Source organism: Rhincodon typus, chromosome 4, assembly GCF_021869965.1.
Source record: "Rhincodon typus isolate 14 chromosome 4, sRhiTyp1.1, whole genome shotgun sequence".
Taxonomy (NCBI): Eukaryota; Metazoa; Chordata; class Chondrichthyes; order Orectolobiformes; family Rhincodontidae; genus Rhincodon; species Rhincodon typus.
The window spans coordinates 20,734,937-20,865,251 of NC_063335.1; the positions used below are offsets into that span (position 1 = coordinate 20,734,937).

Here is a 130,315-nt window from a genome sequence, read left to right on the forward strand (position 1 = left end):
CCTCTACATAACGAACAGTCTGTGTCACTGGCCTCTTCTTTGATACTACCTGCATCGATGTGGTGCCCTCAACATGAGGGAGGGACCAAAGCTTGGATTTTGAGGTACAAAGGGGCAGAACATGGGTCTCGGTCAGAGTTAAATACCTGTTAAAAGTGAGAGATAACCTCAGCTTGCTACATATTCATCATCCAAAGTAGTGAGTGATAAAAGTGCAGAATTCTGAATTTCATGTTTAAAACTTGATTTCAAAAAACCTTATATAAATCATGTTGCGTTACAGACTCAGGACTGAAATAGACCTTGCAACATTACAAGAGTTAGCTAAAGAGCGCTGAAAACATGCTCCACTTTTGAAAAAGCCGATGGGCACTGTATAGATGAGCCGAAGAGCTAAAATTGTTGATGATATTTGACAGCTGCATGACCTTGAATGAGTCCTGTGAGCATTCCTGTATATGCCAAAGATGGCTTGATTTCTGTATTTGCTTTTCTGTACTTGCTGTTTGTTACACTGTATAAGAGAGAGAGTTTAGTTCCGAGTCGCTGGACTTCACCTCAGACCGGGATTGCGAACGGTGCCAGGAACAACCTAAGCCTCTAGACCAACTGTCAATCCCTGACCAGCAGAAGGGCGAGAGGCTTATTGTTTTTTGCCTTTCTTTTTCATTCACTTAATTAATGTTTTTTTCTTTTTTGTGTTTTATTATTACTCAATAACTGTTCACATTTGAGCAAATTGCTGTTGTCGAGCCTTCTCTTAACTACATTTAATCGAATCCAGAAAGAACCACTTGGATATACCTTGCGATCCAAGACAAGCACCTGCGTGGAATTGCAACAGTGACTTATCATTGTTATCATGTTAGAGTTACCTTTTTAAAAAGCTTTTTGAGATCAATCTTGTATTAAATACTCTGAAGTTAAGATAGACCATATCACAAAAGTGATCTCAAAAGCTTTGGAAAGGCACACCCTTTACTTCTTAAAGAACAGAGGAAATCTTACAAAATTAAAGCCATTTTAAAGTAACAGACTTTTCTGAATTACAACAAAAAGTTTTAAAACTGACCAATGTTTTATATTTACACACTCAGTCAAGTTACAGGTGATTTTAGCAACTTTTAAACATCATAAAACCCCGTTTAAAGCAACTTCACAACCTTGCTGATAAGAGTTGCTGCCTGTTGGACTTGCAATGATAAGATCCATGAACAAACATTGACAGGTCCTTTTCCGGGGGATTCCCCGCATTTAACAGGGATCCCTTTAAATCCGCTGAGATTGTAAAAGCAGGACTCAGTGCACTCAGAGCTACTTGCACCCCACACTAGTTCTCCAGCTTCGCCTCCAGTTCGACTATCATCAGATCAGAAGATCCCAGCTGAAGCAATGAGGCCACTGTCTGAAGATTTCCCTGCCTGTATGTGCTCAGCTGAGTGACGGGGTAAGTTCTTAGAACTGTTTGAAACTTTAAAAGTACATTTAACACTTTTGTTTGGGGACATTTCTAAAAATCGTTAGTGGGATTATCCCTTAAAACACTAAAGCCATCATCTCCTCTTCCCCTTTCCCCTTCCCACCCTCGCTTATTTCCAAATCAGTAATTGACACTGAGGAGGAACTCTGAATGAAGGGGGGTGGGTAGGGGGAGAGGGGGAAATGGGAGGGGAAAGAGGGGAAGGGGGAAGAGGGCTGGGGGGAAAAGAAGGGGAAGAGTGAGGAAGGGAGAAAGAAGGGGGAAGGAGGGAGGAAGGAGGGGAAGGGGGGAGGTAAAGTTTGCACAGGGTGGGTGTTTGGCAAAGTTTGGAGCCTTGGATCTAGTGGGAATGTTGCTGAGGATAATGAGAGGAATCATGACTACAACATTTTTTTAATTGCAAACATCAAAACCTTCCCTCATCGATTATAACCTGATGAATTTCTCTCATACCTGTCCCTACCAGACCTACCAGATTGTGTGTGTAAAAATAAATACTTTGCGCAAGTTGGAAGCAAATAGGTCAAGTTTATAATTGTCCCTGCCACTTTTGACTGAGACTGACAGGAGCACCAGCCTGGGTCCTTCTGGAATTCATTCAGGAACACCACCACTTTCAGGTTGTAGCGAGACTGAGCTTGGCAGATGTTGCGGTGTTATTACAGCCCTTAATATTTAAAAACAAAGTTCTACAATCACCATTATTGGGAAAGCACGAGCCAAGACAATAATCCTACTTCACGTTTTTAAAATCTCATATGATTACATAAGTGAATGCCTTTCATTTGCTTAAAAATGGAACTGATTCTTTTTCTAAAGAGACAATAGACATTTTAAAGCTTGAACAAAACACCAGGTTCCATCATTTTCTGAAGAATGATCACTGGACTCGAAACATTGACTCTGCTGTGACTCCACAGATACCACCAGACCTGCTGTGTTTTTCCAGCAATTTCTGTCTTTGTTGCATATTTTACTAGATTGATGGTCCCACATTGTTTCCTTTCATTACATTGCAGTGAAAGTTAAAACTGGCCTAGATATGGGAACAGGAACAGCTTCCCATTGGTGTAGAAAAACATGCTCAGCAAAGATAAGGAAAAGTAACTTCAAAAATAAACAGTTTGGATAAAAATGGTTGGAATGCCTTTTTAATGGCATTAAACATATGCAACAAATTTTTCTTATTCTGCCTGACTTTGTTATGAGTTTAAATTATTCATATTACGACTGGTTGTTACCAACACAGTGTCTGATTAATAAAATAGATCCAAATCAGCAAACCATTTCAGTGAAATAAAAATTGGAATACATTTAAGAGATGTGGTAATCAAGACAAAGTAACAGAACTCAGCAATGTTCTGAAAGCCTTTACATCTGAAAGCAATTTGTTTGTTCATGAAAAGTGTTTTTCTTTATTTAGTCACAATTCACACAACACCATGTTATAATCCAACAGGTTTATTTAAAATCACAAGCTTTTAGAGCATTGCTCCTTCGTCAGGTGAAGTGGAGGGAAGTGCACAAAGGTGCCACCTGATAGAAGTTTATAAAATAATGAGGTATTGATAGAGTAAATGATAGTTGTTTTTTCCCTGGGATGGGGATTTCAAGACTAAGGGGCACATTTTTAAGGTGAGAGGAGAAAGATTTAAAAAAGACAGGAGAAGCAACTTTTTTACGCAGAGGGTGGTTCACGTGTGAATGAACTTCCTGAGGAAGTGGTGTAGACATGTACAATTATAACGTTGAAAAGACATTTGGATACTTACGTGAGTAGGAAAGGTTTGGAGGGACATGGGTCAGGAGGATGCAGGTGGAACTAGTTTAGTTTGGGATTATGTTTGGCATGGATTGGTTGGACCAAAGGGCCTGTTTCCGGCTGTATGACTCTATAATTCTACAAGGGGTGCACTGGTACTTCCAGCAAGCTACTTTAATGAACTCAAATTGTTTGTTTATTAAAAACAAATGTGTTCCTACAATAAGTGGTAAAACTGGTTCATAACTAGTCATGTAATAAGAAGAAACTTACAATAACAGGTTACCATGTAAAATTAGATTCTATCCACTAAATCCCAAATGCACATTCATGCAAGAGACAGAACACTAAAGCTCTGCAGAGATAATATGTTTATTGAAAAAACAAATTAAAGGGAAAAACACCATCTGGACTAAGAGACCAAACTCTATGGATGAAATAGGAAAATTCTCACAGTCTTGTCAATTTCCTGTCAACTGAAATGCTGACATCTGTAGAATCAATTAAATCTTCAATTTAGACTTGAGTTCTGTTAGAATTTGGGGGTTCGTAACTGAAGCAGTCAACTATTTATAAGCAAATTTTAAGATCATTTATTAATCCTGACAAACAGAGTTTAGATATGATATATTCCTTACTTGGACAAAGGAAAGAAACAAGTGAACTGTCACAGATGATAATGATTTTACTAATCCCAAAGGTTCTGTAGACTGGGGAAGCAGAAGTGGTGGACCACAAGGTATTGGAGCTGTGGATTGTACATCAATGATATTTCTCAGCCTTTTGTGAATCTTTCCTAGAGAACCCTGGATGTCTAGGAATATTCAGGACAGGAAAAGGAAGAAAAGAAAGGCTTTTATCAGATATGAGGGGACCAAATCAATGGGGGCTCTAATGGAGTATAGAAAATGCAGAGGGCGTCTTAAAGCAATTAGGAGAGCAAAGACAGAATGTGAAAAAAACACTGGTTGGTAAGATTAAGGAGAATCCCAAGATATTCTACAAGTATACCAAGGAGACGAGGATAATTGGAGAAGAGTAGAGATCAAGGGGACAATCAAAATGTAGAGCTGAAAGACATTGGCAGAGGGGTTAAACAAATACTTAACATCTTTCTTCACTGGGAAGAAAACGAAGATGTTGGTACAGAATTTGAGAAGAGGGATGCTGAGGATCTTGAGCATGACACAGCAAGTGAGGAGGTTTTGGAAGTTTTGGGAGGCTCAAAATTGAATAAATTTCCAGGTCCAAATGAGTTGTATCCCAGGCTGATGTGGGATGTGAAGAGGAAATTACAGGGGCTTTGATAAAAATGTTTCATACCTGCGTAGACACAACGGATGTGCCGGAGAACTGGAGGACAGCTAATGTGGTTCCACTTTTCAAGAAGGGTAATAGAGATAAGCCAGCGAATTACAGACCAGTAAGTCTCATATCAGTGGTTGGGCAACCATTGAAGAGAATTCTGAAGAAGAGGATTAATCCCCATTTAAAGTGGCAAGGTTTGATCAGGGATAGTCAGCATGGGTTTGTCAGAAGTTCATGCCTAACAAATTGATACAGTTTTTCAAGGAGGTGATCTGGTGTGTAGACAATGGTTGTGCAGTTGATGCCATTTATTTGGATTTCAGCAAAGCCTTTGACAAGGTCCCACCTGGGAGACTGATAAAGAAGGTAAAAGCACATGGGATCCAGAGTAACTTGGCAAGTTGGATCCAAAATTGGCTTTGTAGCATCAGACTGTGATGATACAATGATTTTAAGAAATGTATTTTTGCCCTTTATTTTTGTATGAAGAGAGGTTGAGACAGAAGTACAGATCTCTTCCAAGCCAATAAAGTAAACAGCTTGTGAGGCCTTGGGATTTTCTTACGTTGGACGAATAGAAGCAGCTTGAAGGGGTGGGTCTAGCTCCCACAGAACCAGGATTTTAGTTTAACTTTCAGTAGTTGCTGGAGTCTTTAAACTGAATGTGGAAGCCATTATTCCACTGAATGTGGAAGCTTGGGTTCTCTTCTTGCAGCCAGAATTGCATGTGAGACAATCTGTTTTACTGAATTTGCCTTTGCCAAGGGTGTGTTTATGGGATATTACTGTATTAGAACAGTTACTGTTTAGAAGTTAAAGGATTTGTTATTCTTTTAAGTTTTCCAATAGAGTTACGCTATTCCAATTTTTGGTTCTTTTGTTTGTATTTTCCCTATAGTGTGTGAATAAAGCATGTATTTCTTCAAATCTTGTATTTTAGAGTCAAAGAAATGTACAGCAAATGAAACAGACCCTTCAGTCCAACTCGTCTATGCCAACCAAATATCTGAATTAATCAAGTCCCATTTGCCAGTATTTGGCCCATATACCACTAAACCCTTTGTATTCATAAATCTTTTAAAATAATTAAAATAAATCACATCATAAATCTTTTTCTAAATGCTTTCAAGTTTCACAACATCCTCCCTTTAGCAGGGAGACCAGAATTGCATGCAGTATTCCAAAAGTGGCCTAACAATTTCCTGCACAGCCACAACATGACATATGAAGTCCTATACTCAATGCACTGACCAATAAAGGCAAGTGTACCAAACGCCTTCTTCCCTATCCTATCTATCTGTGACTCCACTTTCAAGGAACTATAAACCTGTACTTGAATGTCTCTTTGTTCAGGACCCAGGACCTTATCATTAAGTGATTTACCCTACCAAAATGTAGCACCTCACATTTATCTAGATTAATCTCCATCTGCCACTACTTAGTCCATTGGCCCATCTGATCAAGGTCCCATTGTACTCCGAGGTAACCTTCTTTGCTGTCCACTACACCTCCAATTTTGGTGTCATCTGCAAACTTACTAACCATGCCTCCTATATTCCAAATAATTTATACCAACCGAATTGCATTCGGAACACAATGCCTTACACTTGCCTATTAACATAAGAAAAGGTTGGAGTACAGGCTATCTTCTTCATATATGTTGAAAGGGTTTGGCCTGGTCCATAGCAAGACATAAGGTAGTAGTAGAAAGCTGTTTGTGTGACTTGAGGCTGGTGTCCAATGGCATACCATAGAGGTCAGTGCTGGATCCTTTATTGTTTGTGGTATATATAAACAATATCAGTGAGAACGTGGGCAGATGAAAAGTATGTTTGCAAATGACATGAAGATTGTCCAGGTTGTTGACAGTGAGGTAGAAAGTCTTCGATTACAGAAGGATATAGACAGATTGGTCAGAGGAGCAGATCAGTAGCAGACGAAATACTGATAAATGTGAGGTGATGCACTTTGAAAGAAGTAACAAGACAAAGGAGTACTCAAGGGACTCTAGGTCACTTGGAAGCTCAAGGAAAGAGACGGATTCTTGAAGTGCTTGTCCAGAGACCGTTGAAACATAGAAACATAGAAAATAGGAGCTGGAGTAGGCCATTCAGCCCTTCGAGCCTGCTCTGCCATTCATTATGGCTATGGCTGACCATCCACCTGTTCCTGCTTTTCCCCATATCGTTTTTTCTGCATTAGCAAATTCCATAGGCTCACCATTTTATCTTAATGTATCTCTCTGTGTCTCTGTGTGTCTCTCTCTCCCTCTCCCCTGTCTCCGTCTCCACCTCCCACTCTCTGTTTCTGTTGTTGGTATCATCAAAATCTGCTGTAGAACACCAATAGCAGACTGGGTGATTTGCTCTGTCCATGGAAATGGCCCTGACCATTTCAGAACACCAATGCATGACCTTGCTCCCAGGCTAACATTTCCCTCCTAAGCCTGCTGCAGTGTTTCAGTAAAACCCAATGCAAACTGGAGGAATGGCTATTCATTTCTCATGTAGACACTTTGTAACTTCCAGGGGTCACCATTGAAGTTACTCAAGTCAGAGGATAAAGAGTCTCCTCCATTTTGACTATTCCCCCCATGCCCCACCCCAGCCCCTGTGTCATGTTTGTGTTTGCTCTCAGCACAACTGTCCTGTTCTTTGCTATTAACACCTAACATTGTTACCATTAACACAGGCTCTTCATCTGTATCTCTCTTTCACTACAACGAGCATACCCCTTGTCTTTTGCTCTGGTCCCGTTATCATTAATCACAGAATAACAGAAATGCTGCTGTGCAGAAGGAGACTATTCAGCCCATTATACCTGAAATGGTTCTATGACCTATTGCCAATCTCCTGCCTTTTCCCCATCTCCCTGTGTGCCATATCTATTCAAATAATCATCCAATGGCCTCTTGAAAGTTTCAGTTGAACCTACCTCCACCACGTATCCAGGCAGTGCATTCCAGACCTTCCTACTTACTGTGTGAGAAAGTTATTTTTTCTCTTACATTACCCTTGCTTCCTTTGCGCATCATTTTTATATCTATGCCCTTTCGTTTTTTTGTTTTCTGCATGAGAATATCTTCTCCCCATCTCCTCTGCCCAACCCGCTCATGATTTTGAAAACTTCTATCAACTCTCACCAAGATGAACAAACTCAACTTCTTTAATTTTTCTCAAAAGAGAAATTTTTCTTTCCTGCAATTATTCACAAAAACCGCTTCTGCACTTTTTCCAACACATTCGCAACTTTGCTATAATGTGGCATCCACAACCATGCATCATGCTCCAATTGAGGTCGAACAATATCTTATACAAGTTCAACATCACCTCCCTGCTTTTGTGCCATTATGCTCATCTATTCCACTTGCTCCTCCTTTTACTCAAGCAATAGTGTAAAACCATCATTTTCCAAATGCCTTCAGTCCGAACAAGAGATTTGGGGTTGACTACGGTCAAGGTAGCCACATATTCAATTTGCATATTTCATTTCATAATATAACATGAAGTAACTATGGGACCTGATCAACTTGACCACATTCCTGTGGTTGTTCATTTACTGCAGGCACAGACTGTTCAGTTTATTCAGCAAGACTCCTAGCCCCCCCCACCCCACTTATCGGTGAACAGGCAGTGGCATTGAGTAGCTGACTGTGAGATGAAGCAAGTCAAGGATGTGGTCAAGGAAATCCTGAGTACGGAGAATTCCTGTGAAGGAAATCCTAAGTCTCGTAGTGAGGGCCCAGGGGCAGTTGATAAGGTTTCTGGTGAATATTATGAGATGATCCAGGACTATCCATGAGCTAATCATGCAGCCACACGATAATGTTTCATTATTAGCTTAATTGAATATGTAGATATGTATGGAATCAATTAATATAATGATTAGTTTGTAACCTGCCAGGATGGGCTGAAGTAAAGGTATAAGAAGTCTATAAATTCCTTTGTTCAGTGGTGAAGTGCATGGTGAGCCCAGTGACTTCCTTGCCACTGATGTAAATGAACTGTTTGATGATTAAAATGGTCTTGGGCCTTGAATAATTTGTCTTGACTCATTCGTTGCTAACAGAGCAATATTGAACTTGAGACATTAGCTGTTTCTCTCTGCACAGATGCTGCCAGACCTGCTGAGTGTCTCCAACATTTTGATGGGTTTAGTTTAGATTTCCAGTGCTCAAAGTGTTTTGCTTTTATCAAATCATTATCTGACTATTGAAAATTTGTATATTGAACCCTATTGCCTCTCTGCTTCTTTTTATCCTTTTAGAATTTTAGTTGGTTTTAACTTTTAATTAAAATCTTTCATGTTTTCTGTTCTCCAAGGAAACACCTCCAGCTTGTTTACTCTAACGTTACAAGTCACGTTACTTTAACACCCAGCACACCCTAGTTGATACATAGATGGATAGACTTACTTCCCACTCATTTTACCTCACATCAACTTTCTCATTATGTTACAAGTCAACATATCAACAACAGACCAGTGGATCTTTTCTGCACTCTCTCCACAGCATAGACTTATTTCCAAGAGTAAAATATTCAACATTGTGTACAGTGTATTAGAAATGTGTCACTCTCAGTAGCCTTAGCTCTGCTTTTGTACTTTATGGCAGGGACTCTTCATCAGTGAAATGTTGTTGTTTTCTCCTACTATGTGGCTGATGTGGCTGGGAAGGTGGTGGTTTGGCTGTAGCAATTCAGAATGAGAAAGTTGATGTGAGGTAAAATGAGTGGGAAGTAAGCCTATCCATCTATGTATCAACAAGGGTGTGCTGGGTGTTAAAGTATATAGAGATGATAGATACTGCCATCCTCAATGTTCTCAGTGACAGTGGGTGTTACAGACCTGAACACAGCCAACCCTGTGATACTGTCAACTGTCTCCTCCACAGGATTCAGAGGTGAAGGTGTTTTTGTTCCCTGTTGTTCTTGATCTGCATCCTTCTTTTGTGTTATTTATTCATTTTAAATGCTTATTTTGTCCACCAAAATAAAGGATAATTTAGACTGATGAACTTAGTGTTTTAATGCTGATGTTCTAAGTGTAATTTCAGGGTCAATAAAAAATTAGTTACCTATACGTTCCAAAAAGAGAAACATATAATTTTGCTGTTTGAGTTACGTAAGTGTGTTTGGAACTAATCTCCCAGTGACTTTCCGATTTGGGTTATTGTCATGTTCTTGATGTTGGCTACTGAGATTAAGCACTATTAACCTAACACCATAATTTAGAACTACATATGCTCAGTTTTACCCAGAAAACTGTGATGTCAAGTTTCCTTCTTGCTCTCTGAAAAATCTCTTTATACATTACAACAATTTTGGAGGATACTTGTGAACGTTTAATTGAGAGCAGAAATGGAGCACCCAAACCTGCTGCACCATTCGGTAAGATCACGCCTGATCCGATTAATTGCACATTCCCAACTACACTGAATATTTTTAAAACAGGAGTAGATATTTTCTTGATAAACAAAGTGGGCGTGGTGGTGTGTGGAAGGTTATCAAAGACTCTGCTTCCAGCACCTTTTCAGGAAGAGAATTCCAAAGATTCATGACCCCCTCTTAATAAAAAGAAACACTCTCCTCATCAGTGTCTCGCTAGATTCTCCCACGAAAAGATACATTCTCTCCACATCCACCTTGGCAGGTCCGTTCAAGCTGTTGTATATTTCAACAGACTCACCTCTTTTCTACACTCCCAACAGATACAAGCACAGTGGTCATTCTGCTATAGGAAGGATATTATTACATTGGAGAGAATTCAGAAAAGATTTACCAGGATGTTGCCAGGACTGGAGCGTTTGAGTTATAAAGACAGGCTGGATGGGCTGGGACTTCTTTCACTGAGGCTTAGGAAGTTGAGCGGTGACCTTATAGAGGTTTATAAAATCATGAGGGGCATAGTTAAGGTAAATAGCAAAGTAGTTTTCCCTGAGGGTGGGGAAGTTCAAAACTAGGGACATATTTGAGAGATATGGGCCAATCACAGGAAAGTCAGATTAGTTTAGACTGGGAACATGGTCGGCATGGGCGAATTGGAGTGAAGGGTCTGTTTTCATGTTGTATGGCTTTATGATTCTATGACCAACCATTTCTTTAAGAAAATCCAGCCCTCTCTGGGTATTGATAAGCAAATGTTCTCTATGTGCTATCAGTTCATACCTGTTATTTCTGTTGCTACGTGCATTCTGGTACAGATCCTTTAGTTTTGCTCTTTTTTTATTATTTTTGTAACCTCTATCCTTACCTATTGATTATTCTCTTAGATTTGTATTCTGTATCCTTTCCTGTCTGTCTGATTATTATTACCCATTTAATTCCTTTTTTCTCTTGTCTTTCCTCTACTCTTTCATTTACTACATTTTCCCCAAACTTGAACCCTCTCTTCCCCCCTTCCAATAATTAAAACCTTCGCTATTTAGCTAGTTATACAGCAGGCTGGAACACTAGCCCTACAGAGTTCGGGTGTAGATTATTCTAATACTGTTTCCACTTTCCCCAGTACTACAACAGATGGCACACAAACTAGGATCCATTTCTCCCACACCAGTCTTCAATCCACGCACTCATTTCTCTCATCTTATTTACTTTAATGCCAGTTTGCATGAAGCTCATGTAATAACCCAGACGTTATTGCCTTGAGCAAAAACAAATTTGTTGGAGAAGCTCAGCAGGTCTGGCAACATCTGTGAAGGAAAAAACAGAGTTAATGTTTCGGGTCCAGTGACCCATCCTCAAAACCCAGTTTGTTTTTGTTTTTGTTCCTGATTTATAGCATCTGCAGTTCTTTCGGTTATTGCCTTGAGGTTCTTTTTAATTTGGTCTGTACCATCGCACACTGATGATGCAGAACCTCTTTCCTTATCCTATCCATTTCGCTGGTGTCCAAATGAACTATAATGACGGGATCCTTTCCCTTTTACTGCAACGGAGCCCTGAGCAGATATCACAGACCTGGAACTGGGCAGACATCGTGGCCTTTTACAATCTCAGTCCCATACAGCCAATATATTCCTCTTTGTTCCCACTACTTGAATGGTTCCTGGACCCTGATGAAGTTAATATATTCTCAGTTCCAAAAAAATCATGTCAAACTCAATGTTACCTCCTATCTCAACAGTCACTGCAAGCCTGCTGACTTTCTCCTGTAGTTTGTTTTTATTGTAGATTTCCAGCATTCTTTTATTTTAGTACTTATCTTGGCTTAAGGTGTAGACCTAACTGACTATCGTCTTGTATTGACTTTCTCAATCCGATGAGATGCTGTCTTATTGAAAGCAAAACTACAATAGTCTATATATACTCCCCAAACTAAATTACTAGTTTCTGTCAGCAAGGACACGGTTAAATCGAACGAAGAAACTTCTAACAACCACAACATCTCCATGATTACCTCTAACTAAATGTAAAACATTATTTCAGGCCCCATACTACTCTATTGATGTGTGACCCATATGAATAATTTATATTGCTAATGGAATTTTGTAATGCTTCCTCCAAACTCCCTGGGCTTATGAAGAAACCGCATGCTTACAATGCTGTTTTTAGCTTCTTTCCAACTGGAAACTATATACATTAAAGTATAACGTTTATTAAAGATAGAGCTTTTGGTTTCAGTACAAGTGCGGAGATGGGTCTTTAATTTTTAAATTTAATGCTTCTGTCTCTGCCCTTGTAAAATAAACTTCTAACTGTAAGCAACTTCAATCTTGTTTGAATTCTGTTCATTTGGGATGCTGACAACATCCTTACCAGATGCTTCCATTTATCTCCAGTTAATATTGTGTTATATTCTAAAACACGTAAACCATGAATCAGCTTTTTTGCAATATTAGTTACTTTGAAAATGGTGTATATATAGTTTTTTCCAGTAAATGTCCATTATATCACCAATCTATGTAGCCGTTGTCATCTGACTTTCATACTGTTTATCACTGAAATAAAATTATATTCTAAAAAAGTTAAGCTGGGAAGACAAGGGTGTAAGTTGAAGCAGGTAATTATTGCACTATCAAAAATAAACTTAATCTCTGTTGAACATGCCCAATTAACATTTGTGGTATTTATGTTAATGTGCATCAGAACATTGTTCAACTATGAGAAGATTCCTTGTGTAGAAACGTAGGAGACAGGAGCAACAGAAAGCTATTCAACCCTTTAGGCTGACTCAGCATTTTGTATGATCATGGCTGATCATTGAGCTCAATTCCTGATCCTACCCTCCCCCATATCCCATGATCCCTTTAGCCACAAGAGCTATATCTACCTTCTTCTTGACAACACATAATGCTTTCTCTTCAACCACTTTCTGTGGGAGTAAATTTCATAAGCTCGCCACTCTCTGGTTGAAGAAATTTCTCCTCATCTCAGTGCTAAAAAGTTTACTACTTATCTTTAAATTATGACCCCAGGGTTCTGGACTCACCCATCATTGGGAACATCCTTTCGAGTCCTTTCAGAATTTTAAAGGTTACTACGAGATCCCCCCCTCATTCCTCTAAACTCCATTGAATACAACCCAACAGACTCAATCTCTCCTCATTCATCAGTACCGCTATCCCAGGAATTGATTTGGTAAACCTTCACTGCACTCCCTCTATAGCAAGAACATCCTTCCTCAGATAAGGAGACCAAAACTGCACACAATATTCCAGTGTGGCCTCACCAACGCCCAGTATAATGGCAGCAAGTTGTCCTCATTTCTATACTTGAATCCTCTTGCTATGAAGGACAATAGAGTTTGTCTTCTTTAGTGCCTGCTGTACTTGCTCACTTACTTTTAATGACTAGTGCACAAAGATACCCAGGTCTCATTGAACATTATCCTCTCTCAACTTACAGCCTTTCAAATAATAATTTGCTTTTCTATGTAGCTACTAAAGCAGATAACCTCACATACACATATAAATCTCTTAGATACAAGAGTGTATTTGACACCTGTATCCCTTCCCTCACTTTGTTGGTGATTTCTATCTTTCTCTTTCACACTTTTTTTCAAACACATTCCAGGCTTTACTATATTGCAGCATCTTCTGCAACTTGATCCGCTTGAGCTGACACATCGTTCATTCCTGGACTAGACACTTAGAAATATATTCTGATACATCGTTTTTCAATGACCTCCCAATTTCCCACATTGAATTCTATCCGCTCATTTCTTGAAACTGCCAATATCCACTTGTATCTATCTGCTTTCAACTGCACAACTTTGTTGTTCCTCCTAATTTAGCAGCATCTGTGAACCTGGATATACAATTCACTATCAGGGACATAGGAACAGGAGGAAGTCACACAGCCTGTTGAGCCTGTTCCACCATTCAGTTAAATCATGGCTGATCGTCTACGTCAACTTTTCTGCACTATCTCTGTATCCCCCGATATTGTTAGTCTCCAGAAATCTCATCGATTTCTGTCATGTACATGGTCAATTATTGAGCTTCTCAATAGGATTGGATTATGAGGAGAGACTGAGTAGACTGGGATTATACTCATTGGAATTCAGAAGAATGAGGGGAGATCTTATAGAAACATATAAGATTATGAAGGGAATAGATAAAGTGGAGGCAGGGAGGTTGTTTCCGTTAGCAGGTGAAACTAGGACTAGAGGGCATCGCCTCAAAATAAAGGGAAGCAGATGTAGGACTGAGGTCAGGAGGAACTTCTTCACCCAAAGGGTTGTGAATCTGTGGAATTCCCTGCCCAGTGAAGTGATTGAAGCTACCTCGCTGAATGTTTTTAAGGCAAGGCTAGATAAATTTTTGAACAGTAAAGAAATTAAGGGATATGGTGAGTGGGCGGGTAAGTGGAGCTGAGTCTCAAAAAGATCAGCCATGATCTTATTTAATGGCTGGGCAGGCTCGAGGGGCCAGATGGCCTACTCCTGCTCCTAGTTCTTATGTTCTTACGTTCTTATGTTCTGTGGTAGAGATTTCCAAGGATTCTGCATGATGAAATTCCTCCTCATCGCAGTGTTAACAGACTATCCCTTATTCTAAGATTAGGACTCCTGGCTGTGGAGTCACTAGACAGGGCAAATATCTCATCCATATCCACCTTTAATACACCCTGGAAACATTTTCTAAATGTCAATGAGATCAGCTCTTAAACTTTGAAACTCTAGAGAATACAGATCCAGTTCCTCCATTCTGCTCTCTAAAACAATCCTGCCATTCCACTGATTAATCTGGTGAGCCTCCATTACACTAATGATTTGGCTGATTATCAATGAACCCCACTTATTAGATTTTGCCAGAGAACAAACTCTTAACCCAACTTTGCTCCAGCTCCTGACCATTTACCAACATATCATCAGATTAGCAAGAATAAAAACACATGGAATTAAAGATAAATAAAAGCTTAAAGTGAAACAGAACAAGCGTATTGAAGGAGAAAAAAATGCTGTTGCTAGGGAAACAGAAGGCAGACATGCGTATTTGTAGCAGATGTTCTTCAGTGTGTGTAAATATGCAATTCCCTGCAAACTGCACGTGATGGAAATAAGGTGAGGGATTTGATGTGACTGTCAGAGTTTTGCATCACAGAAAGAGAGCTACTACCCATTGTATATGTGCCAGTCATCAAACATTTATCTACTCTAGACCCATTTTCAGTCACTTGGCCTGTAGCCTTTTATGCCATAACATTTCAAGTGTTCATCTAAATAGTTAAATATTGTGATGGTTCATGCCTCTACCACACTTTTGGCCAGTGAATTCCAGATACCCACTGACCTTTGGATGAAAATAATTATTCCTTAATAATTATCTACCCTAATTATGGACTACTCTACAAGGGAAAGGTTTCTTCCAATCTATGACACTCATAATTTTGGATACTTCAGCTGGGTTCCCCACTCAGTCTTCTCGGCTGTAAGGAAAACATCCACAGTTTATCCAGTCTCTCTGTATAGCTGAAACACTCCAGATCAGGCAACATCCTGGCGAATCTTCTCTCCAGAGGAATCATATCCTTTCTATAGTGTCTGACCAGAATTGCACATAATGCTTCAGTTGTGGCCTAACTAACGTCTTGTGCAGCTCCATCATAACCCATCTGCTCTTAAGACCATAAGGTGTAAGAATCATGAGAGGTATAGATAGGGTTAATGATAGATATTTTTTCCAAGACGAGGGAGCATATTTTTAAGGTGAGAGGAGAGAGATTTAAAAAAGACGTGAGGAATGAACTTCCTGAAGAAGTGGTGGATGTGGGCACAGTTACAACATTTAAAAGACACTTAGATAACTACATGAATAGGAAGGGTTTGGGCCAGGAGCAGGCAGGTGGGGCTGGTTTAGTTTGGGATTATGTTTGGTATGGACTAGTTGGACCAAACAGTCTGTTTACATGTTGTACGACCCTGACTCTGTGGCTCTATGACTCTATAATGGAAATAGGCCATTTAACCCATCGAGTCTGCTCCTCCATTCAGGGAGATTATAGCTAATCTGATAATCGTCAACTACATTTTCTTGCCTTATCTCCATAATCCTTGATTCACTTACTGATTAAGAATCTGTCTTGAATTTACTGAGCAGCCAGCCTCGAAAGCTGTCTGTGATAAAGAATTCCACAGATCTGCTGCCCTCCTAAGAGAAAAGAAATTGCTACTCATTTCTGTTTTAAAAGGGTGACCTCTTACTCAGACATTATGCCCTCTGGTCTTAGGCTCTCTCAAGGGGGGAAACAACGTCTCTGCTTCTGCCCTGCTGAACCTCCTAAGAATCTTTTCATGTTTCAATGACGTCTCCTCATTCTTCTAAACTCCACTGAGTACAAGCTCAATTTACTTAACTCTTCCGTACATAAAAGTCCCTTCCTGTCAGTAAACAACCTAATTAACTTTGTCTGGACTATCCAATGCGAGTTTATCTTTTCTTAGACATAGGGACCAAACTGCTTCACAGTAAATCAGGTGAAGTCTCACTAGTGCCTTCTATAGTTTTAGCAAGCCGTCCCTATTTTTACACTCTATTTCCTTTGACATAAAGGTCTTCTCCATTACATGTTGAACCTGTGTTGTGGAGGTGCTGGTGCTGGACTGGGGTGGGCAAGGTCAGAAATCACACAACACCAGGTTTTAGTCCAACAGATTTATTTAAAAACACTAGCTTTCTGAGCCTTACTTCTTCCTAACTAAGGAGTAAGGCTCTAAAAGCTTGTGTTTTCAAATGAACCTGTTGGTCTCTAACCTTGTGTCATGTGATTTCTGATGTTGAACCTGTACATTAGTTTTTTTTAATGACTCACTCACTAGGACTTGAATTCCGTCTGTGCTGCAGCCTTCTGCATTGTTTCTTCATATAAATAATATTTAGCTCCTCTGTTCTTCTTGACAACGTGAATAACCTCACATTTTCCCACCTTGTATTCCCTCTTTCTACTGGCTTAACCTATCTGTAGCCCTCTGTAGACTTATTGTGTCACCCTCACTGCTTGCCTTCCCACCTATATTTGGTGTCATCTGCAAACGTGGGATAGCATGTTCAATTCTCTCATCCAAGTCATGAATATATATCATAAATAATTACAGCCCCAGCACTGATCCTTGTGGCACCGCACTAGTTACAGGTTGTCAGCCTGAAAATGCTCCCTTTATCCCAATTCTGTCTTCTATTAGTTAGAAAGTCCACTATCCATACCAAGGTACAACCCCCAACATCATCTTAAGTAGCATTATGTGCTGTATGTTATTGAATACTGCTTGGAAATACAAATAAGTTACAACTATTGGTTCCCCTCTATCTCTCCTACTTGTCAAAGAATTGGCATAAATTTGTCAGTCATAACTTTCCCTCATGAAGCCATGCTGACCTAACTTGATTATATAATGTATGTAGTTATCTGCGTTGTTTTCTGTCTCCCGTTTTGATTAAGGTGTTACGTTGGCGGTTTTCCATTTCTCCAGAACTTCTTCAAAATCTAAGAATTTTTGTAAGATTACTATCTGTGCTTCCACTATCTCTGCAGCTACTTCCTTTAAAATCCTAGGATGCTTCCCATTAGGTCCAGGAACTTGTTTGTCTTTACCCCCATTGGTTTCCCTATATGTTTTCTTCGGAAATAGTTTTTGTCTTTGTTGCTTCACATCACCTCTCCCTCCCCTTTATTTTTGTATTTAATACCTTGACTAATAAAGATAAGCATGCTTGCCTTCATTAGCTGGGGCTTTGAGTTTAAAAACTGGCAGGTATTGTTGCAGCTTTGTAGAACCTTTGTTCGGTCACATTTGGGATATTGTATTCAATTCTGGTCACCACACTACCAGAAGGATGTAGTGGCTTTGGAAAGGGTACAGAAAAGATTTACCAGGATATTGCTTGGTATGGAGGGCATTAACTATGAGGAGAGGTTGGAGAAACTTGGGTTGTTCTCACTGCAACGACAGAGTTTGAGGGGTGACCTGATAGAGGTCTGCAAGATTATGAAGGGCATGGACAAAGTGGACAGTCAGAAGCTTTTTCCCAGGGTGGAAGAGTCAGTTACTAGGGGCCATAGGTTTAAGGTGCGAGGGGCAAGGTTCAAAGGTGATGTATGAAGCAGGTTTTTTTACACAGAGTGTGGTGGGTGCCTGGAACTCGCTGCTGGGGGAGGTAATGGAAGCAGATACAATAGTGACTTTTAAAGGGCATCTTGACAAATACATGAATAGGATGGGAATAGAGGGATACGGTCCTTAGAAGGGGAGGGGGTTTTAGGTGTGACGGGCGGCATGTTGGTGCAGGCTTGGAGGGCCGAAGGGCCTGTTCCTGTGCTGTAATTTTCTTTGCTCTTATTTCATATGCCTTCTTAACCAGGCTGTGATTTAAATGTAGAGATGATTAGACAGCCCCCTAGACAGGGATCCTATTTGTCCAGTTTTCTTCTGTGTTCAACCAGATGAACATTTTACACCTAAGTACAGGAGAAAATGCATCCCATGGTCTCTCACAGGTTGGAATTTTTTCTATATTCTTTATATACTTTTATTCAATATTTCTCCTTCCATAATAGTTTTCCAATGCCAAACCTTGGGGTGGTGCGGTGGTGCGGTGGCTCAGTGGTTAGCACTGCAGCCTCACAATGCCAGGGACCTGGGTTCAATTCCAGCCTCAGGCAGTGCTCTGTGTGGAGTTTGCACATTCTCCCTGTGTCTATGTGGGTTTCCTCTGGGTGCTCTGGTTTCCTCCCACAATGCAAAGATGTGCAGTTTAGGTGGATTGGCCATGCCAAATTGCCTGTAGTGTTCAGGGATGTGTAGGTTAGGTGGGATGCTCCAAGGGTCGGTGTGGACTTGTTGGGCCAAAGGGCCTATTTCCACACTGTAGGGATTCTACAATTCTATGGGCTGTTACAACTTGTTCTGCAACTGACTCTACTTTGGTTTGATGAATCATTGCAAGTTAGATACAGGCAACAGAACTTTGGATGACCTTAGGTATACAAAGGGTAAAACAGGGGAACGGGTCAAGAGAGTTACAATGGGTGACTGTAGAGGCTATGAAGAGCATGGCAGGATGGCTCAGTGGTTAGCACTGCTGACTCCCAGCATCAGGGACCCGGGTTGAATTCTATCCTCGGGTGAGTGTCTGTGTGGAGTTTAGACATTCTCCCTGTGTCTGCGTGGGCTTCCTCCAGGTGCTCCGATTTTCTTCCACAGTCCAAAGAGGTGCAGGTTGTATGGATTGGTTATGCTAAATTATCCAGGGAAGGTGGATTAGCCATGGGAAGTCCAAGGTTACAGGGATGGGATAGAGGGGTTGGTCTGAGTAGAGTGCTCTCTGGAGGGGCAGTGTGGGATTCTAGGGGACAGCATGGTGGTACATTGGTTAGCACTGCTGCCTTACAGCACCAGGAGCTGAATGGCCTGCTTCCACACTGGAGGGACTCTAATTCTATTCTGACAGATAGACAATGTTACAGAGGTGAAAATAAACAGTCTTGGTGTTTGAAAGTTCTACTTGGGGTCAGATAAGACACCAAAGTTGCTTCCTATATTCATTCACAGGATAAGGGCATCACTGGCTAGACAGCATTTATTGCCCAGACAGCAGTTCAGAGTCAACCACATTGCTGTGGGTCTGGAGTCACATGTAGGCCAGACCAGGTAAGGATGACAGTTTCCTTCCTAAAGGGCATTAGTGAACCAGATGGGTTTTTCCTGACATTCAAGCAATGGATTTACAGTCATCATTAGGTTCTGAATTCCATTATTCACTGGATTCAAATGCCATCATCTGCCATGGCAGGATTCGAACCCAGGTCCCCAGAATGTTGTCTGGTCTCTGGATTAACAGTCCAGTGATAATACCACTAGGCCATCACCACCCCTTGCTTACAATCTGGTTCAGTCTAAAAAAAAGGTTGTTGCTGAGAGGGGCAGAATTAGTGGTGAGGATGAGCCCGAAGATAGTTTTTCCAATATTTACCTGGAAGTCTTTTCTATTCACCCAGTATCATCAGTGTGCATTTGGAAAACAATGCTATGGTTTTAGTTACCCTTCAGCAATATCAACATGTAAATGAGAAATAGAAGGGGTCCAACAATAGGTACTTAGGGAAAACTCAAATTAAATACTGCAAGCATTACTGTTTTGTCAAAATGTCAGTTAAATGCAAAATGTTAGAAGTGCATTTGACAGATTTAAGAATAAGTAAATAGTAATTTATGTATAATTGGTTATCAGTTTTGGCAAAAGGCCAGTGCTACTTACATTGATTTAGCAGGCATGCTTCCTTTATAACAAAATAATTGTAGACACAAATAGATGTAATCTTGATTAAGGCATGCACTTTATTCCTGATTGTTGTACATTATCTCATATTTTAATTAACGACAGAAGAATAACATTTACATTGATCAAAACATTACAAGAAATGAATATATATTTTTATGTTTATTTTGAAATACATTTGCTTTGAAATTGGCTTGGTTTGAAATCAGTTATATGGTGGAATGCTTATGGGACTCAGTTGAAGGGTAAGTATAATTTCCATTCACAAAAATTCTTGCAAGAATAAAATTACGTACATAACTTTTAAATAAAACATTAAAATCACTGAAAACATTGTTTATGGAAATAGGTGGAAATACGTTTAACATAGTAACATGTTTTTGTTACACTGTCTTTTTAAAACATAAAGCTCAGTTAAAATATTAACTTATTAGACAGCTTTCATCTGATTCCTGACTTCTGATTTTCACTTTATGTAAGGTTATGGAACTCCCACTTCATCTTAAATCTCGTTACAACAAATTCTAGTCTGTTATAAGGTTCTTTACAATAAGAATCAAATACATCACTTTATTAGAACAGATCTGATCCCACAAAATACAAATACATATATTAACACTTCAGTTACTTCAAATAATGCGCGTATATCACAAACGTTGAAAAGATTAACTCTTTGAGCTGTGCACCATTTCAGAAGAAACGTATATTTTACTGCAAATTAACAAGATTACCCAAATACATGCTGGAATAAATTTATTCCAGTAATTAGCTTTTGTATAAAAGTCGGGGGTGTTAGTGAGACCACTCAACAAATAGAAAAAGTTAATGAGCAATGAACATAATTTGCAATATCTCAAGAATGATGGAATTTCCAAGATGCAAAAACATAGAAATCTGACACTCATCACATCCAAATGCTACATGGGTTTCTCTGTTTTGCATTGTATCGTGTTTGTGGGATATGAAATGAGTAAAATAAAACCAAAGACAGAATACAACTGCCTCAATACCATTCTATATTTCACCTCAACAGAACTGGTTTGGGGCAGCTGTCATTGGAGTCAAGCCCTCATTAAATAGTAATTTTTTTTATATTAAAATTCCTACTGCAGACATTTCAAAATAATTAAAATGTTTATTTTAAATAATTAGCTTTTATACTCTTCAGCACTAGTAGGTGACTAACTAATAAGCATTCCCAAAGACTGCTGTACATTCATAACAGCAATATATGGAATACTATGCCAACATTTCTGCATAGCTGTGCATTTGAACATTGTATATCTTAAATGCATTCATGTTTCTAAGGGTTTTCTGAAGTGCTATGATTGGGCTTGAATTTCTTTTGCCTGACATTTTCAACTATAGACTGGCTTCTCAACACCAAGTGACTGCTGTTACATGGTTGTCAGTATTTGGTCTACTAGATCCTGTTGCCTTCGAAAGACTCGTATTACCCTTAATCTTTATGCTTTATCTAATTCCTTCAACTCAGCATGGTGGCTCAGTGGTTAGCACTGCTACCTCACAGCACCAGGGACCCGAGTTCAATTCTAGCCTTGGGAAACTGTCTATGTGGAGTTTGCACATTCTCCCCGTGTCTGCGTGGGTTTCCTTTGGGTGTTCTGGTGTCCTCCCACAGTCTAAAGATGTGCAGGGTAGGTGGATTGGCCGTGCTAAATTACCTGTAGTTTTCAGGGATGTGTAGATTAGGTGGGTTATAGGGGGATGGGTCTGGGTGGGATGCTCTGAGGGTTGGTGTGGACTTGTTGGGCTGAAGGGCCTGTTTCCACACTGTAGGAATTCTATGATCTAAACTGCCCAAAGTGTGCAGGGTAGGTGGATTAGCCTTCAGGAAATGCAGGGATAGGGTATTGTGGGTGGTCTGGGGGGGGATGCTCTTTGGAGGGTTGGTGTGGACTCAGTGGGCTGAATTGCTGCTTCCACACTGTAGAGATTCTATGGACTCTGGCTCCATTGCCTTTGCACCTACACTGCTCATAATTTTAAAAAAAATACAGTGAGGCTATAGATCTGTTCTCTGCTAACTCCATGTAAATAACCCTTCACTTCAGTTGCATTCATATCTCATACTTTGGCTTTTCAATTTTGAGGGAAATATCAATAAATCAATAGCATTGAACACAAAGAATCCATTATGTTTTGTTATATCTAAATCAGTCATTTTCAACATATATATATATACACTAGGATAAAATGTTGCAAAACCATCTTTAAATTAGGAGCAGCCTCAAAATAGCCCAATATCCAGGCTATAACCTTCTGCTGTTCACTCTAAAGGGTTCTGTGTAAAATAGGCTTAGTTTAATGATTTAGAGCAGAAATCCTATTCAGCACAGGATGGAAAGACTCAGGAATTGAAAATATCAGTAGTTGTGATGGCTTTTATTCAGGCTAAGGCAAGCTTTATCCCATATTTTACTTTTTGCAATATCTGTTCTGGTGACTTAAATTACCATTGAGAAACAAGTGCCTACACGTCCATTAAGTATGTATAACTTACGTATTACTTAAAATATAAAAATGCTTGCTGGCCAAAGAATTCTAGATTATAGAAACAGGGTCTTTCATCTGTTTTATTTACAGCACTGTTTTTCATGAATTACCTAGTCTCCTGTTCTCCCCCCACCTCAAACCCTTTAATATTTCACTTTTCTCAAGTAATCCTGTTTCCATTTTTAAAAAATTAATTGAACTAAATTTCCAGAATCTTACACAATGTCCTCAGAGTGCTGGGCCTCTGGATTATTAGTCTAGGTACACTACCACCGTGCCATCATCTTCCCGTATTGCTTTAATACCTCTAATAAAGCAGAGCCCAAAATTGTTAAATAACTGGTGTGGTGTTGCACAATCTGGGCATTATTTTTGTCCTCTGTACTTCTAAGTATGAAATTAAGGATTCCATTTTCTTGTTACAGTGCACCTTGTTGCACTGTGACTATTAGTGACCTGTATACCAAGATCTCCTTGTCCATTCATTCACTTTAAACTATTACTATAACAAGCTGATTGGGAGTAAATCAGTCTATTAGATTGGCCTTCCTTATATAGTTACAACTTGTGTTGCCCAGCCAATTATTAGAAGGTAGAGATCTGCTCATATAAATAATAACAGAATTACACTGTCATATATAAATGCCCAGTTTTGCAGCTCAGAGAGCTGAGGCTGCTCCTGCAAACTTAAAAGTATACGTTGCACATGATAAACAAAATTGGAGTGTCCTTAACCTACATTTACAGTCAGATGAGAAAGATAAAACCAGGAATCCCAAAACATTTAGCCGGTACTGCTTTGGGAAAAGGGTGCAATAATATGAGAAATCAATTAAGTGACAAGGGTAGGGTAATATTATAGCTATGGGTAATGAAGATGAAGAGCAATTATCTAAAAGCACTCTTTTAAATAAAGGTGAGATGTTTTCAGGAAAACGGCACTGGGGACAAAATTGGTTTAGAAGAGAAAACACATGGGCCTAACTTCTACAAATCGCAATCAAGCTTAAGAGTGAAGTTGCAAGATACTTGCATTTAGGAAACATAAATTGGATTTGGTGTGCAGCTTTTCATGTGAATGATTTTAAAAATGTTCCTAATGACTATGCAAGTTTGAGGCATATACACACAACAAAAGCACAATAAGCACGTCAAACAGTTCCTGGTTTATTCAAAAGCACTTCCATTTTGAGACTGAAAGGGTTCCAGGGTCTTCAAAGGATTAATTAAAACTACTCTTCAAATCCTCTTAACAAAATAAATTTAGGCTCCAACTGCTGAGAAGTTTTTGTTATATTATGGATTTGAAAATTATTACAGTTAATCTGAATTTCAGAGCTAAAACAAATTCAGGCGCAAATAGTGCTCTGAAGAAAATGCTAAGACTAAAGAAACAGTGAGGTCCCAAACAGTTTTGAGAAAAAAGGTTCCTAATTATGTTTTTCCCCCAAGTACCTTAATTCTATGAACAAATATTTCACCTATACGTTACCCAGATGGAAATATGAGTGGTAAACATGTTAATTCTAAAGATGCCTTAGGTGTAACATTGATGACAGATTCCATATTTTTCAACGGAAACCTGATAATTTAATTCCAAGATAACAAATATGCAGCTAATTAAAAAATTAACAAGATGTGCCAAAATACTAAAAAGCAGAACTGAGAACTTTTTCAGAGTTTAATCAGTTTGTAAAATATGTTAAAAATAGTAAATGTATGTAATAATTACTTTGCCTTAGCTTATTTTTATTATAAAACAAACACTTCACCAGATAATGAGTTAAAAGTAATATAGTTTGGATGGAAAGTGGAAAATATAGTTGACAAACTAGCAATTCTATTGGCATACTACTTTGGATCTTTATTATATGCACCCACACATACTCAAGCAAATTAGATAGCAAAGGCACTGATCTGTGTGTGAGACGTTTGTATACAGTAAATGTCTGTTAAAGGTTGACCCAGTTAGTTATTTTGCTTAAAATCATTAATAAAGATGCCAATATATTTGTTTGTTATTGAATTTCAGTTTAAAGTTGTATGGCAGACTTTGAGTGGTCTACCTGCACTCAAAACATTACCCCCATGTTTTCGCTGTTGCACTCAGTTTCTCTGGCCTTCCTCTGTCCTCAGGCTTTCTTGATTTTACCCCTTCCCAACCCCAACATGGCTCCTATTCCTGCCCTCTGCTTTTACCTTTTGTCAGTGTCCACTCTCACCTGTTTGCTATCCTGAACTTGCACTAAAGTCCTAGGCTCCATTTAATGGCAGAGGTTAGTCAAATATCTGCCACCAGATGGAGCCTGGTCAATTAAAACTTCTTCAGGGGGAGTTTAGCTTTAACCTTTATATTCCAATGGGAAACTGTGTTTCACTTAAATTAGATTCATTTAATTTGTGATTTTCAGTAATGCAACCACAACTTTAAATGAAGGCTTACTATTTATCAGTAAACTGGAGTGTGAGGTGTCCAATTCCTGTGGTGGGGAGGAGACACTGACAATCAATATTCCTGCACCTCTTGGCCAACAGAAGCGCAGTAAAGGCACTTCTTCCTGAAGATGTCTTCTTCTCCCTCCCAACTGGTCAGTGATTTAAGCTGCTTTGCACTTTTGATAGCATTTGCCTGCCTCACTGAAATATTAAAATTGCTAATATGCCTCCTGTGATGTTTCAGATTTTAAAATTTTAATATGAGCTAAACTTAACCCACCTATTTTTTTTGAGTGTTACATCTTGTTTTGAGTGTTAATTACATCATTTAATGTAAGAAGTAAGAGATAACACAGTGTGGAGCTGCAGGAACACAGCAGGCCAGGCAGCATCAGAGGAGCAGGAAAGTTGATGTTTTGGGTCGGGACCTTTCTTCAGGAAATGTAAGAAGAACTTTGTTTATGTTATTTCTAGTCAGACGTCTTCCTAGTACATGGGAAAATAATTGACAAAGCAGTATGATAAGAATTTAAAAGCCATTCTCATATTGATTCACATTTTTCAAAACATGCAGTAGTGTACAACTTACAGTGAGAAAGAAAGAGCACAGTGTTAATTAACAGGTAATAACATCAGCAACAGTTTACAACTGCTTTCAAATATAATCAACATTCAGTATTTGCATATTGGAGCCTTTACTTTCTACTTACAATCGAGAAACTGCAGTGATACTTCTGAGCAAATAGCTTTATCATGTTTCAATTTCTGCCCCTGCTTAAGAGACATCAAGATTACTCCATGTGATACCAACATACAAACTTAAAACTCTTTCCTTGGCACTTTTTAAAAGTATGTTAACTTTGTTTTAAATGAAGGAAGGAGTTTTCTTAAAATAAACAGTATTACTTTATTGTGCTATTTCCAATAAGTGTCAGCAATTACTAAATCATATTAGTGACTATTTTTACATTTTCATATTAATGATCAAAAGAACTTTAATTTCGACAACACTTCCCACAAACTTCAAATGAGCTCAAAGATGATTCGGTACTTTTCAGATGCAGTCATCTTATAAGAAAATATAGGAAACAGCCGTATCCCCAAAGCGGCAATGAGAGAAATAACTGGTTATTGTTTCTGAAAATTATTTTGGCTGATGGGTAGCTATTCAGCAGAATGTCAGCAGAACCTCCCTGTGCATTCTCAAATAGTGATGAGATCTTACTAACTTCACCTGAGAAGGCAGATGGGTCTTTGATTCACCAGTTTAGATCTTCCTATGTCAGGATTGCTGGAAACTAGTACATCCCCAAAAATTTATGTTAGAACCCCTTTCATGTCTTATGCAAAAGATAGCACAGCAGCTGGGACAGTGGAACACTTCTTGGATTTGATGGACTTAATGGCCTACTTCTGCTTCTACATCTTATGATTTTAAGGACTGCATTGACTTATCAGTCCAGATTACAAGCTCAAACCTTGGGAGTGACACATGAATCCTCAACTTTCTGATTCAGAGGCGAGTGTCAATCAAAGAATCAAAGCTCGTACTTTAATGAATTAGACCAATCTGAAAATATCAACTAGCCCTGTCTTTTCAGCAATACTTATGATTTTGGTATATTAAATTTGAATGTTTTAACATTAATGTTGGATTCATTTTTCTCATTAGAAACAAATTATTCACATGAAACACCCTTGACACGTGAAAAACACGTGTGTTCACGGGTACAATAGACAATTGAGGAGCTAACTCAGCAGCTTCAAATAAAATTGCAAGGCAAAAGAATTGTAATTCAACAGCATCATGCTGGTATATGCCAGTATATGTGATTTAGGTTTGCCTTTGGAGACGAGGTGAGCTCTTCAATGATAGTCTTGCATTGTCACAATAATCTATCTATAAGTAGTTTCATCAACAGTATAACCACCTAGTGTTTTAATTATTTCAGATTATTAGAAACAGTCAGTAGTTGAAATAAACATTTATCATTTCGTAGTGTATCATCCTAAAAGCTATATACAATCACCAACATAATACATTTTATACCGAAAACATCCACAAACACTTCAAACTCCAGTAATTTTGTATTTGCATAATTTGCTGTTTTTTAAATCATTTTGTACAATAATGTGACTCGTAGTTTTAAATTAACGAATAGATAAATGAGGTAAAGCTTAGATTTGATTTTACATATACTTGCTGAGCAAGCTCACAACTCTTATTAACTCGTGAGCTGTTATGTTCATATTATATGTTCAGTTTTAATTTTTCTTTATTAATTGGTTTGCCAAATTTATAATGTATTCGATGAATGGCTGGTTTGTTGTTGTATTTGGATGAAAACTCAATGCTGAGCCACAAGTAAAACTAGGGGTAAGTTTTCTTCCTTCCCGTCCCAATTAAATTGTTTAATTTCTTCATTTAACTATTATTATGCAAATTACTAGACACAAAAGATGCTGAATGTTCTTTTACCTGACTAGAGAAACTTTCTCTACAATACACACAGTAAACACTCATTGACTACATGCTTTCCTTCTCCCAGCCTAAGATTCATGGTGAAGGCACCAGGCTGACTGCAATTTTAGTGCAGTCAAGTGAACAGAAATCCAAGAATTCTGCTATAATCTGATTGCCAATTGTAAACAACACAGCAAAAAGAGGATTTATCTCCAAATTAGTGAATCTTACTATTTCACATTTTCTACTTTGCACAGCACAGAATTCAGAGATTAAAGTACTGTGCCATTACAAGATGCATTTATGTAAATTTTCATGACAGTTGTTTAAACCTGGTAATGTATCATTGAGCAGTGCAAAGCTTAAGAGTGATGAGCTTTGAAAATTGCATCAACATGTTTTCCTTGAATGTACTTATACTGCATGATCAAAGGGTCATCCTTCTCACTCCACATTCACAACAGAACTTTGCGCACTCGACAGGATACTTGGTTCCACATTCATGACAAAATCTTGGCAATTGCTGTCCAGCTGAACTTCTAACACTGACTTTCGTAATTCCATCATTAAAATGCAGGGAACTGTCCCTGCTGTCTGAACCAGATTTCACATTATTCCTGTAAAAGAAAAGTTTGACTTATCTTAATGAAATGGAAGGGATTTAAGCTTCAACCAACAACAAGGTTTCAAAATGGGCCAAGAAAAACCAAGCGTTAATTAGAAATACAAACAATAAATGCTGTAAAAAGTCAGCAGGTCAGAAGTATCTGCAGAGAGAAACATTTAGCCCAAAATGTCAGATCAGTGTTGGGACTGTTATATCCAGCACTGATTACAGAAATGTCTACTTTATGGGGATACGTCTTTTCTGATCAAACTCCTGATCCACAATGTAGAAGAAATCTGTCGACTCAGGAATCCACAAAGGCAGCAACAAATAGATTTGGTGCAGATGGTACACCCCACTTCGGTTGTTCTGGCTCTGTTAAGTTTATTTGTCCAGTATTAATGGGGTCAACGGGTGTCACGTGGCTGAGTGGGTCAAAGGCATAGTTAGGTATAATGGGGGCAAGGCTGTCAGATTAAGTCATAAGTGGGGGTGGATCGTCAGATGGTAGGGGCGAGTCAAGTTAGGTGGGGAGTCAATGCGAGTGATTGGGAGTGAATTTTGGTGTTACCTAGGCATTAGACTAGGATTTGTCTAACATTTCCTGGGTAACTATCCACAGTTGGATTGTTCCGTATCACCTGTCCTTCATGGAGAAATTTGCAAAGAAAAACACCTTTGACCACAAATGCATCAGGAAGTGGTCAGCACGTAGCATTCTCAAGACACTCTGGGAAAAGGAGAGGGTGGATCCTGCTGAGTTGTTGCCTGAGCAGACTGTCAAAATCATCTGGCAGAATGCCTCATCACAGGAACTTTCCAACAAGCACCATGACATAGCTTGGCTGGTAGGGAGAAGAGGACTACCTGTGAGCTCCTTCATGTAGGCCTGGACTCTCTGCACCATCACACGCTACTCTCAAAGTGGCTACAGGGTGGGGGGTTGGTAGTAGGGGGTAGAGACTGTCACACATCTCCTTCTGGAATGTGCTTTTGCAAAGGAAGTCAAAGGAAGAGAGATGCAGTGGTTTTTTTGTCAAGGTTTGTCCCGAGCAGCTCCATGATGCAGGACTGTGTGCTCGACTGGCTGTTCCCTGGGATGCATACTGAGACAAACATCAATGTGCCTGGAGGACCATCAACTCTGTGAAATACGCTCTTGGTCTGCCCGAAACCTGCTGGTCTTCAGACATCGGACCTCGACCGAGTCATGCAGACTGGCACATTGCAAGGTCCAGGGCTTTGTGCTGATGGCTAAAGCACTAAAGCTTGGGGCAGCTGCAGCCGAGGAGCAGCAGGGAAAGACCACCATCTGCCAAAGTTTAATGGGGATCCGTTCAGCTATTGGATCCTGCTGAGGCCTCAACTGCAAGTAAATATTGTTTTGTAGAAGAAAGAAATGTCCTAAGTTTTTATTTGTTCTCAATATGCAAAGATTGCATAGAATTGAACACCTTTAGTGACTATGTATATGACACTTTTTATGAATAAAGTATAGCTTTGAAATTGTAAAAAAAAATTAGCTGAAGTTCCAACACTTCTCAAATTTAGAGTTCTTTTTTATGAAGGTCTCAGGGACTGCGGAATTGTCCATTGCAAGCTCAAGCCAATTCTTGTGGAGTCAATATGTTAAACTTGTAGGGGGTTCTGATGCAAATCTTGGATCATACATCTGGTGACCCAGAGACTGGAAGATCTAGGCCTTTATTCCAAAACATTAACTGTTTCTCTCCATGTTGTCTAGCCTGTTGATTATTTACAGTATCTTCGGTTTTTATTTAAGATGCGTTTGAATTAATCTATATATATCTCAAAAGATCTGCATCTGTATCCTTTCACAAGTGTAATCACATTCCAATATCGGGCAATCTCAACGGCAATGCATGCAACTTTATTTGTACTTTTTAAAATTCAATCATAGGACATGAACGTCACCAGCTAGGCCAGTATTATTGGCTATCCCTAATTGCCCTTGCGGCCTTAAAGTCGATAGGTGCTTCACAGAAAGATGATGAAAAGAAATTTGACATGTAGCCACATACTATATTAAAGTAGATGCGAAAGGTCTGAACAAAGAGGTAGATTTAAGGAAGCAGCATACAAGGGGAAGGGAACTTCAGAACTTAGGCAGCAGGCAAGTTACAGAATAGCCATGAAGTTGGCGTTTGAGGAACACATATTGTACAGCTGTGGGGGTGGAGACACTCAGCCATGGGGAAAGGGTCAAGCTATGGAGAAATTTAAAACATATGAGCATTTTAAAATTGAAGTGTTGCATAATGCAAGCTAGCACAGGTAATAGGCCACAGACAACAGAGTTTTGTATAATCTGAAGTTTAAAGAGAGAGTAGAACATGACAAGCTAGCCAGGAATGCAATGGTATTGTTAAGTCCAGAGGGTTGTGAAGAGCTTCAGCATCAGGTGAGTTTAGATAAGATATGAATTGGATGATGCTATTTAGTTATCTTATTTGTGGTGTGGTTGTGGTTGGAAGTTCATCCAAAGATTTAATGCAACTTAGTTCCTCTGTCTTCAGTATTTTCTTTTCAGTTTATAAAGCCATTAATATAGTTTCCTTTATCCTTTTGGAAGAATCCTTCCCAAAAAAGTTTTTTTTTTCCAAATCTGAGATGGTTAACTGGCTTTGATTTTGTAAGGTGATCGCTTGAACCATGGCAGTTAACTCGGTGTTAAACATTGCCTGATGTGGCTCAGGATCTCCACTCTGGGATGGCAGTCTCTGGCACATTTGCTGCAGAGAACTACAGTGGGCAAAGAAGATGCATGATTCATTGTTGTCATTGGGCTCTCTAGGCCAACTGAGCTTTTTGTTGCTGTTTGCCTTTTTTTAAAACATAAATTAAAACTTTTATGATTTAAATATATAAAATGTTTTGCATAAACGACTTGGATGAAGGTGTGGTTGCTGAAATGTCAGATGACACAAAGAAAGGTAGAAAAGTAAACTGTGTAGAGAACTTGAGGTTACAAAAGACTATGAAATAGGTCAAGTGAAAAAGTGGGCAAAGATCTAGCCAATGGAGTACAATGTGGTCTCCTAACTTTAAGGAAGGATATAAATGCATTGCAAGTAATTCAGAGAATTATAAGACTGTTACCTGGATTGGTTGGTTGCCTTACAAGAGAAGGGCTAGAATCATAGAAAAGTTACAACACAAAGAGACCATTCAGCCCCATGTCTGTATCAGCTGAATAAACTAGATCTTACTTTCTAGCACCTGACTGCTAGCCTTGCAGGTTTCTGCTCTTCAGATACAGATTGGGGTTCCATTTCAAATAAGTCAAGGTTAGCACAGGTAATGCTTGTATGTGTTGGATTTTCAAAGAGTAAGAGGCAACATAGAGTCAAAGAGCTGGACAGCATGGAAACAGACCCTTCGGTCCAACTCGTCCATGCCGACCAGATATCTTAAATTAATTGAGTCACATTTGCCAGCACTTGGCCCATATCCGTCTAAAACCTTCCGCTTCATTTATCCATCCAGATGCCTTTTACATGTTGTAATTGTACCAGCCTCCACAACTTCCTCTGGCAGCTCATTCCGTATACACACCACCCTCTGCGTGAAAATGTTGCCCCTTATGTCTCTTTTAAATCTTTCCCCTCTCACCTTAAACCTGTCGTTTTGGACTCCCCTACCCTGGGGAAAAGGCTATTTACCTTATCCATGCCCCTCATGACTTTGTAAACCTCTATAAGGTCACCTCTCAGTTTCTGATGCTCCAGCCCTAGCTTATTCAGCCTCTCCCTACAGGTCAAACCTTCCAACCCTGGCAACATCCTTGCTTGATGGAGTTAGGAAGATGAGGGGGATGATCTCATTGAAACTTACAGGATATTAAAGGCCTGGATAGAGTGAATGTGGAGAAGATGTTTCAGCCTCAGTTTGAAGTGACGACCCTTCAGAATTGAGATTTCTTCAGCCAGAGGGTAGTCAACCTGTGGAACTCATTTCCACAGAAGGCTGTGGAGGCCAAGTCATTGAGTGTATTTAAGAGAGATAGACATGATCTTGACTAGTAAGGGGATCAAGGGTTACAGCAAGGAGGCAAAAGAATGGGATTGAGAAACATATTAGCCATGATTGGATGCTGGAGCAGGCTCAATGGGTGAAATGGCCTAATTCTCCTTTATCCCATTGACGTGGTGTCTTTGGATGAAGTTTCCAAGGGCCACCATGTAGAAGGCCCTTGCATCTAGACTTGAAGAGGAAACAGTTTGCACGACTCTCGATTCATCCTTAATGATCAGAATAATCTTTGGTATTGCTTGACAAAGAGCACCCATCTCCACACAACCTTCTCCCTCAGAGGCAAGTATTACTCCAGGGATGTGAAAATGTTTGGATGTGGAAAGGATGTTTTTTCTTTTGGGAGAATCCAGAACGAGTAGTCATGTTTAAAAATAAGGTGTTACGCACTTGGGACAGATGAGGCAAATTCTTTATTTGCTTAAAAGGTCACGGCTCTTTGGGATACATTTTGTCAAGAAGTTGAGGAAACCAGAGTTTGAATATTTATAAGGCAGAGTTGGATACATTTTTGGCAAGCAAGGGAGTAAAAGGTTGTAGGTAGGTAGGAATGTGGAATTCAGGTTACAATGAGATTAAACAAGATCTTATAAAATTTGGTGGAACAATTTGAGGAATTAAACAGCATATGCCTGCTCATGTTCACATGAGACAGTGAAAGTGGAAAATGGCCAGCCTTTTCTCTTGCCTAGCATATGTTGTCCAGGTGTCACCAGTGTAGATGAGTGCATTGAGGACACAGGCTTGGCAGCTCACAGTTAGGTGTTTTCAATTAGGTTGATGTTATTTCACAAAATTCAGCTTGGAGTTTATTTTAGCATCAAGTGGCATTTTGCTGGTGATTGTGGTGTCTACGTATGTGAAGCTAACCAGTGTCCATTCATTGTCTAGGATGTAGCCATTTCATTATCCAAGGTTGATGGCAAATCAAGTTCTTTACAGGCATGAGTCAGTCTCATGCTGAAATTATTCCTCTTAATGACATGCTAGCACAGCACTATCAGCCTACATCTACTCTTGGATGACAACCAAGTGTACTTGTGTCTTGGATCTTAGACAAGCAAGACTGAAAAGCTTTCCATCAGCTCTGGTACATAGGCAGACATACTCTGTAGATGACCTGAAGGCATATGACAGCAGCAGATAGAAGAATACAGCAAAAAGAGTGTTGCTGCCAGAACACAATCCTGTTTGATGCCAATGCTAATCTCAGGCAGTTCTGAAATTGCTCTAACATAGCTGAACTTGGGGAGAATATGGTCCCTCCCACCCTCAGACAATACGTTGCGCCTGCTCCTCACAACAATTGAGTTAGACTTATAGTTCATAACTGATGTCTCCCATAATTGCGTTACTGATTTACAGTGAAATTGGAATGCTCTCTCTGTTGTGCAAGCCTGAGCAGAAGTTATGGAGGCCCTGAGCTTCCCAACCTTAGGGTGCCCCTCTTGACCTTCCTAGGTGAGCACACGATATCAGAAGTATTTTGCACTAGTTTGGTTACAGGAGTTGCTGGAAAGTTGACATATTTAGATGTCAATCTCCCTTTGGGCTCTCCCTGGTTATTTTTTCATCAAGAGTTTACTTCCTTAGGCTTTATTTCTCCAAATACATTCACCAGACATTGGAGTTATTTGCCTATAGCTGGGAGTTTGGTTCATCATCTCCAGGCTCTGCCAGTGAGATTGTTCACTGTACCAAATCTGCAATGCAAGTTTTAAAATAAACATAAACCAATTCTTAAAATGTTATACTTGACAAAACATTACCTCCAAACCAAGCTGACTTGAACATATGGTGCACATATGGTGTTCCTTTTTTTTTAAAACTGATGCTGGGTACAAATTCTGGATTTCCCCACCTAACATCAATGCTTAAAATCATGTGGTAACACAATGGGGCAACAACAATTGAAAAGGATTCAGCACCACCCTCCCAGGATAACTTGTCAAGAAATAAATGCCTACCTTATTAGAGCAGTTCATGCCTCACAATTCAACAAATGGAAAACAAAATCTTACAAATGTTCAGCTGCAACACACTAGAGCATTACTGAGTATATAAACTATAAAGAAAAGATAAACACTTTCTTTTCTTCATCTTGTCAATATATTCAAGAATACATGGAGAAGAATTAAACACTGTAAACTTCAAACTGAATTCCAAATAAAAATCATCAACTAAAAGTAAATCCTTATATATAAAATTGACATTAAAATAGCTTAAACAGAACAGTTTCCTTCTGTTCCAGTTAAAGAATATTAAACACTATATCACCTTATGTAGTTTTCCGCATTGTAGGTCTTTTTGTTCACTGAGCTTGTTCCAGCAACGTTTCTCATTCCACTTGGTGGTGTTTGTGTTCGAGATCTGGTGTTACTGGGTAAACCTCTGAAAATGAAGTGCATGTATCAAAAAGGTGAATTCACAAAAATTTATGGATTAAAGTTAACTGTAATATGATTTTTCTCAAAATTTTATTAAAATTACTATGACAATTTTTGCATCAAATATTTTCAGCATAGTTATACAAAGCACAGTAAATCCAGCATCTTAGCTTATTTATACAAAGGCAACTCAGGAGCAGAGATTGACAAAATAGGTTTGTGTTCACAGATTGCCAACCAGAATCCCAAATGCCAGTTGCACCACAACACGCTAATTATAAAAACTTTGGTTGTAAAAGATCTATTATATTTCTAACTTTTCCTAGTTGGAGGTAAATAGGATAGAATTCTTCACTTTAGTAGGGGAAACGCAAACAAAGTAACAATATAAAAATTGGAAGTAAACCATTCAAAATATAATGGAGAAAAAACATAATGTGGAATGCTACACTTGCAGAACTAACAGAAATATTTTATAGAAAGATGCGTATTTAGTTGGCAAGTATAGATAATAAAAGCAGCACGAAGAGGGGAAGAGAATTAGGAGAATTGATATCAAAGAAAGAGTTGCCACAACCAAAGATTCTCCTCAGAGTGGTGGCATTTGTTCGATAAAGTCTTTGGAAGTAATTTTGGAGTTCATCTTGTTCACGTTGGGCACCTGGAATGGAAGTGTTTTATTTCCCAGTACTAACATTATTTATCTCAAAAGCTTAAAACAGCGAATGAAAATAATGCTTTTGACATTGTTGATTAATTCAAAATTACACCAATGACATATTGATTATGAATATTTAGAAACAACCTTTAAAAGAAAACAAAGTAAACTACTAAATTTTATTTTAATGATTCAGTAGCAAATTTCCCATGTCTAAATTGTTGCTTATCATAATAATAAAAAGATTAGTTAGAAAATTAAGTTTTTATTTCAAGGCATCAACTTTTATAAAATTGAAATACTGTAAGACACAGGTACTCCTCTATTAATGTGGCAGTTACATTCTTGAAAACCACTGCATTAAGCAAAACCACATTATGTGAAACACCCAGTCTCCTAGGAACCAATATAAGTGTTCAGATTATGTTCCCAGAGCATCAAACAAGTTAGAAAATAAGCACATGATTAATATAAAACATTTCTTGTCTCATACATCTGGAAGTGCACGGCTGTGGACAGTTTTTAAGAACTTATCCAGTCTTATCAAGACAGGCAATTTCCACAGATGCTGCCAGACCTGCTGAGCTATTCTAGCAATCTCTGTTTTATAGCATCCACAGTTCTTTCGGTTTTTATTTAGGCAATGGTCAAAAACAGCTGAACAAACAGGAACTTGCCTGGGAATGCTGAGTTTTAGCATTTCTCATTTATTCCTCTGCTGTATTGATAATCGAGTTAAGAACTGCGCTGTCGTGCATTAGGCACGTGTTATTGATATAATGGGTAGTACACTAGAAACCATGTTAATCTAGGACCTCTTGTACTGTATTTTAGTGCTCGAATATTTGCATTATGAAGAGTCAACTATGCTCATAAGGTATCCATTTGTTCAACCTCCAGAACATTAAAATTTAGTTAAATCAACCATTCATTTTTCAATCATAACGTATTGTAAGCTTCTACCAGATTGTGCTAGATTTTCTAGTGTAAATCTTTTTGAACTGTTTTTTAAAAAAAAACTAACCATGATGCCAGATTGAATTTATCAAAATGATGGGTCTCCTTTAAGAGCTTTTGTGGCAGCTCTTAAAATTAAGCTTATTTTAACAGTAGAAATAAAAAAGCTGACCACTGCATATTAATGAAACTAGTAAGTATTTTGGTATAGTTTATTTTAAAGTCAATTTCTGTGATTTAAAATTGATTTACACCAACAGCAGATCAGGCTTTGAATAAAACCACTTTCAATCCATTTGTGGGAGGCAATGACGTAGTGATAATGTCACTGGACTAGTAATCCAGAACCCCAGGAACCGGGGATATGGATTCAATCACAGCCATCTTCATTTGTGCCAAGTATGACTCCAACTGGATCACCAGCCTGCATCCCCTCATCTTGCAGTTCCCACTAACCTCACTTTTGCTGGTGCTGCTCACTGCCGAAGTCTGTCAGTTATACAAAATCCCGGTTAGCCCCCACTTGGAGTACTGAGAGTAGATCTGGGCACCACAGCTTAGGAAGGACATACTGGCCTTATACAGAATACAACATAGGTTTGCAGGAATGATACCTGGATTTCAGGGCTTAAGTTCTGAGGAGAGATTATGCAAATCAGGCCTTTTTTCTCTAGAATTTACAAGGTTAAGTGGTGATCTGATTGAAGATTTTAAATATTAACAGGGACAGACAAAATGCATAAACATGTTATTTCTACTGGTTGGGGATTCTAGAATAAAAGGGCATAATCTGAGAATTAGGGCCAGGGAATTCAGGAGAGAAGTTAAGAAACACTTCTACAGGTGGCAGATTTTTGGAACTCCTCCACAAACAGCAGTGAATGCAGGGTCAGTTGTTAATTTTAAATTGAAGATCGACAATTTTTTGTTAAGCACATGTATTAAGGATATGGGTCAAAGGTGTATAGAGTTAGGCCACATATCAGCACGGATCTCACTGAATGGTGGGACAGGCTTGAGAGGCTGAATGGCCTATTCCTGTTCCTGTTCCTGTAAATACTGTGTTGATGTGAAAGGCAATCACTTCACCTCTCTTCAAGTTCAACTATCTAGTCTGTGTTCAGACCAAGGTTGTAATGAGATCAGAAGCAAGGTGTTCTTGGTGGAACCCAGACTGAATGTCAGTGAGAAGGTCATTGCTGAGGAAGTTGATAGCACTGTCAATGACATGTTTTACCACTTTGATCGAGAGGAGACTGACATGCCCGTAATTGTCCAGTTTGGATCTGGTCCTGCTTTTTGTGGATGCGACATACCTGGAAAATTTTTCACATTGCCAGGTAGATACTATTGTTGTAGCTGCACCAAAGAGCTTGGGCTAGGGAGGGGTTGGCTAGTTCTGGAGTTCACGTTCGTCAGATATATTGCTGGTATTTTGTTATAGTCCATATCATTTGCAGTATCCAGACCATCAGTTTTTCTCTTTATATCGCCTGGGATGAATTGGCTGAAGGTCAGCATGTGACGCCACAGTCCTCATGAGAAAGCCCAGATGGATCACTTGTCACTTCGAGCTGAAGATGGTTGCAAATAGTTCAGGCTTGTCTTTTGCACGGTGTTGGGCTTCCACATTAAGGATGGGCATATTTGTGGAATCTCCTCTTCTTCGTTGTTTCATTGTTCACCATCAATTATGACAGGATGTGCAGGACTGCAAAGCTTAGATTTGATCTGTTTGCTGTGGAATCCCTTAGCTTTATCTATTGCATGCTTTTTACACTGTTTAGTTTTGAGTAGTGCTGTATTGTACCATCAACAGATTGACACCTCATTTCTAGGGATGCCTGGTGCAGCTCCTAGCATGCCGTCTGACACTCACCTTTAACCAGGCTGATTCCTTCGCTTGATGGTACTGATAGTGTGATAGATATGCTGCAGTTTGTGGTTGAGTATGATTCTGCTGCTGCTTATGACTCACAGTGTCTTATGGGTGATCGGCTTTCAAGGGATAGTGAAGGGATGTCTGTGGCGAAGGCATTTGGTGAGCGTTAATATCAGACTGTTGCTCTACTATTTGTGGATACTTTTCTTAATTTTGGCCCGAGCTTGCAGATGTTAGTAAGGAGGACTAGGAGAATCCAATAGATACAGTTTGCCAGTGTCATTTTTGGTTCCCAATTCGATCAATCTTCTTATTTCTTTTGAGTTTTCTCCAGCCGCTTGGTACAACTGAGTGGCTCACTGGGCCGTTTCAGAGCAGAGTTAAGAATCATTCACATTGCTCTGGGCCTGGAGTCACACGTAAGCCAGACCAGGTAAGATTAGCAGATTTCCTTCTCTAAAGGACATTAGTGAACTAGATTAGCTTTGTCATAATCAAAGATTGTTTCATGGTTATCATTACAGAGATTACTTTCAATTCCAGAGTTTTATACAAACAAATTAGTTGAAACTTTGAAACAAAATAAATTTGACAACTGGTGAAAGTTGTGCACAGATTACACTTAAAGTGGAAACTCTATCCCATATGTTTTCATTTTGAACAAAAATGAAGCTAAGCTGAAGAGGTTATGCCTTAACCAAGAGATTGCCAGCTATAATACCAATCGAAAAGTAACTCTGGAGAAGTACATTGTTTTGAAAAATTGTGACAAGAGGCACAGAGGGTTTGTTGAAGTGCACCATGTTGGTTTTAATTGTATCTGGGGACTGCTGATGGAATGGAGCTGCCACTGAGAATACCTCATGGGCCAAATGTAGTGATTAGAAAACATGAAGAACCCGAAGTATGGGAGCAAGAGTTGTAAAAACCTTTGGGATTTCACATGGTATGATTTATTTACTTGGCTCGGAAATAGAATTATCCGTTTTGGTTCTTAAAATAATTTTTCTTAAATTGAAATACTATTTAGTTTTCAATGCATGTTTAATTTATGGCCTTTTCAATTCAATGAGAGAATGGGTCATCTCTACTGAGAGCAAAGTGAATAAGACACAACAAGTCAAGGCTGTAGGGCATGAGCAGAAGGCAAGGCTGTGGGGCATCAGGAGGAGAGCATGCACGAAAAATGGAAAACAGACATTATGCACTCAGAGATAGTAGGAACTGCAGATGCTGGAGAATCCGAGACAACAAGGTACAGGGCTGGATGAACACAGCAGGCCAAGCAGCATCATAGGAGCAGAAAGGCTGACGTTTCGGGCCTAGACCATGCACTCAGGCTCTGATGATGTGAAATTCAATATTGAGTCCTAGAGACTACAAAGAATCTAAGCAGAGAACGATGAACATCTGTAATTCTTTTAGAAAAAAAATTAAATTTCTCTCAAAACACAGGGAGAATTTGAGCAATTCCACAAATATCGAACTAACTAGAACTCATAGACAATTGCTTAGAAATGGTGTAAATTATCCTTTGTACATTAGCAACATGGCTGACCCAGAGCTCTAGGAAAAATATGAAGCAACTTACTAAAGTGCAACATTGGGCAAATTATCAAAAGGATAATCTGGGTCAGAAAATGACATTTTATGCTCCTCAAGGAGTGGAACGTGCACATTTTATTTTACTAAACATCAACCTATCCAAGGTCAGTGCAAAAATTAGACAAGACAACAATAATTTGTTTTTCTATGTTCCAACCATAGTTAATGCACCATTATCGTATTTGTACTGTGTGTTGTGTTGACATGTCCATTGAAAACTGAACTGCACTAGCCCAGATTCACTTAAGAATCTTATATTTAGAAGAGATGGTAGGTTTCATCTCATAAGTCTGCCAAATTCGAACCTACAATCCCAAAGCAAAAGGGTAATGATACAGTCACTGTCTCATCCCATTTGTATTCAATTAAAAAGAATCAACAAATTCAGAGACTATTCTACATTGGTACATATGAATCTTTATTCATCCTCACCCAGTTGGTTGAACTAATGCTCCAGCTATATTACCAACACCAGATGAACTCCGTTTTGCTGGTGATCCATCTCGAAGTTTATTTTCATAGGTTGCTGTTAGGTTACTTTTGGTGGTAGAAAATCCTGTCGACAGAAAATTGAATGTGGGCTTTTATTAAATTATTACAATTTCAATCAAGTCAAGGGCTTATAATCAATGACTTACACTGAAGGACAACAACGCTTTCCTTACAGTAGTACAAGATTCAGACTGAAGATGACATTTTCATAATGTATGTAGAATATCTCATAGGAGACTGGTATAACTGTCAATCTTTGACATGAAACTTACATATAGCTTAGCTGAAAAGCCATCATTTTCAGAATTGCAGCACCATTAAGAGAAAATGACCACAAATAACTTTTTTCAGAGAATGTACTAGAAGAAATGGCTGAATGATTGTAGATTGAAGAACTCACATCTAAATCACAGCAAAATAATTTTACAATTAGTACATTACAACAGCACATCATTATTCCAAGTACGATTAAAATGTCCTATAAATGGTTATGATTCAACCATTACTATTTGCAAACTGAAGTCAAAGAAAACCAGAGCATTCTTTAAAATTTCTGTGCATGTACCTCAACTTTTGGTACATACACTAGAATGTACATTCAGCAAGATTTGTATAAAGGTAACAGTTAATATAGTAAGTACAACTATGAATGATTAATTATTGTAGAGCAGGTATACACAAACAACTGATGATTCCCGATCAATTGGAATTTGATATCACACGGGCTTCAGAAGCAAAGGGGATGTCCCAAGTTTACAATCAAGGCATAAACAGTTTATAAAAATCAATGTGCAGAAAAAATTCAATTCACTTGAAGATAATCATAATTGACAAATTGGTTATTACTTTCACAACTCACTGATATCGTTTCCATTCTAAGGAAGCAAAATCACACTTTCAACCAGAAACTTTCGTGACATTGTTTTAACCTGTACTAAATTACTTGATTTCAATCATGTTATTCACAGAGGAAGAGTTTGTCGCATGTTGAAGCCTCTGTATCCAAATCTAGAGACTTTAGATAAAAATTGGCAACGGCTAAGGTGTACAGACTATTAGCATTCCATGGCCTGAGCTTGCTTCAGTGTCATTAAAGCACTCAATTTCTGTCATGACAATGGATCATAAGCCCAGATTACTTATGGACGTATTAATCTTGTAGTTATAACAACATGATTTTTAAAAGAGAACATACAGCTGGTTCGTGTCTTGAACTGCAGACATGTTTGTGCTTTACCATTCCAGGAATATATAAAGGGGTTAAAACTAACTGCAACGCCTGGTTTGTGTGTTAGTTGGCTGATGTGCTAGTGTAATTTAGTGTGCTGTGAAATTCACAGCTTATGGATAGCCAGTAAGATGCCCTTGTACTGCAGGTAAAGAAAGATACTCTCTCACGGAGTTGTGAAAACTAAGCAAGCCAGTGAAGTAACCATCAAAAAACAATCAGGACAAAAGCCTGTCAGCTACCTTGCAGAGCAAAGAATTTCAAAATTAACAAGTAATGCCAGCAATATCAGCATCATCTAACTTAATGGATGCAATGTTCTATCTACTCATTAAAGGAGCCCAGAGACTGATTCATCTATCCTTTTAACTGTTACCTTTTAACTCAATTCACATTTTTTATCCAGTGTATGTATTTCACATTTTACTCATCTTGTGTCATATTTAGTAGCCAGCAAATTCACTCCTTCTTTTATTCAGAAGGAATCTTTTTAAATTAATCTTGTTGCCACCAACCGAAAGACAATGTGAATTAAGAAGGGGAGTCAGTTCATCTCTCTTCACCCAAAAGCACAACCATTTTTGTGTTTTCCACCTGAAATCACAAAAAATTGGAGACCCTTATCTGGGGACTGATTATAACATTCCTTCCCCGATGCAAAAATAAAGTAAAAGCGCTTGTTGGAAAGAATTACATACACAAAATGAAAAGAAAATCCACATACCACTTTTCCCACCCACAGAAGGCTGGGGAATCCGTGTTGATGCACCAGGTGTTGAGACTGGTGAGTTAGTCTTCTTAAACACTGGAGACCGATGCTATACATTAATAAAGACACACCAAAGAATAAAGTTATTCACAAACCATATAATGGTAAAGCATAGAAGGCAGCCAATTGGATAATCATGTCTGTATCAAATACACATTCCTACAAGTTACTTTTCATGTAATGAGTCAATCCCATTTTGAAGTATAGCAAATTTTTTTATTAACTGGCACCTATGGGACCAGGTGTGTACCAGTTCATCAAACATGTCGGTCAATCAAGAGGTTCACGTAACTGATCGTAGATCATAGAATCCCTACAGTGTGGAAACAGGCCCTTCGGCCCAACAAGTCCACACCAACCCTCAACGCTATTAAATCCCACCCAGACCCATTCCCCCCTATAACCCACCTAATCTACACATCCCTGAACACTATGGGCAATTTAATATGGCCAATTCACCTAGACTGCACATCTTTGGATTATGGGAGGAAACCGGAGTACCCAGAGGAAACCCACGCAGACACGGGGAGAATGTACAAACTCCACACAGACAGTCGCCCAAGGGTGGAATTGAACTTTGGTTCCTGCCGCTCTGAATCAGCAGTGATAACCAATGAGCCACCACACACAAGTAATAGAAACGCAATGCAGGGTGTATGCGCATCACTGTTATGCTTTATTTACAGCATAAACCACTTCAATAATAATGCAACTTTGCCTTAAATAAAACTTACTGGCAGAGACCCTTCTCACTCACACACTCAACTGACTATTATGCCATCATGGAGATTGCAATAATACAGTCTACTTGCGCTATTTCAGGTTTATAATTTTTGCCTGTTTATTGTCGGTTTACGAGGTGGCGGTTAAAACAAAATTTGTTGTATATTACCAAATCTACTTCTTGCACCCTTTCAGGGAACACATTTTAGATAACTTGCTGCATAAAAATTATGATTCTTTCACCAATTGTCTCTGGTTACTGATCTTTCATCCACCGCAGCAACTTTTCTCTCACTCTATCAAAGGCTTCAAGACGCTAAATACCTCTATTAAATCTTCCTTTAACCTCTGCTGTAAAGGAGCACCTCCCAATTTTTTCTGATCTCACCATGTAACTGAAGTATTTTACTCCCTGTAGGATTCTTCAACACTTTCCCCAAGGCTTGACATCCTTCCTAAGATGAGGTGCTCAGAGCTGAATCCAATATACTAGCTTGGGTCCAGCAACCGAGAATAAACGTTCAGCAAAGCGTCCTTGCTGGTGTATTAAATGCCTTTAATTTTTACAATGAAGAATCTTGTATAAATTTTTTTAACATATTCAACTTGCCCTGTCAACTTCTATACTTTTCACATCAATAGTACTGGGAGGAGTGTACAGCAAGTCAGCACCACTGCAAAGCAGACTAGGAGAAGTAAGTAGTAAGAATAGATTGTTTGGGTCTGGGTGTGCATGTGTGTGTCTGTCTGTCTGTCTCTCTCTCTCTGCCATTAAAACACCAGTTATTTTCTCCTACCAGTGGCTATAATCTGTGGCTTTTAACCTGTAGCTAACAGACTTCATTCATAGTGTACCAATCAGCCTTTGCCTCCTGCAAAGATGTGAAAGAATGTGGAAAAAAGAGACGAAGAACAGGAAGTCCTGGCAAGCAAAAGTAATGTTTCAACAGGCCCTGTCGTCTGATACTATTGAACGGTGTTTCCCAGTACATTTTTTTCACAATCCCTCCACCCACAACATCAATTTTTGTTTTGTATGTATGGAGGGTTTAAACGGTGTTAGAATTTTAATTATCAATGCCATAAATTGATATTTCATAGCTGTTTATTTGTGATTGGGAGTTACTTTTATAATAAACAGTAGTTCTGCTAAGCACAGGAACCTAATCAGTGTTTTCTATTAATTTGATTCCAACAGAGGGGTAAATCGGGGACTTTGTGTGCTTTGATTAAATCATTAACTTTTGTGGCAATCCTGGGAGTAATGGGGCTTGAGCATCTGCACTTTCCAAAGGGGGTTGCAACAATATAATAAATTACATTAAAGCGAGTGTGGGACCCTTGGAGAACGTGGCTAGGGAATTGATAGTGGGAAGCAGGGAAATGGTAGATAACATAAACCAACATTTAATATTCGTCTTCACTGGGGAGGACACTGTAAACATCCCAAAGATACCAGATGCTAATGGAATGAAAGGTCTTGTGTAACAGTCTCTACGCAAGGGATAAAGTACTTGACAAACTAATGGAACTGAAGTTGCCAATCTCTGACTGATTGACAGCCAAGAATTTCAAAGGAAGTGCCTGTAGAGGTATTGGAGACATTGGTCAAAATATTACAGGACCAACGCAGACTCCTGCAGTGATGTCCTGAGCCTGAGATAACTACCTCTAACATGCACAACCATCTTCCTTTGTTCTTGGTACAATTACAACTAGTGGAGAGTTTTTGCTGATTCCATTGGCTCTAATTTTGCTAGGGACCTCTAATACTACACTTCCATCATATGTTGCCTTGATGTTAAGTGCAGCCAGTCTCACCTCATCTCTTATGTTCAACTCGTTTGTTTATACTTGGGCCAAGTCTGTAATGAGGTCACAATTGGAGGTCAGTTGCCCTGGCTAAGCGCGAATTGAAAATCAGTGAGCTAGTTACTGCCTCGTGATAGCTCTGTCAATTATACCTTCCATTTTGATGACGATTACAAGTTGACTTATAGAGCAGTAACTGGCCAGGTTAAATTTGTCCTGTTTTTGTTCAGAAGATATTTTGGAGTAGATGCTCGCATTATAGTGGTATACTGGAATATCTTGGCTATGGTGTAGCTACTTCTGCAGGTGACAGAGGACAAGTCTTCGGCATTATTGGAACTTTGTCAGGACACATACCCTTTGGAGTATCCAAGGCCTACAGTCATTTCTTGAAAGCATGCAAAATGAATCGAATTGGCTGGAGACTGGAATCTGTGTTGCTGGGAACTTCAAGGGAAAGCAGAGATAAATAATCTACTTGGCACCTGAAAGTGAAGCTGGTTGCAAATGCTTCTGCACTGATATGCTGAGCTCCCCCACTGTTGAGGATGGGAATATTTGTGGAACATCCTCCTCCAGTTAATTAATTGTTCATCATCATTCATGATTGATGTGGCAGGACTGCATGCTGAAATCTGCCTCGTTGGTCCTGGGATCATTTACTGTTGTTTATGCAGGTCACTTCTGCAGTTTGACATACAGATAGTCCAAATATGCAAGTGCAATGAACAGTGAGTACTGTCTGCAAAATATGGGTACTTGGCATCTATGTATGTGCTGTCCAAATAAGCATTTTCCGTGTTGTTAAGATCTACCATGACACAAAGTAACACCTGTAAATAAGACAACTGTGTGCTTTACCTGTGCTGGAGTGCTTTGTTTCCCTTTGCTACTAGCATGTTTCGGCTTGGTAATGCGAGCAGCTTGTTCTTTGCAGAAAGAAATGTGTCTGTCTGCAGCATTCTCATTAAATCTTCTCTGGCAGTATGGGCACTGGACATAATCTTAAGAAAATAAAATTCAATAAATATATTAAGATAACAAATTCTTATTTTTCAACGTAGGGAATTTCTTAACATCTCTGGAATGAAATCAAATCTAAATGTACATTCTGTTTGAAAAGTACGTATCATGTTAGAAGACTGATATGCTTAGCCAAGTAAAATAAAACAAGGTTTACATATTATTTTTCCAGATAAAAATGAGGATATGACATCGAAATATACTTGCACTGATTTATCCATTTTCAATAGTTAGTGATGTTTTTGCTAAGGATAATTAATAGGTTGAAACATAACTAACAATCAACTGACATGGAATCTTGACAAAACATTGCATCAGAACAATCTCAATGACAAATAAAACTGAGATACTCGGCAAAGCGTTTTACTTTTCTCCAAACTGTGGGAAAAAAGATTACTGAAATATACAAAACAATATAGCATCTAGCAAATCATTAGCATGGGCATGAGGAAGCATTTTTAATGTATCCAAGACAGCAAACACAGAGGAGCAGTAAATATTATGCCTGCCCAATTTGGTAAACAAAGAGAGCTATCAAAGCTGATTTTAGTCCTGAAAAAGCATTAATAGCTCACCATCTAGTTTATATAATGTGCAATGGTCTTGTTCAAGGGCACAGAAACTGCCCTGTTAACCAAAGGGACTTCTCCTTTATCAGCACATGACCGAAACAGCTTTAATTACACATTTCAGAACCCTTGCCTCAGTCTGGTAAGAATCAGTCTGCCAAATATGTAATCCACTGTTAACGCCATAGCCAGACTCCAAGTATCTAAGCTTCCTCAAAATCTAGTTTTGAAAGAGATCTTGTATTTGACTGAAAAGTGGACCAAGTCTCTATATGCCCAAGTTCATATTATTGCACAAAAACAAAGTTGCTGGAAAAGCTCAGCAGGTCTGGCAGCATCTGTGAAGGAGAAAACAGTGTTAACGTTTCGGGTCCGGTGACCCTTCCGCAGAACACAGGTCCTGAGGAGGTTCTGAGGAAGTTCTGAGGAAGGGTCACCGGACGCAAAACGTTAACTCTGTTTTCTCCTTCACAGATGCTGCCAGACCTGCTGAGCTTTTCCAGCAACTTTGTTTTTGTTCCTGATTTACAGCATCCGCAGTTCTTTTGGTTCATATCATTGCACCTTTGCCAACTTCATTTTTGTAAAAATTGTTCTTAATTGTAAAATCTTTCATTTCTATTTTCTTCCATATATGCTGGTGTGCAAATATTGTTGTGACAATCATTCCCTGTGTTTGAATACATTAATCAACAAAACTTCTGACTTAACCCTGAAGACAGTTTGTTGCAGAACTTCATGACAGAGGGCTCAAGTGAACGTCATGCCTGTTTCAAAAAGGAAAAATAACCTTCTTATGGATGAAAGATACCTCAATAGGAAAAAGTTCAACTTACCTCTCTTCCCGTACCATAACGCAGCCATGTGGAACCCCCTCCCTCAATAACTCACCTTTATCAGCTTCTTTCCCGCTTTCAAAAGCCTCAATAAGATCCATTCCACAAAACATGCTTTATTTTGAAGATCCCAATCTGACTCCTTCAAGCCCAATGTCCTTTCACTATCCAATGCTCTGAAAAATGTTGATATCTATGTCTCGAGAACATAGAAGTACAAGTGAACTTAAAATATTGTAGGGTCATACAATGTAGAAACAGGCTCTTCACAATAATCTGTCCACGCCGACCAAGTTTCCCTAATTAAACTAGTCCCATTTGCTTGTGTTTGGCCCACATCCTTCTCAACCGTTCTTATTCATGTACCTGTTCAAATGTCTTTTAAATGTTGCAACTGTACAAGCAACTAACACTTCCTCTGGTAGTTCATTCCATATACGAACCACCCTGTGTGTGTAAAAATTGCCCTTCATGACCTTTTTAAAACTTTCTCCTCTCACCTCAAAAATATGCCCCCTAGTTTTAAACTCTCCAACCCTAGGGAAAAGACCCTTGCTATTTACCTTATCTATGCACTTCACGATTTTATTAACATCTCTCAGGTCATCCCTCAACCTCCTACGCTCCAGTGAAAAAATCCCAGCCTATCCAGCCTATTTTTATAACTCAAACCTTCCATTCCGGGCAACATCCTGGTAAATCTTTTCTGAACCTGCTACAATTTAATAATATCCTTCCCATAGCAGGGTGACCAGAACTGCACACAGTACTCCAGAAGAGGCCCTACCAATGAATAACCTCCCAACTCCTCAACTCAAAAGATCTGAACAATGAAGGCAAGCATGCTAAACGGTTTCTTAACCACCCTGTCTGTCTACCTGTGACGCAAATTATGTTCCTGAACCCGCAGGTCTCTCTATTCTACAACATGACCCAGGGCCCTACCATTAATTGCACAAGTCCTGTCCTTGTTTATTTTACTGAAATGCAATACCTCACATTTATCGAAATTAAACTCCATCGGCCACTCCTTAGCCCACTGACCCAACTGATCAAGATCAACACCGATGGTCACAAGCCTCCAGCCCAAAAACTCTCTACCACCACCTTCTGTCTGCCAATTTTGTATCCAATTGGCAAGCTCACCCTGAATCCCGACTGATCTAACTTTACTAATTAGTCTTACCATGCAGAACCTTGTCAAAGGCTTTACTAAAATCCATGAAAATATCTACTACTCCGCCCTCATCAATCATTTTGGTTACAGGTAGTTCTCCTATAACGCAATAGTTGTGTTCTTGTGAGACCTCGTGCTATAGAAAATTGCGTTACAGGGAATTCACTATAGAAAATCGCTATATTTGTACAGCAGGAAGTTTGCGTTATCCAAACAACATCCACTATTCATGAATCTCGTTACAGCACGTTATAGCAAAACTAAAAATCTCAATCAAATTTGTGTGACATGATTTCCCTTGCACAAAACCATGCTGACTATCCCTGATCAGTCCTTGCCTCTCCAAATATATGTAAATCCTATCTTTCAGAATCACCTCCAATAGCTTACCCACCACCGAGGTCAGGCTCACAGGTCTATAGTTTCAAGTGTTTCTTAAATAAAGGCACAACATTAGCCATCTTCCAGTCCTCCGGCACCTTACCCATGGTTTTAGACTATACAAGTACTTCTGCTAGGGCCCGCAATTTCATCCCTAACCGCCCACAACGTCCTGGGATGCACTTGATCAGGTCCGAAGATTTACCCACCTTTAGGATTTCTAAGGCCTCCAGCACATCCTCTTCATCAATGTGAACTGTTTTCAAAACATCAAAATTTATTTCCCCGAGTTCTCTAGCTTCCATTTCTTTCTCCACAGTGAAAACTGATGTGAAATATTCATTTAGTATTACTCTCATCACCTGAGGTTCAAGACATAGACGACCTCATAGATCTTTAAAAGACCCTTTTCTCTCACGTTGCTCGTTTGCTCTTAATATACTTGTAGAATCTCTTTGGATTATACTTAGCCTTGGCAGATAAGGTTATCTCCTCTTTGCCCTCCTGATTTCCCTCTTAAGAATGCCCCTAAACTCTTTACACTCTTCAAGAGATTCATTTGATTCATTTGCCTATATCTAATATACGATTACTTCTTATTCTTGACCAGGGCCTCAATATCTCTATTCATCCATTATTCCCTACTCCTACCAGCCTTAACTTTACTCTAACAGGAGCATACTGCCTCACACTCTAACAGGAGCATACTGCCTCTGAACTCTTGTTATCTCGCTTTTGAAAGTCTTCCACTTACCAGTCATCCCTTTACCTGTGAACAGTCTACCCCAATCAACTTTTGCAAGTTCCTGTCTCATATTGTGAAAATTGGCCTTACTCCAACCTAGAACTTTAACTTTTATACAAAATGTATCCTTTTCCATAACAATTGTAAAATTAATAAAATTATGATCACTGGTCCCAAAGGCCCCCCCACTAACACTTCAGTCACTCGCCCTGCTTTATTTCCCAACAGGAGATCAAGTTTTGCTCCTTCTCTAGTAGGCACATCTACATATTAAAAAAAAAGTTCTTGAACACATTAGTTTAATAAAAACAGAAAATGCTGAGAATACACAGGAGTTCTGAGAGAAACTGCTTCAAGAGAAACAGGTTTAATATTTTAAGTGAATGACTCTTTATCAGAACTGTTATTGCTGGCATAGTCATGGGCCAAATCTTCGAGGTTCTGGAAAGTCAGAGCCTCAAGGTGACTAGTGGAGCCCAGTGGAAATCCCACTTGCAGGCCTTCTGGGAACTGACCTAGGCAGTCTCAACTTTTAATGGGCAATTTTCTCATTCACTGCGACCTCTGTAAATCTCACCAACTTAGACTTAGATTTGGACATACCTAACAACTCTATAAATGAATCCCTATTTATCTACTCCACTTCCCCGATACCACCTGACCACCCAACTATGACACTCCTCCCAACCTAACTACAGCAGTCGTTAAAGAAGGCGGCTATGATCTTCTCAAGTGCAACGAGGGACAGGCAATAAATATTGGCTCAGCCAGAGATGCCCACGTCCCATGAGTCAATAAATAGAACGACCACACCATTGCCCCCAACCAATCGACCCAACCACGTCTCACAATCATGACCCACACCCACCAATTCACTAAACGTTCAAAGGCTAAACTTTTAACCTACCATACGGCAAGTAATGCCGTAAAAAGGGGGTGTGTCTTTTTTCCCCTGACTCTACTCCTCTCCAACAGAGATCCCCAGTGGACACTATGCTGCAGATTTCTGTGAAAACCAGGATCGGAAGATCCCGGAAGTAATGTATAGCAAAAAGACAATGTAGTCGAGGAGAATACTGAGATACAGTCTATTAGACTAGACGGGATTGAGGTTCATAAGGAGGAGGTGTTAGCAATTCTGGAAGGTGTGAAAATAGATAAGTCCCCTGGGCCGGATGGGATTTATCCTAGGATTCTCTGGGAAGCTAGAGAGGAGATTGCAAGGCCTTTGGCTTTGATCTTTATGTCGTCATTGTCTTCAGGAATAGTGCCAGAAGACTGGAGACTAGCAAATGTTGTCCCCTTGTTCAAGAAGGGGAGTAGAGACAACCCTGGTAATTATAGACCAGTGAGCCTTACTTCGGTTGTGGGTAAAGTGTTGGAAAGGATTATAAGAGATAGGATTTATAATCATCTAGAAAGGAATAATTTGATTAGGGATAGTCAACATGGTTTTGTGAAGGGTAGGTCGTGCCTCACAAACCTTATTGAGTTCTTTGAGAAGGTGACCAAACAGGTGGATGAGGGTAAAGCGGTTGATGTGGTGTATTTGGATTTCAGTAAAGCGTTTGATAAGGTTCCCCATGGTAGGCTATTGCAGAAAATACAGAGGCATGGGATTGAGGGTGATTTAGCGGTTTGGATCAGAAATTGGCTAGCTGTAAGAAGACAGAGGGTGGTGGTTGATGGGAAATGTTCATCCTGGAGTTCAGTTACTAGTGGTGTACCTCAAGGATCTGTTTTGGGGCCACTGCTGTTTGTCATTTTTATAAATGACCTGGATGAGGGCGTAGAAGGATGGGTTAGTAAATTTGCGGATGACACCAAAGTCGGTGGAGTTGTGGGTAGTGCGGAAGGATGTTGCAGGATACACAGGGACATAGATAAGCTGCAGAGCTGGGCTGAGAGGTGGCAAATGGAGTTTAATGCGGAAAAGTGTGAGGTGATTCACGTTGGAAGGAGTAACAGGAATACAGAGTACTGGGCTAATGGTAAGATTCTTGGTAGTGTGGATGAGCAGAAAGATCTCGGTGTCCATGTGCATAGATCACTGAAAGTTGCCACCCAGGTTGATAGCGTTGTTAAGAAGGCGTACAGTATGTTAGGTTTTATTGGTAGAGGGACTGAGTTTCGGAGCCATGAGGTCATGTTGCAGCTGTACAAAATTCTGGTGCGGCCGCACTTGGAGTATTGCGTACAGTTCTGGTCACCGCATTATAGGAAGGATGTGGAAGCATTGGAAAGGGTGCAGAGGAGATTTACCAGGATGTTGCCTGGTATGGAGGGAAGGTCTTATGAGGAAAGGCTGAGGGTTTTGAGGCTGTTTTCGTTAGAGAGAAGAAGGTTAAGAGGTGACTTGATAGAGACATACAAGATGATCAGAGGATTAGATAGGGTGGACAGTGGGAGCCTTTTTCCTCGGATGGTGATGGCTAGCACGAGGGGACATAGCTTTAATTGAGGGGTGATAGATATAAGACAGATGTCAGAGGTAGGTTCTTTACTCAGAGAGTAGTAAGGGCGTGGAATGCCCTGCCTGCAAAAATAGTAGACTCGCCCACTTTAAGGGCATTTAAATGGTCATTGGATAAACATATGGATGATAATGGAATAGTTTAGGTTAGATGGGCTTCAGATTGGTTTCACAGGTCGGCGCAACATCGAGGGCCGAAGGGCCTGTACTGCGCTGTAATGTTCTATGTTCTATGTTCTAATGTCAGGCCAGGGGAACTTTCGATTGCAGCAGCAATCAGATCATCATTGCTGCTGCTCGAATGACCTGGGCCAATGTACCTGCAAGAAAAATCATACAATCAAAAAAAAGTTTCATTATTAAGGATACGATGCAATGAAAGAGAATTTCACAAGATAAAATTCTACTCCAAAACTGAAGATTTGGTTTCTCCATTATTAACTGTTACTTAGATCAGATTTCAACAAATGAATTGTGATACTGTAATTTCATGAGCAAAACATGATGAAATATTATTTGAAAAGTAGGAATGTAAATGTGGAAAAAGTACATTGGGACCTTGGAACACAATACATAAAACACAAGCCATCGATGCAGATTAATAAGGCTTTTAAAAAAGTCAAACAAAGACTAGGACTAATTTCTAGAGAACTGAAAACCAGAGACAGAACGTTAAGCTGTATTGAAACCTGATAAGACTACACTTCGAAATACTGCATATAGTTCTGGTCACCATATTAAAAGGGTATAAAGACAATGGAGAGCATGTAAAAAGACTGACAAGGATGATATATGAAATATACATTTACTTCCCTCTTCCGTTACCCCCATTCTCAGCTGATTAGATCTCAATGACTCACAGAGCTTCCACTAAGCCCTAACTCTCTTCAACATACAACAGGTGACAGCATCTCCTTCCCAGCTCCTCAGGCTTATCCCTGACTGCCCAAAAACTGGTAACATCAGAAGTTCTGCTTCTGGAGCTTTTACGCCCTATTTCTAAATATCTGATTGACCAGCTGCCTTAAAGTGGTAACCCTCTGACCAACAAGGAGCCACCTTATCAGACTCTCTCCCTGACTAAAGTTGCCTCTGACCCTTGAACTGATATGGATAGCCTATCAAAACAGGAGTGGCCTGTCTTGTGACTAGAAATGAACAAATGTTTCAAGCACTGGAATGCTTTGTGCTTAAATATTACAATCTTGACAAGCCACCCAGCTGCCCAACGTAAATAGATACAAAAAAATGGATTTTAGCTCACTTGGCTGGACAGCTGGTTGGAATGCAGAATGAGGCCAACAGTATGTTCAATTCCCACACCAGCTGTTACAAAAAGGTACTCTGCTTCTCAATCTTTCCCCTTTCCTAAAGTGTGGTGACCCTCAGGTTAAACCACCACCAGTCATCTACCTCCAATGAGAGAACAGCCCTTTTCACTCTGTCAAATCCTTTCATAATTTTAAGGACTGCTCACTTAACTCTCAGCATCACCTTTCAAGAGAAAAGAGACCGAACCTGTTCATTCTTTCAATATGGAATGACTATAAAACCATTATTGGTTGATGTAAAATTCTATCTGGTTCTCTACTGTCATTTTAGGAAAGAGAAATGCCATCCTTACCTGGTGTGGCCAATGTACTCTAGACCCACGGTAATGTGGTTCCCAACCCTCTGAAATGGCCCCAGTAGGCATTCATTATATCAGCTGCAGTGCCGATGGGCCCCCACAATGTTCCAGCAATGGTACTGAAGACATGCATTAGAACTAGCTGCACCCCTAACCAAAATGTACTAATACAGGTACAACACTGCCTGACCAATTTGGAAATTGCCCAGGTATGTCCTGACACAAAAAGTAGTATAAAACTAATCCAACTAATTACCACTCCACTGGTCTATTCACGATCATCAGTAAAGCAATGCAAGGTATCAACACCAGTGCTATCAAGCAGCCCTTGCTTAAAAATAACATGCTCACTAATGCTCAGTTGGGTTCCACCAAGGTTACTCCATTCCTGACCTCATTACAGTCTTCGGTTAAACAAAGAACTGAATTCCAGAAGCCACTTGAAAGGGACTGTCCTTGGACATCAATGTATTTGACTGAATGTGACATCAAGGAGCCCTAGAAAAACTTAAGTCAATTGGAATTGAGAGGTAAACTCTCCACTGGTTGGAGTCATACCCAATGCAAAGGAAGATAGTTGTGGTTATTGGACATCAGTCATCTCAGCCTGAGGACCTCTCTACAGGGGTTCTTCAGTATAGTATCCTAGGCCCAAGAATCTGCAGCTACTTCATCAACAGCCTTCCCTCCACCATAAGGTCAGAAGTGGGAATGTTCACTGATGATTGCACAATGGTCAGCACCATTTTGGATTCCTCAGACACTGAAGCAGTCCATGTTCAAAGGCAGCAATACCTGGACAATATCTTTGGGGTGACAAATAGGAAGCAACATTCATGCCACACAAGTGCCAGGTAATGACCATCTTCAGCAAAGAACCTAGCATTCACCCCTTGACATTCAATGGCATTACCACTGTTGAATTCCCCATCATCATAATCCTGCAGATTACTATTGACCAGAAACTGAACTGGCTTAGTCATATGAATACTGTGGTGACAGCAGCAGGCCAGAGGCTAGGAGTAACTCAGTTCCTGACTCTCCAAAGCCTGTCTACCATTTACAAAGCACACATCATGAATGTGATGGAATACTCCTACTTGCTTGGATGATTGCAGCTTCAACAACAGTCAAGAAGCTCAACACCATCCAAGATAAAGCAACCCACTTGACTGACATCCATAAACATACATTCCCTGCACCACCAACACTCAATAGCAGCAATATGTACTATCTACAACGTGCACTAAAGAAATTTGCCAAGGCTCCTTTGACTATTTGTGTAAAGTTAATTGTTACATAGGGTTTGGTAGCAATACACAAAAATACCAATGAAAAACATTTTACATCTAACTGTGAAGTTGGACTTACTACGTGATTCACAGAGGTGCAAGGTACATTTAATTCTTAATTTATGTTTGTTGAATAATATCCATGGAGAATGTTATTTTTTTTAAATGGGCCTGATAATACACTGGAGAATAATGCTAACTAATGGTTAATTTGAATTTGATGAAAATTAGGCAATGGAATGAAATTACAGCTAATTTTTCAACTGAATTCAAATATACTGTCTAATTAAACAAGCTAGTTCTTAAATTGGGCTTGAAAACCAATGTACAGAAGGCCATGATTACAGCTAATCATTATTTTGGTCTTAAAATCTATACGCAGGGGAATACAATTAATTTTTAAGGCAGGTTTGGTTACAAATACTTAGGGTAAAATGTTCATCGGTTGTTAAATTGGGATTGAGTGGGACACAGGAGAGTAATGTTATACTTTGTTGCTAAATTGGCCTTGATAGTAGATTTAGAGGAGTACGAAATTGGTAACTAAAACATGAAACATCATAATAGTTAATCGCTAAATTAGTCTTGGCATTTGAAGGGGTCTGGTAATTTAAGTAGGTATTACAGAACCAACACTTGGCAACCCGCCTGCTGAGCTGTCAAAGCATGTTGGGCTAGAGTGATACCAAGAGCTGCCAGGGTAGATTAGAAACGTTGAACAAAATATAGTCCAAAATCATGAAGGGCCGGCTTGATAGATTCCAAGATGTTGTACAACAGAGGTCAGAATCACCACAGGGCAGGGGCTAGGGGTGAAATATGGTCGTAAGCGTACAAATAAAAATCCCAAAGTCGTGATGTGTGGACGCATGTCATAAGATGATATCTTTAACTGGGAATCCTAGAGGTCAATAAATTCCTGGTAACAAAAAGATACGCAAGATGGGGCAAGATAAAGAAAAAGGGGTAATAAGGTATAAAAACAGAAAGAGCTGGGGAAATTTAGCAGATCTTGCAATACCAATTGAGACAGAAACAGAGTTAACAATCGACTCCAGAAACAATGCCAGACTAATAACAGAATTATTGACAAAATAAACTTGGTTCATATTTTAGGGAAAATTACATTGGAAATACCACAGCAGTCTAAAATGCTGGTGAAAAGACAAACATAGTAAAACTTGTATGTGAGTTGGTGAGTCAATGTTGACGTCTAGTCTGTTTGTGTTCAGAAGTTGGTGAATATGTGTGTTTCTGACCATAGCATACTAAATTGGTGTAAGCTAAAAGAAGCCGTAACCAGAAGAAGCTATGATAAAAATGAGAGTTCAAGTTATAGAGAACACTGTTTTCCAATACACTCATGTTTGGTGGTAGCGGAATCATAGAAACTTTTCAGAGCAGAAAGAGGCCATTCGGCTCGTCAAGTCTGCACAGATCCTCTGAAGAGCATCCAACCCAGACCCACCCAATCCCCGTAAACCCCATATTTACCATGGCTAAACCAGCTAGCCTGCACATCCCTGGACCCTACGAGGCAATTTTCTTTTTTTAGCACCTAACCTGTGCATCTTTGGACTGTGGGAGGAAACCGGAGCATCTGGAGGAAACCCACGCAGACATGGGAAGAAGATACAAACTCCACACAGACAGTCATCCAAGGCTGGAACTAAACTCGGGTCCCTGGTGCTGAGAGACAGCAGTGTTAACTACTGAGCCACTGTGCTGTCCTCTAGGCCAGGAATCTCTAGGGAGAGTCAGGGTTGTAAACCCTGTTGATGAGGCAGAACAGTGGAAAGATGGGTCCACATGTTGGCCAGGAAAATGAAAGCAGCTTGGCTTTTGGCCTATCAGGTGAAGTATGAGCAGCGGGAGGGAAAGAGAAGCCAGTTGGAGTTAGAATTAAAGAAATCAAGCAAAGGGAAGGAAGATAAGTATGCCATAGTTAGAATCATAGAGCTATACACCACGGAAACAGATCCTTCAGTCCAATGCATTCAAGCCAACCAGATATCCTACATCTATCTAGTCCCATTTGCCCACATTTGGCCCATATTCCTCTAAACCCTTCCTATTCACATACCCATCCAGATGCCTTTTAAATGTTGTAACCATACCAGCCTCCACCACTTCCTCTGGCAGCTCATTTCATACACACACCACCCTCTGTGTGAAAATGTTGCCCCTAGGTCCCTTTTATATCTTTCCCCCTCACCTTAAACCTATGCCCTCTAGTTTTGTACTCTCCCACCTTGGGGAAAAGATCTTGTCTGTTTACTCTATCCATGCCCCTTATGACTTTATAAACCTCTATAAGGTCACCCCTCAGCCTCTGATGCTCCAGGGAAAATAGCCCCAGCCTATTCAGCCTCTCCCTACAGCTCAAACCCTCCAGCCCTGGCAACATTCTCAAAAATGTTTTCTGAACTCTTTAAAGTTTTACAACATCCTTCCTATAGCAGGAGACCAGAATTGCATGCAATGCTCCAAAAGTGTCCCAACCAATGTCCTGTACAGCCGCAACATGATTTCCCAACTTCTATACTCAATGCACTGACCAATAAAAGCAAGCATACTAAGTGCCTTCTTCACTATCCTATCTGCCTGTGACTCCACTTTCAATAAACTATGAGCCTGCACTCGAAGGTCTCTTTGTTCAGCAACGCTCCCAAGAACCTTATCATTAAGTGTGCGAGTCCTGTCCTGATTTGCCCAGTTGACTGGACAAAGAGTGCAGAACAGAAGAAAAATAAGTAAGGAGCAGAACAATGCAGACCTACAGAACACACATATTGGTGGGTTGGTAAAGTGCAGTTCCTGATGGTACACTGTGCAAATACGCCAAGGGTACAGGAAAAGAGAGGGGTGGATGGGAATTGGTTGAAACAGAAAAAGTCCAGCAAAGCTGAGCAGCAGAGAGACAATATTAAGGCCACATGATCAGGTTTTGCAGTCAGGAGACCAGTACAGACTTTGCATTCTGTGACAGAATCATCGGTAGCTTCAAAAGGCAACTTACACCAAAACAGGGGAGTCACTTCTGAAGAAGGGTTACTGGATTTGAAACAGTAACTGTGTTTTTCTCTCCACAAATGCTGCCAGACCTGTTGAGTTTCTTCAGCAATTTCTGTTTTTTTCATCAAGGGAATCAATTGGTCTTTGCCAATTTGTCTATCTCAGACACCTCCCTCCCTTTTCTTGACCTCTCTATTTCCATTACTGGCGACAGTTTACGGACTGACATTAACTATAAACCCACAGACTCCCATAGCTACCTAGACTACACCTCCTCCTACCTTGTATCCTGCAAAAACTCCATCCCGTTTTCCCAATTTCTCCATCTCCGTCGCAACTACCCTGTTGAGGAGACGTTTCACTCCGAAGCATCCTGGATATCTGCCTTTTTCAAACAACACTCTTTCCCCCCACCACCCTCTGTCATCCAGACAGCCCTCCACTCCTCGCTCCACAGCCCTTAACCACCACCCCTCCAAACACAATAAAGATAGGGCCCCCCTTGTCCTCACTTTCCACTCCACCAGCCACCGCATCATACGTATCATCCTTAAACACTTCCGCCAACTCCAAGTAGACCCCAGGCCTCTCTGCCTTTCCAAAAGGACCTTTCCCTTCGCCACTCCTTAGGTAGCACCACACTCTTCACCAACAACTCCAACCACCCTCCACCCCCCCCCCCCCCCACACCCCCCCCCCCCCGCCCCTTCCCCTGTAACCGTTAAAGATGCAACACCTGCCCACACACCACTGCCCTCACCTCCAGCTGGGGCCCCTAAACAGTCCTTCCAGGTGAGACAGAGCTTCACCTGCGTCTCCTCGAACCTAGTCTACTGCATCCGGTGCTCCTGATGTGGTCTTCTCTATGTCGGTGAGACCAAATGTAGACCAGGTGACTATTTTGCCGAGCATCTCCACCTGGCCTGTAACAGCCAACCCAATCTCCCGGTCACTGCCCATTTCAACTCCCCACCCCACTCCCCCTCCGACATGTCTGTCCTCGGTCTCCTCCAGTATCGTAGCGACTCGGAACACAAACTGAAGAACAAAAATTTATCTTCTGCCTGGGAGGACTGAACATTGAGTTCTCCAATTTCAAATAACCCTCCCACCCATCTCCTGGCTTCCCTTCCAGCCCCATATCCTCCCTTCCACTCTACCTTCTGACCTTCCCTTCCAGCCACCGACTGGATTCATCCCTTCCATTGACCAATCAGGTCGTACCTACCACCAGTGTCCACCTATCACCACCATGCCGCCTCCACCCCTCCCTCCCCCTTCCCTTTATCTGCAGCTCCCCATAACTCCACATCCAGTCCTGAAAAAGGGTAATACCTGAAATGTTGATTGCTTCTTTCCTCCATATGCTGCCTGCTGATGTGTTCTTCCAGCATCCTGTTTTTCTACGTCAAGATGACTGAATTTTCGTAGTGTTAGAAGGGAATTTATAGTGACATTCAGGAACTGGAGACAGTAGCCTTAGGGATGGGGAAGCTAACACAATGGTAAGGGCCAAATGTTCACTTTGCAGTTTGATCAAAAGGTGGGACTCCACACTTTTTATGAGACAAAAGAATGTAAGTTGTTGTTGGGCATCCTATGCTCAGGGGATGCTCAGCCCTACTGAAGAAATAGAAAATGGCTCAAGGCACCTGGGATAAAATTAAAATCAGAATCCTTGCCAAAGACTGACTGTGAAAGGCTTCTGCTGAATTTATAGCACTGTGTTGAAACAATTTATTTATTCTGTTCTGCAGTGATTGAAGAGCGAAAGAAAGAGACTGACAGGCTGAAGCAAGAGAGAGAGACTGGAAAAAGAGACACACTGGCAAGCAGTTTTTCAGTTGCTTCAGACCAGTGCTTATTTCGCCCCTTATGATTTGTTTTGTCGGTATTTCTGAAACAGTTTATTGTTTAGTGTGTTACAATTGATTTCTTTCTGTTTTCTTTCCTTTAAGAGCATATGGTATTCTTTTCTGTTTGTGTGGAACAAATAGACTTACTTGTGTCTGCATGCCATTTATGATTGAATCTGTAATTTTAAAATTTGGCTTGAAGAAGATCAAGAAATAATTAGGTCCTCCTTACAAAACCAGACTTAGTACTTTGCTGGCAAGGACCTTATGAAGTTGTGGTGACCACTGATACTTTCAAGCGAGTATTTGGAAGGGAAAGGCCTGTGGAAACACTGGATACAGATCAAGGAGTATGAGTACACAAAGAATACTAGGGACTAACAGTCGATGACTGGCGTCATTTTCTTTTTTCACAGGACCATGAAAATTGCAATACTGCTAAAATGTACGGCAACCGCGATTGTGGAAGGGACCAGGTCGTTGACCAGGGAGATCCAACATGGCCTTTTGAAAAGGACACAAATGATGTCACCTTGTGGTCAGGAGCATGGAACATTAAATGCCACATATAACAAACTAGTATGCATAAGGAATAGCTCAGTGCATTTGAGAATGGGGACAGCAGTGTGTGAAGCTGTATAGCAAAGCAAAAAGAATCCCTTTATACTTAAGGAACACAGCAGGCTAAGCAGCATCAGAGGAGCAGGAAAGCTGACGTTTCGGGTTGGGACCCTTCTTCAGAAATGCGGGGAGTGGGAATGGAGCTCAGAAATAAATAGAGAGAGGAGGGCTGGGGCTGAAGAAGGTAGGTGGGATGGTGATAGGTGAGTGCAGGTAGGGAGTGGTGGGGGTTGGTCAGTGATGTGGGCGGGGCAGATAGGTGGGAGAGAAGATGGACAGGTTGTGTCAGGTCAAATTCTGTTCACGACAAACGACAACACCCTCCGGTCGCGAAACATTTTAACTCCCCTTCCCACTCCCTGGGTAACATGTCAATCTTGGGCCTCCTCCAGTGTCACAATGACACCACCCGCAAACTGGAGGAACAGTACCTCATATTCTGCCTTGGGAGCCTGCAGCGTAGTGGCCTAAATGTGGGTTTTACCAGTTTCAAAATCTCCCCAACCCTGGCCTCATCTCATGACCAACTCTCCGTCTCATCCCTGCCTCCTTAACCTGAGACAACCTGTCCACCTTCTCTCTCACTTATCCGCTCTTCCCACCTCATTGATTAATCCCCACCATTGCCTACCTGCACTCACTTATCACCATCCCACCTACCTTTCCCAGCCCCACTCCTCCTCTCTCTATTTATTTCTGAGCTCCCCTCCCCCTCCCCATTTCTGAAGAAGGGTCCCGACCCGAAACATCAACTTTCCTGCTCCTCTGATTCTGCCTGGCCTGCTGTGTTCCTTCAGCTCTACACTGTGTTATCTCTGACTCCAGCATCTGCAGTTCTTACTATCCCTTTATACTTAAAGATGTCATGCATAAATCTAGTGTCTGCATCATGAACTATAGTTTAAACTTGGTAATTCCTATTGTAAATATTTTTAATCAACCTGTTCAGTTGTGTTATAACACATCTCTGGAACAGGTGGGACCTTTAGCATTGCATCATAAAAATCCCCTATAATCCCTATTGAATCTGTATGCAGTTACTTCTATTGAATTAAGTACTGTTCTACATATTTGTTATCAAATCATCTAACCAAAGTGATTGTTGATTGCAGGCTTGCATTTGTAGAAAAGTTGCTTAACCTCATTGAGTGTGCTTGAGCACACTGGCTAGCTACAAAGCTGAACTACGCAGCCAGAGTCACTGATTAAACTGTAATCCTCAACTTAGACAAGAAAATTACACTGCTAGAACAATTGTGTAGAGCTGGTCAATATTTATCAATGAATTGCAGCTGTTAGCAATAACAAGTGTGTTGACTTTAAAATCACATTGAGCATAGCAACGTTCAAATGGAATTTTAAGTTCAATTTGAATTTAACGTAACAGCAGCCCTACATAAATGACTGCTCAAACACTGTACTGTAGAACTACTACCATCATTCATTTCTCCTTGTATCTAATACAGATCATTCATTTTGAACAAGATATCTGACCCTTGAAACGTTTTAAAAATTCATTCATAAGATGCAAGATTCACTAGTTGGACCAGGATTTATCATCCATCCCAAGGTAATGGTGAGATGCTTTCATGAATTGCTGCAGTCTATGTGCTGCAAGTACACCCACAATGCCGTTAGGGAAGGAGTTCCCAGGAGTTTGTTCCAGTGGTACTGAAGCAACAATGATATATTTCCAGGTCAAGATGGTGAGTAACTTGGAGAGAACCTTGCAGGTGATAGTGTTCCCAAACACATGGTGACTTGGCATTTCTAGGTGGTTAGTGGTCGTGGGTTTGGAAGGTGCTGTCTGAGGATCCTCAGTGAATTTCTGCAGTGCTTCCTGTGTATGGTACACAGTGCCGTGACTGAGCATCGGTGATGGAGGGAGTTGTTATTTGTGTATGTAATGCCAATCACGTGGGCTGCTTTGTCTTGGATGGTGTCAAGCTTCTTGGCTGTTATTTGAGCTGCACTCCTCCAGGCAAGTGGCAAGTATTTCACAATACTCCTGACTTGCACCTAGGTGGTGGACTGGCTCTGGGGAGTCAGGAATGAGTTACTCACTGTAGTGTTCCTAGCCTCTGACCTGTTCTTGTAGCCACTGTATTTATACGGCCAGTCCAGTTAAGTTTCTGGTCAATGGTGACCCCCAGAATGTTGATAGTTGTGGATTCAGTGACAATAATGGGACGATGGTTAGCTTCTCTCTTGTTGCATTTGTGTGGCTTGAACATTAATTGACATGTTTCAACTCCAAGCCTCGATATTGTCCAAGTTTTGCTGCACTTCCACTCAGACTGCTTCAAAATCTGAGGGATTGTTAATGGTGTTGAACATTGCACATCATCAGCAACCATTCCCACTTCTGACCATAAAGTGACCATTGATGAAGCAGCTGAAGATGGTTAGGCCAAGGACACTATGCTGAGGAACGCAAGGGCTCTTTTTACATAGTGGTAGTGTGCCTATCTTTGGGCCAGGAGGCCTGGATTGAAATTCCACCTACTCCAGAGGTGTGAACTAACATCTCTGAACAGGAGGGAAATGGGCCAAGCACAGGCAGGTGGAACTAGTTTAGTTTGGGATTAGGGTCAATATGGACTGGTTGGACCAAAGGGTCTGTTTCCACACTTATGTTTTTATGACTAAGACATTGGGAGCAGAAGGAGGCGTTCAGCCCATTGAGTCCATTCTGCCATTCAATAAGGTCATGGCTGATCTGATAATCCTCAACTCCAATTTCCTGCATTATCACCATAACCTTTAACTTGCTTCATGATTTGCAACCTGTCTCAGTCTTGAGTACACTTAAATGCTACAATGGATTATTCGCTTCTCCCTCAAAAGCTTAACTAGCCTTCCTTTGACTGCATGAAACAGTGGAACAATTGCCAAATATTGCACATTTTGAAATCAGAAATAAAAAAATTACAGTACAACACTCAGCACCGCAGGCAGATCAATGAAGAAAAAAATATTAAATTGCACCAACATTATACCAATTGGATTCATCGACTTATTAAAATTTTTAAAAGCATCTATATTAACATTGCAGATCAAACAATTAAACATCATGGATTTTTGTTTTCAAATTATAATGGACCAAATATCCATCAGACTAAGACAGTAAAAATTCTATTCGTGCATGCCATACCTGGATCATATAAAGGCGGAGGTGGTGGCGGAAGGGAACCTCCATCCTTCACTGTTTGACTCATTTTTTTGGCTGCTCTGATGGTGGCAATGAAATTCTCATGTTTCATTCTCCAGTTTGAGGGTTTTTTGGGAGGCTCAGGCTAAAGAATTGAAATAACATTGCAATTAATTTATTACATATGTCATATGCATGCATCCTGCATACATCACCTTCATTTCATGTGGCATCCTTTGGAAAAGAAAACTCTTAACACGTCTCAATGGAAATATCAGCAATTCATAAAGGAAAACTATTAATGAACAAATTCGAAAAAAAAATCAACTCTTTTCTGCCATTTTCCACAATTATACGCATTGTCAATACATCAATGCAAAAGATAAGGCTGAAGCATTCACAATCTTCAGCCAGTGTCAAGTAAATAATCCAACTTGACCTCTTCCAGTGGTCCCCAGATTCTAGATACCAGTCTTCAGCCAATTTGACTCATTACACATGATAGCAAGAAACAGTTGGAGACACTGGATACTGCAAAGACTATAGGCTGTTACAACATCCCAGAAACAGACTTGTGCTTCAGAACCTGCTGTTTCATAGCCAAGCACTTCCAAGTAAAGTTGCAACACTGGCATCTACCCAACAATGGAGAGAATCGCCCAGGTCTTTCCTGCACACAAGAAGCAGGACAAATTCAACCTGGCCAATTACTACTCCCGATCATCAGTAAAATGACGGAAGGTGTCATCAACAGTGCTATCAAACAGCACCTGCTCAGTGACTCCCAGTCTGGGTTCCGCCATGGCCACTCAGCTTTTCACTTCAAGGTTGCAATCAACCAAGTGTCATGTCAAGGATCCAAAACTGGGATAAATGGGTATCGGGGCAAATTCTCCTCTGCTTGGAGACATACCTGGAACATAGGAAAATGGTTATGGTTGCTAGAGATCAGTCATCTCCACTTCAGGACATCTCTGCAGGAGTTCCTCAGTGTAGTGTCCTAGACTCAAGCATCTTCAGCTGCTTCATCAGTCTTTCCATCATAAGGCCAGAAGTGGGATGTTCACCAATGACTGCACAATGTTCAGCACTGTTTGCGAGCCCTCAGATACTGAAGCAGTCCATGTTCAAATGCAACAGGATCTAGACAATATCCAGGTTTGGGCTGACAGGTGATAAGCAACATTCGTGCCACACAAAAGCCAGGCAATTACCATCTCTAATAAGATACAATCTAACCACCACATCTTGACCTTCAGTGGTGTTACCATCACTAAATGCACCTCTATCAACATCTTTGGGGTTACCATTGACCAGAAACTCAATTGGACTTTCCACATAAACACAGTGGCTACAAGAACAAGTCAGAGGCTCGGAATACTGCAGCGAGTAGCTCACCTCCTGATCCTCAAAGCCTGTCCATCATTAACAAGTTAGGAGTGTGATGAATACTTACCACTTACCTGGATGGGTGCAGCTCCAACAACATTCAAGAAGCTTGATACCATCCAGCACAAAGCTTCCCACTTGACTGGTACAATATACATAAACATCCAATTCTGCCACCACCAACACTGAGTAGCTGCAGTGTACACTATTTGCAAGATACATGCAGAAATTTACCAAAGATCCTTTGATAGCACTTTCCAAACCCACGATCACTTTCATCTGGAAGGACAGGGCAACAGATGCAGACGAACATCACCACCTTCAAGTTCCCTTCCAAGTTATTCAGCACCCTGAATCGGAAATATCCTGCCATTCCTTCACTGTCGCTGGGTCAAACTTCTGGAATTCCCTCCCCAATGGCATTGTGGGACAACCCACAACACATAGACTGCAGTGGTTCAAGAAGGCAGCTCATCACCGTTTTCTCAAGGGCAACGAGTGATGTGCAATAAATGTTGGCCAGGCAGCGACATCCATATCCCACGAATGAGTGAAAAAGTACTTGGGAACTCATTTCTAATGTCCTCAAATTTTTCAGGAAAATTTAAAAAATCCAAATCTCACAATTCAATTTTATCCACTAATTTGTCAAATACTTTAATACCTTCATTGAAGTTTTACTTAAAAAGTCTCAATATCTCCCAAAAGCCTATGGTTGGATGTCTTATTTCTGCTTAGCATGGTAACTCTCAAGTGACAGTAAATCCCACAGAAAGTGTTATAGAAAACTTCAAAAATAAATATCAACAGCATTTAGGATATTTAAATAACACTTTGCTAATAGTCTCTTATGATTTCTAAAAACATACTTTTTTTAAAAATCAATCAGTTGCTTTGAGAGAAAGGCAGTAAGACAATTTCAATTGTTGTTGGAAGAGAATGACAGAAACCGTAGAGAACAGGACCGTGGGATGACATGAGTGGACAACAGCAGATGCAAGGCAGAAAAAGGCAAGTCAGTAGTAAACAGACTAATTTTATATGTATGGAAATAGTTGATTATGATTTAATTAGTGAACGCACTTTAAAATACTGCTCATTTAAAATACTTCAACATTCAACTGCCACAAAGAGAGTGAAAGGATATCAGAGGTAATGTGGGAATATGGTCTCGAGATTACAATTAGATCAGCCATGACCATATTGAATGGCAGAGCATGTACAAGAGTAGGTGGCTTTCTTCAACTATTAATTTGTACGCATGTCAAATTCTATAGCTTCAACAGCCACAATGCTGACATATCACACATAAATGTGCCACATATCTGTACAATTTGTCTGAGATCAAGGAAAACAAGACACAAGTTAGCCAAAACAGATAATCTTACTTATAAAGGTGGATTCAACCAAATAGAAGATTGGAGAGGAACAGACAACCCAGGCCCTGAAGTACATGATATTATCATAGAATCATAGAATCCCTACAGTGTGGCAACAGGCCATTCATCCTAAAGTCCACACTGCCCCTCCGAAGAGCATCCTACCTAGATCCATTCCCCTACCCCTGCATTTTCCCATGTCTAACCCACCTAACCTAAGCATCCCTGGGCACAATGGGCAACTCAGCACAGCCAATCCACCTACCCTGCACATCTTGGACTATGGGAGGAAACTGCAGCACCCGAAGGAAACTCACGCAGACACAGGGAGAATGTGCAAACTCCACACAGACAGTCGCCCAAGGGTGGAATTGAATCCGAGTTATGGCGCTGTGAGGCAGCAGTGCTAACCACTGAGCGACCGTGCTACCCCAAATGCAAGCGTCACCATTCGCAAACAAGAAAAGGACTTAATCACATTACTCACAAGAATACTGTATTATCAATCTGGAAATATTTCTAACAATCAGCACATAGCTATTCTAATGGATGAATTAGTGTTTTTTTTTGTCAGCTAAGGAGTTTATTCTTGTATTAAACTCATCAATGTATACTTGATGGATACTACGATTTGATAATCGGAAACCAGGCAATAAATGGGATGTGCAATAAATGCTGGCCTAGCCAGCAACACCCACATCCCACAAGTGAATTAAAAAAAACAATTAGTACAGAATCAAAATGATACACTGAATGGAGGGCTCTTGTGGCTGAGTGGTAGTAGCCCTATTTCTGAACCAGGAGTTAGTTTTGAACAGATTAATTAAAAATATCTATACTAAACTGCCTTTACAACCTGTTACTCATTTTCTTAAGTATTAAATGTTATTCACTTTGCTAAGTTACTCTGTCTATACATGTTAATTGCTTGCACAATCAATATTGAATTATCAATTTAACTATTTGAAAAGGGAAAACTAAAAGGATTAAAAATTTAATCTGAGCATAATTCTTGCAATTGCAAGTCTGGATTTCTCTTTCTGCTCTTCCTACACTCTTTCAATGGGCTTCTTTTGTTCTCTCTATTAAATTGCAAATAACCAACGAAATTGCACCATTTCTCTCACCCTTTATTACTTGTTCAGGTTTCTTTTAAGCCTTCTAACCTCAGAATTAGCTGACTGGTGAAGGTGGAGCCAGACAGACCAAATTATAACCTATAAACTGACTGCAGGACTCAGGAATTGAGCAAGCTTTCAGAGATCTAAGCAGCAAGCCAGTGAGGCAGCAACAGATGACGACCAGATGGAGTGAATGGACACCAATGTCAACTGAAAATGGGCAACAAGTGGAAACCTGTAAGTTTACAAAACAGATGAAGAAGCCAACTGTAATCAGGAGCACATAAAATCTGCTAGTTCCAGTGTTAAAATACAAATGATGGGTTTGAAAAAAAGAATAAGCACCACAGTAAGTAAATTAATAAAAATAAACTAATTGATTATTTGGTCATTAAAGTTTGAGGAACTTAGAAATACCTCCAATGACAATTTAGCTACGTAGATCAACGAACAAGAGATTCGCTAGAAAGCCCTTGTAGACTCAAATTATCTGCAGGCGTCATAACTAAAGGGTTATATTGGATGTTCCGTTGTCTAAGAACAGATTCAATTTTGCTGTTTTGGATATTAGTTAATTGCAGTCATTGATAAGGCTTGCCAGCCTCTCTGTTTTTCACCACTGTATGTGTTCCCCAAGTAAAATTTTATTTACATATTTTAAATTCTATATTTTGCTCTGCATGATCAATGCCTCCCATTTTAAAAATTACATTTTCATTTACAAAAGTGTTCATTCTCACATGGAGGAATTACTTCCTTCAGTCTCCTTCCTCAGCAGATTCTTAATAAAAATCTTTGGCAATTTTGACACTCATACACATGATTATCACTTAAGTGCTCCCAGATTCAATTCAATTCTTCAGGAGTCATTACTTCACCAGACCAGAGCTTGGTCCCAAGTATTTATTGACTGCCAGGCTTTGAAGTTCTCATGTCACATGGGTCAGTGGAAGAGGGACCTGAGCTGGGAAGTGGTACCCTGTTGGCCAGGAAGGGTAGCTCCATTCCAGCAGGTCCTAGGAGCCATGACAGCCTCTCAGGTGGGATGCCTTCAGGTAGCATTGGGTTTGGGTTTGAGCTGCAGCTCCTTCTGGTGGTCAGTGGCTTGGTGAGTGAATATGCCTTCAACATAAATTTTCACCACTCCCATAGAATTTCAACTGCCCGGCAATTTCAACAAAAACCCCACCAAGAATAAATAACTTGTCAAATTAGTAAAGATTTCTTCCCTCTCCTCTTCAATTTCAATAAGTTCCTACAGAACTGTTGCAAGGTCTCAGAAGCTAAATGGAGTATTGTTACAAGTTTATTCATACACACAAAATGCTGAACCTCTTCAGTAAATCTTATCTTGCAGGCTAGGACAGGAAAATATTTAAACAGCTCTTTTTTAGGCTTAGTTCTACCCAAGCCTACCAGTGAAACCTCACAGCTAGAAATGAACAGTAAGATTAACGACAATTTTAGAATGTTCATATTTTGAGATCTAAATAATGCAGACGCAGTCATTAAAACAGAATTCCAGAAGACCTGTACAAATAAGAAAGTAACTGTATGGCTGCAATTTATATAAATGTTAAATTGTTTAATCATAAAACTTAAGTTTAATGCATCAATTCCGGCAGATTCAACCAGACAGTCAAGACTTTAAGTCAACATGATGAAAAGCCTAAAAATTGAGATGTCGGGGTGTGTAATGATTGGTGGTGGGGAGTGTGTGGTTAAGATGGCACATCCAATGTTACCACCTACTCATGCAGGAGAATGGTAATTCTACTATTCACAATTGATGGGTTCCTGCAGTCAAACTGAACCATGGGTTTGACATCAATCAAGATTGTAAATTGAGACTGTGGTGTCAATTAAGCCAAAGGATGTTTGCTCCGAATGCTCAACCACATGACGTCAAAGATTTCACATGGTTACTTTCAATCAGTTTCCTCTTTAATGCAATTGTGACTTCCTCGGTGTTTATGTACACAACAAACAATACATTTTCACTTTGAAATCTAATAACCTTCTTTGTTCTTCAAACTCAAGACATAATGCAGTAACATTTTGACTGCAAAGATGCACTGTTGAAACACAAGAGTTAAACCATTTCCTGTTGCAAATTCTGTCAAGATAAATAGAATAAATACAAAATGAAAAAACAAATTTAGTAGGTCTGGTAGGTTCTGAAGAAGGTCACTAGACCCAAAATGTTAACTCTGATTTCTCTCCACAGATGCTGCCAGACCTGCTGAGTTTTTCCAGCAATTTCTGTTTTTTTTTCGTTTTTGTTTCTGGTTTCCAGCATCCGCAGTTCTTTCAGTTTTTTGTTTAGAATTATAAATTGCTTGAATTGATGTTATAACAGCATATATTTTAATCAGTTTGAAAATTATTTCACAGTATTTGTAAATATAAACAATGCAAAATGGGACTCATATCCTGATTTCACAGTATGAAGATCTTCATTATATGTCAAAGTGAAAATAATTTTACATTTTAAGGTTTATCACAATGTTTTTACTGAAGTAATAAGACAATAAATGATTGAGGGACCATAATCTTTGTAATTATACTTAACAAATTATGATTTTTCTTAAATGAATTCAGAGTCTCAAATTTCTATGGTGGGATTTCAACACTGAATTACTCGTTTCAGTAACATATTATGCCATCATATGCTAAAAAGTCAATTCTGTTAGTAGCAAATAAAAGCATATTCAGTTCTACACCTCGGAGATAGGGGGAACTGCCGATGCTGGAGTCTGAGATAACAAGGTGTTGGGCAGGATGAACACAGCAGGCCAGACAGCATCAGAGGAGCAGGAAAGCTGACGTTTCAGGTCTGGACCCTTCTTTTTTCTGAAGAAGGGTCCAGACCCGAAACGTCAGTTTCCTGCTCCTCTGATACTGCCTGGCATGCTGTGTTCATCCAGCTCTACACCTTGTTATCTTATTTAAGTTCTACACCTCACCCCTTTCTGAAATATAACAAAACCTCTGGTAGATTTATTAAGAACCCATTCAGCCCTTTTGAGCCCACTCTGCCATTCGATTAGATCACGACTAATCTGTATCACAGTTTCAAACGCTTATCTTTGTTCTATATCCCTCAACATCCTTGCTTAGTAAATGCTATTTTTCAGGTTTAAAAATGATTATTTGAACAAGCAGCTACTGCTTTTTGTGATAAAGCTCTATTTCTGTGAGAAACATTTCTCTACAAGAATGAGAGGTCATCTCACTGAGATGCATAGAATTCTTAAGGTATTTGACAGGTTGTGATGACTGGATGTTTCCCCTCACGGGAGAGTCTAGGACCAAAGGGATAGTCTCAGAATAAAAGGGCATTGATTTAAGATAGAAGAGGAGGAACTTCTTTTCTTATAGAATCGAGAGTCTTTGGAACTCCCTGCCACAGAAAGCTGCGGGGCAGATCATACAGCATAGAAACTGGCCCTTCAAACCATCATGGATATGCCAACCAACAAGCACCAGATTACACTAATCCTTTTTACCTGGACTTGGTCCACCGCCTACTATGCCCTGGCATTTTAAGTACTTATCCAGATGCTTCTTAAATGTTGCGAAAGTACTTCACCTGTCTCCACCACCTTCTCAGGCAGAACATTCCATATTCACACCATCCTCTGGGTAAAAAAAAAATTTCCTCAGATCTCCTCTAAACCACTTGCTCTTCACTTTAAATTTATGCCCTCAGGTCTTAGACATGTCTACCATGAGGGAAAGATTCTCACAATCTACTCTGCCTCTGCCTCTCAATTTTGTATAACTCAATGAGAGTCCCCCTCAGCTTCCTCTACTCCAAAGAAAACAAACCTAACCCTCCACTATCTCCTCATAACAGACTTTTAATCCCAGGCAACATCCTGGTGAATCTCCTTTCCATCTCCTCAGCAATCATATCTTTCTGATGGTGTGGCGACCAAAACATCATATGGTATTCTATCAGTGACCCAACCAATGTTTTATAACATTGCTACTGCATTCTATGCCTCAGCTAATGAAGGCAAGCATCCTTGTGTCTTTTTCACCACTCTGTCTACCTGTGCTGACGCTTCCAGGGATTTATGGACTTGTACACCAAGATCTCTTTGTTCCTTAGTACTCCCCAGGGACCTACCATTTGTGGTGTATAACCTTCCTTTATTAGACCTCATAAAATGCATCACCTCATACTTATCGACATTAAATTGCCTCTGCCATTGCTCTGTCCAATTTACCAGCTGATCAATATCAACCTGTAGCCTTAGACTATCCTTCTCACTATCAACAACACCACTAATTTTGGTGCCATGTGCAAATTTACTAATTATACCTTCTACATTGGCATCCAAGTCATTCATGTACACAGAAAACAGCAACGGTCCCAGCACCGCTCCCTCTGGCACACCACTGGTCACAGGCTTCCAACTACAAAAGCACTCCACCATCATAGTTTGCCTCCTATTTGTATGCCATTTTGGATCCAGTTTGCTAACTTGCCTTGAGTATCATGGGCCCTTACCTTGTGGATCAGACTTTCGTGTCGGACTTTGTCAAAAGCCTTAACTGCAGTCCATGTAGACCACATCAATTGCCCTACCCTCATCAATATATTTAATCACCTTTCCAAAAAATTCAACTAAATTAGACAGGATTCCCCTGTAACAAATCAGTGCTGACTATTCCTGATCAATCTCTGCCTTTCCAAGTAGCGATTAATCCTGTCCTTCAGAGATTTTTTACAATAATTTCCTAAATTGTGTTTAATAATGATTAAGATCAATAGAGTCTAGATCAGTAGGGGAATCAAGGGTTAAAAGTGAGCAAGGGAAATAATAGATTAGCCAGCATCTTATTGAATGGCAGAGCAGGCTGAAGGGGCCAAATGGCCTACTCCTGTTCTTATACCTTGTGATCTCTCCTGAACAGCCTCACCTAATCTGTTCCTCTAACCGCATCTACTTCCACCAGTAGAGGTTTAAACTATACCCAAGGTCTACATTCTTTTTTACTTTACCCTAAAATGAAGCCAGTCCAAGAAACTATTATCTGACAAAACTCAATTGTTATACAAATAAAAACTGATAATCATAAAAAGACAATTAACATAAATCATAATATATAGGAGCACAAGAAACAGGACACCATATAACACATAATATTGAATCATGGAATGCATTCAATCATGGTTTATCTTAAGTTTCAATTCCACTTTCCCAACTGCTCCCCATATCCCTCGTTTGAAAGACCAAGATTTATAACATAAATATAAAATAATATGCAGCACAGGAAGCCACCATTCAGCCAACCATGTATATGCTGCATCGTTGACCAGCTATTCAATTGGTCCAATTTTCTTATGGCACTCTAAATGTTTTCCCATCAAATATTCATCCAATTTTCTTTCATGACATAGCACCAGCAATGAGTTTGTGAAAACAAAATAGATCTGAAAATTTGGTGAGGACACAGGATATACTCTGGTTGAGGGATTTTTTTTTTTAAAAGTCATCCATGGGATATAGATGGCCCAGCTTCTTAAGAAGGTGATGGTGAGCTGCTTCTTGAATTGCTACTGTCCACGTGCTGTAGGAAGACCCACAATACCGTTTGGGAGGAAGTTCCAAGATTTTGACCCAGCATCACTGAAGGAATGGCTATATATCTCCAAGTCAGGATGGTGAGTGGCTTGGAGGAAACTTGGCGGTGGTGTTCCCATGTACCTGTTAACAAACTCAATAACTATCACCAAAAGATGGCTCAGAAGCAACACTACTGACCAAATTGGCCAAGTCCTAAAGGACACAGCTGCTAGACTGGGTTTGTGGAAGGTGGTTCAGGTGCAAACAAGAGGAAAAGTTTGTACGGCCTAATCTTCACTAATTGGCCCATCATCATGTCCACCCATGACAGGGTCGATAGGAGCAACTACTGTACATTGCGGAGACAAAGTCACAACTTCATATTGAGCATATCATTCATCGTGTTCTGAGGCATTACCATTGTGCTAAATGGGGCATTCTTGGAACAGATAAAGCAGGGCACCCGTGAGGCGCTGTCAGCTTCCAACAGAACTGCATTAAACCACAATGGTAATCTTATGTACTCATCTAAATGACTTTTAAACATTATAACTGTACCCACATCCACCACTTCTTTTGGAAGTTCATTCCACATATGGACCACGCTCTACGTTAAAAAAAGTGTCCTTTTTAAAATCTTTCTTTTCTCATGTTAAAAATATGTCCTGTAGTCTTGAAATATCCCTCCCTATGGAAACGACACCTGCCATTCACCTTATCTATACCCCTCATGATTTCATAAACCTCAATAAGGTCACCCCTCAACCTCCTACACTCCAGTGAAAAAAGTCCCAGACTATTTAGACTCTCCTTATAACTCAAACTCTCCATTCCTGGCAACATCCTGGCAAATCTCTTCTGAACCCTCTCCAGCTTAATAATATGCTTCCTATAACAGGGAGACCAGAACTAGACACAATCCAGGAGAGGCCTCACCAACATTCTGTAAAACCTCTACGTAACATCTCAATTCCTGTACTCAAAAATCTAAGCAATGAAGACAAGTGTACTAAACACCTTCTTAACTACCCTTTTTGTGATGCAAACTTCAAACAATTGTGTGCCTGAACCTTTGGGTATCTCTGTTCTACAACACTACCCTAAGCCCTACTTTTAATTGTATAAGTCTTGCCTCTGTTTGTTTTAACAAAAATGCAGCATCTCACAGTTACTTAAATTAAACTCCATCTGCCACTCTTCAGGCCAACTGATCAAGATCTCTTTGTAATCTTAGATAACCTTCTTCACATCCACTTTCCCACTAATCTTGGTGTCTTCCACAAACTAACTAACCATGCTTTCATGTGTGGATTATTAGATTTCAAGCGAGTAGAAACATTGGTTTCCCTTTATTTATCTTCTATTACCATCAAGAGTATGGACCAATGCATTTGCATAATATTCTTAAAGTGACCTGAGCATTTGACAATTTGACTGATGGCATTCTTGCATTTTGTACTAATCAGTATAACAAGAAAAACTTGTGCGACATCTCTCATTTCAGCAACATTTGAGTGATCTTGCTACATTACATAAATATAAAGCAAAAGACTATAGCACGAGGGAATCAAAGACTTGATAAAGGTTAGAATTCCATAATTGAAAAGCTGAATCAACAGGAAAAAAAATTAATTTCTGAACCCTGGAGCACCTTTAATAATCAGTAGTTCAAAATACATTATGCAATAAATTTACCTTTTAAACCAGAGTGATAAAAATGTGGGTCAAAATATCAATAATGCATAATTCAAGGCAAACTGGCAAAAACAACAAGTCAGTATGAATAATGTAGACTATGAGTTTGATTATGGCATTCAACGTAAACTTAAAGATATTATTATTCACAATTCTATAAAGGTGTAAACTAAATTAAATGCCACCTGTTCTATGTATTGCAAAACAATATAGTTTGGAGTTAGAAGCAATGTGCAAGAGGCTCTGGGGTAGATAGGAATGCAAAATTGAGCTGAGACAGATGAGCGCATTTCCTAATATCCCAAAGAAAGGTATGAGCAAAATTCAAATTTAAACCACATAGTGACTCATTTCTAGTCCCACGAAGTTATGAAAAATATTATCCCTGTAATTAATAAAAGCAATGAAATCCATAAAAATGGATACCCAAAATTCCAAATGAGGGTGTATTAAAAGCCAAAGGAATGCTGTCAGAGGCACAAACACCACCAGGATATCAGACTCATTTGGTCTACTGTACAATGACAGATGGAAAAGAAAAGACTCCAAAAATGTTTGTAAAATTTTATTTACCTACCCTGGGTTTCAAAGGTTTTAAGGTGGGAATATCAGTTCCTTCAGCTCGCTGCCTACTGGAGTCAAAGGTCTTCCTTTTCTTATTAACACTTTTTTGGCAGATAGGCTCATGCTTTAACTGTAAGAGAAAAAAGTAATCTTAAAAGTTGTATTGATAAGCTGACAATATTGAATATGAAACTGCTCATCTACAACAAAAGTTATATTTCATTGGTTCAAGCAATTAAGGTTCCGCACTTTCCTTACTACTAGAAAATCTGATGGATGGAGCCATTGAGGAACCTGTGGATACTGAAAATACCTACTATCTCTAAAGGTTTCTACCATCAGATTTTTAGCCATCTGTTGCTGGATTTCTATATTTGCTGCATCCATGTATAAAATCTTATCACAAGCAGTTTACATTTGATTGTCTTTAGTGATAAATTTTAAAGCTCATTGTGATAAAATACAAACAAACTACTCCAAAGTAATTCATTTCCTAGGTAAAAATAAATACGGAATCACACAACAGTCAGTATTTGAACAAAATAAAACACTTCTAAGTGGACACCTAAATGTTAACGTTCACACATTTTCCGCTTTTAACAAGTATGTTTGATTTTGCATTTCTGCTTTGTTTGTAGTTTCTGGATACAATAAACGCATTCAACATGCTCCATTTTGAATCCAATTCATGTTGAATGATCAGAATATAGTATCTGTTAAGTTCATTGGCAAAAATTGACAATGCAGAATTGTGGTGTTAATAATGGAGCTGATTTCCTATTTTTTATTACGCAAATTGTGAGCATCAAGAATGAACAAATCCTGAACAAAAATGTTATTCTTTTTCTAATATGCCTTAACCACTGATAGGTATCTGCTACAGCATTAGTGTGAAGTCATCCTACTAACAACAAAAATCCTGAGGTGTTCTCAATGAAAATAACAACCCAACATTAAAGTGAACTAGATAAATGATAACTATGTGATGGGACCAATGTGCGCTGGGAATTGGTACGTTTCTGCCCAAAACTCATTTGCGCAGGATATCGCACAGAATTCATCCCATTCAATGGGCTTGAGTCAATCCCAGCTGCCATAAGTGATAGTTAGTGCTCTCCCAGAAGTTTCCAAGTAACTTATGATGAAAACTGACGGGGCTTTAGAGAGTGAAAACTTTAAGAGATACAATTTTGTGACATCCCAAGATACTTTAATTGTTTTATTCAGTTTCATTGTTTACTGCAGTGGAAAATGCTAGGCTGCTCCCATTGCATTCCAGGCTGAGTATTCAAAAATTACCCAAGTAAATTTGCATCCTATACCTAAACTGATGGAGTCCAAAGAATGTTTATTGCTCCATAAAAATTATACACACAAATCCAGACAGACAGGGGGCTGAATTAGCTAAACAAAAGACATACAATAGAACATGTAGTACAAATAACATTGTTCAGACTGCACTACCTACAAATTATTTGAGCATGATACTAATTCTATTTGCAAATGTGCCTGAAGCCAAGAACAGCTTGGTTTGCAAAACACAAGAGATGCTCCTGCCAAAGTTGAGTTTTGAGTATGTGTTGCAACTTATGTATGCACATTACATTTAACCGCTGTTTCAAGGAAGAAAACTGGGAAGACTACCCAGCATTGACTCGGCACCAGAAATGACAATGGTAAACTCAGTTATGTCAACCTTGCAAATCTCCACTTACTACCATCTGGGTCCTTGTGGCAAAATTGGGAGAGGTGTCTGACAGATGAATCAAGCATTAACCTGAAAGTCAAACTCATGGAATCGTACTTTGCATACAATGTCCCAGATAACACCATCACCAACCCTGGGTGTGTCCTGATCCATCTGCTTCTTCAATGAACTTCATTCCAACATGAGGTTAAAAGTGACTATGAGCACTATATTTGTAAAATGTTCAACACCATTTGTGTCTACTCAGATAATGAAGCAAGTCCATGGCCAAATGCAACAATAACTTGGGCTGACAAGTGCTAAGTGACATTCAGGCCAAACAAGTGCAAGGCAATGGCTTTCTCCAACAAGAGAGAAGTGAACCATTGCCCCTTGATGTTCATTTCCAATAACACTGAAGAAGCTTGACACCATCCAGGACAAAGTAGCCCATTTGATTGGCACCATAACCAGAAACAATCATTTCTTCCATCACTAATGCACAGCAGCAACCAAATACACCATCTACAAGACGTACTCCAGAAATTCACCAAAGATCCTTAAACAGTATCTTCTGAACCCACGGTCACTACCATCCAGAGCGAGAAAGGCAGCAGATACATAGAAACACCACCGCCTGTAAGTAACCCTCCAAGACACTCATCATCCTGACTTGCTGTTCCTATGTCCCTGGGTCATAATCCTGGAACACTCTCCCCAGCATCACTGTGTGTCTACCTGTGGCAAATCGACTGCAACAGTTCAAGTAGGCTGCTTGTTTTATGTGAAATAAACAGAATCAAGTAGAGAAGCCGCCATCCCATGATGACTAAAAAAAGTACTTTTTTTCACTGAATTTCTCAACAGACAGAATATTTATATTGTGTTACCAAAAGCATTTGATACTTGAATATTCCATTCAATATTTAAGGATATGCAGTAACATAACTGAGCAGCATTTGAATTCATAAATGTAGCCACTCAAATGTTTTGTAATTAAGCAATTGAGTTTTGCATGGATATAAAATATTACCTTGTTCAAAACACTTTCCCTCAAATTAGGCTTAAATTTTGCATTACATTGTTCTGATCCACAAAGATTTATTTCATAATGGTCCTTGGGATGTCACTTTACATTAAAAGGAGATAATTGCAAGTTTTTGCTGAATGTCCCTACTATTAATGGTGGCATCCATTTCTTAATCCTGAATAAAACAATAAATTTCAGTCATCTCCAGGTAACTGTGGTGGGTATATGGAAAGAGAAAACGAGAATATACTTGATACTTACCCGCACTGCTGGCAAAAAAGTTCGTCCACAAATTTTGCAAGGTGCCAATTCTGCTGCTCCACCTTCACAAACAGAATATCAATATGAAAATACATTAAATGATTATTCATTTAGAAGTACACTTGTGACTCAGCCATTCCTCTTAATTGGACAGCTGTTGTCCTCCAAAAGGCATTCCAATGTCTATCAGTTCCAAACTATCAATACCACCTTTAAAGATTATGCTTTTATATAACTTAAATCAGAAGGCCTAGAGAGCCATGCCCAGCAAAGGGCGGGGGGTGGTGTTCAAGCTGGCAGGAGGGTCCAGCCTAGCAGGTGCTTAGGTTGGGAGGCCTGGGGGTGGAGAGGAGTCAGATCTGATTGCAAAGGAAGGTGGAAGTCAGGCCTGTAGTTAAAGACAGAAGCCCTCAGGTCATGTGAGTGAAGGTGGGGCAGTAGTCCAGTTTGTTCAGAGTGTATCAAGTTCATTCATGGGGGCAGAGGCATTACTTAGGTTTTGTCAAAAAGCTATAGGTCTAATCAGGGAGGCAGATCTGGTTGTGGGGGGAGTGGAGATGTCGGATGATCGATCAGGTCATGTTGGGGACATGCGAGGTCAGGGAAGAAGGTGGTCAGCATAAGTGATTGGCATATCAGTTACTCAGGAGTTACAGGGAGCTTTTTCTATCCAACATTTCCTAGGTAAATAAATCAAAATTGTCTGATGTCAGAGGATCCCAAGAGCAAGTAAACTGTCTGCTGCAGGGTAAAACTTTTCAGGCAATTCTCATGTAGGTCACTGCGTCAGGACTTTCACAAGGTCTTGACCACATATTTGCTCCCTGACGTTTCAAAGACCAGTCAATGTGGCCCATTATCTTTTCCTTCCTGTATTTGAACCATTACTTTGACTCTACCTTCTGGCTGTAGGATTTTTCATGCAGTTCATGTTGAACTGGCCAAATAATTTCTACTCCTCTTACCAACTTAGTATAGCAATGTTAATATATCTTACTATAATACAGCACAAAGTCCTACTTGCGATTTATGATCACATTTATCACAATTTGATTTGAATCCTAATGTGGCATTTGAAATTGCTATTGATTCTTTGAGCCAATGATGCTGATACATCCAGCATGTTTATTGTTTATTTGTTTGTAAACATATTTAATGTTTATTTTGTTTTCTGTGGATTATAACCCAAGGTTTTAACTTCCCAGTTTGCCGGCTGAGACACTTCAAGATGATTGGCTGATGAGCCTTCTTGATAGCATCACTGTTGTTGTACGCCACAGATTGCTATAAATATCTCAAGATTAATTCCATAATATTCTGATATGACTATCAAAAGATTCAGAGCCCCCTTTGTCACCAACATTTTTAGAAGTCAGCAGTGAGGACCATTGCTTTGACACTAATCATTAAAGCCAAAGTGTAGATTCAAGGCACAAAATGTTTTTACTTGGCTAAGGTTTTAAGGAGTATTCATAATGATAGATTTTGGACCATTCCTACCCAACAGTCAGGAAATCTCACCAACGTGCTCTATTATCTTTTTTTTTGTTGGAAGCTCATGTCAATCTAAACTAAAACATAACCTTCAAGTTAACCCTAGTCTTCCAAATCAACTATCTCCCCAACATATTTTGAAATATATTGATTACAGTTTGTATTTCATATTGTCATAATAGTCATAGTTTTAGAACTCTATGGCCTTCGGCCATTGTGTACACAACAGCAGACAAGCATTTCTCGTCCCATTTTCCAGCATTTAGCCCACAGCCTTGTGCATAATGGCGCTTCATTTCTGAAATTTCCTACCCTCGGTCACCCTTTCAGACTGTGAGTTCCAGATACCCATCAGGCTGAAACATTACTCCCTTAATTCCCCTTTAAAACTCCTGCTCTTTGCCTTAAATCTACATACACAGGTTATCGACCCCTCTACTAAAGGAAAGTATTCTTCCTCTCTACCTTAGCTATGCCACTCAATTAAACCACCCCTCAGCTTTCTCTGCTCTAAGGAAAAGCATTACCAGATTAGTTGTCCAGTTGCCTTCAAGGGTCTGGGGACATGCACACCAAGGTCCCTCTGATTCTCTATACTTTGTAGAGTCCTACCCTTTATCATGCATTTCTTTACCTTGTTAGTTTTCCCAAAATGCATCAGCTCACTTTTCAGGAATAAATTCCACTTGCCGATATTCTGCCCATCTGACATTCCAATAGTCTAAGGATTTCCTCCTCGCTATTTACCTTAACTTAATATATGTGGTTACAAATTATACAATTAGTTGGTCCAAGAAAGTTGACTGTAAAAGGGCAGTTGTGAACATTTAAGACTACTGCAAAGCGGGGTGTAATTAATGAGCAGCATTGCGTAAAGTGTGCACTATGATAACCAGCACCAGTTTGGAATACGGCTTTTAGAAGCTAGAAAATAAACACCAGAGCAAAACCAAAATCTTAGCACTTAAAAAAGAATCCAAGTCGTCTGCTGGAAATCTACCCTTTAGAATAAAAATTTCATAGAAATAGCCTTTTCCTGATATTAGTCTAATTGGTTTTGTGACAAAACAGAACCATGTGTACGAATTTAGGTCTGCAAATATAGATTGAATGAGAGCTGTGTACAGAAGGCAGCATAACAACATGCTAGTTCACATTGTTTGAAGAGAATCAATATGTTAAACAGATGGGAGCAACATATTTATCAGCAACGATCTGGTAAATAACAAAAGGGCAGTATATTACTTTAAAATAACAGGAAATAATCTGTCTGAGATGTAGAGGAGAGAAAAACAGGTCCAAAGACTAATTATCTTAACAACATGAGTACAGATACCATTGATTCAATTTTAACCCTTCTAGTGAATTGTCAGGAAAGGATAAAATGAAGGATTAGACTGGTGGAAATGGTCACTCTCCTTCTAGCAGCCACAATATAATAAAAGTCAGGATTCAATTGTGCAAGTAAGACGAATGCAAGTTTTAACCAGTGCAGTTCAAGGTTTCACAGACAAAGACAAAGCCATTCGAGAATGCATGGCAGAAGCAGACCCACACTGAGCAGTGTGATGAATGTCACAGGGGCTTGATGAATATATGCAACATTCACAGGTGCTCCTTCATTTCATTGTCAGTAATGATTCAATCACTGTTTGGTATATAAACTGGATTTCAAGGGTTCCAGACAGACAAAGGCTCAAATTTCTTGGCCTACGATGCAGTAAATCAGGATTCTCAGACTGTCGAGAAAGCTGGTTGCAGATCTCTGCATTTCCACTTACACACAGATTGCTCACTGGACTGGCCAATCATGCCAGTGAGAGTGTTCACTACGATCAATTTTAATGGCACTGATGGCAACAGACAGACAGAAAAAACAGTAATGCTTGCAACTCTGTATAAACGCATTCATCAGGCAGCATCCAATCTTTTGAAATGCAAAAGCTTCCAATTCATCAACATCCAACTGACATGCAACCACAGAAAGGTTATGGTAGTATGTGCTACGTTTTTATTTTCTCAGAGTCAGGCAATACATTTATATATAAACTTGTACAACTACATTTTTTCTACAATAACAATTCATGAGCGGAATAAGTGAAAAGGGGCTCAAATCAATGTTAAGATAACTCAAATAAGCAAACTTGTTTAGCAGAATTTGACTTGGATGATAACAGCTTTATGAAGTACACATCGTCGAGCCTTACAATTACTTTTACAATAGCGTACAACGTATTTAGTAAAAAATCACAGTAAACCGGACAGATCATGCAATTCCGATCAAACGAATCGATGCAAAGAGAAAGGCAGAGGAGAGTGGGTGGGGTGGGAGAGAACATTATCGCAGTTGAGAGCCGCAAGTTCTCTCGAAAAACGAAATCTGAGTTGGCGGAGACCTTTTTTTTGGTCTTAAAATTTGTGGGGAGAAAAAAAAAACACATGATCTGCAGCAGCAGTCGGGATTAAAAGGGGTTTGGTTGGCGAGGAGCATTGTCAAAGAACAGAGATCTCTCCCTGGGACTGTGCATCATCACCACCAGCACCCACCCTCCTTTTACAGCTGTCAGCCCCACCACCTTCACAGTGAGGGAAGGAACAGGGCAGATCCCCGCCATCGGTCGATCTCTCTTTCTCTGGGAGAATCCCTCTCTCTCTTTCTTTCTTTCTTTCTTTCTTTCTCTGTGAGAATCAATCTCTCTCTCTCTCTCTCTCACCTTGATCCACCGGCACCGCCTCCATCTTCGTCTCATTAGCAACGCGAACTGCGTCCGCACCCCGCAACATCGACCGACCTGATTGGCTGACAGCTCGCCGTCCAAGGGCGGGGTCTCTCCTTTGGCCCGCCCCCTTCTCCCTGACTCTCTCTGATTGAATACCACTTCACTCGGTTACCCACAAACTTTCGAATATGCCCGCTGGCAGGGAAGGCTGAAACCCGATCGGTGATGCCCCGAGGGGGGCGTTAAGCCCGAGGTGGGCTGGAGGGTGTTGGCTTCACTCGACAAAAGTGAGCACAGTGCCCGCTGACCTGGGCCAAAGCGCCCTGACAAGATGAGCATCAATGGACTGGGCGTGTACTCGCTGGGAATTTAGAAGAATGAGGGGGGAAGGGGAATCTCATAGAAACATATAAAATCCAGATGGGACTGGACAGGCAAACGCGGGAAGGTTGTCCCCGTTGTTGGGGAAGTCCAGAAGTGGAGGGTCACAGTCTAAGAATAAGGGGACCCAGATGAGGAAGAATTTCTTCGCTCAAGAGAGTTGTGAACCTGTGGAATTATTTCCCACAGGAAGCTGTTGGGGCCAGTTTGTTAAATGTGTTGGAGCTGGACATGGGCCGTGCGGCCAAAGGGATCAAGGGGTACAGGAAGAAAGCGGGAATGGGATACTGAGATTGCATGATCAGCCGTGACATGTTTCTATGGAATTTAATGTGAGGAACAAAAGCAAAACAGGAGATGTCCAACAGATGAATGTCCTGAGAAACCGCATTAAATGGGGGTCATTACACCCTTGTGGTAATTCCAGCAACATGTTGTGGAGTCATATTGCCTTTACCTTGAGGTTTGCTCCAGTGTAAAGGCCACCCGCTCAGAATGGCAGTCAGGCAGTGAAAGCGATTAACCAGGTCATTGAAGATACCTGTTATCACACACTTCTGGAGCAGGTGGGACTTGAACCAAGACTTGGCCTAGCTCAGAATTAGGAACACTATGCCACTGTACCACAAGACTCCGAATTAGGTGGGGAATTCTGTTTCAGTGACAGTACCACTACACCACGGTCAAAATCACAACAGGCAGTTGAAAAGCATTTTGTCAGGAATACATGGGACCCCACGTTGATTCAGCACATCCTCCAAATGGTTGAGACAGCTGCACCGCCTTTCACTAAAGCTATTCAATCCATTATATTCAAAAACAGGGGAAATGAACTAAGAGGAGCTCATTTTTTACCACTGACTTTTCATAAAGGAAACAGATCTTTTGGATTGTGAGTTAAAAACAAAGACAGAGGTTTGAATCTGATAGGAATCTGAGAAAAGTGGGCCATAGTGAGATTTGTGCTAGAATTGCATGAGAAGTCTGATGAGGCCTGACTCAATGTCAGCGGCATCTTGTATGTTTTTGATGAGTGGCGAGGTGAGTTTCTGGCAGGGCGGTGGAGAGTTGGCAATTAAGGGTAATTATAGCCTATTAAATGCCTTGTTAATGCCCAACTTGCTTTCTTAATATTCAGCTTTCTATATTACCAAATGCAAGATATCATAAAATCTCAACATGGAAATTGGAGCTGATACTTGGCAAAATCAGCTCACGGTTGCTACAAAGAACCCCCATGTTGAACATCAGATATAAACATGTCAGGACACGTTCCGGGGCACTGGTGACATGTACCCTACATCCTCAGACATTAACATCCAATATCTGCCAGCCCTTAAGAAACCCTTGTGGCACACCTCTGATAGACTTAGAGGATGTTTTTGCACATCAGTGGTGCACCAGCAGCTATTATTATAATGTTGCAGCAAGGACTCTGTGCACTCAGGGACACACACCCAGCTCATAGACTGGACCAGGTTGCATCCACAGGCTGTTCACTTGCTGTCATAGTGCTCACTCGCTGAACAACTTGGATCTATACTTCCAAGAATGAAGAATAATACAGCACAGGAACAGGCCCTTCAGCACTCTAAGCCTGCGCCGACATATTTTGCCCTTCCATACTAAAACTATCATTACTTACAGGATCCATAGCCCTCTCTTCCCTTCCAGGAAATTATAGGCTGGTGAGCCTGATGGCTGTGGTGGGGAAGCTCTTAGAGAAAATACTGGGGGACAAGATATATGCACATTTGGAAGAAAACGGACTAGTTAGTGACAGACAACATGGTTTTGTACAGGGAAGGTCATGTCTCACCAACCTGATTGAATTTTTTGAAGAGGAGACAAAGATTATTGATGAGGGAAGGGCTGTGGATGTAATTTATATGGACTTTAGTAAGACATTTGATAAAGTTCCACCTGGCAGATTGGTACAAAAATTAAAATCTCATGGGATTCGGGTGGGCTGGCTAGATGGATATGAAAGTGGCTTGGTCATAGAAGACAGAAGATAGCATTGGAAGGTTGTTTTTCAGAATGGAGACCAGTATCTAGTGGTGTTCCGCAGGGATCAGTCTTAGGTCCTCTGTTGTTTGTTGTATTTATAAATGATCTGGAGGAAAATGTAGGTGGTCTGATGAACAGGTTTGCAGATGACACGAAGATTGGCGGAGTTGCTGATAGTGACAACGATTGTGAAAGGCTACAACAAGATGTAGATAGATCGGCAATTTGGGCACAGAAATAGCAGATGGAGTTTAATTCAAACAAACGTGAAATGATGCGTTTTGGAGGATCAAATTTAGGTGTTAATTATACTGTAATTGCCAGAATGCTTCGGAACATTTACGTTCAGACGGATCTGGGCACACAGGTCCACAGCTCCCTAAAAGTGGCAACTCAGGTGGCCAAGGTGATTAAGAAGGCATGTGGCATGCTTGCCTTCATCAGCTAGGGCATGGATTACAAGAGTTGGCAAACCATGTTGCAGCTATATAAAACCCTTGTCAGGCCGCATCGTGAGTATTATGTGCAGTTTTGGTCGCCACACTACCAGAAGGAAGTGGAATCTTTGGAAAGAGTATAGAGAAGGTTCACTAGGATGTTGTCTGGTTTCGAGGGCATTGGCTATGAGGAAAATTTAAAACTGTTTTCACTGGAAAGACAGAGGCTGAAAGGAAACCTGATCAAGGTCTATAAAATTATGAGAGGCATACTAGGTGGATAGTCCAGAGGCATTTTTCTAGGGTTGAAGTTTCAGTTACAAGGGTGCGCAGGTTCAAGGTGAGAGGGGGAAAGTTTAAGGGAAATGTGCGAGAAGTTTTTCACACAGGGAGTGGTAAGAGCGTGGAATGTGCTGCCAGAGGAGGTGGTGGAAGCAGGCACATTGGCAACATTCAAGAGACACCTGGATGGTTACATGAATAGGGAGGGCAGAGAGAGATAAGGACTGAATAAGGGTAGAAGATTTGTTTTTTAGGTTAGTTAGGGCACGATGATCGGCACAGGCTTAGAGGGTGGAAGGGCTGTACTTCTCTTTTGTTCTTTTGTTTTTGTTCTCATGTTTTTGTCTGGGGACTTAGTGAATGCTGCTGTTTTGTCTGCTTCCACCACCTCCTCTGATAGTGCGTTCTAGGCACTCACCACTGTTTATGAGAAAAACATGCCTCGCACATCTCTTTTAAGCTGCCCCCACACTCCCACCCTACCGCACCTTGAACCTGTGTCCCCTAGTAATTGACCCCTCCACCCTGGCAAAAAGCCTTATACTTTCCATCTATCCATGCCATTTACAATCTTATAAACTTCTATCAGGTCGCCTCCTCAACTTCCTATGTTCCAATGAAAACAAACCCAGTCTATCTGACCTTTCTTCATGGCTAAAATTCCCCATACCAGGCAACATCCTGGTAAACCTTTTCTGTACCCTCTCCAAAGCATCCACATTCTTCTGGTAGTGTGGTGACCAGAACTGTACGCATGCCTTACATTGCCTTGCCTTGTCTTTTGCTTTGCTGGTGCCAGCCAGAGCTACCAGGCTCACAGTGCCTCTGTTTTGACATTCTACTTTGCACAGACACAATGATAGGAATCTTGTCGTGGTTGTCAACAGCCTTCAGTCATGTCAAAAGAGGTGGACTTCACCCAGGGTACCCAGCAAAGTAAGAAAAGGGCAGCTTCCAAAACCAGTCCATTGGCTTGGACAAAGTCAATCAACCAATCATGAGCATCTTGATTCTCACCGCCACCACGTGAGGAGCGAGAAGCCTAATGTCAAGCAGCTCACTACCTGCCTTGACTCTTTCTGCCCTATTTTGGGCAGTTTCAGTTAGAACGATGCGGCATGGTAGCTCAGTGGTTCGCACTGCTGCCTCACAGCACCAGGGACCCAGGTTCAATTCCACCCTCAGGCGACTGTCTGTGTGGAGTTTGCACGTTCTCCCCATGTCCGCGTGGGTTTCCTCTGGTGCTCCGGTTTCCTCCCACAGTCCAAAGATGTGCGGGTTAGGTGAATTGGCCATGCTAAATTGCCCATAGGGATGTGTAGATTAGGTGGGTTATAGGGGGATGAATCTGGGTGGGATGCTCTGAGGTTCGGTGTGGACTTGTTGGGCCGAAGGGCCTGTTTCCACACTGTAGGGATTCTATGAATGAGAGAGGGGCAGGTATTACAGGAGATTAAAGTGGATGGCATAGCTGTTAGTTGTGGTGGAAGTGTCCTGAGCAGCTAAATCGGTGCAACAGAGCATATCCAGTGGTGTTGGGGGCCGAGGGTGGGTGACAACGAGTGAGGGAAGATGTTGTGGGCAATAGTGAGAGTGGCAGAGCATAAGCCCTGGTGGGAGGTGATGTTAGAACCCTCACTGATTTTTCACTATTCTTATTTGTATTCTTTAATCAATTTTGATTTGGAGCTTTCAACTGGAAATTGTAAACTGAGAATGACTTGTGGACTTTGGGACAGTTTGGCCCTGTCCTTAGCTTTGAAAGTGTCTTTATCCTGTATGGCCAAAGGGGAAATTTACAAACACTTAACACCCTTATTCCCATATATCTGCATGCCATGTACTGGTCCCACATTCTAATTAGTGTCTCGTTGCCTTTTTATGCAAAACTGGTACAGGTTTTCTAGCCTTGCCTCTCTACCATTTTACTCTTTGCAAAATTTCATTGTTTGATGAGAGAGAGGCCCTTTGATGAAATGCCACTTTGCCGCTTTCCCTGCTGGATTGCAGAACATTGTTGATCCGTTTGTGGCTTTGGGCACATGTTTGTAGCTGGACCCCACAGCTGATTACCTCCTCCGCAATCTCCACCCAAACTGCTTTGGTCAAGAAGGAGAGTCTTCTATTGCCATCCTGGGGAAAAGCACCAGACACCAGGCTTGGAGGAGAACCTTTAGAGTTCTGCTGAACTATGCGGCCACTCCTTGTCTGTACGTAGACATTTTGCTGAGGGTGGGAAGTGTGAGGGTATGTTAGCCACAGATAGTTCTTTCTTCTCAATGGAATTTATCTTCACTCAGAATTATGAACTACTTCCTTAAATATTTATCTACCATCTAATTAGTGACTTATTTTCGCAGTCTACTTTAACCAATGCTGTCTTCATGCATTTGTCATTGCCTGTATTTACATATAAGATGCTAGTTTCATAACCAAGTTTCTCACTCTTAAATTGAATTTGACATTCTTCCATGCTATCATCACTCTTCCCTGTGGCATTATTTGATATGAGTTCATCAATTAATGCTATGCACAGGATTGTCATAAGTTTACGGAGATGAGTGAGGACAGGACCAGCTAGCTGTGATGCTGCGCTTTGACTAGTTTCTAACAATATTTGATTAAGTATAATGGTCAATTAAGTGAGGACCTGATGCCTGAGGAACTGTACTGCAATGAACAGACATCATCCACTGAAAGAAGGGGGAGAAAAATGCAAAATTTATGCTTTAAGATATAATAAAATCTGACATATATGCACTATTCCTTAATGTGCAACCTTTAATGATTTTCTGGTTGTAAATATGGCAATAAGAATTTATTATGAGTTTTGGCCATAAAAAGTGATTGAAAAGGGGCTGGAAATCAAAGCACTGAGGATCATATTTTCTCCACAGTTACATTGCAAAAATGGCAGACAGTGATTTGAGCCTCCCTTCCTGATACACCATATCACATATAGCTTATATTCCTCACCTGAATGGAAAGCAAGAAAAGAGTTAAAGGAAGAGAAGCAGAAACAAAAACAAAACCAATCAGAGCAGAAAAAGAGGAGGAAGACAGCATGAAAGACCAAGACAAAGAAAGTAGAGATTAGGTAAGTAGAGAGTCATGGACTCATACAGCACAGAAACAGACCCTTCGGTCCAACTAGTCCACACTGATCATGTTCCCAAACCAAACTAGTCCCATTTGCTGGCATTTGGCCCATATCCCTCCAAATCTTTCCTGTTCATTTTAAATGTTGTAACTGTCCCTGCAGCCACCACTTCCTCTGGCAGTTCATTCTACATATGAATCACTGTCTGTAAAAATGTTGTCACTCGTGTCCTCTTTAAATCTTTCTCCTCTCACCTCAAAAATATGCTCTCTAGTTTTGAACTCTCCCACACTACGGAAAAGACCCTTGTTATTCACCTTATCAATGCTCCTCATGATTTTATAAACCTCTATAAGGTCACCCCTCAAACTTCTACACTCCAGTGAAAAAAGTCCCAGCCTATCCAACATATATTCATAACCTCAAACTTTCCATTCCCAGTAACATCCTGGTAAATCTTTTCTGAACTCTCTCCGATTTAGTAATATGCTTCCTATAGCAGAGTGACCAGAACCATTCACAGTACTCCAGAACAGGCCCCACCAATGTCCTGCCCATATGCTAGGAGTTACCACACTCAATTTCATAGTGTGTGGTGTTATTTTAAAATCATTCTGTCTGTACTTACTTAATGTTAACTTTTTCCATTATTAATTCCTCTATCTACATTTCTACAACTGCCCATGTAAACCTTTTACTGCAACACCAATTTGACCTAATTGCAGTGTGAACTTTTCATACCTTGATTTTCACAACAAATGATGGTATAAAATTGAATTTATTATACTATTGATGAAGGGAATACAACAATTGAAATCTATAATGTTATAATATCTATTGAATTTTTAGTCAGCAATTCCTGGTACATTGCTCTCCACTGTCCAAACCCAGTTCTGATATCTGCAGTACTCATATACTTTGGAAAATCAACTTAATAATTTGTGAAATCTGGTATGTCTGTGATGTGTTGCGTTGAAAAAATTTATAAATAAATTATCACATTCTTATGATCAAAATATTCCCATTTACCCATATCCATTTGCTATTGTATCAATAGGTGACACTGTAGTAGGATTTCTGGCATTAATTTATTCATTAACCTATGCAGATAAGTAATGTTTAAAAGGATTTAAATCAACGTGCAGTTCAGTTTTTAGCCACCAAGTGGTGTTGCAAAGCAATTTTACTTTTCAGAAGCCTAATGCCAATAAACTTTGCCTTAATGCTGCTTCTGTTGTGTCGTGATAAATATTAAAGTTTTCTTAACTATATTATCTGTATAAATGTTGAACTTTTTTTTGGGATCTTTAAATTTTGTTTCATTCTTTGTCCATGGCATACACGCATCACAAGTGAAGCCAACATCTATTGCTCATCTTTAAACACCCTTATGAAGGTTGTAAAAACCATGTCTTTTTATTTTTCTGCATTTTAAATTGTAGACTGAAATGAGAAAAGAACTGCTTAAGCCAAGGATTGCTAGAGGATTGCTACATGTTTTACAAGCCAAGTAACCGGACACTCATTACAAGCATCATTTACAAAACTGCTTGCTCTGGCAGTGATTAAAGTGTGGTTTATAGATAAGCTGCAGCAGAAGGATTGTGTCGGGTGGCAACAAGAAGCTGATTGGTCTGTTGACTTGTGACCTTATTTTACGGTGATCACGCAGGTTGAACATGATTGTCCTCCATAAGGGCTTCTATTTGTGGGTCCTCACTTCTTTTGCTGAAGAGGCCAATCTGGGATCCACAGATTCTATTGCAGTGTGGGCATTGGTGGGTGATAATGGTGATTGGAGGTGGTGGTAGGTGGATCTTCCTGATGTTCTGTCTCTCCTTGTGCAAGAGTTGCTTCTGTTCAGTGGTGCGGTGGAGATTGTTTTCATGGCATATAGCTCTTTGCTGTTGTATCTCCAGTGATTCTGGTTTGTAGCTATGTCCTCCCAGTTGTTGAATTTGACATGGAATTTCTTGAGGTTGTTCCGGATGCTATCTTTGACGCATTTCTTTTGGTCACCGGGGCATGCTGACCTTCCTTTAGCTGGGAGTACATGATCTGCTTCGGGAGGCATGAGTTGGCATGGCTCGTCCATGGGACTTGCTGTTGAATTGTGTTCGTGGTGATGCTGACTATGTTGGCCTCCGTCAAGATGCTGGCGTTGGCGAGCTTGCCTTCCCAGGTGATCTGCAGGATTGTTCGTACGGATCTGTGGTGGTGTTCCAGTGCATTAAGGTGCTTACTGTAGGTAGTCCATGTTTCAGCTCCATATAGCAATGCGGGAAGGACAAGGCTTTGACAACTAGAAATTTAGTCTGAGCCTGTAGGTCATGGCCTTCAAACACCCTTGTTCTGAGTCAGACATAGGCTCCACTGGGCACAGCTCAGATGTTGTTCTATTTCTGCATCAATGTTGGCCTTGGAGAAGAGAGGGCTGCCGAGGTATGAGAAGTGTTCCACATTTTCAAAGTGATGATTATTGACCTTTATTGTAGAAGGGATGGCGGGACTGTTGGGTGGTGGTTGATAGAGTACTAGAGGTTTTTTTATGTTACTGGTAAGGTCTAGGAGCTTATATGCCTTAGCACAGCCATCCGAGATGCACTGCAGATCTACTGCAGAGTGCTGCGATGGTGTTGTCGTTAGCATGTTGAAGCTCCAAGATGGAGATGTTGCAGAACTTGCTGTTGGCCTTGAAACTCTTATGGTCAAACGACCTACCATCCATACGGTAAATGATTTGAATTCTCTTATGCAGGTTTTGGCCAGTGAGATGGAGGATAGCGACAGTGAACAAGGTTGGTTCGATGATGCATGCCTCCTTGATGCCTGCCTTCACAGTGAAAGGCTCAGACTCCAGTCCACAGTTGCTAAGCACATTGCAGACATGTCATCATACAGCAGCCTTAGCATCCTGATGAACTTATCTGGGCATCTGCATCGTAACAGAAAGTCTGGCCGTTAACTGTGTCGAAGGCCATAATTATGTTGATAAAGGCCATATAAAGCAGTTGTTTCTGTTCCTGACATATTTCTTGTATTTGACATGCTGTGAAGATCATGCCTGTTGTTCCTCTGGATGGGCAGAAGCCACACTGTGATTCAGGAAGTATATAATGGCAGAAGGCTGTTGGCAGGATACATTCAAGTACTTTGCCAGTGGTTGACAGAAGGGAGATGCCTTCACCATCAGCCTTGTCATCCTTTTTGAATAGGGTCACGATCAAAGTGTTCCTGAGGTCTGAGGGGAGCTCTTCTTTGAGCTAAATCTTATAAGCAAAGCATGTATGTGATCATGGAGATGTAGGCCACTTTCCTTTAGGATCTCTGCAGGAATCCCATCAGGACCAGCAGCCTTGTTGTTTCTTAGGTTCCTTATGGCATCTAGTACCTTGGTTGCAGGGAGATTCTCCCATGTCACCTTGGGGGATTTAGTTGAAGATTTCCAAGTTGATATTGGTATTACGGTTGAGGAGTTCTTGGAAATGCTCTCTACAGTGGGTGTTTATTGACTCATTTTCCTTGGGCAGTTTTTGTCAGTTTTTAGAGCGCAGGGAGTTTAGAACACAGTAGCTTGGAACGTATACTGTCTTAGTGGCACTGAAGAATCTGCTTGTGTCTCTGGCATCTGCCAGTTGCTACATTTCCAAGGCTTTACCTATCTCCCATTTCTTTTTGAGCTCCCTTACCCTCTTCTGGACATCAGCCTTAGCTTTGGCCTTGCAGTTGGTGTCACTGTCAGTCAATGAGCTGTTCAATTTCCTCATCATTCTTATCGAACCAGTCCTGATGATTTCTGGACTTGTACCCAAGGATGTTATTGCAGGTATTGAGAATTGTTGAGTTAAGTAAACTCCAGTATGCTCCTATGTCCTCTGGGTATTCCCGAGGTAGGTTTTAGCAAGTGAGGCCTGTAGATTTTGCATAGTGACTGTGTCACCCAGGTTCTCGATGTTGAATCTTGGCTGGATCTGCTTCTTCTGAACCCTCCTCTTTTTGTGTAGTCTGATGGGCAATGTGGAATGGGTAAGGCAGTGATCAGTCCAAAAGTCATCTGAGCTGATCATAGCCCTCGTGACATTCACATCCCAACAGTTCCTGAAGTGAGCAATGACATAATCAATGAGATGCCATTGGTTCGAGTTTGGGTGCCTCCAAGATGCTTTGAACTTGTTTTTTCTGATGGAAGAGTGTGTTTGTGATGGTGAGGTTGTACTCAGTGCATTTTGTGAGAAGGAAGACTCCATTGGAGTTGATGTTTCCAATGCCTTCCCTTCCTTTGGTGCCATTCTAAAGGTTGTGGTCTTGACCAACCCTGGTATTGAAGCCTCCAGGAAGAATTATGTTGTCCTCCTGGCAGATGCTTGACAACAGTGTGTCAAAGTTGGCATAGAAAATCTCCTTTACTTGCTCCTCCGATTCAAGGTTTGGGTAATAAGTGCTCACAATTGTAGCCATCTGCTTGTTGGTGAGCATCAGGTGGATGGTCATGAGTTAGATGTTCAGAGAGGCAGGTGATGAACTTGTTCTTAATTGCGAATCCAAAACCATGAATTCTGGGCTAATCAGGAGCCTTACCTTTCCAGAAGAAGGTATAACCATCATTCACCTCCTTCATGTGCCCTTTCTCTGCAAGCTGGGTTTCAGAAAAAGCAGCTCGGTCAATCTGGCATCTCTCCAATTCTCTGGCTATGATTGCAGTTCTTCTCTCATGTCGGTCACTGTTAGCTGGGTCCATCAGGGTTCTTACATTCCAGGATCCAAAGTTTATTATTCTTTGTTTCTGACTGTGGGTGATCCCTCTGGACTCAGTAATCCAGTCAGGAGTTTTGAGGCAGGCTATTTTTATGGCACCTTTTCCAGCTCCCCTCCCCTATGTGGTGAGCAGAGTGGATCCTAAACAGGGCTGCTCAGTCATGGGCGCTGCTGCCGAATGCTCTATCTGCCTTGTCCAGGAGCAAGATGACTGAACCCAACACCCATTGCCTAATATTTCAGTTTGTGATTAGAGGCTTCTAGACATCACAGTCCTGCCCCTGCGTCATTAGCTGATCACTATAGGACTTTTGTCCGGGATATAAATGGGCCGGTGCCACTTGGGATGACGCCTGTGCATCATGTATTTTAATGTAGGGTGGTGGTGCATAGATAGACACCACATGGACCTTGGCAGATAGGGATTGAAACCCAGTGGCATGGAGACCAAGACGACCAGTGGCCCTTCTCTGTTGCAGCCTTTGTTCACCTTCACAACCATTGTGATGCTCTAATTTAAGTTCAGCTATCATTCTCTACCTGCTCTGCTGTTGCGGTCTTCATAGATTGAGTTTTGTCTGGAACCTCCCCCTTGATCTTTCCAGAAGTTACGCTACAGAGCGTTTAGCTCTTGTGGTCTGAGGTGTGGCAATCCTTGGACCTGTGACCTGTTGACAATAGCCTTCTGCCTGCCAACAACTATGTGATTGGCTCTTAGGTAGCTGAACAGCTTGGGGCAGAGAATAAGATAATTAGAGGTTTTCAGATTTCCACAAGCTCAGGAACTCTCACTGTTCTCTGCAGTAAAATCCACTTTAAATATGGAAACTAGTTTAACTTTCCAACAACATTTGCCATAAACTGTGACCTTTAATTACTAATTTAATTATTAGTGTGAACTGTCCTCTGTGCTTCCTACTAATTAGCAAAAGGCTCTGGAGAAGGGACACAGATGTCGCATTATGATCAGCACAAGAATAATCCTATGAAAAGGAACCACTGAACTGCTTTCCTAATCTTCACGTCCACCCATAACACACATTTTTTTCTTGTCTGTGTCTGTGTGTAAGGGATAGTTTATAAGGGGTTAGAGTTTTAACTAGTAGAGTTATAAGCCAACAATTCATATTTGTTTAACTGTAGCCAGAGTCTATTTAATTGTAATAAATTTATTTGTTAAGTATGGAAACATGCTTCATTGCTGTTTGCCAACTTGGGTTGAAAAATCAGGTAAATTGAGGAATTTTAGAAACTTTTTTAAAATCCTTAACTTTTGTGATGACTTGGAATAACAACTTCCTGTGCGTTGCATCAGTGAGGTATAATAATGTCATGATAGGCCAACTTAAATTGCTGAAGACCTTGCAGTTTGAGTCCATCCACTGTGCTGTTGGAGAAGGTCTTCCAGGAATTTGACCAAACAGCAATGAATAAGTGAAATATTTCTATGTCAGGAAGATGTCTAGAAATGAAATCAAGCACCCCATCTTTCAGTTAGAAACTTTACATTCTTCCAAACTCAACAATGAGTTCAATAATTTCAGATCATAATCACTGCCCTCATGTTTTGATGCCAGGTAAAGAATATATGAACACCAAGTGCACAAAGGAACACATGAAAAGATTTAAAGTTTTAAGATCTTTATTGTAAAAGAAATCAATCAAAACCAAAATCAACTCCACACTTTTTAGTAAGCAAATAATAAATTACACTGCTTAGCTCAAGCAAACATCCCAAAGCCATGGTTATACTTCCCATTTTCCATGGAATAATAGCTTTCCCAAGAGCCAGACCAACAGCATTACCATCAACCAATGGATGTACTTCACTCCATTTCTCTGAGTTGTAACTAAAATCTCACATTCATAAGATTATCGAATATCTTTCTTGACAGTAGTTCTCTGACTTGCAACATTAACTCTGTTTCTGTCACCACAGATTCTACTTGACCCTCTGATTATTTCAGCATATTCCAATTTGATTTCACGAGAACAGCTATTATTCTTGTAATAAACACAAAGAACTGTAAATGCTGGATATTTGAAACAAAAATAGAAAGTGCTGAAGAAACAGCAAGTCTGGAAGCATCTGGTAAGACAAAAACAGAGTTAATGTTTTGAGTCCAGTCACCCTTTGTCGGAACTCAAAGGTGATTTAAAGAATTCTCTGTCATGTTGCTTTTTATTGCAACAATTTTGTTTTCATATGGTCTTAGAATATGAATATTGCTGGCAAGGCCAACATCTATTACCCATTCTAATTACCCTCGAGAAGATTGTGGTGAGCTGCTGTCTTGAACTGCTGCAGTCCTAGCAGAGCATGTACGTCCACAGTGCTGAAGGATGCTCCTGCAACAATGAAGGAACATTGATATAGATCCTCCAACACTCCCGCCATCTGCAACCCGACCCCACCACCAAAGACATCTTTCCCTCCCCACCTTTATCTGCTTTCCGGAGGGACCACTCTCTCCGTGACTCCCTTGTCCGCTCCACACTCCCCTCCAGCTCCACCACACCCGGCACTTTTCCCTGCAACCGCAGGAAGTGCTACACCTGCCCCTACACCTCCTCCCTCACCCCCATCCCAGGCCCCAAGAAGACTTTCCACATCGAGCAGATGTTCACCTGCACATCTGCCAATGTGGTATGCTGCATCCGCTGTACCCGGTGTGGCTTCCTCTACATCGGGGAAACCAAGCGGAGGCTCGGGGACCGCTTTGCAGAACACCTACGCTCGGTTCGCAATAAACAACTGCACCTCCCAGTCGCGAACCATTTCAACTCCCCCTCCCATTCCTCAGACGACATGTCCATCCTGGGCCTCCTGCAGTGCCACAACGATGCCACCCGAAGGTTGCAGGAACAGCAACTCATATTCCGCTTGGGAACCCTGCAGCCCAATGGTATCAATGTGGATTTCACAAGTTTCAAAATCTCCCCTCCCCCTACCGCATCCCAAAACCAGTCCAGCTCGTCCCTGCCTCCCGAACCTGTTCTTCCTCCCACCTATCCCCTCCTCCCACCTCAAGCACCTCCATCTCCTACCGACCAACCTCATCCTGCCCCCTTGACCTGTCCGTCCTCCCTGGACTGACCTATCCCCTTCCTAACTCCCCACCTACACTCACCTTTACTGGCTCCATCCCCGCCTCTTCGACCTGTTTGTTTCCTCTCCACCTATCCTCTCCTCTATCCATCTTCTATCCACCTCCCACTCTCTCCCTATTTATTTCAGAACCCCCTTCCCCTCCCCCTTTTCTGATGAAGGGTCTAGGCCCGAAACATCAGCCTCTCTGCTCCTATGATGCTGCTTGGCCTGCTGTGTTCATCCAGCCCTGCACTTTGTTGTCTCGGATTCTCCAGCATCTGCAGTTCCTACTATCTCCGATTCAAGCTGCCTGACTGTCTGAATGCTACCTTCAACATTCACTTCCTCCACCTCATGCACAAAATTACAGCAGTGTGTACCATCTAAAAAGGTGCACTGCAGCAACCCATCAAGGCATTTTTGGTAGTACCCGTTGAGACTCATGAACAAGGACAGCAGTCAAACCAGAGCATAACTGCCTGAAAGCTGTACTTCAAGAAACACTATATCTAGTATTCCTTCACTATCAGTGGGTCCAAATCTTGGAATTATCTTCCCAACAGCATTGTAGGTTTGCAAACACCAGATAGACTGTAGTGGTTCAAGAAGCCAGCTCACCACTTTCTTAAAGGTAATTAGGGATGAGCAATAAATGCTGGCTATCCAGCAATGTCTCCATGCGTCAATAAATAAATGAAAATAAAAATCTGAATAGTACATGCCTTTGGAGAAGCACCAGGTGGTTGTGTTGCTATGCACCCTGCTGCCTTTGTCTTTCTAGTTGATAGAGATTGCAGGTTCGGAGGGTGCTGCCAAAAGAAAGTTGCTATGGTGCATCTTGTACATGAAAAACCATGCTGTCATTGTGTGTTGACAGTGAACTGAGTGAATATTTACGGTAGTGGATGAGGTACCAATCAACGAGGCAGCATTGTCTTGGATGCTGTTGAGCTGTACTTAACCAGGAAAATGGTTCAGAGTACTGAATGAGTTGTTACAACTTAGAGCAAGGCCCTTCAGCCCATTAAATCCATACCGGTTCTCTGTAGAACAATCCACCGAGTACCATATTCCCACTCCTCATGACTGTTAAATGTATTTTCATCGAGGGTACTTCATGCTTCCTTTTGAAATCATTGATTGCTTCTGATTCCAGTGCCTTCATAATCAGTGAGTTCCAGTTCATTACCACTGAGTGCATACAAATATGCTTCCTCACGCCTTCCTTGAGTCTTTTCCCTAAACAATGAAAGGTGTTGTCTGATTTGTCACTGTCAACTGTTTGACCTCGTTTCTGAGTGCCACAGCATGTTTAATGATGTCACCAGATCAAGCAAAGTAAAAGGGACTAGACACATTTTACTTCAATGGATTGTAATAAATCTTCCTGCCACTTACCACCATATAACCTTCACTGGGTTGCAAGTGCTTACCATGTAGATATGGTAGACCACTTTACACTTCAGCATTGAAATGCATGTGTTTATCTATTCTCATACAATGCATCAATCCCATTGAAAAGCCTCACTTATTCATTCCTTGGTTCATGTCCCTTTGTTATGTTATACCTGGGTTTGACTGCATCCCATGGAATTAAGAGCATATTTCTTAAAATTGTTCTTAAAGAAGGAAGTCAGCTACATCAGGCAGCTCACCACACTTGCTGTTCCTCCAATCTCCTTCTATGCAGTGATGTGTTGGCACTCCTGGTTGGGAGCCAAAAGAAGTATCTGAAAATAGGAAAAACTGAAATCATGGGAGTTTTTGGTCAATTGGTTTCACAACGGTTGTAAGTTACTGGAAGGCCTTATTTGCATGTTTTTTTAAATTAAAAACCGAAAGAACTGCAGATGCTGTAAACCAAGAACAAAAACAAAGTTGCTGGAAAAGTTCTGAGGAAGGGTCACCGGACCCGAAACGTTAACTCTGTTTTCTCTTCCACAATGCTGCCAGACCTGCTGAGCTTTTCCAGCAACTTTGTTTTTGTTTTTTTTTGATTATTTGGAGAGGTAGAGAGTATTAGCAATTGCTAGCATTATTTCAACAATATCAACTTGCATCTGAAAAGTCTTTTCAAGCAAAAATGTCACATATTGCGATTGAGTTTTTACTAATTGGGTAAGATAATGGATTATGGTAGCCTTGTTGCTGTTGTATGTCTTGATTTCCAAAATGTTATTGTCAAACTCCAATGTTTTTTGAAAACACTTAACAATACAGATTTTATTAGTGGGAATAGGTTAATTTAAGCCCGATAATAAGCCACTTTCTGTAAATTTCTGCATTGAGACCATTCGTGATCATTATTTTCATTATTAATTTAAATAAATGTAAGGAAGTCTGCAGTTGAACAAAGATTTAGAATTGCAACAACACAACTGAAATGGGCCCCAGTTTGACAAATAATATTTATATTAGAGAAATGAATGTGAGTTGGAAAAATGCTAAGCATGAAAGGAATGGAACTGAAGCCAGTTGTAAGAAGAAAACATCACAATAGCATTTCTTATAAATCTTTAATCATGTCCAAAGGGCAAGTATTGAACCTAAATCAAAAAGATCCTGCATTCATATTTCAAAGTAAACTACAACAATTCATCCTTGCACAAGATCTTAGTCAGCCATCATTTCGAATACTATGAGCAGTTTTTAACACCTCACAGTGAGTGATATTGAAGTTTGAGAAAAGTTCAGAAGATGATCATGCAAATAATTCTCAACTTAAGACACTATAGTTGTACAGAAAGACTTAAAGATCTGGGTCTACATGTGGCAGGTAAGCAGACTCAGATATTGGGTGGCATGGTGGCTCAGTGGTTAGCACTGCTGCCTCACAGCACCAGGCGCCTGCGTTTGATTCCAGCCTTGGGCAACTGCCTGTTTGGAGATTGTATGTTTTCCCGGTGTCTGTGTGGTTTTCCTCCGGGTGCTCCAGTTTCCTTCCACAGTCCAAAGATTTGCCGGTTAGGTGGATTGGCAGAATTGCCCATAGTGTCTTGGTGTGTGAAGGTTAGGTGGATTAACCATGGGAAATGTAGGGTTACAGGTGAGGGTGGGTCTAAGTGGGACGCTCTTCAGAAGGTCATTTTGGACTTTGATGCACTGAATGGCCTGCTTCCACATTGTAGGGACTCAATGATATTTGGTTTTAAGTATATAATACAGTAAAAATGCTTGAGTGTATGCGTTCTGAAAACTGAGATCAACTCGATAGATTGTGGAGGACTGGGATACGGGAAGGGTAGCATATGCATGAATTACACAATTTAATAACTTGATCCGATTTAAGGCAGGTCTTTTTCTAAATATTAACAGATCCACAGGACAAGTTGCAACCCCGTGTGAGTGTTGATTGACTGTGTACCCCTCCAGCCCGTGCTGGACCAGATGCTGGCTAGGGCAGAGCTCACACAATGCAAGAGGTTAACACCTAATAATACAAATCATGGTCATATGACCTCTTGGACCAATTTCGACAGCCTAAACGAATCTGATGTAGTTTTGAAATATATCAAGCCAAAAGCAAAAATAAGCAACTAACCAGTTCAAAAACAAATTAGTCCATTAGCGATCAATACTTTTAAAATGTATGTTTTACATTACATTGTTTCGCACTCTAGGGGCAGCACAGTAGCTCAGTGGTTAGCACTGCTGTCTTACACTGCCAGGGACCTGGGTTTGATTCCACCCTCGGGCGACTATCTGTGTGGAGTTTGCACATTCTCCCTGTGTCTGCGTGGGTTTCTTCTGTCTTCTGTCTTCTTCCACAGTCCAAAGATGTGCAAGTTAGGTGGATTGACAATGGGAAATTGCCCATAGTGTTCAGGGATGGGCAGGCTAGATGGATTAGCCATGGTACATATGGTGTTATGGCGGAGGGGAGTGGTGGGCCTTGGTGGGATGCTGTTCAGAGAGTCAGTGTGGACTTGATGGGCTGAATGGCTTGCTTCTACGCTGTAGGGATTCTATGATCTAAATAGTTCAAATGACTTAATACATATGGGTTCCACAAAAATTGTTAATCATTTTGCTATAACAAATAGGAGACAATATGCAGATTAACAGTCTTCATCTAAGAAACTGTTCCAGGAATTAAAGACAAAACCAATTGTCAAATTTGGGAGGCACCAGAAGTTGATCGACCTTGTCTGGAGTTGTCAGCTTTCTTATCTTTGTGACTCACACTCAGTTAAATGCAAACTGAACCTTTTAGAAGGCTTGAAATTGCAGTCTACATGACATTTACTGCATTTGCCAGGCAAATTGTTATAACAAGTTACAGTCTCGCCAAGTAAAGTCATTGGAATGACAAATATCTTTTATCTAACTGACGAAGTGTTTCCACCTAATGATGAATGTGTTCCTTTTGCAGATGTGAACAAAAAGATTTGCTTTTACAGCTAACAATTTGACAGTATATCTTTTTCCCAAAAGTAAATGCTAGGTTTCAAGATAATTGAAAGTATCAACCTCTAAAGCTAACAGTTAAACCACGTGGTTTATACAAGCCATTTCTTCCGGTGGCGCTAATGGAATTCTGTCACTGGCAATTCAGATCCAACCCTGTTGGTGAGACAGAAACGAATACAATTTTCTTGAATCATCTGTGCTAACTGATTGAACATTGCTCAGTCTTAAATTGTTTTCTGATCAACCTGTTGAGAGATGTTATTACACACCTCTAGTGCAGATGTGACTTGAACCCAGGATTCGTGGTTCAGAGTTAGGAACACAACAATTGCCCCACATAAGCCCCCAAAGCCTCCGGCAGCTGGTATTCCTAGGCAATCTCCCATGCAACTACTAAGAAGGCCTGAGTCTACTTAGCTGTCAAGATCAGAAGAGACTGGACATTTTCAGATGAGTGTAACCATAAAAGTCAGTCTTATGCTCTTTTTTAATCAACCTGTTCAGCAATGTTATGACACACCTCTGGAGCAGGTGGGACCTGAACCTGGGCCTCCTTGTCTAGAGGTAGGGATTCCACCACTGCATCACAAGAACCCTCATCACTCAGTCTTTTTCCTTTACTAATGTATTTTTCTAAGTAACCCATTCAGAGATGTTATTACACACCTCTGGAGCAGGTGGGACTCTTGGTTCAGGGGTAGAGATACTACAACTGCACCACTACAGCCCCAACCACTTAGTCTTAGAAGTCCTTCCACACAAGACCCACTTGCTTCCCCTTTTTTTTATATCCAGAAGTGCTCTTATATATAACTGAACAATTTTGTCCCCCATCACTAATCACCCATGGTATTTTTTCATCTCTTAACCACCACCAGTAAAAGCTCTCTGTTTCCAATTGAGCAATACACATGCAAAGTCCATTCAGGGCAATGAAAACTATCAGAGGTGAGGGAGAGGTGGCAGGGAGTCTTTTTCCCCTCTTTATCCACCTAGTCAATTATTAATCAATGAACCCTGATTGCCTGCTTCATTACTTGCTATATAAAGCACCTTGACATTAGACTACCAAGTTGTCAAATGTAGGCCACTATTTATCCCTGTGAAGCTGGGAGAATTGGCTAAATTGGGAACAGTCAGACTGTAACTGTTTTGAACTGAAGTGTCATGAGACAAAGTTATTGCACATATTTCAGACAATTGGTATAGTTAACAGGGATAATTAATAACTCTTAGTTCTCAAAAGGTAAGCTTGCATTCAAAAATAAAGGCACTTAATTCGAGATAGAGTAACTCTTATTCCTGGAAGGCTGACACATGGTAAAAAATACATATATGAACAGGTTAGAGAGAAATTTTTCAGGAATGCTCTTGCCTTAATTGACACAGAGTTTTCCAAATCCTATTTTTGTCCCTTCCAGAAGGAAACACAGCACCTAGAGAATAAATGCATATCTATGCATTATGCAATACGCATCACAACTGTATTCAATTGGGTAGGAAATTCATTTGGCCTGTTCCTATCCTTAATTTATGTACGTTTGTCTACTGTATTTCAGCAAGAATATTGAATCAGGAACAGGTATTCACCAAAAATGATATCGGTAAAATGACAGTAATGAAAATTTATAGAATCAGTGATTTGTTCACAGGATATAAAGAAATGACATTGGAGCCACCTTAAATACAATTGTTTTTAAGTTCTCTTAATTCATGAACTGTGCCTTTATTTGGAAAATTATGCATGTCGCTCCAATATGGAACTTGGAAATTATAATTTAGCAGCTGTCATCAAGGAACTACTAGAGTACATTATTATGGGCAGGGTGTCTGGATACTCTGGAAATTTTCAGCTCATCAGAGAGATTCAGGATGGATTTGTCGTAGATTGGTTATGCAAGATGAACCTGATTACGTTGTTGAAGAGATGACAAATAGGACAGGAGAATGTCTATAGATGTTATTTATATGAGGTTCTAGAAAGCATTTAACAGCTCCCTCATAAGACAGCTAATGTCAAAACCCATGGGGAAAGCTCTTGCATGACCTTGGTGACCTGGGCCATGGTGAGATCGCATCAGAAGTCCAACCAGGTCTATCTCGACCTTGGAAGCAACTCACTGTATCTTTTATGCATTCACCAAGCCATAAGGTGAGTTTCTTGATAGGCAGTGGTGAGTTGCCAAGTACGGGGATTGTAGCTTGTAAATGCATTATTCTTGCCTTTCTAATATTGAGCTTCCTTGTTTATCAAATAATCTTAACAACTAGACAGCACTGTGGCTCGGTGATTAGCACTGTTGCCTTGCAGCACCATGGATCAGGGTCTGATTCCACCTTCGGGCAGCCGTCTGTGTGAAGTTTGCACATTCTCCTCGTGTTTGCATGGGTTTCCTCTGGGAGCTCCAGTTTCCTCCCACAGTCCAAAGATGTGCAGGTTACGTGGATTAGCCATGGGAAATGCAAGGTTACAGGGATAATGGGGGGGAGTGGGTCTGGAATGGATGCTGTTTGGAGGGTCAGTGCAGACTCAATGGGCCAAATGGCCTCTTTCTGCTCTGTTGGATTCTTAAAAAAGGCAGACCTTGAGAACTCTTGACATGGATATGGTAGTCAGAGTCAGTACCTGGAGACTTCAGCTCAATGTTGACTGTGAGAAACTTCCAAGTTGCTCAGCACCAAACAGCATCCCAGGGCATGATCCAGCCACATGCAGCCTTCATCCATGGAAATTAGCATCCAACATTTGCTAACACCTCCTGATTCTTATGGCCCTTCTCTGATCCACTTTCAGGGCACTTAGGAAGCATAGACTTACATTGCGGGTGTCACGAAACCGTGGCTTTAAGAGTTATTTTTGTCTTTTTTCATGAAGAAAGGTTGAGAGAACAGTCTGCTGAAATGAGCAGTCTGCTCAAAGCCAATAAAGTAAATAGTTTGTGAGGCCTTGTGTTTTTTATTTAAAGTTGGAACAATAGGAGCAGCTTGAATGGGTGGGGTCAAGCTCCCACAGAACCAGGATTTTTAGTTTTAGTTTTTTTTATAAAACTTTCATTTTTGAGTCTTGAAGCTGGATGTGGAAGCTCTTATTCCTCTCTCTGTTATAAGCTAAAAGCTGGGCTTCTCTTCCCGCAGCTCATTGAGGTTGGTCAGAGTTCGAGAAAAAAATACAGTCTAGGCTTTCCATACATTGATCATTCTGGAGGGTGCAAGTTTTGGGAGGGGGGTTTTATAGTGGCAGTGAGGGGATAAAGAAATAGGTGAGTCAGGGCGGGTGGGGTGAAACAGAGGCATCTGTAAAGGTGGGGCGAAGGGCAATGACAGGTATGGGTGGTAAACGGAACAGCATCATACGCTATGGTAGGCTAGGCAAGTTATTGGCAGTGCTGATCACTGCATTGAACTGGTTCAAGGAGTTAAGTATTCTACTTCCTACTAAATTCCTTTGTTCCTAAGATATTTATATCAAATTAATGTACTCCAGGTTGATTTAGGTAAATTGTAAATTCATACCTGCTGCTTTTCAATTTGGGATGTGGTGAGTAGCTTCAGTGACGTTTATAACATGATAAAGATCAAGAGAAAGACCTGAGTGATAAGCTGACAACTTGGTGGAAGTGCACAATCAATGTGACATGGCTATGGAGGAGTCAGATAAGGTTTGTGCATCTAGAACTAGGACCAGTGGATATGTGATAAATAACATTACACCTAGCTCATAGAATACTTTGGTACATTGGCACATGAAGCATTTCCTTGAACACATTGTGAAGAATGACAGGGCTTTGGAGAAAGACAAAAGAGTTATTTTGATTGATACATAAACTTACAGCTCTCTGTCTTGAGGAAAAGCTAAAAGTAGACACTATTGATTTTAGAGGAGTGTAGTTTTGAAATGATTCAGCTGTTAAAGAAATGAAGAGATGGATTATATCCAAATTATTTGAAATGGATAAGACTGTTGTGATTACAGTGCTTTGAAAACAGAAAAATATTTTGATTGACCATCAACCTCCAAAACAAAGAATAAAAGCGTCTAGTTGGTATGAATTCCCAACAGCTTTTCTCAAAAGGGATTTCACCACTTGCTGAATCAATGGAAGATGTCTAATTAGTCATGAGGTCAGATTTTGTGATTTCCAGAAATCACAATGAGCCATAGTCCACAAAGGGCAGGGCCTTGACTAATAGACTTCTGAAATTCGAGGGGAAATTACCATGGCATTATTTGCCTCATCCAGGAGATTGCGTCATTAAGGATTGTGAAATTATTGTAAAAGTTGCATTGTAACCAAAAGGATCTTTTCCAGTTTTTTCCTTACAAACATCTTTATAATATCGTATTGAAAGCAAGTGTCATTTGAACCCTGCTCCTTAGAAACCCATTCTAAATTGCCTTATTCCTGAGATAGCAAGAAGAAACATCAGGAAAAAAGAATGGGAGTCAATCTGCATATTGACTGGAGAAATCAAATGGGCAAGGCTAACATGGAAGATGATTTCTAAAGTGAATAGGATTGTTTCTTAGAGCAGTATGTTGCAGAACCTATCCAGGAACCAGTAGCCAAAGACTGAAATGCTAATAAAGGGGGAGAAAATTAATTCTTAAAGTAAATTGGCAAGAAATATGTTAAAATGAGCAACAGGATCTTCTCCTGGTACACAAAAAGAAAAAGAGTAGCTAAAGTAAGTGAGAGACCCTTGCATGATGCCACTGGGGATTTCATTACAGGAAACAGGGAATGGCAGATAATTTTAACTAATATTTTGCATCAGTTTTCATGTTAGAGAACATAATAAACATCCAGAAAAGATACCAAATAAGCAAGGTGCTAGTGGGAGGAAAGGTCTTGTAACAGTCTCTAATAGGAAGGACAAAGTATTCACTCAAAGAGTTTTTAACAAGTGGCTGCAAAATTGGTAGAGGCATTAGTTGAAAGATTCCAGACCTCACTGGATTCTGGCAGGGCTCCCGCAGAATGGGAGAACTGCTAATGTGAAACCCCTGTTCAAGAAGGGAGATAGAAAATAAAAAAAAACTATAGGGTAGTTAGCCTAACATCTGTCATTGTGAAATTCTGGAATCTAAGAAACAGCAGGGCATTTAGAAAAATTTAATACAGTCAAACAAAGTCAATGTGGTTTTGAGCAAGGGAAATTGTTTGACAGATTTGCTAGAGTTCTTTAAAGACAAAAAAGCAGAATTGACAAGGTGCTAATAAAAGATAATTGCAAGATAGGAGCTATTAGGGGTATGTATTAGCGAGAACTGAGGATTGGTTAATACACATAAGACAGAGAATTGTGATTAATGGGTCTTATACAGGTTGAAAGACATAATTAGTGGAATGTCACACAGATCAGACTTAAAGTCCGACTTAGTATTGATATAAATGACTTGGAGGAATTAGCAGAGTGGCATATGTCAAATTTGCTGACAATACAAAAACAGGTGGCAAGGGATGTTGTGATGAGAACATAAGGAATCTGCAAGGGGATATAGGTTGAGTGAATGGGCAAAAACCTAGGTGGTGGAGTTTAACGTAAGAAAATGTGAGGTTATGTACTTTGCTAGGAAGGAATAAAAAAGCAGACTAATATTTAAATGGAGAAAGACTCCAAAAAGTGTAGTGCAGAGGGACCTGGGTGTTCTTTAGCATAAAATACAAAGTTAACATACAGGTGCAGCAAGTAATTAAGAAGGCAAATGAATCTTGGTCTTTATTCCTAGAGTCAGAGACTCATACAGCATGGAAACAGACCCTTTGGTCCAACCTGTCCATGCCGACCAGGTAGCCCAAACTAAACTAGTCCCATTTGCCTTCATTTGGCCCATATCGAACTACACCTTTCCTATTCATGTATCTGTCCAAGTGTCTTTTAAATGTTATAATTGTACCCGTCTCTAACACTTCCTCTGGCAATCCATACATGCACGACCCTCTGTGTGCAAAAAGTTGCCCCTCAGGTGCCTTTTAAATTTTTCCCCTCTCACATTAAACCTATGCCCTTTAGTTTTAGACTCCCCTATCCTTGGAAAAATACCTTTTCCATTCACCTTATCTATGCCCTCATGCTTTTACAAACTCTACTAAGGGCAGCCTGTAGCCTCCGATGCTCCAGGGAATAAAGGTCCTGGCCTATCCAACCTCTCTTTATAATTCCAACCCTCCAGTCCTGGCAACATCCTTATTAATCTTGTCTGCACACTTTCCAATTCAACATCATCCTTCCTATAGCAGGGCAAGCAGAATTGTATGCAATATTCAAAAAGTGGTGTCACCAATGTCACGTACAGCTGCAACATGACGTCCCTTCTTAACCCTTCTGCTACTTCTTGACCCATTGGCCTATCTGATTAAGATCTTGTTGCGCTAGGGGATTGAAATTTATATACTGGGAGGTCTTGTCACAATTCTACAAGATGATGTTGAGACTACACCTGGAGTACTGTGTACAATTTTGGTCCCTATATTTAAAAAAAGATACACTGGCATTGAAGGCTCTTCAAAAAAGATTCACTAGGCTGATTCCTGGGATTAAGGCATTGACTTATCAAGAACGGCTGAACAGGTTAGCCCTTTATTCATTAGAATTTGGACAAATGAGGGATGATTTTATTGAAACATACAAGATTCTGAGGGAACTTGACAAGGTAGATGTTGAGAAGATGTTCCCACTAGTGAAGGAGTCTCGAAGTAGGGGACTTAGCTACAGAATAAGGGAACACTTGTTTATAACTGAAGGAATTTCTTCTGCCAAAAGGTAATGAGTGTGGGAATTCTCTACTCCAGAGAGGAGTGGAGACTAGGTCACTGAAAGCACTTAAAGAGGAGGTAGATAGATTTTAGAAATATCAGGGAGTTGACAGCCACAATGAGGTGGCACAAAACAGCTGTTTTGACCTGGGGCAGAGCAGCCATGATCTTGAATGTCAGGGCAGGTTTGAATGGCTAAATGGCCTATTCCTGCTCCTACTTCCTTATGAACTTACGAATATGTATGCAATGTTCCTTCAGCAAGAAAAGGAGGATGTGATAGTTGCTTCTTCTCCAGTTTGGGTGGTCCTGGCTAAGCGATTCCCATAAATAAGCAGGGATATTGCATATTGCAGGGAGGCTTTGAGGATATCTTTCATCTGCCTTCCTGGTAACCACTTGCCATGATGAAGCTTGGAGCATCAGGGAACCTGTTTTGGAAGCCATACACTTACCTCGTCCTGAGCTTGGACAGCATCAGTGGTGGTGAGAGCCCAGGGTGCGCACCTCAAGTGGACCCAGCATGGAGGAGACTGAGCCCCCACTTACTTTTCCGGAGCAGGCGTAGGACCTGGAATTGGGGAGCTGCTACATCAACAGAGGCGATGTCAGCAAGGTAGACCCAACTGCAATGGTGATGCCTGAGGATCGGTGACTTCATTGTTGGTTGGGTCCAGCGCTGGTGGCCGTGAAGTGATGGCGGAAGAGCATCACAGCAGCATCAATGAGCTGGGCCCAGCGGCAAACATGGTGCCTGGGGATCAGTGGCTTTTCACTGTATTTTATTGTATTCTTCCCATAAAATACATGTGACAATTACATCAAAATCAAATCAAATCTTTCATACATCTTTGTGGATGCATAGACAATAGTTTGAAACTTGGCCTCTTCATGTGCACACACAGAAGTGCATCTGCATCCTGCAGCTCGATGACAGAGGTTGAGCTCCTCTTGGTTCTGGATTGTAGGCGATGCAGTTTCAAAAGTTTCCTGCTAGTCCAAGGAATAAGCTTCACTCCAATGGAAAGTTTCATGGATACGGAGTGCAGTGTTGTAGCCAGGAGAAGACTATTTGTGCAATGGCACAGCCTGACTTGACCCCGGTTTGCACACATATTGGGTCCACGCTAAATCCTTGGAAGATCACTCCTTCCACGGTGTTGTGAAACAGGTGGAGGATCATGATGAATTCCTGCAACCAATCAAATTTGAGGGGAATGTTCCATTATTCCTCCCAGTTGACAGAGTCAAAGGTCTTTGTGAAGTCAAAGAAGGTGATTTCTGGAGGTGGCTGCTGTTTTTCAGAAAATATTGTTGTGTGAAGATTATGTCCATGGTCCCTCCTGATGGAGGGAATTGGCATTGAGACTGTGAGAGGAGCTCTTCAGCCACTTGCAGGCAGAGACTGATGAGGATTCTTGAATTAACCTTCCCTGTGGTGGGTAGCAGTTATTATTTTGGAGCACATCAATGGACTGGTCAGATGGGCAGAGCAGAGGAAAATGGATGTTCATTCTGAAATAGTGTGCGGTAATACAGTTGGGGAGGGCTAACAAGGCAAGGGATTATGCTATCAATGGTAGAACCCTGAAAAGTACTGAAGAGTAGCAGTGCCTTGCTGTGCATTTCCACAGATCCCTGAAAGTAGCAGAGCAAGTCAATAATGTGGTTTAGAAGCTATATGGGACGTGTGCCTTTGTTAGCCCAGAATATAAGAGCAGGGTGGTTTTGCTGAAACTGTACAAAACACTAATTCCTCTGTAGTTATCACAATCGCTCTTATCTCCTTTTTCGAAGATGGTCACAATCATAGCACCCAAGAAATCTGCTGACACACTTTCCTCCTTCCAGGTGAGGGAGTTGAAGTCATGTATTTGAGTTTAAAATTTGTTCTAATATTTTGGCAGGGATACTGCCTGTGCTCATGGCCTTGTTGGGTCTGAGCTATCAGGAAACTTTTTCAATTTCATGACGGGCCGCCACCACCTCAGAACAGGACCAGCATGGGCTACGCTAATGCCCTCAGAAAAATGGCATGGACATTTCTAGAACCAGCAGGGTGCATACTTACTGCAAAGCACTATCGTGTTAAAATATTCAATGCTGAACCCATGGTCAGCCACTTTTAGGGGTGGAGGTCTAATGGAAAGCCCCTTCATTCTCCATAATTCTCACATGGCAAATCTGAAAGATGGAAGCAAAAATTGGTGAAAATCTGTGCCTAACTATGGTTTTTAATCTTCATGATTTATTTCCTGTCATCAAGATTCGAGTAAAATATTTTACTCAATGAAAAGTACATTGAAATAAAAGTCCTACATGCTAAATATTAAAAGATTTCAAAACATTTCCCAGCACTGAGTTTGTATTCAATTTATTTCTTGAAGTGATTATTTTCAAGAATAAGATCAGATACTGTCGTGACTGAGTACATCCAGCTGGCTGTACTGTGCAGGAATGTTGTCTCAAAAATAAAACAGGGCAAAAGACCAGTGGAATTGCTGCATGTTTGGTGATTAACTAAATTCATTGTCTGGTTGATTCACAGACATTTTTTAAACAGCACAGAAGGAGGCCATTCAGCCCATTCTATCCACACAAAGTCAACAATGATCTGACTGTACTGATTCAATTTTCCGGCATTTCGCCACTTCCGGCATTTCGCCAGCCAATTGCTCGAGAGGCTACAGCAACAACAAGTGAATATTGCACCACTGCTTAAATGTTATGACAGTTTCTGACTCAATCACTCTTCCAAGCAGTGAGTTTCAGGCTCTCAACACCCTCTGGGTGAAAACTATTCCCCTCAGTATCTATGCCCTTTGTAATCTTATACACATCTCTTGAGTCTCCTCCCAAACTTCACTGCTCCAAGGTAAACAACCAACTTGTGCAATATTTCCTCAGAGCTTAGATCCTTGAGCACAAGCAGCATCCTGGTAAGTCAGCTCTGCACCCTCTCCAGTCCAATCAGATCCTTCCTATAATATGGTGACTACACTACGTGCAGCACTCTAGTTGTGACACAACCAGTGTTTTGTATAGTTCCAGCATAACTACCCTGCTTTTATATTCTGGGCTAACAAAGGTATCCCATATAGCTTCTAAATCACATTATCTACTTGCTCTGCTACCTTCAGGGATCTGTGGAAATGCACAGCAAGGCACTGCCAGTCTTCAGTACTTTTCAGGATTTTACCATTGATAGTATAATCCCTTGCCTTGTTCGCCCTCCCCATCTGTATTATCTCACACTATTTCAGAATGAACTCCATTTTCCTCTGCCCTGCCCATCTGACCAGTCCATTGATGTGCTCCAAATTAACAAAATAAAACTAAGAACTGTGAAAGCTGAAAATCTGAAACATAAACAGAAATTAATAAAGAACCTCTGAAGGCTTGGCAGCATGTTGGGGAGAAAGCAGAATTAATATTTCAGGCCCAGTGACACTTCTTCAGAACTACCATTCCATTTTTGAAGAAGGGCCACTGGACTTGAAACGTTAACTATGCTTTTGCTCCATTGATATCCTCCTACAGTTTTTGACTACCCTCTTCTCTACTCAGCACTGTCAGATTTTCATGTCATCTGTAAACTTTTTGATCACACACCCTACATTTAAGTATTCAATCGCAAAAAACAAGTGCCTCAGCACTGAGCCCTCCAAACTCCCACTAGAAACATTTCCAGTCACAGAAACATCCCCCTGCTTTCTGCCTCTTGGTTAATTTTGGACTAACATGCCACTTTGTTTGGATTGCTCAATTGCGAGGTTGGCCTTATTCTTCGCCCATGGATTGTTAATAAATGGTGGCCTCAACAGCAATGCTAGCATCCCATGAGCAAATAAAAATAAATGTTAAATTTCCAATAACAGGTTATTTCAAAATTAGTAAGTGTTGGGAAGTAAGTAACACGGAAACTAATTCACATTTCTATTGGATGAGTCAGTTTATTTTGTATCAGCCAGTTCATGACAATATACGAATTTTGAAAGTTTGCACATTTTCTTTGGTCAAAATACTAATAAAAACGTCTTGCTTTTCTTGACACACAAACCAGGGCCTACAAGAGTTAGAGCTGAACTCAACTGTCATAGTCTGAAGAAGGGCCCCGACCTGAAACATCAACTTTCCTGCTCCTCTGATGCTGCCTGGCCTGCTGTGTTCCTCCAGCTCCACACTGTGTTATCTCTGACTCCAGCATCTGCAGTTCTTACTATCTCTGTCATAGTAAATGCAAAGAGTAATGACCAGCAGGACCATGAAAAGTCAGTGGGATGTGGAGGAAACTGATAAGGATGACCACGGAATAGCTTTGCAAAAACCTTTGACATAGGAGACCTTATTCTAATGTATGCAGCACACACAAATTAAGAAATTGTCCCTATGTCCCATATATCACCAACGAAAATCAAATTTGCATATAAGACATTTTGGCAAATTGTTACAGTACAAAATGAGAGGAAATTAGCTCCATGCCCTTGTGTAGCCTACAGGATCTTGGATTGTCTTTGTGAATTGTGGTCACAAGTGAGCCTTTTAAGGTTATGCGATTCCTTCTGCTGATCAGGGATGACTATCATCAATCTGCAATGACCAATGGCATGGTCATGACTCCTTGTGACCAGATTTGTATCCCACACAGTTGGACAATGTATGCATTTCACATGCAGGGTGCTATGATTAGAGATGTCTTCAACCTGTAATGAGAAAGTGCCTGATTATTGCTCCTTAAAGGTCTTTCATGACATGCCACAGGAATGTAGAGAAAATGTGAAGAAGGATCCAGCAGCAGTATAGAGCAGCAAGGTGAAAGACTTCCAGACCAGCCCACTCAGCAGACCCCAGAGAGGGAAAACAGCAAGGAGGTAACTCCATGCAATGCTGAAAAGGATGTGAAAAGTAAAAAGCCTTCTGATGTATCAACTCAATGATAGAAACTGGAAAAAACCTTGCCTTTACCAGAACATTTAAATCACATGGAGGGCCCTGACTAGACAATGTATTAGATCAACAGGCAACAACATATTAGTAGATACAGCAATGCCTCAGGACTTTACAGCAGTACCAATGCCATTCTGAGGAAGGGTCACCGGACCCGAAACGTTAACTCGGTTTTCTCCTCCATAGATGCTGCCAGACCTGCTGAGCTTTTCCAGCAACTTTGTTTTTGTTCCCAATGCCATTCTCATTAGAACATTATAGAAGAAGGGCCTGCCAAATACAACGACATTATTTGGACTTTAACTCTTTTGGGTTGAGCCATAACACCATCGTTGACCAGGCAAAGTTTCATCAGGGTAATGGGAGTCCGTTGACTCTTATATAAATGCCTTGTAATGGCTCACTGTGATGAATTGTTCCTTAATACTACACAATCCCCAGCTTCTGATACAAAAATAGCACAATCCCAATAGAATCTAATGCTGCAGATTCAAATCCAACCATTTTCACAATAATTCAATATGTTTAGATTTATATCCTAATTAAAAGTTGTGAAAGTACTTTCAAATATATATTCCAGAAACTTTTTTTTTTCATTTTGAAATATTCAAACAAATACAGTTTCAACACATCTATAGTCTGGATTTCCCTTCCATTAGCTTACTGTAGGAATGGGAATAAATTCCAAAAATATGAGTCCACTTGCTACAGTTTCTCTGTGGGGCTATCCTTTGTTATATAATATTGGTATGGATCAGTAGTGCAAGCCACACAAAACATACTACCACTGGAGGAATTACTATTCTATTGAAGTATTTAAAAGGGTAAGAGCCACTAAGACTTGTAGCCTCTAAGATTGGAACCCAATAAGGCGTGGTGCCAGCTCTCTGGAGAGGTGGTAGAGGTAACTGGTTCTACCTTCACCACCTAGGAGCTGTCACACTACTGTAGGAGGCTTGAAGACATCACAAAGAGAACTAAGTTTTATCTTCCCAAGGCTCATATTGAACTCAAAATGTTAATTCTGTTTTTCTCTCTCTACAGATGCTGCCAGACCTTCTGAGTTTTGCCAGTACTTCCTGGTTTTATTTCAGATCTCCTGCATCTGCAGTACTTTGATTTTATTATAACGTATACCTTGGTTCTTCTGAAATGGGGAGGCGATGGCCTAGTGGTATTATCACTGGACTGTTAATCCAGAGACCCAGATAATGTTCTGGGGACTTGGGTTCGAATCCCCAGATGGTGGAATTTGAATTCAATAAAAATCTGGAACTTAAGAGTCTAATGATGACCATGGATCCATTGCCGATTGTTGGAAAAACCCATCTGGTTCATTAATGTCCTTTAGGGAAGGAAACTATCACCCTTACCTGGTCTGGCCTACATGTGACTCCAGACCCACAGCAATGTGCTTGCCTTGTAACTGCCCTCTGGGCAATTAGGGATGGCAATGAATGCTGCCTAGCCAGTGATGCCCTCATCCCATGAATAAAGAAAAGAAATACACATTCTCTACCACTCAGAGTCATTACCCACACTCTTGCCATTGTTACTGCTTTTCACCCAGCAACTGGGTAACAAGGGAACTCATTTCAACATGTGGCAATAAATGCAAACACACAAGCACATTCTTACCCAAAATCTCTTTGCTTATCTTTGAGTATAGTTCATGATAAAAGACTGTGTTTTTATATATTATCAGCATGACAGGCATGCGTTTTTACTGGGCAAATTATCTTTGCCACTCTGATATAGAGTCACACAGACTGTATCACACAGAAACAGACCCTTCAGTCCAACTTGTCCATGCCGACCAGATATCCTAAATTAACCTCGTCCCATTCGTCAGTCTTTGGCCCATGTCTCTCTAAACCCTTCCTATTCATATACCCATCCAGATGCCTTTTAAATGTTGTATTTGTGCCAGCCTCCACCACTTCCTCTGACAGCTCATTCCATACACGCACCACCCTGTGCATGAAAAAGTTGCCCCTTTTGTCCCTTTTATATCTTTCCCATCTCAACTTAAACCTATGCCCTCTAGGTTTGGACTCCCCTACCCTGGGAAAAGGATCTTGGCTGTTCACCCTATCCATCCCCCTCCATAAGGTCAGCCCTCAACATCCAATGCTCTGGGGAAAATAGCCCCAGCCTGTCTCTAATATTGTCCTCTCTAAAGGAGAAAGAGCCCACAACCATCAGCAAATAATTACGAGCTCTTGAATGAGTTGCGAAACTGAAAGTACAGGAGCACAATATTGCGCTAAGGTTCCAAACCAGACAAGTCGTAACTTTAGAACAGTTATATTACATCATGCCTCACCTTTAGACACTCTCTCTGTGTCCTGGAGTCAATATAGTGACTTCAGACTGTCAACTATGTATATCTAATGTACAGTAATATCAGTAAGCACAGAATCCAGACCATGCATTTAACTCTGTCATATTGTAGCTGTGTAAACTGTTAGTCTTATTAATAAACAACAATACATCTGTCTCAGCAAGATCCCTATTCTCTGTGGACTTGCATAGAACACCCTAAAGTGCATCACGGTGGCAGTGATACTGGTATTAACTAGCATTCAAAGCAAGTTGTGACAGTCATGGGCAGTAAGTGAATGCTAACGACTGAAAAGGTGGCAGCAGTGTGGCAATTTTGAAAAGCCTTTTTTTCATAAAAGTTGGACTGGACTTATTTATGGATATGTTGAACTTCTTTTTAATAAAATAAAAAGGCATCCAAGCAAGAGATTTTTGTGAATTTAACTCAATGGCTGTCTTAGAAATTACTGTTTGGATTTCACCCAGTCTCAAGAGAGAGGTCATGGAATGTCACACTTGGAAGGGTGTCAAGGAATCAAGAGACTTTTAAGTAAGAATTACAATGCAAAAACATGAAGAATTGCTGTAAGCTATATCCCCTAAAGGTGGACATAATGTGAGGTAACAAAAATCAATATGGGCAAAAGACCGGTCAGTGACTTCCCCCACCAGAAGACCATAAGATATAGAAGCAGAATTAGGCTATTCAGCTCATTGAGACTGCTCCATCATTTGAACATGGCTGATATGTTTCTCAAACCCATTCTCTTGCTTTCTCCCTGTAACCCTTGATCACCGTAGCAATCAAGAACCTATCAAATGTTGTCTTAAATACATTCAATGATTTGGCATCCAAAGCCATCTGCAACAATGTGTTCTACCGATTTACCACCCTCTGGCTGAAGAAATTTCTCCTCATCTCGGTTCTAAAGAGTTTCCCCTTTAATTTGAGGCTGTGCCCTTGGGTCCAGGTCTCTCCTACTCGTGGAAACAGGTTCTCCATGTCCACTTGATCCAGGCCTCTCCGTATTCTGTAAGTTTCAATCAGGTTCCCCCACGTCGTACTAAATTCAACTGAGTACAGACTCAGACTCCTCAACTGCTCCTTATATGACAAGCTCTTCATCCCAGGGATGATTCTTGTAAACCTCGTCTGGAACCCCTCCTTTCCCAGGACATCCTTCCTTAGATACAAAAACCAAAACTACTCACAACATTCCAAATGTGGTCTGGCCAAAGCCTTATACAGCCTCAGCGGTACATCTCTACTCCTGTATTCTTGCCCTCTTGAAATGAATGCTAACATTAATTTGCCTTCATAACTGCCAGCATGCTAACCTCAAATTAATTCAATCACAGAATGAGAAAGCAGTTAAGAGTCAGCCACATTGCTGTGGGTCTGGAGTCATACGCAGGCCAGACCAGGTAAGGATGGTAGTTTCCTTCCCTAAAGGACATTAGTTTTTCCCTGACAATCAACAATGGATTCATGGTCATCATTAGACTCTTATTTTTAGATCTTGTGGAATTCAAATTCTATCATCTGTTGTGTTGAGTTTCGAACCTGGGTATCCAGAACATTACCTGGGCCTCTGGATTAACAGTCCAACAATAATCCCACTACGGCATTGCCTCCTCAAGTCCCTAGTGCTTCAAATTTCTGAAGCCTTTCCCTATTTAGAAAATATTCTATCACCTCACTCTTTTATTGTATTCTACCTGCTACTTCTTTGGCCACTCTCCTAGCCTGTCCAAGTCCTTCTGCAGCCTCTCCACTTCCTCATCATTATCTGTTCTTTCACCTATCTTTTTGTCGTCTGCAAACTGAGCAACAATGCCCTAAATTCCTTTATCTAGATCATTAATGTTTGATGTGAATAGTCATGGTCCCAACACCAACATCTGTGGAACTCCACTAGTCATCAGCTACCATCCTTTCAAAGACCCCTTTATCCCTACTTCCTGTCTTCCATCAGTCACCCTCTATCCATGCCTGTACCTTGTCCCTAACACCTTGGCTCTTATCTTGTTTAGCAGCCTCCTGTCTGGCACCTTGTCAAAGGTCTACTGGAAATCCAAATAGCTCACATCCACTAGCTCTCCTTTTCTAACCTGCTTGTTATCACCTCAAAGAATTTGAACAGATTTGTCAGGCATGACCTCCCCTTGAAGAAGCTGTGCTGACTCAACCCTATTTTACCATGCACTTCCAAGTACTCTGCAATCTCAGCCTTAATAATAACTCTTAAAATCTTACCACCATACAAAGTCAGGCTAACCGGCCTACAGTTTCCTGTCTTCTACCTCCCTCCATTCTTAAACAGGGGTGTTGCATTAGCCATTTTCCAGTCCTCTGGGACCCTCCGTGACTCCAGTGATTCCTGAAAGATCAGCACCAAGGCCTCCACAATCTCCTCAGCTATCTCCTTCAGAAATCTAGCTGTAATCTTATAAACTCGTGTAATTTTCTTTCATGTTACTAGCTAGCTTACTCTCATATTTCATCTTCTCCACTTTTATTACTTTTTTTGTTGTTCTCTGCCGGCTTTTAAAAGCTTCCCAATCCTTTGGCTTGGCACTAATTTTTTTCCAGATTGTATGCTTTTTCTTTTGTTTTTGTCATCCCTGAATTTCCTTGTTACCCTTGGTTGCCTTGAAGTCCCTTCAGTATATTTTCTTCTTCCTTGAGAAGAATTTCTGCTCTGTATCCCAAATTACCCCAAGAAACTCCCACCATTGCTGCTACACCATCTTCTCTGCTAGGCTCCCCTTCCAATCAACTCTGGCCAATTGAGTAGTTACCTTTACTCAATTGTAATATCGTTATATCTGATACCAGCTTCTTTCTCTCAAACTGCAGGGTGAATTTAACCATACTATGGTCACTGTCTGCTAGGGTATCCTTCAATTCTGACTCATTGCACATCATCAAATCCAGAATTGCCTGTTCCCTAGTGGGGTCTATCACAAGGTGCTCCAAAAAAACCATCTCATAAACATTCCAGAAGTTCATTTGCTTGGGATCTGCTACCGACCTGATTTTAGAATTAGAACTGGAACTAGAACTAGATTTTATTGTAACGTGTATTCAAGTGCAACAGTATAGGAGTAAAATGAAAAGCATACAAAGTCCCCATTACTGGCACTTTATCTTAGGTACAAAGATACCTAGGTGCAATATCTTAGGTAAAGTAGAAAAATAAAGAAATAAAGTTATAGGGTCAACATTAAGTGCTGAGCCAAGGGCCTGGATTTGGGCTGTTCCACCCTAACACTGAGACCAACACCAGCATGAGGCAGTTGGTCAGCATCAAGTCCCTTTGCTGCACTGCCACCACAGAACTGTGTCGCCATTCTTCAGAGCCATCTTGTCTCTACCAACGGCACCACAGCCACGAGTCTGCGCTCGGCTGATCTCTGCAATGCAGCCGCTGCTGAAGCTGTTGCATAGAATCATAGAATCCCTACAGTGTGGAAACAAGCCCTTTGGCCCAACCAGTCCACACTGAACCTCAAAGCATCCCACCCAGAACCACTCCGCTATAACCTACCTAATCTACACATCCCTGAACACCATGGGCAATTTAGCGTGGCCAATCCACCTAGCATGCACATCTTTGGACTGTGGGAGGAAACCGGAGCACCCAGAGGAAACTCACACAGACACAAGGAAAATGTGCAAACTCCACACAGACAGTTGCCCGGGGGTGGAATCAAACCCGGGTCCCTAGCACTGTGAGGCAGCAGTGCTAACCACTGAGCCACTGTGCGTCCTACACCAGGCACTAGGCCAAACTCACCTCCCTGTACCACCACCAGGAACACAATCCTGCCTCCGTCTGCCACAAATTCCTCTCCTGCCATTGCCGCCGGGAAGAAACCAGGTGCGTTTGATACTGACGTCTACGTTGGTGAGACTGGGTGTCCGTTTCACTGAGTGTCTTCACCTGGTCCATAATGGCCAACCTAACCTCCCATTCACCGTCCATTTCAACTCCCCGCCCCACTCCCCCTCCGACATGTCTGTCCTCGGCCTCCTCTAGTATCGCAGCAACTCGGAACATAGATTGAAGAACAACAATTTATCTTCCCCCCGGGCACTCTGCAGCCCGAGGACTCAACATTGAGTTCTCCAATTTCAAACAACCCTCCCACCCATCCCCTGACTTCCATTCCAGCCCCGCATCCTCCCTTCCATTCCGTTTCTGACCCTTCATTCCAGCCACCGACCAGATTCATCCCTCCCATTGACCAACCAGGTCGTACCTACCACCAGTGTCCACCTATCACCACCATTCCGCCTCCCCCCATCCCTCTCTCTTCCCTTTATCTGTAGCTCCCCATAACCCCACATTCAGTCCTGAAGAAGGGTAATACCCGAAACATTGACTGCTCCTTTCCTCCAGATGCTGTGTCCTTCCAGCCTCATGCTTGATACTGAGCTCTCCACAGAAGGTAAGTAACGTTAAAGTAAGAAAAAAAAAAGCAGATAAAGAAGAAAGAAAGTAAAAGCAGATGCAGCAGATGAGCTCCAAGCTCGGGAGCCCACACTCTGCACTGCTACTCCGCTGCCATCTTGACCGGAAGTTAATTCTTTTTCCCGCCCAGTGTATTGAAGCCCCCATGATTATTGTAATAGTTCCTTTCTTACATGCCATTCCTATCCCCTGGTTTATTTTCGTCCCCAGATCCTAACTACTGATAGGAGTACAAAAATATACAAGAGAAGGGGTTATAAATCAACTGTACCTTTGGTGTGTCTGTGTACTAGTCTGGTGTTTTAGTGTCCCTGGGCTACACTGTGCTGTGAAGGTTACAGCTGAGAACGTCTACTGGACTCCCGTGCTTTGCATGAAAGCAGGACTGAAAATCTCTCACCCCCTGTCTGATTGCTGTAAGCAAGTCACCACTTGAAAGCCACAGAAAAATATAAAACCAGACAGCTTATTTTGTCTAATCTCAGAATTCCTACAAAGTGGAAGCAGTCCATCAATCCATTGAGTCCACATTGACCCTTTGAAGATCATCCCACCAAACATAACACCTACTCAATCCCTGTATTTTCTGATGGCTAATCCACCTAGCCTACACAGCCTTAGACACTATGGGCAATTTAGAACAGCAATCCACCTAACCTGCATATCTTTGGACTGTGGGAAGAAACCGGAGCACCCAGAGGAAATCCATACGTACACAGGCAGAACGTGTAAGATCCACACAGACAGTCACCCAATGGTGGAACCGAACCCAGGTCTCTGGCACTGTGAGGCAGCAGTGCTAACCACTGAGCCACCATCCATCAGTGGTGACAAGCCAACTACTCAACTGCTGGAGTAAATTCTACCTGAATCACCCAACTTAACAGCTGCAATGGTCCACTTTCTACTCCGTATAAACAGATTCTGGCATCATTTTTAACTGTTATATTTTTAATTCCTTCTCTTTCTAACCTGTGTGTACGTGTGCTGCATTTTACCTTTCCTCACATTTTCGTATCTAATAAACTCACTTTAACTTTGAATGAAGAAAACCTGGTTAAATTGGTTCCTTTTGAAAGGCAAGTACATTGGAATTGGGAAGTGCATTCTCCAAAGAAAGGATCCTTTAGTTTAAGTTATCCCTACACATCAACTGAGACCACAGTGTTGAAGTTTTCATCCAGCTCAGAATCAGTTGCCTGACCCAAAGAGATTCTAAATCACTTCTTTATATTGGTCAGCCAGGGCTTCCTGATTGGCCCAGGTTAACAAACTCAATCAAGGAGTTTGCAGTCAACAAGGTCCAGCTGGTTCTAACCCCTACACTCACCCAGGTACTGATCATAACACAAAAGTTCAAAGCTAGAGCTATAATTAATTGCAAGTTTGAAGCACTATAACCAAAAGTGAAGGCTGTAAACTTGTACTGAAGCAGAACGAGTATCACCGTTCAAAAACAAAGTTGCTGGAAAAGCTCAGCAGGTCTGGCAGCATCCGTGAAGGCAAAAACAGAGTTAATGTTTCGGGTCCTGTGACCCTTCCTCAGAACTCCTTCTTCAGTTCTGAGGAAGGCTCACCGGACCCAAAATATTAACTCTGTTTTTACCTTCACAGATGCTGCCAGACCTGCTGAGCTTTTCCAGCAACTTTGTTTTTGTTCCTGATTTACAGCATCCGCAGTTCTTTTGGTTTTTATTGAGTATCATAGTTCTCTCTTTCTTTCTTTAAAAAAATCACAGTTTGCAAAAGGCCCGTTAGATGCCTGGCTTAAAACTATAATGACAGTTTAAACGAGCTGAAGAACAGCCTTAATCTTAGAAAATGATGCTGGAATAATATACAGATAACAATCGTTTTCTATGCTAAAGAACATAAGAACAAATGAAATGGGAGCAGAGATAGGCCATCTTGCATCAAGCTTGCTCCAATGGTGGACTTAGCTCCACTTACCCACCCGCTCATGATAGCCCTTAATTTCTTTACTGTTCAAAACTCTATCTATCTTTGCCTTGAAATCTTTCAACAAGGTAGTGTCAACTGCTTCACCAGTCAGGGATTTCCATAGATTCACAACCCGTTGGGAGAAGAAGTTCCTCCTTATCTCATTCCTAAATCTGCTCCCCCTTATTTTGAGGCTATGTCTTCTAGTTCTAGTTTCACCCACCATTGGAAATAATCTCCCTGCTTCTATCTTATCTATTCCCTTCATTATTTTGCATGTTTTTATAAGATCCCCCCTCATTCTTCTAAATTCCAATGAGAATAGTCTACTCAATAGTCTACCCAGTCTACTCAATCTCTCCTCATAAACTGACCCTCGCAACTCCGGAATCAACCTAGTGAACCTCCTCTGCACCCCCTCCACTGCCAGTACGTCCTTTCTCAAGTAAGAGACTAAAACTGTACACAATACACCAGGTGCTCCCTCACCAGCAATTTATACAGCTGCAGCATAATCTCCCTGTTTTTAAACTCCATCCCTCGAGCAATGAAGGACAATATTCTATTTGCCTTCTTAATTACCTTCTGTACCTGCAAACCAATTTTTTGTGATTCATGCACAAGGACACCCAGGTCCCTCTGCACAGCAGCAGGCTGCAATTTTTTGCCTTTTAAATAATAGTCCATTTTGTTGTTATTGGATGACCTTATCTACATCCAGATGTCAGTTGATTTCACCATTTCCTTTGCCAAAATTGCATATAATGATTTTGAAAAGACACCAATATGTCACACTGGCACAAAAATGCACCTTTTAAGGGAGCAGCAACAAAAAGTCAAGAAAAGAAACAGAAAAAACATGATCCTGCAATACAAATTCTTATACTGATATACAGGTAGTTTTCCCATAACACGATAGTTGCATTCTGGTGTGACCTTGCGCTATAGAAAATCATCATAGAAAATCATGTTATAGGGAAATCGCTATACTGTAGAGCAGAAAGTTTGCATTATCCAAACAGTGTCTACTATTCATCAATCACGTTACAGCCAATTTGTGTTAACACACATTACAGCAGAACTACTTGTACATAGAGAGCATAAGGCTCCAAAAGAAATGTAGAAAACAAGTGGCTCAGTCATGGATTGGCAGTCCTTTGACATTCTATCAGAATGATAGTTGTTTAAGGAAATATTCAATCTGTACTTAATGGATCAGTGGATAGCTGAAAAAGAATGATAGGCAGTAAAACTATTTCTTGCTTTGCACCTGAAGGGTTAGAGAGAATAAAATCCTCCGGTACTTCTGACAATGACTTCAAAGTTCCTGACAACATTTTTCCGGTTTTTAAAATCAACTTAAAGTTTGAATCAATGGCGTTGACACATTGGCTGCCCAATTCAATGTGTTTGGTGTGCCTCAACAAACTGTGTCTGACAATGGTTTCTTCCAAGAATGAAAATGGGATGATCAACATACAATTTCCTCTCCTCGCTACCTTCAGTCAAATGGTCTCATGAACTACACTCTATATACTATAAAATCCATGATCATTTAACGTAGACTGACTTGCAAGATGTTGGATAACAATTTTAAATCTATGTGCTATTCCTCTAGGCAACAGTTTATCTTCATCAGCAGTTCCGATGTTTGGGAGAGATTGACTCAGTTCTTTCCTTCCACTCTCTCATTACCCAACCTTATGTTTATCATTCATAATTGGAACAAAAGGAGAAAATGATATCAGAGTATGACCAATGACCATATGGGGAATCATTCCAACTTGAACCAGGGCATTGCATAGGACTACAAGCTCATGAGTTCATGGAAAGTCATCACATCCCTGTGTCCAGCTTAGGTCATATGACAATGGTCAAATCCTAGGAAGAAACAGACAACATAACAAACCTGCATATCATCCATCACCCAACATAGGACAGTACTGAAGGTATCGTGTCAGATAACATATCTGTGACAAATGATACACATCCATCGATGATGACAGATGGCACACCACAAGTAAAGCAAAAATGTATCAGGACCAAACCTGGTCATGTCATATGTCCACCAAAACATTATGTGAATGTGTACAGCCAATGAGCAGAATCTTATAGGGGCCTGAAAGAAGTGGGCAACGGTAAAGAAGTGGCATAACCATGCAAGAAGTCCAGTGAGACCTACCTCAGTGTCAAGAGAAACTCTCTGCATCTTTTAACTAGGTTCTGGGCATGAAGGTGAGATTCTCACATGGTAGCGGAGAATTGTCTAATAGGGGTGATTATTGTATTTTTTATTCACTTATGGGATGTGAGCACTTTTGGCTAGGCTAGCTTTTCTTGCCAATCCCTAATTTCCCAGAAGGCAGTTAAGAGGCAAAAACATTGCTATGATCTGGAGTCACATGTAGATCAGACCAGGTAAGGATAGCAGATTTCCTTCCCTAAAGGACATTAGTTAATAGCCATACTAAATGCAGATTGACCTTATTAATTTGCAACTTTCTATTGAACCACCTGCTGCAAACAAACTAGATGCCACAAATTCTCCACATGGACCCCAGAACAGATACCTGGCAGTTTCACCATGCCATTTGCTCCAAAGGACCTCCATGTTGGACACTTGACACCAAAATCTCAGTGTCCACTCCATAGGCACCAACCACACACACACACACACACACATCCCGCATCCGTAGACATTGGCATCCAAAATGTGCCAGCCTCTAAGAACCCTCCGATCTGTTGGCTGGATGCTTCCAAACCTCAAGGCACAATGGCAACTCTCATTGTTATGCTGAAGCAAGGACACTGTATGTTCAGTGATATACATCCAGCTTGTGGATTGGATAAGGCTGCATCTCTCTGGGTTGTTCACTTGTTCTCTTAGTCCTCACTCACTTTGATGTCACCTCAATGCGCACAGCACCTTGCCTCACTTTACCTTGGCATGCCTTTTTTGCATCATGCCTCATAATGCTGTATTGCCTTGCTGTTTAGCACAAACACAAAGGTTAGAAGCTTACTATGGTTATAAGCAGCCCTCAGTCAAGGCCTAGCTCTGTTGGCATTAAAGTGGTTTTAACTACCTGTGTCTGCTTCCCTCTGATGTCTCTGCTTCTTCTTAAGTCTTTTACACTGCAGCAGGTTCTTCTCCTCGCTGGAACATAGGGTGCATCTGCCCACAGCTGCCCTCCTCTGAGTCTTTCTCCTCCTTTTCTCCTCATGGGTGGTCAAGCTTTCCCTCGTGCCTACTAGGCTGATGATAAACCCGGTTCAATACTTGCAGTCTGTAAGCTTCGATTTAGCCCTATGTGTTGTCCACGTTCCCTGTCATTAACTACAACAGCAGGCTGAAAAAGATAAATGAATGCACTTCAACATTAGGAAACTCTTGGAACTTCATCAGTCAATCCTTCTGCTGAACGCAGCCATTGTCCTATTGCCCTTGCACTGGCTCCTCATGTCTGGGGTAAGTCATTCCAAACATATTTCACCTGCAACCGGGGAAAATGGCACGGGCAACGTACAATATAACTCTATTGTTTTGTAAGATGTGAACTGGCCTTGAATTGCATTTCTTTTAGAAATGCCAAATCGGCCGCCAATTTGGTGATTGCCAGACTTCTATATTATTGGTGACGGGTGTGATGATTTCAGTTGGCAATGCAATGCCATCTTTCAGAACTTACTTCATCATGAGAGGAGGGGGCAACATACCCGATATTTGATGTTTTACTGTGATACGCACATATAAATATTATACATTTAATTGAATTATGCATTTCAGATTTATGTACGTCTACTCCTTTTATGCAAAACTTTACAATTAAATGAGAGCCTTCAAATTTGATGTTTTATTCAATTTTCATTTGTTTATTTACCCTAACCCTGACCTTATTTGTATTGTATGATTTCTGTCTTACTCCATAATGACACATTATCCTTTGTCTTATTTAATCATACTGCCCTTATTGAACACCATGTTGCTTCTTTTTTCCATGTGTGGAACACCACAAGAGTTCAACTAATAAATTGTTCAAAATAATCCTACATCTGCACACATTTCCTGTCAACTCTAATACATTTTTACGTCTATCATGTTGATGGAAATTGGCTGTGTGAACTTAACACACTGTACTTATAATTTTCTGGCAGCAGAAACAATTCTTCAGCACCCATGGCAAAACGACAAGTTTAAATAAGCAGTTTCCATTGAAAACGTGGGGGACATAAGAATTTAAACAAATATAAAGATAAGGACATTTTTGTATTTAATTTTTAAATTTAAAATTAATGCCATTACTCTGGTCTAAATGTTTGAAGATGTAGTTCTTTTGGTTATACCTTTGAAATACAATTGAACTAGAGCCATTTTACAGGCTTTAGATGAAATTGGGGCCAATGATTATGTGCACAATTTTATTAGCTGTTTAACATTAATGTTAACATCAACAAGAAAATATGCAGAAAGGCTTGCAGTTATATACTCTTTTTGTCATAAACACTGGACATTGCAAAGTGCTTTAGAGTCAATTAAGGACCTTTGAACAATAAGTTGTTTCCATTGTAATGCAGGAAACATGGCAGCCAATTTATGCAGAACTATCACCCACAAATAGCAAAGTAATAATAACCAGTCTTTTTTTTAGCTCTATCGTTTGTGCAATAAATATTGGCCAGGTCACCAGGGATAACTTCTCTGCTTATCTTCAGAATAGTTCTTCGGGATCTTTTTTTACAAAAAGATAGGGTCTTGCTTTAACGTCTCATCCAAAAGATGGAGTCTCCAAATATGAAGTGCTCCCTCAGTCCAGAGCTGGAGCATCAGGCATGATTTTGTGCTCTATCCCGAGAGATCAACTTGAACCCCCAGAACTTGTGACTCAGAGACCGAGTGCTACTGATATCAATGTTAAGACTGGGAAAATCCCCATGGAACTTGCCATCACTTAATAATAGAAAAAACATGTGAATATTTCTCATGTTTTATTGCAGGTCTTCTGCCAAATAAATGTTAGTGCTATGCATGTTTCCCACATTTTTCAAAACCCCTCCATGTAAGAAAATGAATGAAAAGTTAAATTAAACATGTTCAAGCTGCCTTCTTTGTACATCAAAGAATTTCTGTTTCTGGTTGCTGGTTGTGGATGGGTCCTGTCTATTTCCCATTTCAAAAAGCTAACCATCCTCTAAAGGCCTCCTGAAATTAAAATAGTCTCACTCCTAGATTTCCCATCCATTCTACCAGATTTCTGCTTTTGTTGTTTAACAGTGCCGATCTAAGTTTTCACCTTGACCCAACTCCTCTTTGGTGCATAATTCATGAGGCTTTAAATTGTCTTTCAATATTTTTAAAGATAAGAGACTAAATGTTGTGGAGGAACAAAGAGATTTAGTTATTTCCATGTATAAATCCCTAAAAGCTGCCACACGGAAATGAAAAGTAATGAAAAAGGCTCGAATTTGGCTTTTAGCCCATTGGCTGCCGGAGTACAAATGGGAGCAAATTATACTTTAGTTGCACTGAAGTTTGGTCATAAAGTATAAGAGCATACAGATGATGTTGAACTTTTACAAGACATTTGTTAGCCCTCAGCTGTGCAGTATTGTGTATAGTTCCGTGCGCCACATTATAGGAAGGATGTGACCACACTGGGGAGATTGCAGAAAGATTTACAAGAATGGTCCTAGGGACACGAAATTTCAGTTATGAGAATAGATTGAAGAAGTTGGGACTGCTATCATTGAAGGGAAGAAGGCTGAGAGGAGATCTGACAGCGGTTTTCAAAATCATGAGCTGGATAGAGTAGATAGAGGGAAACTGTACCTGTTTTGAAAGGATCAAGAATCGCGGGGCTCAGATTTAAAGAGAATTGCAAAAGCAGCATAATGAGAGAAAACAACTTTTACACACATAACAGTTACAGCCTGGAATGCACTGCCTGGAAATGTGATGGAGGCAGGTTCAACTGAAACATTCAAGAGGCTGTTGGATGAATATTAAAACAGAAATAATCCATATGGATATGGGGGAAAAGCAGGAAGTTGCCAATAGGTAATAATACGATTATTACCACAAGACATAGGAACAGGTGTAGTCCGCTTGGCCCCTCAAGTCTGCTCTGCCATTCAATAGGATCATGGCTGATCCGACATTACTTGCCCCGACTTTCCTGCCCTTTCCCCGTAACCATTGCTTCACCTATTGATCAAGAAGCTATCTAACCATCGTAGCCTTAAATGTACACAAGGACTCTGCATCAACCCTCTGACCCACCTCCACAGCTCTCTCTAGCAAGGAGTTCAAAGACACATAATCCTCTGTGAAAATAAATTCCTCCTCATCTCATTCTTAAATTGATGTCCCTTTATTCTGAGACTATGCCCTCTGGTCTTCCACAAGGGAAAACATCCTCTCAGTATGTACCCTGTCATGCATCTTAAGAATCCCATATGTTTCAGTTAGATCATCTCTCATTAAACATTCCAATGAGCACCAACCCGTTCAGCCTTTGCTCACAAGACAATTCCTCCATCTCAGGGATCATCTGAGTGAACCTCCTCGGAATTGCCTCTGATGAAACAATATATTTCTTTAAATAAGGGGACCATTATTGCTCATAATACCCCAGATGTGGCCTCACCAAAACCTTGTACAGTTGCGTCAGACTTCCCTACTCTTGTACTCCAAGCCCCTTGAAATAAGGGTCAACATACCATTCACCTTCCTGATTACCTGCTGAACCAGTGTGTTAGCTTTCTGTGTTTATGCACAAGTACCTCAAGTCTCTTTATGTTGCAGCTTTCTGCAGTTTTTCTCCATTTAAATAATACTGTTCTTTTGTTCTCTGATCCAAATGAACAACTTCACATTTTCCCAGATTATACTGTACCTTCCAAATTTTTGCCCACTTAATTAACCTATCAATATCTCTCTGTAAACTGTTTGCAACTTGCCTTTTCATCTATTCTTATGTTGTCTGTAAATTTGGCTATAGTACTTTCTCCTCCTTCCTCCAAGTCATTGGTATATGTCGGAAACATTTGTGGTCCCAGCGCTGAACCCTGTGGAACCTCACTGGTTAAAGGTCACCAACCTGATAAAAACAACTTATCCCCACTACTGTTTCCCGCCCATTAGCCAATTCTCCATCCAGGCCAATATACTGCTTCAAACACTGTGGGCCCTTATCTTATCACTTAACCTTTTATGAGGTACCTTGTTGAATGCTTTCTGGAAATCGAAACACAAACCATCTACTGGTTCTTTTGTATCCGCTAATTGAAACTAACCAATTAGTCAGATTTTACTTTCATGAAGTGAAGCTGAGTCTGCTCATTAAATTAGAATTTTCCACATGCTTTGCTATTATTTCTTTAATAATTGATTCCAACATCTTTTCAACAATACATGTTAGGCTAATCAGCCCATAATTACCCACTCTTTGTCTCCTCCCTTTTGAATATGGATGTCACATTGGCCGTTTTCCAATCCTCTGGTATTTTTCCAGAATTCAAGAATTTTTAGAAGATGGTAACCAATGCATCCACTACCACTATAGCTACTTCTTTGAGGATCCTAGCATAAAAGCCATCAGGGCAAGGACTTACTTGCCTTTAGTCCCATTAGTTTGTCTAATAATACTTCTTTGATGATGGTGATGGTACTCAATTCCTTGGAATGTTCAAAGTATCTACTACTTTAAAGACTGATGCAAAATATCTATTTAGCTCCTCTGCCATTTCCTTGTTCTCCAAAACCATCTCACTGAATTCATTTTCTTAAGGAGCCTATGTTCACTTTGACTTCTGTCTTAATTTTTATATACTTAAAGAAGCTCTTATTGTGAGATTTTATATTCCTCACTAATTTACCCTTATAGTTTATTTTCTCTCTTTATCATATTTTTAGTCCTCCTTTCCTGGAATTTGAATTTGTGCCAGTTTTTAGGGCTATCACTGACTTTTGCTTCCTTATATGCTTTTTCTTTCAATTTAATACTCTCCTTAACTTTCTTGGGTCGCCACTCTCTCCTTAGTGGGATATATTTTACTGAGTATCATAAATCACCTCCATAAATGTCTGCCATTACTTCCTTACTGTCTTTCCTGCCTGTTTAGTCCACTTTATCTAAATTTATCCTCATTTCATTGTAATGCCCCTTATTTAAATTAGACAGTTATTTTTGACCCAAGTTTCTCTCTCTCAATCTGAATATTAAATTCTATCATGTTATGATCACTATTCCCTAGGGGATCTTTTAATCTCAGGTCATTTATTAAACCTGCCTCATAACCAATACCAGATCCAAGGTAGCCTATTCCATAGCTCGATGACATATTGCTCTAGGAAATTACCCCAAAGGCAATCAATGAATTTGTTGTGGTAGCTACCTTTTTCAACTTGATTAATCCAATCAATATGCTCTTTTATTTTTATATGCTTCTATTATTTGTGTGGCTACTGTTTGGGACTCTATATAATATTTCTATGCAGGTCTTCTTTCCCTTTTTTTATCTCCACCCAAATGGATTCAACATCATCCAAGCCGGAATCATCTCTTACAAATTTCCTCATTTCATCCCTTATTAACAGTGATACACAACCACCTTTTCCTTCGTTCCTATTTTTCTGCAAGGTCAGATATCCCTGAATGTTAAGTTCCCAGTTCTGATCTCCCTGTAATGGCTCTGTAATGGTGAAGAGATCAAATCCATTTTCCTTGATTTGTGTAGCCAGTTCATCTACCTTATTCTGAACACTTCATGCATTAACATAAAAAGCCTTGCCTTTCTGCCATTTTTAATCATCCTAACTTGTTTTTGTCCTGTGGCCCTGCACGCCTCTCACTTTTGA

General features: G+C 40.5%; 1 protein-coding gene and 1 long non-coding RNA gene across 2 annotated transcripts in view; both read right to left on the reverse strand.

Annotated features, from left to right (window-relative positions):
- Window positions 1-24,600: 24,600 nt before the first annotated feature.
- Window positions 24,601-82,620, reverse strand: zc2hc1a (zinc finger, C2HC-type containing 1A). Its single transcript, XM_048596412.1, has 9 exons — window positions 82,538-82,620; window positions 78,330-78,391; window positions 75,365-75,481; window positions 63,628-63,769; window positions 45,717-45,859; window positions 42,276-42,369; window positions 40,264-40,387; window positions 34,620-34,733; window positions 24,601-28,299 (listed from the first exon to the last, which is right to left on the reverse strand). Exons 1-9 carry the CDS (start codon window positions 82,605-82,607, stop codon window positions 28,110-28,112), a joined length of 1,056 nt encoding a protein of 351 aa, XP_048452369.1. The 5' UTR covers window positions 82,608-82,620; the 3' UTR covers window positions 24,601-28,109.
- Window positions 82,621-109,880: 27,260 nt separating this feature from the next.
- Window positions 109,881-130,315, reverse strand: part of LOC125483026 — a 21,995-nt gene continuing 1,560 nt past the window's right edge. The window contains exons 2-3 of the long non-coding RNA XR_007262020.1: window positions 124,545-124,808; window positions 109,881-109,951 (exon numbers count right to left, since the gene is read on the reverse strand). This is a non-coding gene — a long non-coding RNA (uncharacterized LOC125483026). The remainder of the gene's footprint in view (window positions 109,952-124,544; window positions 124,809-130,315) is intronic.

What these genes read in the sequence shown, in the direction of transcription:
- zc2hc1a (XM_048596412.1), bottom strand. Translation starts at nt 82,607, where the DNA reads ATGTTGCGGGGTGCGGACGCAGTTCGCGTTGCTAATGAGACGAAGATG. An exon ending in CTTTTTTGCCAGCAGTGCGG is followed by an intron (nt 75,482 to 78,329) that starts GTAAGTATCAAG and finishes TTTCTCTTACAG; the next exon opens with TTAAAGCATGAGCCTATCTG. An exon ending in TCCGCCTTTATATGATCCAG is followed by an intron (nt 45,860 to 63,627) that starts GTATGGCATGCA and finishes TATTTTCTTAAG; the next exon opens with ATTATGTCCAGTGCCCATAC.